Source organism: Furipterus horrens, unplaced genomic scaffold (genome assembly GCF_987537825.1).
Source record: "Furipterus horrens unplaced genomic scaffold, mFurHor1.1.pri manual_scaffold_4, whole genome shotgun sequence".
In the NCBI taxonomy this organism is placed as follows: Eukaryota; Metazoa; Chordata; class Mammalia; order Chiroptera; family Furipteridae; genus Furipterus; species Furipterus horrens.
In genome coordinates, this window is record NW_028327174.1 from 66432172 (window position 1) to 66552443 (window position 120272).

The window sequence follows — 120272 nt, forward strand, 5'->3', positions numbered from 1 at the left end:
TGACCACACTTTACTCTGGTTTCATTCTGTCAGGACTACTCTAATTTGTCTATTTCAGCCCAAGGCCAAAGTCTCTGTTGATTTGTCCACAATGCAAACCACAGGAATGACGTTTTCTGCCAAATTGCCATCCTGAGTTAGTAAGTGAGGAAGTTTAGGGCCTTCAGGGTAGTGTTCACTATTCAGGAGTGAAAACGACTTTTTATATATTATCCCTGTCTTGTCTCCCCCCCCCCCCCGCCACATTTATTTCTCGTTGAAACAAAGATTAAGACCACCAGGCTTATAGTACTAGTTAAGATAGCAATTTGGTACTGGTAAGAACCTTAATTAGCAGAAGGGAACATGTATAGTAAAGATTAATGGGAAGACTATCAGGCTTCGGAAATGCTTGTGGAATAGCTTATATTTGTAAAACCATCTGCAGTTTAATCAGCCACTCTATATACATAACCTTATTTAATCCTTGCACCAATCCTGACAGGTGTTGCATTCTCCTCTTTATAGGTAAGAGATTGAAATTGAACAGCTAAATCGAGACAAGGGCAGTCATTGCCCTAACAGCCACAGCACCCTTGCTCTCAAGGTACCTTCTGTGGAGCCACAACTGTCTCATGTGTCATGGGCACTGGTCTGGAGGAAGCAAATGCAGTTTCAGCCAATGGAGCACAGTATGTGGAAAGTATGGTGCTGTGAAGAGGTGGCAGTGTGTGCAGGTGGTCTGTGGAAACTCCAGCAATCATGCTGAAGTCTGTGTCCTGGCAGCTAACCAAGACAGCACTCATTAATCAGTACCCTTGCAAAGGGGAAGGATAGTAACGCTCTCTGTGACTACCATCAGTGGGAAGCCATTAATACTACCTGCCCTGAAGGGGCAAGTGAAGGAGCAGTTACCAGACCCCAGTGAGAGTTGTGACTGGTGGATTGGAGCCACCTGACAGGTGCTCTGACTTGGGTACCAGCATTAGGTTGAGAAAAAGAGCTACAGCTAAACCAGCCTGGTACAGAGGAAACCAAGGGAGTAAATAACCTGAATTATCTCTCCTTGCCATCTGATCCTTGGCTGGTTCCTCTCATTCGCTAAGTGCAACCCAAAGTCAGAGGACACAGGAACCCAGGTAAAGCCATCTGCGGAGGTCAGCCTCCCATGGCATGAAGCAGGGTAGGGGTGAGTGAAAAAAGGACCTGAAAGCAGTCAGGGAAAATGGAGAATATCTCAGAGGCAATTTTAAGACTAACATCTCATTATCCTGCCCTTTTGATAACTTCCTTTCCTGGTGGGGACTTCCAAGAGGCATGTAGGTCTTCAGGACTCTTCCCTCTTTTTTTATCTAATCAACTCCCTTTTCTTAACTCAAACAATCGACCTCCTGGAAGTTGCTAGGTGCTTTGGGGGTTGGGACATGAAGGTATGAGGGGGGACCTCAAAAAAAAAAAAAAAAAAAGAGAAAAGGAATTACCCTCTGGAGGGCAGGCCCCTTGTAGTACAGGTTTCTCCTTCTAGGTGAGTGTTCTGGGAACCCATCTGTATCTGTGTACCAGCTGGCATTGTTAGAGGCTGCGTTCAACTTCAGTAAAATTTTTTTGAAGACTCTTTCAACACCTTTGCCCATTTCACAATGGGTGATTTATGAGCACACTGGCCCACATCTCACTGAGCATTAAACAGTTTTTAACCCAAGGCAGCATAACTCCATGCCCCACCTTGTCTGTTCACCTGATCTCATCTTGTGCAACTATGTTTTGTTTCCTTGGATGAAAAAAGTCCTCAAAGGGAAACATTTTGCCATTGTGGAAGAGGTGAAACAAGGGGAAAAAAATGGCAGAAGCACTAAAGGGCAATCAAAATTGGTGAGTTTAAAAACTGTTTTGAGCAGTGGAAAAAACATCTTGATAGGTGTGTTGCATCAAGTGGAGAGTACTTCGAAGTTAACAGAAGTTTAAACATGTAAGAATAAATACACAATTTTTATAATTAAATTTCGGTTTTTTGGGTCCCCTTTCATAGAGTCAAATTGCTTGTAGTGCAGTAGAAGAAATAATACATTGTGATAATATTGGTTATTTTTTCCCAATGATTCTGAACTTTTCATTTGCCTCCTGCCCCTCCAAGGGTGCCCCACTTCTGCTGCCTTTAATGCCTCAAAACTTTGGTGTCATTGACCTCGGACATCACTTTGCCATTCACAGTCCTGTGGATGGTGGTCTTTTGGATAGTTTGTAAGAAGTGACTGTTATCCAGGGTGTCAACAAGAACAAAGTCCTCCCTGTCATCCAGTAGGCAGTGGTAGGTGGTGATCTCAGCCTCCAGCTTGACCTTGATATTCATCAGGGCCTGATACTCTCGGGCCTGGTACTGCCCCTCTGCCTGGACCAGCCAGACTTCAGGTGCAGCAGAAGCCCATTGAGTCGTTCCATCTGCCTGGCATAGCGCAGCTCCATATCCTTCAGGCTGTTCTCCAAATTGGCCTCATCAAGTCCAGGCTTATCTCCCAGGACTGGACCGTATGTCTCAGCTCTCTGAGTGTCATCTCATCAGCTCCTATCTCAGCACTCTGCAAGGTGACCACTGCGGTGCTCTCTTCCATCTGCTGGGACAAGTACTTGTCTGGCTCCTCTCTGTTCTTCTGAGCCAGCTCATTATGCTAAGCCCGGGTGTCCACCATGATCTTGCTGAGGTCCTGAGATTTGGGGGCATCCAACTCCGCAGTTAACCCAGAGCTGGCAATCTGGTTTTGTAGACCATTTACTTCCTCCTCATGGTTCTTCTTGATGAAAAGAAGCTCCCCCTTGAGAGCTTTGATCTCTATCTCCAGCTGCAGCCAAGTGATATTGGTGTCATCAATGATCTTTTCAAGCTCATGGATGTCATTCTCCACAGACTGGCACAGGGTCAGCTCTGTCTCATACTTGACTCTGAAGTCATCTGCAGCAAGATGGGCATTGTCAATCTGCAGAATGATGCGGGCTTTGTCCACAGAACTTGCAAAGGTCTGAGCCTTCAGGTCCTCAACGGTCTTGAAATAATGCACCCAGTCTCTGACCTGAGGTCCATTCTCCAGGCATTCCCAGATTTTGCTCTCTAGTCTCTGATTATCAGCCTCCAGGCTTCTCACCCTCCCTCTCCAGGTAGGAGGCCAGACAGTCATTCAGTCTTTGCATAGTCTGCTTCTCATTATGGATGCCCCTATGACTGGCAACCCCCGGCCATCCCTACAACCAGGGCCCTGGATCCCCAGCTGCCCCACACACTGGTGGAACAGGATACCAAGAGCTGGGAGTGCCTGCAGAGATGCTGGCCATGCTGCTGGCTGGTCGGAGCCGGATGGGTGACTGCATGGATGCAGGGTCTGGTAGTTTGTGGAGAAACTGGAATAGGAGCTGAAGCTCAGGGAGGAAGTCAAGAAGCCGAGACTCAGGTTGAAGCTGCAGTCGCAATGATATTGTTGATTGGCATTCAACATTCACTTCACTTTCTTTCAAGTATATCTTTTTATACTATAAAGCCTGGAAAGACAAAAAATAAAAATAACAAATAAAAAATAAAAGCAAAAGCAAAAACCGCATTGCTAAATTCTATTACTGCCAGGTTCTAGATGTAGTTTAGGTTCAGCCACTCAAATTATGTATGTACTTGAGGGAAATTAAGAAAGCAGAAGCAAACTAGAAGTCATAGCATCTTCTTCTCTCTCTACTAACATTTGTGTTCACTGAGTTGTTGGTTGTGGGTGTTCAGATATAGGTCCAGGGCATCTATTCTTCTTGTGTGAAGTGCAGCCAAGATGCTGTGGTTCTGGGGCTGAGAGAGTCACCAGATCATGGTGACTTACTGATTGTGGTGGCCTCTCATTCATGGCAGTGGAGATAGATTCAAGAGCCAGTGGCTTTTTTTATCACGTAGGAAGGAACCACATACTTAGTGGCTTGGCTCTGTGGTATGGTTCAGTCTAAATTCCATTACTTTAATCTTCCCAACAATTTGGCAAGTCATTTAATAACCTGCAAAAATTTCTTTCTTCTTAACCTACATTCTGTCTTTGCAATTAAACTTTGACTACTATGGAAATAAACTTAAATACCTAAAATGCAAACTAGAAAGGGGTAAGCACTACTAGAGATATAAATTAGGTACTATGCAAATTTTGGAGAAACTAGATATTGGGCTTATATTATGGGATATATAGAAAAAAATCCTCTTCATACAGTCTGAGACCTCTTGACAGCCTCATGTAATGAGTTTCCTTTTCTAGAGAAGCAGATGGGATTAACAAACAGTGTGACTATTGTGTGTTATATTTAAGTAAGCACACAAATCTGTGCATCTATTTTCAGAGATGGACTACAAGTCTGTACTGAGGAAAGAAAAATACAACATTCTAAATTCCCTGGCAATAGCCCCTCTTAATTTTAGAAATCATACTTACTTCCTTTTAAGTGTCTATAAAAAGTAAAGAATAGTGTGTTTATCAGTATTCTCAATAATGCTATAGAAACTTAATGTCTTCTGTGAGGGAAACAATAAAAGGGATAAGGGCATTTCATTTCCTACCTGTGTTCCTGTTATCTATTGATGCATGATAAATAATCCGCAAACTTAGTGACTTTTTTCTTTTTCAAAAAATTTTATTGTATTTTTTAACATTACCTTTTTGTCCCCTTACACCATGCAGCCTCCCAGCAATCACCACACTGTTGTCCATGTCCATGAGTCCTTTTTCCTTTTTGCTCAATCCCTTCAACTCCTCCCCTCCACCCTCACCCCCACCACTAGCTGTCAGCCTGCTCTCCATCTACGAGTCTGTTTGCATTTTCCTTGTTAGTTCAGTTTGTTCATTAGAATCCACAAATGAGTGAAATCATATGGTATTTTTCTCTCTCAGACTGGCTTATTTCACTTAGCATAATATTCTCCAGGTCTGTCCATACTGTTGCAAAGGGTAAACTTTTCTTTTTTTATGGCCAAGTAGTATTCCATTGTGTAAAATGTCCCATAGTGTTTTTTCCACTCATCTATTGATGGACACCTGGGCTGCTTCCATATCTTGGCAATTGTAAATAATGCTGATACGAACACAGGGGTGCTTATGTTCTTTTGACTTAGTGTTTTGGGTTCCTTCAGATATATTCCCAGAAATAGGATCACTGGGTCAAAAGACAAATCCATGATTAATTTTTTGAGGTATCCATACTGCTTTTCACAGTGGCTGCACCAGTTTGCATTTCCACCAACATTACAAAAGGGTTCACCTTTCTCCACATCCTTGACAGCACTTGTTATTTATAGATTTATTGATAATGGCCATTCTGACAAGTGTGAGATAGTATCTCACTGTGGTTTTAATTTGCATTTCTCTGATGATTAGTGAGGTTGAACATCTTTTCATATGTCTATTGACCATATGTATGACTCTTCAGAGAAGTGTCTATTCAGGTCATTTGCCCATTTTTTAATTGGGTTGTTTTATGTGTTGAGTTTTGTTAAGTACTTTGTAAATTTTGTTTAAACCCTTATCAGATGTATCAACAAATATGTTCTCCCATTCTGTGGGTTGTCTTTATTTTGTTGATGAACTTCTTTGCTGTGCAAAATCTTTTTAGTTTGATGTAGTCCCATTTGTTCATTTTTTCTTTTGTTTCCCTTCCCTGGGGACATATATGCAAAAAAAAAAATTGTTATGAGCATGTCTGAGATTTTGCTGCCTATGTTTTCTTCTACAATATTTATGGTTTCAGGTCTAACATTTAAGTCTTTGACCCATTTTTAATTTATCCTTGTGTGTGGTGTAAGAAGATGGTCTAGTTTCATTTTTTTTTTCACATATCTGTCCAGTTTTCCCAATATTATTTATTGAATAAACTATCTTTAGCCCATTGTATGTGCTTGCTTCCTCTGCCAAATATTAATTGACTATAAACATGTGTATTTATTTCTGGGCTCTCTGTTCTGCTCCATTGATTTATATGCCTCCTTTTATGCCAGTACCATGCTATTTTGATTACTAGTGCCCTATAGTATAGTTTTATATTAGGTAGCGTGATTCTTCCAACTTCGTTCAGGTTTGCTATTACTATGTGGGGCCTCTTGTGGTTCCAAATACTTTTCTGAAATATTTGTTCTAGTTCTGTGAAATACATCATTAGAATCTTGATAAGAATTGTGTTGAATCTATAGATTGCTTTGGGTAGTATGGACATTTTAATGATGTTAAATCTTCCTATCCATAAACACAGTATGTGCTTCCACTTATTGGTATTTTCTTCATTTTATTTCTTCAGTGTCTTACAATTTTCCAAGTATAGGTCTTTTACATGCTTGGTTAGGTTTATTCCCAGGTATTTTATTCTTTTTGAAGCAGTTGTGAATGGCCATGTTTTCTTGATTTCCCTTTCTGTTAGTTTGTAATTGGCATATAAAAATGCAACTGATTTCTGGATATTAATTTTGTATCCTGTTATTTTGCTGAATTCACTTGTCAGTTCTAGTAGTTTCTTGGTGGAATCTTTGGGGTTCTCTATGTACAGAATCACGCCATCTGCGAATAAAGACAGTTTACTACTTCCTTTTAAATTTGGATACCTTTTATTTCTTCTTTTTGTCTGACTGCTGTGGCTAGGACTTCCAGTACTATGTTGAATAAGAAAGGTGAAAGTGGACATCCTGTCTCTTTCCTGATCTTAAGGGGAATGCTTGTAGTTCTCGCCTATTGAATATAATGCCAACAGTGGGTTTGTCAACATATGGTATTTATTTTGTTTAGGTATGATCCCTCTATTTCCACTTTGCTGAGAGTTTTTATCATAAATGGTGCTGGGTTTTATCAAATGCTTTTTCTGCATCTATTGATATGATCATGTGGTTTTATCCTTCATTTTGTTTATGTGCTGAATCACATTTATTGGTTTGTGAATGTTGTACCAACCTCTCATTCTTGGAATAAGAATGCATGGCTGTATTTGGTTTGCTAATATTTTGTTGAGGATTTTAGCATCTATGTTCATCAGAGATATTGGCCTATAATTTTCTTTCTTTGTAGTGTCTTTATCTGGTTTCAGAATTAGGATAATGCTGGCCTTGTAAATCGAGTTTGGGAGCCTTCCCTCCTCTTGAATTTTATGAAATAGTTTGAGAAGAAGTGTTAGTTCTTGTGATGTTTGGTAAAATTCCCCTAGGAAGCCAACAGTCCAGGGCATACATTTGTTGGGAGTTTTTGATCACTGCTTCAATTTCACTAGCAGTAATCTGTCTATTCAGATTCCATGATTCTTCCTGATTTAGTTTTAGAAGACTGTATGTTTTTAGGAATTTATCCATTTCATGCAGGTTGTCCAGTTTGTTGGCATGTAGTTGTACATAATATCTTCTTATAATCCTTTGTGTATTTTTGGGATCAGTTGTTATTTTTCCTCTTTTGTTTCTGATTTTATTTAGTTGGGTCCTTTTTCTTTTTTTCTTGGTGAGTCTGGTTAAAGTTTTGTCAATCTTGTGTATCTTTTCGAAGAACCAGCTCTTGGATTCACTGATATCTTGTATCATTTTTTTAGACTCTATTTGGTTTATTTCTGCTCTGATCTTTTTTATTTCCTTCCTTCTACTTACTTTGGGCTTTGTTTGTTGTTCTTTTTCAAGTTCCCTTATGTGTAAAGTTAACTTGTTTATTTGAGCTTTTTCTTGCTTTTTTGAGATAGGCTTGTAAGGCTATGAATTTCCCTCTTAGGATTGCTTCCCCAGTGTCCCATGGATTTTGGACTGTTGTGTGTCTCATTTTCATTTGTTTCAAGGTATCTTTTAATTTCTTCCAATGAAACATTCATTGTTTAATAAAGTGTTATTTAGCTTCCATGTCTTTGTGTGTTTTTCACTGTTCTTCCTGTGGCTGATTTCTATTTTCATAACATTCGTGGTCAAAGATGCTTGATGTTATTTCAGTCTTCTTAAATGTACTGAGATTTGTTTTGTGCCCTAACATGTAGTCTATCTTAGAAAATGTTCCACATGCACTTGAAAAGTATGTATATTCTGCTGCTTTGGGGTGAAATGCTTTGAAGATATCAATTAAATCCATTTGATCTAGTGTGTTGTTTAAGGCTGCTGTCTTCTCGTTGATTTTCTGTCCTGAAGATCTATCCATTGAAGTCAATGGGGTGTTAAAATCCCTATGACTGTATTTCTGTCAATCTCTCCCTTTATGTCCACCAAGATATGCTTCACATATTTAGATGCTCTTATGTTGGGTGCATAAATGTTTACTAGGGTTATGTATTCTTGTTGGAGTGCTTCCTTTATTATTATTTAGTGTCCTTCTTTGCCTCTTACTATAGCCTTGGTTTTAAAGTCTATTTTGTCAGATATAAATACTGCTACCCTCAGCATTTGTTTCTTTTCCATTTGCATGAAATAGCTTTTTCCACCCTTGTACTTTTAGTCTGTGTGTATCTTCTGATCTGAGATGGGTCTCTTGGAGGCAGCATATATGGGTGTTATTTTCTTATCTGTTCTGCTACCCTGTGTCTTTTGGTTGGAGCATTTAAGCCATTTACATTTAAGGTGGTTATTGATAGATATGTATGTAGTGCCATTTTATTGTTAGACTTTTTCTTTTTTTTTTTCTTTCTCCATTTCTTCTTCTTCTTCTTAAAGCAAGCCCTTTATCATTTGTTACAGTGCTGGTTTGGTGTTAACAAACTCCTTTAACTTTTTCTTATCTGGGAAGCTCCTTATTTCTCCTTTAAATTTAAATGATAGCCTTGCTGGGTAAAGTACCCTTGGTTGTAGGTCCCGGCTTTTCATCATCTTAAATATTTCATGCCACTCCCGTCTGGCATGAAATGTTTCTGATGCATAATCAGATGACAGGCTAATTGGTGCTCCCTTGTAGGTAACTACCTCCTTTTTTCTTGTGGCTTTTAGGATTCTCTTCTTGTCTTTGTCTTGTCATTTTAATTATGATTTGTCTCAGTGTAGGCCTCTTTGGGTCCAACTTGTTTGGGACTCTCTGAGCTTCCTGGGCTTATGTGTCTTTTTCCTTCACCAGATTAGGGAAATTTCCAGTCATTTCTTCAAAGAGGTTTTCAATCCCTTGCTCGCTCTCTTCTCCTGGCATTCCCATAATGTGGATATTGTTCTACTTCATGTTTACCAAAATGTTTCTTAAGCTCTCCTTACTCTTATTAATTTTTTTTCTTTTTGCTGCTCTACCCAGGTGTTTTTTCCTACCTTTTCTTCCAAATCACTCATTTGATCCTCTGTTTTATCTAACCTACTGTTTATTCCTTCCAGTGTATTATTTATTTCAGGTATTGCATTATTTATTTCTGACTGGTCATTTTTAATGGTTTCTGTGTCTTTCTTCATGCTGTTGAGTATCTTATAATCATTACTCTAAACTCTCTACCTGAAAATTTGCCTCCATTTCATATAGCTCTTATAGAGAATTTTCTTGTTCTTTCATTTGGGGTCTGTTTCCTTGTTTTCCCACTTTGGCTACTTCTTTGTATTTTATGCCTTAGTTGTTAAACTAATCAGCCATTAACTGATCACTTGTTAACCTAATCAGGCTGTAATCAGCAGCCTGACTTAAGTTCCACAGGGTAGGGCAGAGTAATTCCTGTGGGCAGGGCTATTGCTTACCCTCAGGCTGATGCCACTCAGAGAGGGGTGCTTTGCCTATGAGAGATGGCTCCTGAAGTATAGTGAATGACTCAGCACAGGGATTCTAGTGGCTGTTTCTTCAGTTCTCTCCCCAGAGCCACCAACCCTAGACTCTCCTCTAGTATCTCTAGTCCACTCTGCCCTCCCTCTCAGAGCCCATGGTAAGTGGGTGCAAACAAAAATTTGTGCACTGGCCCATTAAAAGGGTCTCTGAGTTTCCAGTCATCTCTTCCTGGAAAACAGAAACCCTGCTGCTTTTCACATTGGATGTTATCTTGGTTCCTTTTTGGTTCTGGTGCTGTAGGCTGGGGAGCTCAGCTTGGGGTTTTGACTCCACACTTCTTAGGGGAACCCCCCAGCTGCTGAACTATTCCTTTGTATATATCTTCAGCTGCTGCCTGTGGGATCCTAGCCAGCCCTCTCATGCCTCCTCGGCACTCCCTCCCAGTCACATTGTGGTGAAATGGCTTTGCCTGTCTGTCTGTTGTTATAAGGCTTCTCTTCAGCTATTGTTCAGTTGATTATTCAGGATCCTTTCTCTACAATTTAGTTGGAAGTCCAGATTGGTTTGGGAGGAGGTTAGTGTAGCATCCACTTACTCCTCTGTCATCTTGGACTTCCCAAGCTTAGTGATTTAAGATAACAATAATTTTATTACATTTTATGATCATATTGGTCATAAATTTGTACTGGTCTCAGGTGATTTTTCTTTTTCAAAACATATTGATGGAGGTCTCCGGTAATGTTCAGCTGGTGGAATGATTGGTGTAGAGAGTCCAAAATGGCACTAATAGGGATGGCTGGATATTTGGGTTGTCTCCTGAAACACCTATACTTAGCCTCTGCAATTGTGTGATCTCCGAGTAGTCATAATTCTTACATAGTAGCTTAGGGTTTCAAGAATAGTCTTCCAATAAACAAGGAGGCAGCTGTAAGATCTTTTATGATCTAGTCACAGAAGTCACATAGCAACACTTCCACCTTACTCTCTTTACCAGTGTAGTCAAATGCACACTCAGATCCAATAAATGTGGGTCTAGATGCCACTTCTAGATGGGAGAAGTGTCAACACATTTGCAGCAATGATTTAGAACTACCACAACGCCCCTGCAACTCTTCCCTTTACCTGTGTCTCTAAGAAAAGCCCTTATTGCTAAGTGAACCATGACTAGAATGGTTTAAATACTTGAAGAATTTCACCTTCAGCTCAGGAACTAGAAGCAATGCAGGTATGGGTGCTCTTAGCACTGTATTTAATAGGAAATTAAGGGTGAATTTTTAAATTTTTTGTCTGCTTCTTGATGTCTTGCAATTTCCATTGTTTTGAGAGAGGTAGGAACCTCACTTTGGTTGTCCTTGAGACAGCATGTTTTCAAAACAGAAATTTGCATACAGAATAGTATGGTTCTAGTGATTAGTTGAGACCAAAGTCCAGGCTCTATAACTGGGGCACAAATTCAGGGCAGATCAAGCATCAGTGTCCATTTGATTCTGTACCACTGAAGTAAGGTTATCTTCATATTCTCCTGGGTAACTATGTGTTAGTCTCAGGGCCTAGCCATGCTAAGCCTGGTTCTGGGTGCTTTGCTTCTAGGTCAGAAAAAGAGGAGTTTTTCAGCAACACCAATGAATATACCTTTGTTGAGTAGGTACCTTATGTTGAGCATTGTTTGGCCCAGGGCAGATGTATATATTTAAATATTGTCTTTGCCTTCAAGGAGCTCAAGTTTAATAGGGGAGAAAGATGAGTAAAAAATGATGACAATAACATGTGATAAAATAGAATAATTTAAGTAAATGCTAAATGTAATAGGAGCACAGAAGAGAGAACAATCAGTTTTAAAGCTTTTCTTAAGAGGTGAACTTTGAGCTAAGTTTTTTCAAGATGAGAAGGTAGAAAGAGCCTCTTAGATTAAAAAAAAAAAAAATCCTGTGAACAAAATGGACTACATTACACATTATATACAGGGAATTGTGGGTAGTCGTATGAGACTGGAGTGTGAATTTTAGGGAGGATGGAGTAGGATATAAAGCTAGATAAAGGATTTGAACTGGATTGTCAAGGTCTTTGTATTTCAGGATAAGGAGTTTGGAGTTTTACCCATAGAAAATTGGGAAGAAAATATGGCAAGACATGTATATTAGCTGTTTTTAATCAGGGAAGCCAAATTTTTCCTACAACTTAGAGCTTTGTTCTCTTTGATGTTTTGTAAACTTCTATGGGAGCCAGACTCCAGCTGAAAATTTTAGACTTTCTCTTATGTTTCTCATCTTGTATTTTTCAAACAGTTTAAAATTTTATATTGCTGCCATGTTTCATCCAGTTAAGACAAGATTACATACCAAAAATAATCTGAAAGGCAAATAGTATATAGTTTAACCAATTTCTCTGTCATATCCTTTGCTACAAAGTAAAAAAAATAAATAAACAAATAGGCAAAATTCCTTTTGTTCCATGCAGAAGAATTAAATGGTCAGCTTCGTAAGTTCAGATGGATTTTTTTTTCTAAGTGTGGTACAAACTGTCTCCAATAGGCAAATTATTGAAATCACCTCCTGAAACCACAATACATATTTGTGCAGCCAGCAGTGGGAGGTGTGGGTGGCAGAGGTTGCCAGGTGGCTCAGTATGTCTGACATCTGGGTCAGGAATTTCTCCTAAATGATTATAGAGATGCTGCCATCATAATAGTTGCTGCCTGTGCACTGTCACCAAATCACTGCATGTGGTGTGTGCTGTATGAGGCAATTCCAGATCTGTTTTAAGTTGGTCAACCCTTAAAATTATGCACCATCCTTGGTTTTTGCCTAGCTCATTCAAGATGGACAGCCTAGAGGATCTGTTCCGCTAGCTTCTTAGATGTCTAACTCCTGGTGAGGAGCAAAAAATCTATCTTGAATTTAGATCTTCCCAATATTGACATAAATCATCACACATTTGAAAGCTTTAAGTGTTTCAACCACATAGGTAGCAAGGTGCCCAATGTGGGAGAACATTAAATTACCTTCCCCTCCTGCTTTAAGTGAAACTGTCATGCAAACACAAACAATGGATGCTATTTTAATGAGTATTGTTTCTCTTTCTAGCTGGGGCTATGTCCAGTTGCCTTGCACAGATGTCCTTTGTCTGGGGAGACTGTGCTTGCTTGACCTCTTTTCAAGGACCCCAGATGTTGCTGGGGAAAAAATGGGTAAAGTGATACAAGGGCTAAAGAGATTTGAAGGAGAGGAGTATTGGCATCACCCCCCCTTCCTCAATATTAATCTCTAGTGTATTAAACTGGTCTCCATTCAATGCCACCAAGCAGGAGGGCACTTGACCCCCACCCCAAAGTGGTCACCACAGGAAAGGGCAGTTTGGTCTAGTTGTTCAATTTCTCTTCAAGTCTCAATTGTCATGAGAGGTGATTCAACCTGCAACTGATGGTAGAAACTCTCTTTTCCCAACCACTCTGTCACCATTGGTGGTCTTGGGGAAGTGACCCAGAGTACATGTAAGCTGAATGAGCTGTGTAACTAAAGAGCTATAATATGGGAGTCAGTCATACTTATTCATGTTGCATTCATCTCCCACCCCTGTTAAAGAAACCACTATCTATATCTCTACCATCCAAGTAGAAGCTTTGGGCAAGAGGTTGTGTGTATGCATGCATGTGTGTGATAATTTATTTGCACTTGTAAGAACATCTTTATTACATGTGTTCTTAAACACTTCTCTACATGCATTACAGGATGTCCATCACATTGGACCACCTCTTTTTGCAGGAACCTCAGCAATAACCACTGAGAATGTGTAACTCCAGTGCACCAAGCAGATTTTCTATGAGGCAACAGGACAGCTATTAGATCGAATAACCTCCTGGGAATTTTGGCTTATCAAGGAAAAACTCTATGAAGATAAAAATAATTCCTGTATAGGCAAAACTTTGAATTATTAATTTGATAGTAAAACAGTACAGCTTTATTTTGCACTCTGATGGTGACAACAAGATGCAATAGTTATAATATAAAACTAACATACTCAAAATGCTGTTGGGACAGCCACACACACAAAAAATTATACTGGATTACTATCTTACACCATACCTCCAAATTAACTGAAAATAGATGAAAAACTCAAATGTAAGACCTAAACCCATAAAACTCCTTGAAGAAAACATAGGTGATAAGCTCCTTGACATTGGCCTTGGTGATAATATTTTGGATCTGACTCCAAAGCAAAGGCAACAAAAGCAAATTTAAATAAGTGGGACTATATCAAACTGAAAAACTTCTGCTCAGCAAACAAAAAGTCACGAACAAAATGAAAAGACAACCAACTGAATGGGAGAAAATGTCTTCAAATAACATATCTAATGAGGAATCAATATCAAAAATATTTAAGGAGTTCATACAATTTAACACCAAAAATAATAATAATAATCTGACTAAAAAAACAGGCAGATGATCTCAATAGACATTTTCCCGGAGAAGACATACAAATTGCCAACAGGTATATGAAAAGATGCTCAACATCACTAATCACCAGAGAAATGCAAATAAAAATTACAGTGAGATATCACCTCACACCTGTTGGAGTGGCTATTGTCAAAAATCAAGAAATAACAAATGTTAGTAAGAATGCAGAGGAAGGGGAACCCTTATGTATGGTAGGTGGAAATATAAATTGCTATAGCCATTATGGAAAACAACATAAAGTTTTTTTAAAAACTTAAAAATAGGACTACCAGATGATCCAGCAATTCCACTTTGGGTATTTATCTGAAGAAAATAAAAACACTAATTTGATTCTGGACAATAAAAGGCTATAGGAGTTATTACTACCAAACCAGTATTACAAGAAATGTTAAAGGGACTAAAGAAGAAAAGAAATTAAAATATAAAAATAAAATGGCAATAACTACATATCTACCCATAATTACTTTTTAAAAATGTTTTCTTGATTATGCTGTTACAGTTGTCACAATTTCTTTTCCCTCTTCTCCCCTCCACCCAGTGGCCCCCCTCCCTCCAGTTGTACCCCCCTCCTTAGTCCATGCCCATTGGTTGTGCATATGCTTCTTCTCAATATCTTTCTGTCTACTCCACTCCCTCCTACTATGCTAATTAATTCCTGTACCATCTCCCTCCCTTTCCCCTCTTCTCCCTACCTGCTGACTTCCCCCCTATATGTTCCCCATACCTATGATTCTTTTCCCACTCTCGTTGCCTACTTAGTTTGCCTTTGTTTCGATTCCCTAGCTTCTGTTGTTGGTTGTTGTGATACAGTTTTCATTTTAATGTTCATAGTTTTGATCCTCCTTCTTCTAAACAAGTCCCTTTAACATCTCATATAACAGTGGTTTGGATCTGATGAACTCCTTCAGTTTTACTTTGTCCTGGAAGCACTTTCTCTGCTCTTCTATTCTGAATGACAGCTTTGCTGGATAGAGTAATCGTGGTTGTAGGTTTTTGATTTTCATTCCTTTGAATATTTCTTGTTAGTCCCTTCTCACCTGCAGAGTCTCCTTTGACACATCAGCTGACAATCTAATTGGGACCTCTTTGTACATAATTCTCTTCTTCTCCCTTGCTGCTTTTAAGATTCTCTCTTTATCTTTAATTTTTGACATTTTGATTATAATGTGTCTTGGTGTGGTTCTTCCTGGGTCCAGTTTATTTGAAACTCTCTGTGCTTCCTGGACCTGTAAGTCTATTTCCTTCCCCAAGTTAGGGAAGTTCTGCTTCATTATTTTTTTCACATAATTTTTCAATTTCTAGCTCTTCTTCTTCATGTTCTGGCAACCCTATAATTTGAATGTTGGCTTGCTTATAGTTGCGCCAGAGTTTCTGATCTCATTTTCCTCATTTTTTGTTTCCTCTTTCTGCACTGGTTGACTGTTCCTTCCCTATGTTCCGATTTGTTGATTTGATCCCTGGTTTTCCTTCCTTCACCACTTGTTTTGTATGTGTTTCCGTTCATGTCAGCAAGACTAGCCTTCATTCTTTCCCCATCTTGATTAAATCCCGCTGTTATTTCTGTAAGCTGTCTTATAACTACAGCTCTGAACTGAACCTCAGAAAGGTTATCTATCTGTTCGTCCATTAATTCATATATTTGCTTTCTGGTCAGCTGTGTGATTGGGATCTCTATCATTATCCCTGCCATCCCTGCAGTTTTTTGCTTCCTGGGCGGGGCTGTCACACCTCCTATGCTATAGGGGGTGGAGCCCAGTGCACTTGTCACTACCGGAGACCCTTCTCACCACACTGTGGTGCTTTGTGTTGAGACAGAGGTCCAAGATGGATTCCTGCCATTCTCTCTCTACTGAGAGACCGGGAGCCACCTCCTCCATCCCACGCCCTCCAGCCCTCACAGTCCGAGGCAATCGGGGTCTGCCTTCCCTGACGTGGGAATCGTGAGCTGACAGGTCTGGTCTGTAGCTGGAGCTGCTCCCCAGGCACTTCTTGCCTCCCCTTAAATATGGATGTCTGTGCTTACTGCCGTCCTGTTGCCTGTCATCGTTGCAGCCACTGCCACCAGCACAGCTTGACCTCTTTGTCCCGGCTTCACCCCTCCTACCTGTCTGGATGAGCACCACTTGTTTATAACTTCATATGTTGGACTTTCATGTAGCTTTATTTTCTGGAACTTCTGATTATTTCTGGTTTTGAGGTAGTTGTAGTCCTTCTTAGTTGTGGAGGGAGACAGAGCGTGACCATCTAGGCCTCCATCTTGGCCAGAAGTTCAATAATTACTTTATGTGTAAATGGATTAAATGGTTTAATCAAAAGCCATAGGGTATCTGAATGGAGAAAACAAGACGCATATATATGCCACCTACAGGTGACCCACTTCAGATAGAAAGACACACACAGACTGAAAAGGATGAAAAAAGATATTTCATGCAAATGGAAATTAAAAAATAGCTGTGGTAGCAATACTTATATCAGACAAAATACACTTAAAACAAAGGCTACCACAGGAGACAAAGAAGGACACAGAGATTCCACTTCTGGATAGTTATCCAAAGAAACCCAAAACACTAATTTGAAAAGGTATGCACCCAGTGAAATCATCTGGTATTTGTCTTTCTTTGTCTGACTTATTTAATCTGCCATAATACCTTCCAGGATCATTCATGCTGTCACAAATGGCAAGATTTCATTCTTTCTTAAGGCTGAATAATATTCCATTGCATATATGTACCACAGCTTCTTTATCCATTTGCCAGTCAATTAACAATTAGCCTATAATGATATGGAGGCAACCTAATTGTTACTCGACAGGCAAATGGATAAAGAAGCTGTGGTACATATATGTAATGGAATATTATTCAGCCTTAAGAAAGAATGAAATCTTGCCATTTGTGACAGCATGGATGGACCCTGAGGGCATTATGCTAAATGAAATGTCAGACAGAGAAAGACAAATACCGCATTATCTTACTCATATATAAAATTTTAAAAAAGCAAAACAAAAACCAAGCCCATAGATACAGAAAATGGATGGTGGCCAGAGGTGGGGGTGAGGGGTGGGCAGAATGCATGAAGGTGTCAAAAGGTACAAACTTTGTTATAAAATAAATAAGTCATGGGGATGGAATGTACAACATGGTAAATATAAGTTCATAATACTATTGCATATTTGAAAGTTGCTAAGAGAATAAATCTTAAAAGTCCTCATCACAAGAAAAAATTTTTTGTAATTATGTACGGTGACAAATGTTAACTAGACTTATTGTGGGGGTCATGTAAGAATACATACAAATATCTTCAAATTATTATGTTGTATACCTGAAACTAACATTATATGTCAATTATACATCAATTAAAAAGTAACATACTTAAACACAAACCATGAGAAATGCTGTAAGGTTCAAATGAAGGAAATGAGATTACTGGAGCAAAGAGTATGAAACTCCATGTGGATGAGGGTGAGGGGCACTTCTGCAGGGGGTGTAAATGGAATCTTTCTAAGATGCTAAACTGTTCAAATTTGGGCAATTCTAATGAAGGTACTATTCTCTAAGGGTTACATATTTTCATTTATTACCCTTCACCTCTTAGACTAATCAGTGGATTTTCCCCACTGGTGGGCCAAGTGGAGGAAAGAGCTTTCAGTGGTAATCAGTGAAAAGAATTAGTGCTAGGGTGATTATCACACACACGGTCCTCAAGTTCAAGGAGAGCAAAGGGGCTAAGTAGATCTCAAATATTTATTAAAGCATTAAACCCAACCAAGATGTTCAAATTTACCATATTTTTCGCACTATTAAGACGCACCTGACATAAGATGCACCTAGGTTTAGAGGAGGAAAACAAGAAAAAAAATATTCTGAATCAAATGGTGTACTAAAATATTTAACAAAATATAACAGAATAATATTTCAACCATGTAAAGTGAACAGCAGTCAACAGCAGTATTATTAGCAACCATCATCACTGTGGGCTGTGCTGTGGCTGGAAGTTACTGTACGGCGGCGACTAAGAAGGTGGCTGTGGTGGCCGCGGTGGTGGCTGAAGCGGAAGCTGAGGCAGCGACGGAGGAAGCAGAAGATGGCAGATTTTTTGAAAGGACTGCCCGTCTACTACAAAAGCAATTTTAGTCCATTTCATGCTGACTCTGTGTGTAAAGCCTAGAATCGTCGCCCCTCAGTCTACCTGCCCACGCGGGAGTACCCGTCCGAACAGATCATTGTGACAGAAAAAACGAACATCCTTTTGTGCTACCTACATCAGCAGTGGGACAAAAAGAATGATGCCAAGAAGAGAGACCAGGAGCAAGTGGACCTTGAGGGCGAGCGCTCGGCTCCCCCCCCCGCAAAGTTGCATGGACGGACAGCCCAGACATGCACAAGGACACTTAAGACTCGCTCCCCTATAGGGGCCTCCTGTCTTGTCTGCTCCTCACCCGCCTGCCGTGTGTAAGCACCCTGCCCACCCGCCCGCCCATACCCCGCCATGCACACCATTTCCAATCTCATAGGAGCCGATGTATTTATTTTCCTTGAGTCTTTATTTATGCTGTAAAATGTACTGAGCGATGGTTAAAGGGGATGTCAGACCCAGTAGTGTGATGTTGGTAGATGCTTCTTAAAAAACAACATTGTTACTCACTGTCCCACCCTACCCCAAATCCTCTCCTCCTGCTCCCTAGTCCTCTGGAGAGCCAGAGTGTCGGACTGGTGCATGCTCCGTGTCCACTCCAATAAGAAGATCTTTCCTAAAAAAAAAAAAAAAAAAAAAAAAAGAGGAACCATCATTCACTGTCATTAACAAATGAGGACAAGCACTCTTCTAGTTTTCTGGGAACCCCAGGAACTCATCATTGCTAGTGTCAGGATTTATGGGGGTCTTTAATAATTTATGGGGGTATTGAGGGAGTTAAGAGGTATCACTACTTATAACAGTCACTGGGAGTACCACTATCCTAGTTATAGGTTCTGGCAGACTACCCCCAGTGCCTGTTACGGCTAGTGATACCCCTTAATCCCCTCAGTGCCTGTGTTAGTTCTAGAATGGTGACCTCGCCATAACTCCCTTTATATACTACAAACTCCAGTATTTATGGCTGCTCACCCAGTTACTGCTGGCCTCCTCACACAGGAATCTGGTGTGCACTGGGAACAGTATGGTGGTAGACGAGACAGCTGTAGCATCTAACGGAGCCAGTAGTCAGCTGAGAACATGTTACTTCAGCTCCACCCACCTGCCTCTCATGATTGGCAGAGCTTAAGACACAGTTATTGGCGACTGGGGGTGGTTCTACTGACACAGACCCCACCCAATGTCAAAGACAATTTGCAGTTGGTATTGTGCCTCATACCCATTATTAGCCTCAGCTGATTCGACAGATCAGCAGTTGTGGCTGGGAGTGTCAGGCGGCTCTCTGTACTCTTCCAGGTCCCAGGTAGACGGCAACTGACCAGATGCCCTGAGAGTCAGCAGTAAAGTGGGACATTTAAGAGTCCCTAGGGGTTTCACGTGGGCCCGACGCTTCCTCTTCTAACAGCTGTTGCCACTGCTAACAGGTCAAGTAATACACATCATGGACTGTGATGCAATATTTGCTCCATAAGACACACAGACATTTCCCCCCACTTTTTGGGGGAAAAAACATGCATCTTATGGAACAAAAAATATGGTACTTATTGCTTCCTTCGGGTAGGCGAAAGGATATCTAATGATAGAAATACTAAACAGTAGCTAGCATTTATTTAGCACTCATTACATGCCAAGCATTATGCTAAGGACTTTTCATTAGACTCTAGTTTGTAGATGTAAAAAGTAAAGCTCTTAATGGAAGATTGCTGCCAATTTTGTAAAAAAGTGAAACAATGACAAAACATCCAGAAGTCCCCTGAGTATAGAAAGGTTTTTATATATACAACAGGATGTTAAACTGGAACTGTTTCAGACTCATTTTTGGCTAAGGCCTCAGAACAATAGTTTCTAAATCCTCCTCCATTTTGAAGTCTGACTCCAGGCTACCCACTGTGTTTCCCTGAAAATAAGACAGTGTCTTATATTAACTTTTGTTCCTAAAGACATGCTAGGTCTTATTTTCAGTGGATGTCTTATTTTTCCATGAGCAAGAATTCATATTTATTGTTGAAAAAAAAATCAACATTTATTAATATACTGTAGTCATGTCATCACAAACATCACCATAACCAGCCAAACTCTGAATTCCATCAAGAATTTGGGGGGAGCTGTAGAAATGACTGCAGCTAGGTCTTATTTTCAGGGGAGGCCTTATATGTCTAAGCTTGAAAAAAATTGCACTAGGTCTTGTTTTGGGGGCATGTCTTATTTTCGGGGAAACAGGGTATGTAAGACTTGCAAAGGAGCAAGTTGCCCTAGAACTGTTATGCTATTTTCACCTGTTCTCCTAGCGGAGCGCTAGTAGGAAGCCTCATGGCAACCTGAGGGAGGCACAAGATGGGAAGACTCATGAGTAAGCTTTCCTAGCTTAGAAAAGAAACAAGTTTGGCATGGTCCGCATCCACTGTTCTGAGAACTACAAGACTGGGAATGGTAAACTAGTGAGCAGTCTCATTTTAAGAGAGATAAGTACCTGGTTGGTGCAGGAGACTGGATCCCAGACTCTGGAAGGAGAAGAGAATCCTAGAAGGCTGTCTCTGCCTTTGATTTATCTTTGCTTTCCAACTGCCTGTAAATTAATTATATCAAATGTCACTTGAGTTAGACGCCTCTGACAGCCAGATTGTCTGCTCTCTATCTCCATGTCCATGTTGGTGATTCAGCCACTTTGTGGTGGGGTGGACCGATAAAACCTGTTCCTTTCTCCAGTACCCACAGAACTATGATGATGAGGGCTGTTAACCAAATAACAATTTTCCATTAGGGTCAAGTATTTGGAAAATGATACTAAGAGCAAGAGAAACAAGCTCGAGCTGTTCGTTTTCATTTATTTTTCAAGCTAGAAGATCTGTGAAAGATTTGTGAAAACAACTTACTCTGTTTAATATTCTCCCTGGCTCCATCTCATACCTTGAAAGTTTAAGTAATCTTTGGCTGCCACAGAGTAATTAGAAGCAATCTGCTTCCTCCCCTGCCCAGTTTCCCAGATGTTGGGGGAGTGGAATGTTGGCTGAAGAGAAGATTGGGCAATATTTTATATTTTAATTTGTTGTTAAGGAATTGATACACTGTTTGACAGTTTCTATAAGTGAGTTCTAGTCTCTGATTTTTTTTCATATGCCTTAAATCGGGCCACAAGGTTTCAATCATTTTGTGTTTTTTAGAACTGCTGCCCACATCACTCTTCATACCTTCTTCCTCGGTATGCATATCATTGGCCCAGTAACATATAGACTAAGCCCATATTCCTGAGTCAAATTTTGGAGACAAATCTGCTTTTAGATTTTGTTTTAGTTTTTTTAGTTTGTTTACGCTTGGCACTAAAATCACAAAAAAATTTACGTGAGCTGCTTTTAGCCCTGAATTGCCAGGGAAAGAAGCCAAACATAGGCTTCCTGTTGAGGTCCTTGAGCAATATTAGTTTCTGCCAAATGTACATTTTGAGGATTACTTTTTTATTTTAAAAAAACCCATCAGCTAGAGAAAGTTGTGTATATTTTAAAACAAATCTAAATATAACAAAGTTATAGATGAGGTTGTCAGTTACCACAATTCATCAGTCCTTGATCTAATAAATATGGAGCACCTATTATCTGCCCAAAACTATGTACTCTTTTGAGACAAATTTAACTTTAAGATAAATTTGAGTTTACTATTGCCTTTGAAACAGTAAATATTACAGAGCCATAAACAAACAATAGGTTTCAAGATAATCACCTCTTTATATTTTTATCCTAATAGTTTTCAAGGCAATTGGTTTTGTTAAGGAAAAAGCATTTTTAAATTTAAAAAAAAATTTTTAAGATTTTATTCACTTATTTATATAGAGAGGGGAAGGGAGGGAGAAAGAGAGGAAGAAAAACATTTGTGTGTGAGAAAAACACAACTGAGACTGGACCCTGCGATCCAGGCTTGTGCCCTGACTGGGAATCGAACCGGTAACCTTTTGCTTTGCAGGACAATGCTCAACCAACTGAGTGGGGCATGAAATAAGCCTTTAATAAGGAATTATGCAAAGTCAAGTCTTTCATTTTAATATTTATATTCTTAAATTTCTGTCCTCAATAGTCATTGAAGTAGACAAAAGATGAAAATATGAAAGTAAGAAGATTTGATATGGATATTATATACATATCTATGGAATGTATATAATTGTATATAATGTATATAATTGGACTCACCCCCCCACCCATCCCCAACCACCAATAGAATATTTTACAACAGGAAAACAGCAAATGAAAATTCTGGAAGGCAGCAGGATGGTGGTCATCTAAAAACTGTGTCAATAGCAATCTCATTTTATATTGTCAAAAATATGCACATCACACAGAAGGCATTTCACTTTTGAACAAGGACTTAATGTCTATAAAAACACACATTGGTTCCTATTGCCTCTATGCAGTAATTTAGAGTCTGTGGTGAAATGAATGAATGCTTTGTTTTTTTCTAAAATATTTATTTAAGCATTACCAATATGCATTGTTGTGATTCAGGAATATTGAGTTAATCCAATTTTTTGGTTTTGGTTTGTTTTTTAGAAGCACTAATTAAGTTATTTAAACTTTCTGTAAAGTAAAAATTTACATAAAAACAAATATGCTATTTGTGCACTAAATATTGAGTAGCTGTGTATTATAGCACTGTGTTTGGTTCTGGATTTAATAAAGGTGAATAGGACACTGATTCTGCCTTCTAGAAGCTTGTAGTCCAGTGGGGCTGACAAATTTAGACAAGTACAATTCAATGTGCTAAGTGAGTTTGTACTGGAGAGAGATCACCTCTGCCTGGGATGGACTGAAGGAAAGGTGGTTGGTACACAGGAGGTGATCTGAGTTTGAGCTGATTCTGGGAAGTTGAGTGTTAGACAAAAAGGATTAGGTAAGAGTGGGAAGTAAAGAGGAAGCTCAAGAGGATATAATAGAAAATGTAGATGTGTTTATATAAAATTAAAAATTGATATCATAGAAGTAATGAACAAAATAGGTACTGTAACTATAAAAATATTTTAATGCAAGTAATAGTGAAAAAATTAATGTAAGCTGTTATTTTACATAAAAATTTATTTTGAATTGACTACCAAAATATTCTTTAGAGAGTTATCAGGTAACATCCACTAAAAATGTCTGTATACTTGGATCCATAATTTTACTCCCAAGAATTTAGCCTATAGAAATAAAATCAAAAGAGCATAAAATAATAAGTACAAGGATATTTATTGTAGTATTGTTCCTGGTAGCAAAAATCTTGAAACAATGCAAATATCCATCAGTAGGGGAATGGCCAAGTAAATTATGGCACTGCACATTTGCAAAATACTATAAAGCTATTAAAAAGACTGAATTACAGCAGACAATGATTATATTAACAATGGCTGGACTTTTTCTGGACAGACCTTATATACAGTTGCAAAATAGAGTGCAGCTGAGATTCATCTTTTATTTCTTTGATAATTTGATACTGCTATCAGATATCACTGATAAATGTAAGTGAGTTGGATGATTTTTCTTTTCAAGTTGACTGACGTTTCTTAAAGAAAATTTATGACCCATATCTTGTCATGGTAATCAGCAATAAGGAAGGTTTCCTTTCCATAAGAAGATGTTAATCTTCAAGTGAAGATTATCTGGTTCATTATATCTTATGACATCAAAAGCAAAGGAACCAGTTGGCACAGGCCTGGGGACCAGCAGCTGAACCAGAAGTAAGAAGCATCGATATACACTTGGTCCTGCCTTATCATAGACCCACTTGAATCAGGTCACTTTACCTCTTCAAATCTCAATAATCTCGCTTGCAAAAGATAGCACATGCCATGTGACTTGGAGGAAGAGCATGCAAACAAATGAGAAATTCTCATCAAGAATCTTGATACAGCCCTGGCTGGTATGGCTCAGTGGATTGAGCACTGGCCTGCGAACCAAAAACAGTCACTGGTTCAATTCCCAGTCAGGGCACATGCCTGGGTTGTGGGCCAAGTCCCCAGCTGGGGGCATGCAAAAGCCAACCACACATTGATGTTTCTCTCCCTCTCTTTCTCCCTCCCTTCCCTTCTCTCTAAAAATAAATAAATAAAATCTTTTTTAAAAAAGAATCTTGATAAAAATCTGCCAACTATACAATATATTCCCTGTTTCCCTGCTTCCATTAAGCTTGCAAGTAAGCTATTTTTTTTTTTTTTTTTGGTCGATGTGAGTAGTGGAAATATCTTTCATGTATGTTGAAATATGTTTATTGAATCAATCCTATTTATTTTCCCCTGAACATCACACCTGCCACAGTCATGGTCATAATTAAACATAACTGCAATTAAAATATAGACTAAGCATTGTCAGCCTGAAAACTGGGCTGAGAGGCAGGAAAAGAGATGAGACACTGAATCCTCTTGATTTCACAGATTTCTAAACATAGGTGAGAGAACCTAAAACCATCTCCAGACAAGGGTAGAAGAGAAATAGTCTTAAATAGATGAAATCAAATAAACAAGAAGAGAGAAAAGGTAGTAGGAAGGAGAGATTTCCGCAGAGGTATAAAAATAATTCAGGAGCCACTGAAGTAATTGAGGATGATCCTTTCCACTAAGTCTATTTTGCTATTAATGAAAAATAAAAGGCCTACTATGCGATATGTCAGCCAGGGTGCAGGAGGAGGCAGGAACCCAGTGGTGTGCTTTAGACATGATCTCTAGAGTCAAGCTCTGCCATGTACTAGTCATAAGTTATTTAACTTCTCTGTACTTTGATTTCTTTATCTGCATAATGAAGATGATGATGGTAATAGTGATATCCACAACAGCAGGCTATTATGAAGATAAAGTGAATAAATAGGTATAAAGTGTTTACTATACTGCTAGCACATAGTAGATGCTATATGTGTTAGCCATTATTATTCCCTTTATTTCCAAAGAGAGAAGAAAGCAGCTTACAGTAGAATCTATGAATTCTTTTCTCTGAAGGTACATAAAATATTTAAATATCTGGAACAAGAGGAGAAGAAAAGAAACAGGTAATGTTTGCATAATTGCTGTGAAAATTTCCTTCTTGTCCAGAAGGTAATGACTGTGTAATACGGCTGTGTAATATATGATTTACATGTATAGGTGATTTTTTTTTTCTTGTTCGTGCCCTATATAATGTCTTCCCAGGGCAAAATAATCCTTAGTCATGCTACCTTTGCAATTTACAGGCTCTGGGAAGACCCAAATCATTGAGCTGCTGTTAAAATTCACCCAATTATTCGATCCTTTGTGCAAAGCCTTTGTCTTTTCTTTGGGGTAAGGATAATTTGGGGAAAGTCTGTATTTTTCATTCTAACATCTCTAATGCTAACTGGTTTTCATCAGCTCACTTTCCCCCTCCTGATAGAAAGCTTAGAGAAGAGGGGCATGCCAAGGAAAAGAGAAATAGAGAGGAAAGAACTGCCAGATGACTGTAAGTACCAAAGTACTTACAAAGGGCCTGTTTTAAGATGTTGCCTGGTGTCACTTCTGAGCACTGTTCCCTTGAGGACTTCAGGGGGCACCCATGATCATTTCTGCATTTTCAGATGAGAAGTGGAAGTCACTGAGGTGAAGTGACTGGCCACAGGTCAAAATGCCAGCCTGTGGTGGAGTCAGGTGAGAATTCCTGTCTACTGGCTCAGGGCACTGAAGCGGTGGCTCTCATCAGGGCATGTGCTGGCTCCATTCAGAACCGCCTGGCTCCCACAGTCAGGTGGCGCCATAAAGCAGGCCAAGAAAGCTCTGGGACAGTACATGGCTGTTGATGCAATCACTTACCTTACTCATCAATCCCAAATGCCAGGCTGCTCCAAAAGAGACAGGGCACCTACCCACTTCTTTTCTGGGGCAGACTCATCCTTCCCCTTATGCTCATCCCCAGGCCCAACCAGTGGAAAGGAACAGGATAGTTTAGGATGTTTACAGGACCCATTGATATAGGGAAATGTTCTTGGTAAGGTAGTGTAGTGTGAAGCACATGGAATCTGGAGTCAATTCAATGGGTCTGACTCCAGGATATTCTCAGGGCCTCAGCTAGCCCACAGAGTGCCTCTGTTCATATTAGGAAAGTGGCTGGATGCTGCCCTCCTGGTAAGTGAACTGGCAAGTGGATCACAGCCTCTATTTATTATCCCCTTGGCTCGGTGTTTTGATGTGTAGCAACTGGCTTACACAACTGTATATGGGTGTCCATCCTTTACTATTGGGTGACTTGAGTTGCTTAGCCTTTCTGAGTCTTGATTTCCCCATCTATAAAATAGGTGAAATAATAGTTGTTAGGAGGTTAAATGAGGTACAGCTTATAGTTTGCCTAGTATGGTATAGGCATTCCATGAAATGGTAGCTGTTATTATTAGCTCTTTAAGTTTTCACTTGGCTTTATAAAACAACTGTTTTCTCTCTTGAGAAGTTTGATATTCTTAGAAATGTGTTTTGTAAATGGAGACAGCTATGAAAAAAGGAGGCAGGATTCATAATAGATTACTTATCATAATTTTAATGTAAATGTTATTGTTATTCTTTCTGGTTGCGCCATCTGAAGTAGGCATATCTGCTATGGAATTTCTAATTACACATCTAGTTCAAGAGAGGGTAATTTGTGAGTCCACACCCTGACACACCTGTGCTTCTGGGGAGTACATCCCATTTTGTTGGATGTCTTGGGCATTGGGACAGACAATCTCAGTCAAGTTACTATTCCATGGTTTCTTGTTCTACTCCTGTATGGGAATGTGAGTGATACAAGTGAGTAATTCAGGAGCAAGCACTGAGGAATGTCTAACTTGCATAACCACATAAATAAAACTCCTAGGCTGGGTTTTAAAAAAATAAAAAGAGCTCAAGTAGTTCTTAGGCCTGGTAAGGTCCCATTATGCTCTGTCAACTGCTCCGGTGTCCACCCCCTCAGGACCAGATATACCAGCTTCCTTTATTTAATCATCTTAGTTGGAAGGACACATTTATTATTTAGCTCTGGGAGTTTTAAAATAATTTCCTGACAATTAATAAATAGAATAGTGCTTGTGTGTGTGTGTGTGTGTGTGTGTGTGTGTGTTTTAGTCACCAGAGGGTGGAAATGAATTCTCATCTACCTAAAAGTGGAACGCTTGCCTTTTTTAGATGAACTGGCATTATCTTCCAGGGAGTATGTCTTTCATAATTTAGCATAACTGCTTTGAAATGAAGTCTATAATCCTTAAATAACTCTGTGGCTCTCTTTGCCTGGAGTCTTCCTTTGAACTTTTTTTCAAGGAATGTTTATAAGCAAGTAATTACACTTATTTTACAACAAGCAACTGTAAAAATATCACTCAAGAAAAATAAGATTTTGAGGTGAGCCCATTTCAGTCACAAAACAAAACAAACAATAACAACAAAAATTACCACTATAAAACCTTAACAGAAAGAGGACAATTAAAAGCTTGATGACTCAGAATGCAGGTGATGAAAAATCAGTGGTTTCCAATTACTATGAACTTTTATTTCCTATTTCTCAGAATTGAATGAGATGGGAATAGGTAAGAAAACAAGGATGATAACCTATATATTCATATCTTTTCATGGCACAGTGCCCTACCTGGTCTTAAGCTCTGTTCAGACCTAGCTGTTTGCAGACTGCTGACTCCTTCAGCCATCTACTTGCAGAAGTGAATGCTTGAGAGCAATTGTGAGTGTGTTTTGTTGTTGTCTTGAGCAGAAGAGAAAAATTTTTTGTCTGGCTTGGGAAACAGATGGGGGAGTGCAGGTGAGAACGATGGATAGGGAAGGTATAATATCCTTTTATCTCTTTTGGTCTCCCCAAGCCCCCAATACTCATGCAGGTTCCACTGGCCAGAGGGGCTGGTCTAGGGTCAGAAACCAAAGAGTATGGTGTTCCAACATGGGGCTCTGGGAGCCTAGATGACAAGCACAGCATGAGGTGGGTGACAGAGCTAGCCTTCCCACCTCCACTTTGCTTCAAAACTCAATGCAGCTTTGGCAGCCAGACTCAGGGCAGCCTTATGCTCAGTGCATAATGCTTGCAAAGTGTATATTGTACATTAAGAAGGCATTATGCTAAGTCAGGCACAGAAAGGCAAATACTATAGATATCACATATGTGAAACCTAAAAAAGCAAAACCCATAGAGAGAGAGTAGAATCTTAGTTACCAGGGGCTGAAGGGTAGGGGTGGGGGGTGGGTGTTGTAGAGATGTTGGCCAAAGGGTACAAACTCATATACCCAGCTATAATATGAATAAGTTCTTAGAGTCTAATGTGCAACACAGTGATTATAGTTAATAATAATACATTATACATTTGCAAGTTGCTAAGAGAGTAGATTTTAAATGTTCTTACCACAAAAAAGAAAAGGTAATTAGTTGATGTGATAAAGGTGTTAACTAATGCTATGGTGCTAATCATTTTGCAATATATAAGTGTATCAAATCAACATACTTTACACCTTAAACTTACACAGTATTATATGTCAATTGTATCTCAATAAAGCTGGAAAAATTAAAACTCTGAAAATCAGAATATGGGCTATCTCACTAAATTGTTCATCTCTGCTCACCTATGAAACTCACTTGAGGAACATGTTTAAGTTACAAACTCCCATGCTCAATCCAATTCCTGCTGAATTGGAATCACTGGGAATAGGATCAGTTAAAAAAATTTCCCAAGTGATTCTGATGTTAAGTATCATCAGGGGACTTCTGGCCAAGATGGAGACATAGACAGACACCCTGTGTCTCCCTCCACAACTAAGAAGGAATACAACTACCTCAAAACTAGAAACAACCAGAAGTTCCAGAAAATCAAACTGCATGGAAGTCCAGCAAACAAAGATATAAAGAAGAAATACTCATCCAGACAGGTAGGAGGGGTTGGAGCCAGGGCAGAGAGAACGTAGTGTGGTGGCAGCAACAGTGGTGGCAGCAGCAGCAGGTCAGCAGAAAGCACAGTCACACATTTTGAAAAGTCAGGAGGGACACCTAGGGAGCATTCCCAGCTCATGGTCCCAGCACTGGGGAAAATTAGGCCTCATTGCTTCTGACTGTGCAGACCAGTGGGGATTGAGGTGGAGGCAGAAACTGCCGGTCTCAGCAGAGTCCACTTGTTTAAAGGGCTCCCACTGTCCTAGAATGTCTGCAGACCCACCCACTCTGGGAATGATGGCCAGGGCAGCAGCTAGAGGGGCACCAGTCTGGTGTGGAAGTGGGAGGGGTGCCTGGAAAAGGGGCGAGTGCTGAGCAGGCAGCATTGTTCCCTCTCGGACCCGTCCCCCACATATAGCACCACACGTGGTGAAACAGGTTGCCCTGTACTCATGAATCCCTAAGGCTCCACCCATTACAATGTAACAGGAGTGACAGCTCTACCTAAGACATGGAGACAAACCAACACAGGAACCTGTCAGAATGAGGATACAGAGAAGTATGGCCCAAAATGGGAAACAGATCAAGTTTCCAGTGGGAGAACTAAGTGACAAGGAGATAGCCAACCTAACAGATGAGGAGATAGCCAACCTAACAGATGCAGAATTCAAAACACTGGTGATAAAGATGCTCACAGGCTTGACAGATATGCTTGAGTATCGCAAATGCATAAGAGAAGAAGTGAAGGCTATACTAAGTGAAATGAAGGAAAATCCACACAAAACCAATGGTGAAGGGAAGGAAACTGAGGTTCATATCAATGATTTGGAACATAAGGAAGAAAAAAACAGTCAACCAGTGCAGAATGAGGAAGCAAGAATTGAAAAAAATGAGAAAAACTTCCCAAATTTTGTGAAGGAGATGGATATACAGGTCCAGGAAGCATGAAGGGTCTTGGGCGAGCTGGACCCAGAGGGGACCACACTAGGACACATCATGACTGAGATGCTAAAGGTGAAAGATAAAGACAGAGTCCTGGGGGCAGCAAGAGAGAGGTGGAGAGTTGCCTACAGGGGGGTGCCTGTAGGACTATCAGCTGATTCCTCAGAGGACACTTTGCAGGCAGGAAGGGACTGGCAAGCAGTATTCAATGTGATGAAAAGTAACTTACAACCAAGATTACTCTATCCAGCAAAGCTATAATTTGGAAAGGAAGGGCAGATGAAGTGCTTCCCAGACAAGGTGAAGCTAAAGGAGTTCATCACCACCAAGCCATTATTATATGAAATGTCAAAGGGACTTATTTAAGAAAAAGATCAACACTATGAACACTAAAATGACAACAAACTCACAATCAACAACTGAATCTAAGAAATGAAAACAAAATCCAACTAAGCGAACCAGAATAGGAATAGAATCATAGGTATGGGGATCATTTGGAGTGTTATCAGCTGGGAACGGGGAGGGGGAGAAATGAGGAAATGGTGCAGGGACTAAGAAGCATAATCGGTTTGCACAAAATAGACAAGGGGAAGTTAAGAATAATATAGAAAAGGGTAAAGCCAAAGAACTTATATGCACGATCCATGGACATGAACTAAGGGGGGGTGGGATTGCTGGAGGGAAGAGAGGTACTGGGCAGAGGGGAGCAAAGGAGAAAAAATTGGAACTACTGTAAAAACATAATCAATAAAATATACTTAAAAAAATAAAAATCAGTGCACTAAACCCAGCATTGTAGCTAAACCCTACGGAAGCAAGAGCTTATGCTGAAAGCAGGAAATGCCCTCTAGTGGCCAAAAGAAGCCAGTTTTCATTCTGTTCACTCCTGGGACCCATGGCGGAGTTAGAGATGGGAAGACACATCCACATCCTTACTGTAAACTGCATTATAATCCACTAATTTGACAAATATGCCCCTGAAACCTAAACCAAAAGACCTGTAAGGGCAGGAATCACTTGTTCTTGTCTTTCCCATTAGGTTGCCTAGTATAGTGCCTGGCCCATTGTAGGGTAAGGCTTAAAATTAAGGCTCAGTATTACAAGCTGCCTTCGCATCTGGGAGAAAAATCAGGAGGGTCTCACGTGGCTAACCTGCAAGTTGCCTGCCCTGTGCTGCTCTCCTGGATAAGGTCCTCTAGCCAAACAACTCTCCTTATCAAATGGACCAAGCACAGTTCCTGCTTATTCCTGCATAGTGAGTCCCTGCCAGCCCATGGAATTACTTAAATGAGTTACATCCTCCCACAGGTTCCAGGAAGAAGGAGCCTCACCCTCTTGATACTGCACACCTGCCTCCACAGTACCTGGTTGTTCACTCTGTTACTGAGTGGAACCCCTATGAGGCCCTCCATGGAGTGTGGTGTCCTCCTGCCTCAGGCTGAGACTCTGGGTGGCTGACAAACAGCTCACACTCTCACATGTCCAGCATTGGGTAGTGTGTGTTTGTTTGGCCATCACAATAATCCTAGGGCAAGAATCTCTCCTTCACTAATGGAGTGCAGAGGAAGCAATCAGAGCACCCATGGAGGGTGTTTAGTAAATGTTTGTTAAATAACGGCATGAGACCAAAAAGTTCTCGAAAGTTTAGATAGCTTCATTTTATTGACTTACTGTCCATTTGCATGAAGTCTCAAAGTGATCTTAGGCACAAATGAATTATTCAGTGAATGTATTTATAGAATGTTAAGGTGGAGGGGACCATAGAAAACTTAAGGATGAACCCTCTGTTTTATTTCTAAAAGAACTATTGCCCAGACAAGACCACAAATTCCTCAATGAAAGGAACTAGGTTTTATTTATGTTTAGATCCCCTCAGCTTGGAACAGAACTGGTGTACATGGTGCATTTGATAAAGAGATGAATGACAGTACAGAGATTAAGTGAGTTTCCCTGGAGCACCTGCTAGTTAACAGTACCACAAGCACTCAGTGCAACAGATATTTATCGAATGTCTTCTATGAGAGGCATTACCTGGCCAGGCTTGAGGTAGGACTATGAAGATGATAAAGACACAGGCCCTGCCCTCAAAGAGCATATGCTCTGTAACCATGCCGTTCAATATGGAAGCTGCTAACCATGTGTACTTATTTGAATGAAAATTAATTAAAATTTACATTTTGTTATACTCGCTATGTTTCAAGTGTTTAATAGCTACATATGGCTAGTGGCTACCATACTGGATTGCACAGATATAGAATATTTTGATCATTGCAGAAAGTTCTACTGTATATCACTACCATAGAAGGAAATATGTGATGAAACCTGAAACCATAATATAAGCAGAAGATGATAACAGGTACCAATTAATTGCCATGAGGCCAGAGAGAGTGGTTTCAGGATCAGCCCCACTAGATTCTAAATCCTCTGAGGATGGGAACTGTTTGACTCCTAGCAATTAGCATAATGCCTGACTCAGAAGATGTTCACCCCAGTTGATAAAAAGAAAATAAACTACACAGAAAAAAACTCTCCGTATACCTTGAATTTGGTGTTTTCCAATTCCATTCATGTTTTTATAACCTTCCTGTGTAATATTGTATCTGTTAACAGGACAGGTAATTCCTTTGCTTGTTTTTAAACATAATATGAATAGCATCATACCATATACATCCTTATGCAACATGGAATTAAAAAAAAAATTTTTTTAAAGAGAGAGGTGAAGGGAGAGAGAAAGAGAGGGAGTGAAACATTGATGTGAGAGAAACATTAATCAGTTATCTTTTATATCTGCCTCAATGGGGAATGAACCCACAACTCAGGCATGTGCCCTGACTGAGAATCAAATCTGTGACCTCTCAGTTTACGGACGACATCCAACTAACTGTACCACACCACCCAGGGTTGCAACTTGTTTTTGAAATTTTGCACCCTTATATTTTAAAGGTATACAATTTATCTATTCTACTTTTGATTGAAATTTGTCTTGTTTCCAATATTTGCCATTACAAATAAGGGTATAATGAACATTCTTATAAATACTTTCTTATACAAATATTCAGAGTTTATTCCTAGAAGTAGTATTGCTAGCTCTGAGGCTATGCATATCTTCACCTATTCTAAATATTGACAAATGGATTTCCAAGAGGATTGACCAATTTACATTCCCATCAGCATTGTGTGAATATTCTCATTGTTCTACATCCTTGGCAACACCCAGTACTGTCAGGCTTTTATTCTTTGCCAATCTGATAAGGCAAAATGAGGCAGTGTAGTGTTCCCTAGGAAGTTAAAAACATAAGGACAAGGTGAAAATGCCTACTCTGTTATAATCCTGCCATTAGGGTATGAGAAGACTAGCAGAGTAATTGACGTTTTTTGCTGTGATGAGAAAGTTGGCACTAGGACTGAAGCAGTGAATGACCTTCGAGATAAGCAAAGCTATGCAAGAAAAGTATAAAGCACTCTTACCATTTTATCCCTTCAGCCCACTGCTGGGCATCAGCCAGGAAACTCTGAAATAGCATTTGGAAATCAGAATATGTTCAACATGTTTGCCGTGTCTTAGATATTTTTCCTAACAGGTACAGAATTTATTTTCTCTTGTATCCCATTCAATGCATCCCAGTCTCCATACCTCTCCTCTTTGGCTTAAATCAATTTCCAGAAATTACTGGAAAGCAAGGAGCTGTGTAAATTATATATCTATTGGTGGGAAATCTTGGCAATCTGAAGGACTTAACAAGAGGCACGGTAATCAGTGTAGACCATATCTTGGAATATTTGCTCACAGCTATTTCATGTAGCTACTTTAAATGCTTAAAGCATAGAAAATAATCCCATAATTTAGGAACATATTAATATTTCATCTTGTAGAGATTTTCCAGTGTGATTAGAGCTAATACACAAGGAACTAAACTGAACTTGTTTAGAAGGGCTTTAGAGCCCAAGGCAATGGGAAACACCCATGGCTCCATTTCCCTGAAGCAGTTCTTTGATGGAAATAAAGTATTTCTTAGCAACCTTTCATTATGGCTGGCATACGCATGGGAAATTTGAGATAATGCTTATTCTACCCCTGAGAAAGCCCTCCCAGAATAATAACTTGAATTTTTTTTAAGTGATACAAGATCCTAAAATGTTTTTCTTGCTTCTTTATGTGAACCAGAGAATTGTGACAGTGAAAGGGGATCAACTGGACTCTGAGCAGCTAGCTCGGACAGCAGACATATTTGAGATGAAAGCTCCAATGAACCACTTGTGTTCCAGTCATTAATCTGAATCCAACACTTGGTTTTCTTTTTCAGAAAGGAAGATCTATGTCACCTACAGTGTTCCTTCTTACAACCTACCTGTGAATGGCAATATTTAGAAAACTTATATCTTCTTAAAATAATCTGCTCTACTCATTCAAACTGGCTGTCCTTCTCCATGACTTTCAGACGTTGCAGTGAAAAGGCTGCTGTGAAACACAGGGAAGCAGGTGACTGTGAAAAGCTAATGGACATATTTCTCAGGAGATGAGAAACATGTTTTTAAATTATAGTTCCTTTGGAGACACATACACTCTAGGTGTTTCATGTGCAAATTAAAGGCTAAAAATGTGGTCTTAAAGTTAAGAGTTCAGGCTATCGTTTAACTGTGTAGGTTGCCAATCACTTATCCTAGGTGCTGAGGACAGAGTGATAAATAGAGAAGGTCCCCATTTTCTCAGGCTTTTATCCTAGTGGGGCAAAGGACCCACAGTAACAAATAAATGAACAAGATCATTGTGACTGCCTCTAAAGTGTGCTGTTTTAGAAGGGGCAGCCTGGGAAGCCCTCTCCGAGAAGGTGGCATTTGAGCTGAGGTATGAATGATAAGGAGCCAGCTCTGTGAGAGGAGTTGGAGAGGGATTCAGACGGAGGAAGAACACCATAAAGGCCTGAGGCTGGATCCAGTGTGACATGCTCAGAGGACAGAAAGAAGGCCAGTGTGGCTACAGTAATAGAAGACCAAGTGAGAGAGGCAATCCAGGCCATGCTGTGCTGGAGCCAGCTTGTGTGGGATCCTGAGAGATGATTGTTCCATTTTCCTACATTTTGTAAGCCAGTTATTAGACACAATAATTATTAAAAATTAAATTACATAAATTGATAATTAAACTCTATTTTAAGAAAGGTAACAAATACTCAAAACCTATTGCTTCCTAATTATTTTACTACATTTTACTAATTTCTCTGCTCATGAGGTTGTATCTCTTGCATTTGTATGATAGAAATATCATATAATGATGTGCTAAAGTACCTCCTTCCAACTCTGTGTCCTGTGATGTCACTGTCATAGCTTGAACTAGCTACAATGGGAATATTTACACCTCAGAAATTGGCAGATACTATAAATCAGCTTTGATTAATTGTTGTATTGATACTCTACTTGTGAAGGTGATGGGAAAATATTTATAATGCAGATTGCATTTAAAAGTGTCTATAGCTGCAACATTACAAATAGCAAGAACAAATTGAGGGAATATTCTTCCAGTATTTGAAAATTATGATCTATAATCAGATTCAATAAATATTTATTCATGTGATTCATGGCCTAGTGAAATTCTGACATATCTTTATTGTTTCACTTTCATCTTTTAACATAAATGAAAATATCATCTAACAGTCATGGCACAATAAACTCATTCATCAGTAATGTGAGGGACTACTTTGCTGAATCTGATAGAAATCAAACATTTATGATTAGTCTGATTTTTCTAAATTAGAGTTGAATTGCAACTGTAGGTGGGCTCTAGATACAAAAGTTTGACAAAACTCAAAAGCATATGAAATAAATTGGCCATATGAAATTTACAATAAAGAGTATTGTATACTTATTGTTTGTAACTTGTGAGCTATACAGACTTTCTATCAGTAAAATTTTTAATAGATGTATGAACATATATACACACACATGCCTCTTTTTTCATAGAGCCAGTTGTTAAACATTTATTAGCATACCACTGCCAAAACATATATATGTAAAAAAAATTTCATAAAATTATAATTACTATAGATAATTCCCTCTGATAGTTTATATTCTACTATTTTATTTTAAAATAAGTCCATGTTGCAACAGTGTAACTTGATTTCACTACCCACTAAAGGTTTATGGACTGCAATTTGGAAACCCCTATTCAGAGGCCTTCAACTTCAGGTGCTGAAGTTATTTTTTGAAGAAATGTTAAGAAGAATTATGATTAAGTGCCCTTTTTATAGCCAGAGCTTAACAACAACAAAAACTCAGGAACTGTGAAGCAGAAAATTAAAACAAAACAAAAACCACATCAAGGCAGAATCAGAAATTTGAAAGCCTAGGCTCTACAGTACCTACTCCAAAGACAAATTATGTATCACTGTAATGCCACTAATAGCATATGCCTGTATTTCAGCTTTTTAGATGAAAGGCCTTTTCTATAATTAAAAGCCTGTCATTCATAATGATACCTACTTCTCAATTATTTACATCAATGGAAGTGAAAATTATTGTGGATAATTTTTGAAATGCTGTTCATCTGTCCAAGTAGGTCAGGGAGATGGCTGGCACACTCACTGACACTCAATGACAGCTGTTGAGTCTACCTGACCATATTGCTAAAAATACCTGAATGTGTTAGAAACCCATGGATTATAAAATAAATGAAAGTAGACATTCTGTCATTAAATTCATGTTAGTGCCCTGAAAGTAGACTCACTGCTTTTGGAGTTTTTAACAAGCCCTTGGGAGAGAATTAAATCCAGCTTTTCACAACTAATACGTGGCTTTTCTGACAACCTTAACAAGAAGTCCCTTCTAGGATTCTTATCTCCATAATAACTAATTGAGAGCCTACTCAAACACAGATGACCCACCTCAGGTTGTACAGCGTAATGGCACAATGACAATTGAGTAATGAAGACCTGAACAGAAGGCAAAAGTTTTTCTGGATTTTCCCTAAATGCCACCTGTAAACCTTGATCATGAACAATGGATTTTTAACCTTTTGGGGAGATGGGATCATTTGAGAATCTACTGAAAATGGATACTCTCCAGAAAAAAGTTCTTACCTAAAAAATTTTGCCTACAACTTCAGGGGATCCACAGATCCTCGTGATGCTCACACCCAGGTTAAGCGGCTGCTTTTAAATAATAATCTTCCTGGTAGAGAATCTAAAAAGAATGGCAAATAAGATAGACCCTCCTGATAGCTCCAAAGAGCCCTAATCAAAGAAAACTCATCTGTGACTGTTGAGTGATCCTGAATTAGTATCAGCAGTGACACCAGTGCATGCATACAGGTTACAATTTACTGTCAAGAGCATCATCCTTTAAAAAGCAGAGAACAAGTGAATATTCTAAGCCTTAAATTATTAGAAATAAGCAGGATATAAGTAAATTATTAATAATAGTCTCTACTCTCTTTGGATTTATTCATAGGCAAAGTTCATCTAAGACTACTGTGAGAGAATTAGATGAAAGTTTGCTATAGAACTTGAGGGGGAGAGAAGAGACTATGGGATTCCACTCACTTGTAGACATGAAGCAGTGGCAGAGCTTTGAGCTCCCCCCTCCCACAATAATCTATCATGTTCCCAGTGTTTGATATAGATAGCTGACATTTTCTACATTTTATATAAAGGACTAGAAAAATACAATTTGAGACAAACCTTCAGATTATTGCCTTTTAAATTCCTTTCGCATAAGAATATCAGTAACTGCCATTGTCTCAAATAGCAAGCTGAACCCTCAACTCTCCACCGCTGGCCTGAGACTTATTATGAAGACGGGCCATTCTCTAGGCCCCCTACCCTCAAAGGAAGAGATGTTAACATAAGGCAAGCCAAACACCAACTTCCCAGCTTCCAGCTAACAGATGTATTCGAAGAGGAAAGAATTCACACAGAGTAAATAAAATATTTTTATTGTAGAAACCACTGAGATCTCTGTTGTCTGAGTTTAAGAAGGCTTTCATTCTGGGACCCTAGACCTGCTTAGTAAACAGCTCACCTCAGTTGGAGAAGAAAGCACAGAAGAGCTTAAGAATGAGAACACACCCGACAGAAAAACTACCATTGTTATCTTTGATTCTGGCCTACTGATGCATAGTGCCTCCCATTGTTGTTTGAATGTTATAACATCAAATAACCATTTGGCACTGAGTGAGCATAACGTTTTAAAAACGAATATATTTTAGACTTCTAAATAAGTTGTCCCACTGGTTGTAAACCACAGAGTACAATGTGTGATGGCCATCTTCCTTTTCAGTTATTATTTAGAGTGTCATGTTTGGTTCTAGTCCATAGTTCTCAAGAAGGGTAGAAACCCTGTGGTAAGTGGATATATCTGGAAAACTTTAAGAATAGATGTTAGTTAAAAAATAAGTGCCTTTTATTATGAATTCCTCTCTCTGAGACTCTGGAATGCTCTGAAACACAACTGAATTATCCTATAAATAAATTGGTTTTTTACATTTCCAAACAAATTTACCCATAAAAATGGACAGTTTTATGAAAGTTTTTAATTTCTTAATACCGTCTACCTTTGTGCTTCTTTGTGAATGTTGAAGGTCAGTGAATACATTGAAGTATGGACAATGAAATAACATGATAGCTGGGATTTGCTTTAAAACACTGAAGAAAATGGAAATTGTGTGGTGGATAAATGAAATGAGATTGACAACGGTAGACAATTGTTAAAGTTGGGGATAGGTACATGGCAGTTCATCATCCTTTTGTAATTGTTAGAAATTTCCAAATTAAAGAAGTCAAAGACATGGAAATTTTCCATTGGTAAGGAATTAGGTAAAATGCTCCTTAAACAAACTAGAATGTATACAAAGAAGGTTTCTAATCTACCTTGCCAGCATATTTTGGTTAAAATTAAAAAACTGTGTATTTCTAAAAAACCTCAATTTAAATAAACAAAGTGTCAATGTAAATGGTTCTCAAAAGTCTATGTATTTTGTTTAGTCACATTGTTAAAGGGAGGCAGGGTAGAGAAGGAGGGGAAATAAGAGGTGTCATAGTGTGAGGTGATGTGGTTTAGTTCCCTTACAGAAAAAGCGGTGCCAGTGGAAAGGATGTTAGAAGACACAACTGACAGGACAGAATCATTAGCGAAGTTTAGTGAATAAGTATTGCCATAGGAAGCCTGTCTCAGAGAAAGAACACATAGGAAATGAGAGAGAAGGCAAGGAAGAATGCAGGGACTGGCAAAAACAAGGCCATTAAAAATAGAACAAAGCCTCCCAGTTCCTCTCAAAGAGAGTTTACATAAGCTTCTGCTTGAGAACACACAATGTGCCGCTCCCACTTCAGAAATCAAGATGATCCCCACTCTGGTGACATCCACTCCTGGGAATGGAGCACAGCACCTTGTCAGCAGATATGAGGAAGATATTATGGAATTGAGGCAAATCCCTCGGAGTAATTCGCTCTTTCATTCTCATGGAGCTTAGATGGAGGGGCTCAAGAAGCTTAGTTATTTAACCTGTGTCGAGAAACAGGATCCAGATGCTTTGGAGATTAATTAAACAGGCCCACCCCGAGGTTCATAAAGAAAGGCGAAACCTTGCCAGGAGCTGGAAACTCATTTGAAGTGCCTGTCAGGGACGTGACATGGTGCTGAGGGAGGCCCCGGTAGACAAAATGTGAGGGGAGATTACATATCTCTGGGTGTGCTCAGCAATTGTACCTCAAAGGATGCTGTAAACTTACCTCCTTAGGGAAAGGCACTGAAGATGAGGAAGAGCCCTGCTGTCCTCCAAGGCCCTCTGATTACCTCTTTGCACAAAGAGCTCTCCTGTCAAAAAACAGGAAGAGAATTGTAGAGGATGCCAATATTTCTAGCCAGGACAGGCTCGGAGCTAACCAATATGCCAGTGGAAATCTGTTTCTGCTGTCCCTGAATAGTCCCCGAGGCAGAGTGGAATGTGTGCCAAGTGTGCCATGCCCTTATCTCTCCCGCCATCTGCATACCACGTTGCCAAACACCAAACAGTGCTCCATGTCTAGTTTATCCTTCCAGACAGCACTGAAGGCAGAATCCTATTATTTGTTCCTATGATCTCATTAAACCAAAACATTTAGAGACAGTATTTTGAAAAAAAAATTCATGGCATGAGATTAGTATGTTTGAGGGCCATTTTCTTTGGCCCTGGAGAAATTCTACCAAGGTCTTTCAGTCTGAAAAGAACAAGTAAATTTTTTGCTTAAAAATTTAAGTATAATGGTGAAAGACACTCTTTCTTTAACTTTAAAATTTTATTTATTTATCTTAGAGAGAGAGAAAAACATTGATTTGTTGTTCCATTTATTTATACACTAATTGGTTAATTCTTGTGTATTCCCTGACCAGGGATCAATCCCACAACCTTGGCACATCAGGGCAATGCTCTAAACAACCGAGCTACCCGGCCAGGGCCTCGGCACTCATTTTCTTAAGTGTACAGTTTGGTTAATTTTTACATGTCTACACCTGTGTAATGACCACTCAGATCAAGATATAAACTATTTCTGTCACCCCATGAGTATCTCTTGTGTCCCCCATCAGCCAACAACCCCTCAAATATAACTATAACCTATAAATTATTTTTTCTTTGTTACTTGTTCTTATTTTTATACTTTTTAAATTTTTCAATTATATTTTATGATTGTGCTGTTACAGGTGTCCCAGTTTTTCCCCCTGAATCCCCCTCCACCCATTGCCCTCCTTCCCTCCAGCAATTCCCGACTTAGTTCATGTCCATGGGTTGAGCATATAAGTTCTTTGGCTTCTCCATTTCCTATATTATTCCTAACTTCCTCCTGTCTATTTTGTTCCTACCAATTATGCTTCTTAATCCCTGCGCCTTTTCTCCCATGTTCCCCCTTTCTTCTCCCCACTAATAACCCTCCAAATGACCTCTATTTCTATTATTCTGTTCCTGTTCTATTTGTTTGCTTTTTTAAAAAAAATTCAGTTGTTGATATTTGTGAATTTGTTGCCTTTTTAATGTTCATGGTTTTGATTTTCATCTTTTTCTTAAATAAGTTCCTTCAACATTTCCTGTTACAATGGCTTGGTGGTAAGGATCTCCTTTTCCTCTGATTGTCTGGGAGGTACTTTATCTGCCCTTCCATTCTAACTGATAGCTTTGCTGGATAGAGTAATCCTTGCTTTTCATCACTTTGAATACTTCTTGCTGGTCCCTTCTTGACTGCAAAGTTTCTTTTGAGAAATCAGCTTATAGTCATATGGGAACTCCTTTGTAAGTAGCTCTCTGCTTTCCTCTTGCTGCTTTTAAGATTCTCTCTTTATTTTTAACCTTTGGCATTTTAATTATGATGCATCTTGGTGTGTTCCTCTTTAGGTCTAGCTTGTTTGGGACTCTGTGCTTCCTGGACTTGTATGTCTATATTTCCTTCACCAAATTAGGGACGTTTTCTTTCATCGTTTTTTCAAGTAAGTTTTCAATTTCTTGCTCTTCCTCTTCTCCTTTTGGCATCTCTATGATTTGGAAGTTGACACATTTGGAGATGTCCTAGAGCAGCGGTTCTCAACCTGTAGGTCACAACCCCTTTGGGGGTCAAACAACCCTTTCACAGGGGTCACCTAAGACCATTGGAAAACACATATATAATTACATATTGTTTTTGTGACTAATCACTATGCTTTAATTATGTTCAATTTGTAACAATGAAAATACATCTTGCATATCAGATATTTGTATTACGATTCATAACAGTAGCAAAATTACAATTATGAAGTGGCAATGAAAATAATTTTATGGTTGGGGGTCACCACAACATGAGGAACTGTATTAAAGGGTTGCGGCATTAGGAAGGTTGAGAACCACTGTCCTAGAGGTTCTTAAGCCTCTCCTCATTTTTAAAAATTATTGTGTTTTTTTTTTGTTCTGGTTGAATGTTTATCTCTTCCTTATGTTCCAAATAATTGTTTGAATCTTGGCTTCCTTCCCTTCTCTGTTGGTTTCTCTTTATTACTCTTTATTTCATTAGTGTAGTCTTCATTTCTTCCTCTATTTTTTTGCTGTATTCAAGGAGTTCTCTGATCATACTGATAACCAGTGTTTTGAAATATTATCTGATCAGTTTGCTATCTCTGTTTTGCTTAGCTCTTTTTCTGGGGTTTTGTTCTGTTCTTTCATTTGGGCTATAATTCTTGGTTTCCTCAATTTGACGGCCTCCCTGTGTTTGTTTCTGTGTATTAGGTAGAGCTGCTTTGACTCCTCGTGTTAGTAGAGTGGCCTATGTAGAAAAAGCACCTGTAAATTGAGTGGGGTGGGGCTTTGGGTAATTGCCAGGGTGCAGCAACTGGCTTCATCACTTTGTGGTTCTGTGGTGGGGGATTTGGAGAGGGGACAATGCCACCTCCTGGCTTCTGGCACTTTGCCAAGCACTAGCCCCATTTCCAGTCACTTCATCCCCTTCCTATGTGTGACTGGCACCCTTCCAGCTGTTTTCTTGGTGGTGAATCCCAGAGTAGGTGCGTTTGTGAATGTTCAAAGACAGTGATGGGCCTTTAAGTGGTGAAAATCCAGCAGTTTCTTCCACTGCCCCTACCCCCACTGATTTTTAAAGCCAGAGGTAACAGGGGCCTATCTTCCTGGTGTGGAACTCTGGGCTGTGAGATCTTGCCTGAGGCTAGGATTGCTCATTCTCAAGTTATCCCTCCCAACTGTACCACCACCGCTGCTGTCTTTTCACACTACACCACCTTTTCACCCATCTCCATGACTCTGTCCCTCCTACCTATCTGAATGAGTGTGTCTTCTTTAAATCCTTGGTTGTCAGACTTCCATACAGGTCAATTTTCTGATGGTCCTGGGTGTTATTGGTTTTAAGATCTGGTTGTAATTCTTTCTATGGTTGTGTGAGGAGGCAAAGCATGTCTATCTATGCCTCTATCTTTACTGGAAGTCAATCTTCTCCTTTTTCTTAAATAAGTTCCTTCATCATTTCATATAATAAGGGCCTGATGATGAACTCCTTTAGCTTTACCTTGTCTGGGAAGCCTTTTATAGGACCTTCCATTCTAAATGACAGCTTTGCTGGATAGAATAATCTAGGTTGTAGGTCCTTGTTTTTCATCACTTTGAATACTTCGTGCCAGTCCCTTCTGGCTTCCAGAGTTTCTTTTCAGAAATCCACTGACAGTCTTATGTGAACTCCTTTGTATGTAACTCTCTTCTTTTCTCTCACTTCTTTTAAGATCCTCTCTTTATCTTTAGCCTTTGGCATTTTAATTATAATGTGACTTGGTATTGTCCTATTTGGGTCCAACTTCCTTGGGACATCTGTGTTTCATGGACTTGTCTATTTTTTTCACCAAAATAGGGAAGTTTTCTTTCATTATTTTTCAAATAAGCTTTCAATTTCTTGCTCTTCCTCTTCTCCTTCCATCACCTCTATGATTCGGATGTTTGTACATTTAAAGATGTCCCAGAGGCTCCTTAGCCTATCCTTGTTTTTTTTTTTTTTTTTTGTATTTTCTTTTTTCTCCTTGCTGTTCTGATTGAATTTTTTTTCTACCTTATGTTCCAAATCATTGATCTGATTCTTGGCTTCATTCCCGCCACTGTTGGTTTCCTATAAATTTTTTTTGTTTCACTAATGTAACCTTCCTTCCTTCCTGGGTCTTTTTTATGCTGTTGAAGTACCCCAATGAGTTTTTTGTGCATCCTGATCACCAGTGTTTTTACCTCTGCTTCTAATAGGTTGTTTATCCCCATTTTTCATTCTTTCTCTGGAGTTTTGTTCTGTTCTTTCATTTGGGCCATATGTCTTTGCCTCCTCATTTTGGCACCTTCCCGTGTTTGTTTCTGTGTTTTAGGTAGAGCTAATTTTACTCCCTGTCTTAGTGGTGTGGCCTATTATAGAAAAGCACACCAGTAAGTTGGGCAGGGCAGAGGCCTTAATCTCCAGGGCGGGGGCAACCAGTGTTACCACTCTGTGGCTCTGTTTGGAAGAGGGCTCAGACAGGGGACAATGCTGCTCTCTGGCCTCTGGAATTTTGTCCAGGAGGAAGCTGTCCCCCAGCACTCAGCCTGATGAGAGTCACCTCAGTTTTTCCCCGTATGCCACTGGTGCCCTTTCAGCTGTTGCCCTGATCCTGATACCCAAAGGGAGTGAGTCTATGTAAGTCCTAAGTCCATGTGGGCCCTTTAAGAGGAGACTCCAGATAATCCCACAGTTTTTTTCTGCCACCACAACCCTCACTGGTTTTTACAGCCAGACATTATGGAGACTTATCTTCCTGGCACTGGTACCCTGGGCTGGGTGGTCTGGTGTGGGGTTGGGATCCCTCACCCTCGAAGTATTCCTCCTGATTTTTATCCACCATATGTGGATGTGGGATGGCCCATTCTGTGTCTCCACACTTCTCTGGATCTCCATGCCTCTCCATGCATCTCCATGTCTCCACCCCCTCCTACCTATCTGGATGAATGTGGTTTCTTTAATTCCTTGGTTGTTAAACTTCCATACAGCTAAATTTTCTGGGGATTATGGGTGATATTTGTTTCATAATCCAGTTGTAATTTATGCTTTAGCTGTGTGAGGAAGCAGGCCATGTTTACTGATGGCTCCATCTTGACTGGAAATCTGCTATAATCAATTATTGAATTTCATACAAATAGAATCATATAGTACGCTCTTTTTTTGAACTTCTTCCACTCAAGAATATATCTATGAGCTTCATCAATTTTACATGTAGCAGTAGCTTATTCTTTTTTATTGCTTTGTAGTATTCCATTATAGAACTATTCTGCAATTTGTTTATCCATTTTACTATTGTTGAACAGGTAGATTGCTTTGTTTGGGGTTATTAAGAATGAAACTCCTATAAACATTCTTATACATGTCTTTTGGGGAATATAGGCATTCATTTTGTTTGGGTATATACAGAGTGAGGCAAAAGTAGGTTTACAGTTGTGAATATGTGAAACAGAGTTTATTCTTGTATTATTTATTAATTATTGTATTATTTTACCATATGAACCACTGTAAACCTACTTTTGCCCCACCCTGTATGTAGGAGAGAAATTGCTGGGTCATAGGGTAAATTTATATGTAACCAAACAATTTCTCATTTTATCCTCCCACCAGAAATGTATCAGACGTCCCATTTCTCCACATTCTCACACATTGTTGGTCCTATTACTTTTAGCCATTCTATTGCTGTAAAATAATATTCAGTGTGCCTTTAATGTGCATTTCCCTGAAGTCTAATGATGATGAATATGGATATTTTTGTGTGAGGGTACAGCAGTCACTTTGGAGTCATTTGCAAGTGAGAGTAATTTTAAAAGACCATGGGAAAAAACTTGACTATAAAATCAAATACTATCATCCATTCTTACCACTTTTCTGCTTCTTCTCTTCTACACTGATTTTCACCTTTCTATTTTATTTGTCAGTGTTTGAATAGTTTGTGCCAAGAATTTTAGTGGACAAGCCAAGGCTTTCTTGCTTCCCTCTCAAAGCTGACACATTAAGTGGAAAATAAGGCATTGGGATGTAATGTAATGAATAGTTTTCAGAGAGTCTGACTCACCAAATTCTCATTTTTTGAAAATAATTCCACATATGCAGGTGTGGGTCCCTAAGATGGGTTTGTACCATGTGACACCACCCCTCCCACTGGGCTTCAACTGATTGGATAAGAGGGAACGCCTGATCCAGAGGGAAGACATTCATTGGTTGGCATGAGCCAAAGGCTTTTCTATCCTGAACATTTGCAGTTTGGGTATTGAGATGCCAGTCAGTTTACCAGAGACTTTGGAACTGCAAAGGCACAGAGAGGGCCCCAATGCATAGAGAAGCAGAGAAAGCTTCTCTATAGAGAGGGTGAGATGAATAAAGCAGCAATGTGCAGAGTTAAGGGGAAAAATCCACATGGGCCCAGATACAGAGAGATTGCAGCTAAGTGAGAGTAACTGCCATGGTCCTTGATTTCTGTTTGCAGACATTCAACCTACTTCCTGCCTTGGGTTCTGTGAGATATCTTAATACCTCTTCAAATTAATTCCCCGTTTTGGGTAAAGCTAGCTTGAATATATTTTTGTTACTTGCCCATAAATTTATGGAGTAAAGGAATTCACATCCAATTCCTGAAAGGAGGCCGACACCACGTGCCCTGTACCTGCTCCATCCAAGCACTTCCAACCAGGCTGACCCTGCAAATGCTAAATTTTTAAATACTAAATACAGCAAATAATGGAAAAGCTCTAAAAATAGGAGACTATGGGATCTCCTGCTTAACTTTAGCCTCAGTTGCCTTTTTCCTTTTCCTGCTTTCTTCTCTGCTCATGGCCAGTTTTATATTCTTTATACCTTAACAGTTGTCTTCTTTTATTTCCTTGCTTCAGCCTCTTGTCTTTTGAAAACATGCTGTTTTCAAGGGCAGTCATAAAACAAAAGCATTTTGACTTGGGGATGATGTTCTCCAAACCCTGGGGTGCCGTATTTTTGTTTCCATAAGTATCCCTATGAGACTTTGGGGTGAAAAATACTATTGACTAAAGAAAAACAGTACCTGGAGTGAGGGGTCATAATTGTGAAGATCAAGGACAATCCAGACCCTGTATGAGTCCGGCCCAGTTTTCAGAGCTGTGTGCATTCCAACTTGATAGAGATTTCACAGACTTGCAAACACAAAAAGACAGGAGGAACTAATCTCTTTGCTAAATAAAAGGCAGAATCTGGTAATTAAAAGAGCAGGAAATAAAGCAAATAAATAAAGTAATAACATCAAATGTTAAGAAAAGTGCCCTTTCAAACTATTTATGTATCTAATAATCTAGCTGTGGCCTAGAAATTTATTTAGGAGACATCACAGCTCTGTTATATGAAGAAATCTATGTTTTATGAAACTGTCCCCCTCAATGTTATAAAATGTTAAAATATCAAATATGAAATTTCTCTGAGAAACAACATAAAAGATGAGTGAAGAGACAGATTCCCAAAAGCTCTATGATGTGTTCAAAGACAGGATGGGAAAAAATTAATTTAAAAAAAAAGCAAGATGAAAATACAGGATGATAAACATAAGCATAAAACTGCATGATCTGTTTTTCTCCCATATATCATATTTGCTTCCATAGTTCATATATTAATTCCCACATGTACATACTGCTTTCTGACTAGAACATTCTTTTATGCAAGGTATTAAAGGAGGGGAGAAAAAGTACCTTGAGGGAATAGCTTCAGTTAGCCTGAGGAAAGCCTTGGAAAGTTCTAGCATCCATGAGAAGATGCCTTTTAATGGATGGGCTGAGTGAACACTTACTAAAGCACATTGATTTTGTTTTCTATGACACTCAATTACATTGCAACCTGATCCTGTGAATTCTGCTGGGAAATTCCATCCCATCTTCCTAAGCAGTATATATTTTTTAATTGTAAAAATGAAACAAGAAAATGCTTTTCTCATTTACTCTCTTTAATCCTTAACCTACTTGGTCTTGTGCCCTTTTAAGTGGCAAAGAGAATTAACAACATTCTAGGGGGCGCCTTCAGATAGCTTGAGTTCAAATCCAGGCTCCAGCACTTCCTAGCTAGAATCCTCAATTTCCTCATTAAAAAAAAAAATGAATGTAATAATTCTCCAGTAGTACTGCTATGAACATTGGATAAATTAATTTACAACATTACAACATTAGCACATAATAAGCCCTATTGTGTTGGCTATTGTAAGTGCTACTTTTATTGATATAATTATTTTGTAATATAAAGTTAACACTGATTCAAATTAAAAAACGCTATAGCCTAGAGGTTCCCATTCTTAAATGCTGAAAGCACATATAATTATAGTGTATTGGAGTGTACATCACATCACTGAACTAATTGTTATTCATAGCTTTTTATGCACATGTCATATTTCCTTCTCTTGCCTCTAGGTTCTCGAGGGCCAGAAATTCCATACTAATCTGTCTTTCCCTTTTTCTTGACTTCTATCTCTCCTTTTTTCTTCTCTCCTTCTATAGCAACATATTTATTGAGCAACTACATGGCAGGTACTTTTGTAGGTCTGAAGTTACAGGGGCAAACAAGACAAAGTCTTTGTCTTCATGCTGCTTAAGTTTTTGTAAAATTTAATGAAAACTCTCTTACTCTTTGCTAAATTCAATACCAATGCCAATGCTGAAGTGCAAAATACAAAAATAAAGGCATGAACAATAGTAAATATTTTAGAAAATATATTTAAAATACAAGAAGTTGTAAAAGATATAAACTTTCATAAAAAGACAACAAAATCATGAAAAATTAACGGCACAATAAAGTCAGTATACTGACTTTGGTTGAAGGGCAATGTATCATTATCAAATAAATAAAGTCATATTTTATTCATGTAAATAATAAACAAGGTTACAGTTAAGCCGCAAAAATTCTTATACTTTACAGACGTAATTATACACTTTAATGAGAAAATAACATATTAATAAATGTAGTGAATTATAAACATTTTTAATGTTTACTTAATGGTATAAGCTTATCTTGAATTAAGTATTTAGCACATCCTACACTTTTATGTCACATTGTCATGTCAGAAAAACCCAGATATGAGAAAACTCAGACAATAGCAGGTACAGCCCAATATATAGAAAGGAACCCTCTATTGAAATTGCTTGTTCATGTAATAGTAACCACAAATATTTGTTTTAAAATACATAAATTTCCTATTTTTTAAAATAACATGCCTTCTATGTATTATTTGGGCAATAAAAGTAGAAGACAACTGTATCAATCTCAATTGAGCAATTAAATTAAACATTTACCTGTCTCTTAAATTAGATGTAAAAGCACATCATTTACAAGGATTAAAGATACTGAAGAATCGCTAACATTTGGAGTCCATATTGGAGAAAGAGAGACTAGCATATTAATTTTTTGTCCCTAGGATTATTTTATATTTCTAAAAACATTGTGAACTAACAAAAGAATGTAGAAATTTTAAAAAGTTAAAAACCAAGCCCAATTTAACACTGAATTATTTATTTATGATATACAGAAATTTTAGAATATGTAAAAAAAAAATCAAGCTACTTTAATTATTTTTACATTCTTTAAAATGTACATATAAATTATTAAAATATGTTTACTTTGAAAACTTCTAGGCACTTAAAGGTAAGAAAATGTATTTTTCTAAACCTTCTATATTTTAATATATTCAAGGTCTGTACTCAAGGTTTAAAGCCATTGTACTCAACAAAGTGTCTTGTGCAAAATGGTAAACAATCAATATCTTCTATTAGAGAATTCTGATAATTAACTTATCTAGTTGTTTCTTTAATCTGCTAACCTCATATTTCTAGTGTATCCCTTAAGGCTAGTCTTCAGTAGATCATTTATCAATTCCTTAGTACCCTATGTGGAGGATGATACTATCATCCCCATTTTACAGATCAGGAAACTAAAGGTCACACTAGGGGTGAGAGTTGAGCTGAGATCAGAACCTCAACTATCAGTCTTTCAGGCTCGCTCACACTCATTCACGTAACATTTTTTTCTTTCTTAGTGTGTGGCTATAAGATCAGTGAACCTAACAAAATTGGCTCACTTTTGCATTACTGCTAAGATAGTATAGGATGTGAAATAGGCATAGTGTGCTGATGATTTGTTTCAATTTAAGTAAAGATCTTCACTTTCTTTTTAAGCTCAAAATGCCTAAAACTACTTCCTCATTCCCCTGCCACCACCATCAGATTGTTTTCTCTGTTTCTCATTTGGTCACCTGTTCATTTACTTATTCATTTAATTGGGTTTATTGGAGGTTTACAATGGAATAACACAAATATAATGATAGTTAATTTAGTCGTGAACATTGTATGAAGTCATTTTTGCTTCCTTCTCTCTTTGTGTAATCAGTAACAATTCTATCAATTCTTTCTTTTTAATGTATCTAGTAGCAACTTGCCCTTTTTTCTCCATTTCCACCATTAATTCATTGAGACCACTGACTCAGGTCTTTATCACTTTATACCTAAAATAGAGCAATAATCTCTGGTTAAATATTCCACTTCTCATTCATCCTACACACTAACATCAATTTAATTTTCCTAAAATACTTCAGTATATAACAAGTTCCATTGTAAGAATCACATTGACATAATTCCTTTAAAGTCTGGATTAGGTGTCCTTATTTGAGGAGCCTGCACTATGCCAGGAGTAGACTAGGCAAGTATTCAGTAATTATGCATTGGATTATGCATGCAGTGAAGATCCTTTTAGGTCTATTTTTCTTCAGAATTTAGAAAAAATTAAGAGATGATAGCAGTTGTTCTTTTCAACTTTGTTATTAATATACATGGAACATGTTAAGATTCACAAATGAACTTTTCAATGAAATGGTGTAAAATATATGTCCTCTCATATTAATTTCATTCTGTTTCCTGATCCATTGCCCATAAAATGTTCCCATTGTGTATTTCAGAGATTCTAAACTTTTTTTTATTGGAGGTTGCAATGAGGTGTATGGATGCTTATGAGAATCTTGTGACTCTTTCCATCAAAATTCACATACACTAAATATATTGTTTACGCTTTTAAGAGATAAAAAACAACATGAGACTCAACATAGACTCCTACACTAGGGACCTTGGTTAAGAATCCTTACTCTTTTCCTTCTCTCTGTTTCCTAACAGTTTACAAACAAGTTCAATCTTCTCTATACTAAGCCAAAATATTCATTATACATCACCTACCCTTTTAACCTATACTGACCTTTCTCCTTTTTATGATGAAAGTTTCGCAGTAAATTTTTCTGCTTTTACTTCAATAGAGGTATTAAATCTTTCTCCTAAAGTCATCATGATCCTCAAAGTTGCCAAATTGAACACCTAAAACACAATTTTCACCTTCTCTCCTTTGGTGTAATTGTTAAGCACCAGTCCACTGTCTCAGAACTTGGTTGTGTGTCAATACATACACTTTATGGTTTTTGTGGTTCTGTATTTTATTTTAGTATCTTTTTCTGATTATTCTTTATCATATCTGTATTTAAACCCTCAATGTTTATTCCTCAGCTCTCTGTTTCTATATTCTTCCATGTACTCTAACAGTGTCAATATTACTGCTCTGCAGACGACCCCTAACACTACATCTTTAACACTGGCCTCTTCACTATCTCCTGACCCCAGTTTCCTCCTGATGATGATCTACTTACAGATGTCCTGCTGGTATATTAAACTCACAAACCTTAAATGAAATGTAGCACACTTCCCTCAGAGCTTTTTCTTTTTCTTTTCTTTTCTTTCTTTCTTTATTTATGTATTTTTTAATTTTATTTTTTGGTTATTCAATTACAGTTGTCCTATTTTTCCCCCATTGCTCCCCCCTCCCAGCCCATCCCTTCTCCCACAATTATATCCCTCTCCGTTGTCCATGTCCATGAGTCATTCATACACGTTCCTTGACTAGACCCTTCCCTTACTTATCCCCCTTCTCTCCCTCCTTCCCCCCCACTACTGACTACTATTCTAGTCTTTGCCTATTTAGTTCGTTTGTTTGTGTCGCTCTTTAGTTTCTTGTATTGGGTGATATCATATGGTATTTTGCTTTCTTTGCCTGGCTTATTTCACTAAGCATAATTCTCTCTAGTTCCATCCATGTTGTCGCAAATGGCAGGAGTTCCTTCTTTCTTTCTGCTACATAGTAATCCATTGTGTAGATGTACCACAGTTTTTTGATACACTCATCTACAGATGGGCACTTAGGCTGTTTCCAGCACTTAGCTATTGTAAACAGGGCTGCTATGAACATAGGGGTGCATAAGTTTTTTTGAATTAGGGTTTTAGGATTTTTTGGGTATAATCCTAGCAGCAGAATCACTGGTTCAAATGGCAGTTCCATTTTTAGTTTTTTGAGGTAATTCCATACTGTTTTCCATAGTGGCTGCACCAGTCTGCATTCCCACCAACAGTGCAGTAGGATTCCTGTTTCTCCACATCTACTTACAGATGTCCTGCTGGTATATTAAACTCACAAACCTTAAATGAAATGTAGCACACTTCCCTCAGAGCTTTTTCATTTTTTGCGTTCCCTAGCTCAATTATAAACTAATATTTTTAGTTCCATGGCAGGTCCTTCTTTAAAAATTTTAGTTGGACTGCTTTTATCAATTGAAATTCATCAAAAGTATTCCTCATTGCAGTTCACATTTCCCAGAAGCCATCCCTAACCACATTCACCTGAGTGGGGATCATTGCTTTGTACCCCAGAGCATCCCAGGCGCCTGTATTAACGTGACACTAGAGCTACCGGCATCCCTACTTGCTGTTATTTTCCAATAGACTGTGATGTCTCAGAGGCAGGGAGCATGTGTCTATTACCCCTAGCTCATCAAATGATTTAATTGATTGCTATAGGAACTCTCCCCTTCTTCTTTTTGGTGAAGAGCTAAGTGAGAAAAACTTATTCAGAAAGGCATTTCTATAATATATTCCAAACTATTAAACATATTAACTTACTCAAGAAATGAGCATTGACTTTGCAAATCATCGTATTGCCAGATCCTGTGTATATTTAAATTATAACAAAAATGTTTCTATTCCTAAAATTCATGCCATTACTTAAATTGTCATCACTTAAAAGAGAAAATCTGGAAAGGCTAAAGATTAGGAAGAAATCTAAGTATGGATTTGAACTGGGTTAAAACACAAATCATTATTTCCTCTTTTACCTTCTAAGCAAAATTCCCAACAAAGCATGCAAGCAGTCAAGTTGCTATTTTTATTGTTTCTTTACTAACGCATGGACTATTTAGACTGTAAAATAAAGTATATACAAGAATTTTATAATTATTTAAATTAAATTACTTTGAAATCATGTGACCTTTTAAAAACCACTCTGGAGTGCAGTTTTTCCCAACTTGGGCTTTAGATTGTTTTTCAAAACCCCCAGTAGTATTTCTTTGTTTTTGAATCCTGTAGTCTAAACTCTTTAGAACTACATTCCTTAGAAATAAAGTCATTTTATGTGGCCTCCTGATCATGGTATGACATTCAAATACACTTATTATTCCAAAGGGCATGAAAGAATTTCCAACTGTTATCTCATTTTTCCACTGAGTTCCTTCCTAGTTTCTAGAGGTGGGAGTACAACCACATTTTCATTAGTTTGAAACAGGGCGGAACTCAGCAGCATTTTGTCATGGGCACATATTTTCTTAAGAAGCTCTGACATTTATTGTTCTGTAATAGGAATTGAACCTATATATTTAATAGACTGTTTCTTTTTAGGTGCCTCTTGTAAGAATCATCCATCAGAATTATTACAACTCTTTGGGTTTATATAGAAAACTCTCTCTAGTGGAATATACCCTTATTTTCATTTTCATTTTAAGGTAGCAGCACCAATTCATAAAGAATATGTTTATAATAATGTCTTTTAATCATCCGGGTGCAGATGATTAAAGGTCATTTGTAACACAATAAAAAATATAAAACCAGTATTTTGTAAAAGGAAGCTTTTTTATTATAATTACTCTTAAATAAGATTATAATTCTAAGAACTCTAAGCAAACATCTTAAAATATTGCATTTGAAGTTACATATAATTTTATTCTAAGTAAATTTTTAATGTATATATTTAATAAGAAACCTTTCTTCCAGCTATTTCACTACTCTGGAACACTGCCTAAGTTTCACAAAATAGAACTTATACCAGTTAATATATATAGCTTTCTATCAGTTTATTTTAAAAACTACATAAACTAAATATACTAAATATTTGCTGAAAATAATTGAGACAATAAAGTTTAAAATTGGCATGTTATAAAAATAAGTACTTACATACTAGTTTCATACATATTATCTACAATTTACTCTTAAGCTCTACAAGTATTCTAAATTTATATTAAATGGATCTGGAAGGTTTTTAACCCTTGCACAATTAATACAGAAGGAGATTAAAGTGCAGTGCATTTTCCTTTATTTAAATTATAGCTACTAGTAATAAAAATCAATCACTAGAAAGATTAATACATACTCTTCTGAGTGATCTTTGGTATATGCCTAAACTTGTCTGGTAGAGACTAAGTAAGAATGACAACATTGGAATATATAAACAGGAAAAAAAGAAACATGGCAAGGAAATGATCAACAACCTTCTGTATTTAGATTTGTGAAATAAATTAAAAAGAGAAATTTGAAGTATCTATTAATTCCTTGGCTTTAAGTGACAGCTCTTGCGTGTAGTATTTTTGTCATCATTTGGAACCAACTGGGCCTTGGAAGCATAATCCATTTATTAAATGGTACTTGAAGAAGGGAAATAAGCCTTTATCTCTAGCTAAAACTTTCTTCACAAGAGAAGATGAAAAAGTACAGTTAAAATGGCTTTTATTTTTCTTACAGATTACAATTTAAACAGAACTGGAAGAGGCTATGGTCACAAATGAAGTTATGTAAGGATTTAGGGGATCCCAGAGGAAACTGAAGAAAATAAAATCTCTACATTGTTTCTAATGATGTTTAAAATTTATGAGTGCTAGAATGTAAATAAAAATGCACGTTGAGTAAGTTGATAATAGACTTGCACATGATTTTTTAACCAAATAATATGCTATAATGTCATGGCTTTTCCATATTTGGAAGGGGTTTTATATTTATTTATTTGGGGAGTATCATTTGAAAATAGCTTACAAGATCAAGATCTTTGGTGTTCTGCTATTTTTTTAATGTACATGTGACCCTGCAAGTTCATTTTAGTCAAAGAGAAAGTGTAGTGCCTTAGGTCCAGTGTTTTGACTCCCAAAGAAAAGCAAAAAAACAAACGAACAAAAACAAACAAACAAAAAACCAAGCTTTTCATTTAGAAATATACAGTATCCAATTCTGGTTCTACCCACCTACTGGCTATATGGCCATGAGCAAAGTGTTTAGTCTTTGTGAATCCCTTTAGTTGCAAAATACAATCAATAAAATCAACCCCACACAGTTTTTGTATTCATTGAAATAGGAGTAAAGCTCAATACAGTACTTGAATATAGTAAGTGCTTCAGCAAGTGAGAGTTTACTCTAGGATAGTTAGAAAATATTTTCATTTAAATAGAACAGAGCCCTGGCCATTGTGGCTCCATTGGTTGAAGCATCCTTCCCTAAACCAAAAGGTTCCTGGTGACCCGGGTCAACGCACCTAAATTGTGAGTTTGATCCCCTAGTCAGAGCCCTTAGGGGAGGCAACCAATCAATGTTTCTCACATCAATGTTTCTCTCTCTCTTTCTCTCTCTCTCTCTCTCTCTCTCTCTCTCTCTCTCTCTCTCAAAGCAATGAAAAAATGTCCTTGGGTGATGATTTAAAAAAAAATAATCAAGGATACAAACACATTCTCTATTAAATTAACAAGCAATAGATAAAGTAAGTAAATGTTTATCCATTGGTTTCCCTCAATCAGTGGCTACCTGGTGGAATGGAGCATAGGCAACCTTCAGTAGCAAGTCTTTTCTGGCATTAATATTACCTCTGCAGTTCTCTGATATAGTGGGCTGAGGGTAGAATCCATGTTCACTCTAATGGACATTTTCATTGAAAAATCACTGACGTAGGCCTCTTATTTTTTTCTTTCTAGTTAGGAAAGGCTTTGGGGCCCCGATGGGTTTTTAGACATGTTTTTAAAAATGGGCTAAATGTGTTCCAGAGAAAGGAGACCTGCTAACATGTTTAAGTAGAAAACCATCACATATACTGAGAATAGAGGCAGGCCATACAGATAGGAGAAGGGACACACTTGTGTCGAGTAAAATTTGATATGCAGAATGAATTTCAGAGTAACTCCATGATTCTAGGATTCTTATATCTGAATACCAAAAGCCATCAACAGAAAACTGTCAATGAAATGTGGTACAATCTTAAGTAGAAATTCAAAATATCTTTAAATATGTAGTCATCTCATGCACAGTCTATTGCAAAATGTGAAATTTTTTTCCTCACTTTTCCCTTATTTTATTTCACTTATACTTTTGGTTTTCTAAATTTATTTTAGCTAAGTTTTTTCACCTACTCTTTTAGTTTCCTAATCGAATTATAAAAGAAGTTGTCAGTCAACAATGATTTGAGCAGGGTAAAAACCTGATTGGTGGTTAATTTGAAGTCATATTTACCATTTTTAAGCAAAGGATGATAATGCATAATTCTCTCTAATAGCTGCCCACTTCCATAGAGATGAGCCATGTCTAAGTGATGATTGTCCTCTATAATCTTTTAACTCTTCAGCCATACCTTAGCACTTAGGTTTCCCACCATTGCACCTTTAGTGAAAGAGTTTTAATATTAACTGTTACTCCTTAAAATTAACTAAGCACAATACAGTATAAGTAAATTAAAATGTAATAACATTTTAATTAATTACCATGTTCATCCAACTACCATTTATTGAGAGACTACTATGTGCCAGGCACCGTGCTAGTTTTGAAGGTACAGCTATGAAGAGAGATCTTCTGCTGGTCTACAAGGAGATGACAGTAGAGCAAAGACAGAATTTAATTAAGAAAATATAAGAGGTACAGATTACAAAAAAATTATTTTTAGCAGGAGAGTAATGACTTCAAACGTTACACAGTCAATGGTAAATAAGGTTGCCTATTAAACTTACTTAAACTGATATTAATATTTAGCAAACATAATTCAAGAAATGATTAGCTTTGTACTAGAATGGATTTCATGGTCCTGAACAAGAAAATCTTTTAAGTTGTCTGTCTTTAAAAAAAGAAAGAAAAAAAGAAAAGAAAAACTTAACTAGTAAACTGTGCTGCCAAGATGATGTTCCAACTCCATTTTCAAAAATTAGTATTTTCTCTATGAAAGCAAAAGGAAATTCACCATAATAGACAAACTTTAATAAGCATGATAATCTCTAACTATTCTTTACTGATTAATTTTTCAACTATATAGAAGGTCGAATCCCAATAAATAACAAAGTAATCTTGGAGTAAACTGCTGCTAAAACACAAGAGCCCATACATAAATGTTCTTGTCAGTAGTTAATAATGATAAGAAATACTTTTATCAATTTGGATGAGTATTTTAAATAATTGCCACCACTGTTTCAAGTATTTAGGATACATCCTTTAAAACTGCAAAAAAACTTCCTGAAGTTTCTTTTCTAACAAAGGGAGGGAGAAGGATATTAACTAACTTAATCCTCAAAACAATTAATGATGGAAATACTATTATTATCCCAAAACTTACAGACAAGGAAACTAAGGCACAAGGCAATTAAATATATTGCCCATCATAGGCATAACAGGTAGAGAAGTCAAAATTCAAACTCAAGTGGTGCGCCTCCAGTTTCTTTGTGGACTTTGCATTAATATATTATGTTAAATTGTACCAGGTATTCTTCAGAATGTTATTTCACTTGTGTGATATATTTAATAAACACACCTAAACACAAAACCTCCCATTCCACCAATGTTAGTCCTCCATAATTACTAAGGTATTCCCTCCCAAGTCACTACATACCATGTTTTCATTTAGAAAAATAACACCTCGGTTGAATATAGAGAAAGGCAACCTTATTTTATTGTAATTTCTAATAATATGGGAGTCACCATCCTTACCCACACACCTTGACCTTACATCACCCTCTTCTACACTGAAAAACTCATTTATTTTTCAGCCAAAGAAAATATGAGTTTGACCTTGATATTCTGAAACACAAGAAATGCAATTGTTCTGCTAGATAACCATAGCAAATAGACACTACACTTGACTCTCTCTCTCTCTTCCTATTTTCATCTATGTATATCTATATACACATAATATCATACTATCTTGGCAGAAAATAAAATGTATAGTCCCATAAAACTGTTAGGTAAAGGGTAAGGAGAGATTACTTTCTTCCAGGTCATTATAATTGTGTAGTTTAAGGACACTAAGGCTACCAATGAGACCAACTAAACACCCATACGACAAATAAGCACTTACCACTCCCTGCTGTCCAACCAGTATTACCCCACTTGAGATATACTGACAAAACCTAAATACTATCTTCGGGAATTAATCAAGCAACACTTTTCTCAACTTTTGAATCCTTATTCTGCTGATAATCAGATACCACCTTAAAACAACATGTCATATAGCAACTGGACAAGACTAAATGGAACTTTTAAATTATTGTTAAACCCTCAAAAATAATGTTTTCCCCTATTAAACTATCTCAAAATATATTAGAAACTGTTTAACTGTCACTTTAAATTGAAGCAGAATTTAAAGTTATCAAGAAATACTGCTTTTATAGGATAATGGATAAAAAACTAGAAATGTGAAATTATAAAATTGAAAAGAAAAAATTTGAAAAGCATATGAATTCAGCACATGTATCCACACAGTTTTCCCATCTTCAAGATTCAGATAAAGAGTTTAATTAGCTCCCTTAAAAACTGTTAACACTAAAATAAAAATTCCACCATCACTTCTTTTTCATATAGTATTCAGGATGCCATGCCCAAAACAGAATTTAAATTCCTGATTAACATTGCAATGAAGAGTGGAGGAATATAATGCAGGCAATATTGCATTAGTTTAAGTGTATTTTGACAAATAAATCTTTAACATTTAGAATTTATTATTGCACACACACATAAGTAAGTTACATATTTTATTTTTCCTTCACATGCTAATATTTATATTAGTAAAATTCCTAATGAAAAATCCATACTTAAAATTATTTATAACAAACATGCCATCATTGAAAAAAATACTCCAGGGCAATTATTACATGTACAACAAACTGATGAAACCAAATTGGGTTCAATATTAAGAAAATATTTTTTTACATATATTCTCTCTGCCCATCTGTCCATTATCTATTGCCATGTATATTCCTACCATAATGAAGGGTAGACAAGGTACATAGAGCATTCATTATCTGCTAATTATCTCAATAACTTAAGTAAAAGAAAAATCTTTACCAAATGCATTCATGTTAAAGTATACAAATAACAAAAGACAGTGTTTGATTTAATTTTGAAGCTGTCATTTGCACCAGCCTTATTTTCATGGTAAAGGTGACTTCTAGATATACTGAGTGAATCCTTACACAGGACTGTACCAAAGAGAAAACAACACGTGTCAACCCTGTGGGTGGAGGTGACATGAAATTTAAAATGTCTAATTACACATTTCACCTTAGCTAAACATCCTGAAAGATGACATGATCTAATTGCAAATTATTGCATTATTTCTCTAATGCCACAAATGAAATCGCTAGAGGAATCTCTGATTCTTTACATAGTTGAAAAATTCTATTAAATGCCTTATTTTGCCACCCACTTCTGAATAATTCTCCTGCCTACCATTGACCCTAAAATATAACTGTCTAAAATATTGGTGGACATTAAAATGTCTTTAAGGATTGTTTTTGAAATTTGAATAGTTAAAAACCATCCCTGGCTAGCAGCCTAAAGCAAACCAGGCTAAGCTAATATAAAACGATACACTGTCTCCACTCTTGCCAGTTCCTCCCACGTATTCCTGCTTCTCACTCTCCTTCTCCATGCCCCACTGTATTCTACATTTTTTAATGAAAAAACTCAAAACCTTTTCCCTCTGGCAATGTATATTTGTACTTTTCTTAACCTCATACTGTGGTTTGAATGTTCAACTTTATTAAACTTTGTTTGCTGGATATCTAAATTCCTTGAGACATTTCTTCTGGTGGATTACACAATTTGCATAAATTCTCAACACAACACCTCAACTGTCTTTAAACCAGACAAGACATAAGGATTTAACGATGACACTGTGTATGCACTGGTTCAGTCCATCCATAAATGCTCTCTGGGTTCTTATTAATGTACCACACTCTGTGCTGGAAATGAAAAGAACAAATTCCATCTAAATACTCCAAAGAGCCATAACAAATAAATTCACTGGGTGCAACAGCAGCACATGAGCAATATGTTCTCATTTCAAAGTTGCTATAGAGTGAATATTTCTACTCCCAATATTCATATTTTGAAAACCTAACCATCAATATGATGATATTAGGAGGTGGGGCCTTTGGATAGGTGATTAGGTCATAGAAGTGTAATCCACACCAAAGGGATTTGATCCCTTATGAAAGAGACCCCAGAGAGTTTCTGGCCCTTCCAATATGTAAGGACAGAGCAAGAAGGCTGTCCATCTGGTGATTTTTTATTGACTTGTTATAGCAACACAAATAGTCGAAGATAGAGGTGGAATCTTAGCCTGAATACATCTATAACTTTTCAGCTCATCTCTATATTGGTCAGTCTTATTCTCATACTTGACTAGTTTTTCTATCTATCCCCCTCCACCAGACCACCTAGCCACATAAGCTGTCTTCCAGAGTCATTCACTCATGCACACGCATCAACTCCTCCTACCATCTAAAGATAGGTGTCCCTACTACTGCACAGTGAAATGCTAAGGGTACAGTGATAAGGACAGACTACTCTGCTTTCAGGTAGCCTGTGTATTAAATGAAATATCTATTTAATTGTAATTATTAAGTGCTAAGCATGACAAGTGGACAAGTTCTGTCCTCATGGTTTTTTCATTTGAGATTAACTTTTCTTTTTTAAATCCAATTAATGATTTGCTTTGTTATTAATAGTCAGATTTAAAAAAATACCTCAGCTTTCCCAGCCAGGCACCTCTGCCTCACCGCACCTGAAAAGGGCAGTTGCTGACCAGCTCATTAGCCGGGATCTGCTTGGAAAGTTCCCCCTGCCATAAGCGTCCTGACGAGCAAAGTCCCAGAGGGAGTCAGAGAGAAGGTTTGATTGAAACAGCCAGAGGCATGGGAAGACAGTGAACAGCTGGACTGCGAGAATCTGTATGAACTGAGTCTAGGTGGGGACTCCCTGAGCTGGCAACCCTGCACACCGGGCGCTCGCCAAAAGGCTCCACCAAACAAAAAATCAGAACTGAACCGTGGAGAGGGACCCGTATGGGAAAGCTGCAGCGGAACCCCAGACTCAGTAGGGACCCGACAGGCAAGCAGTATATGCAGGTGCACAAAAAGGTTCTGCCAGACAGGGTTGCAGGCCAGTGCTGCAGTTTGGAGGCAACACAGAGACATTTTGGGAGGAGGAGCAGAGACAGGACCTGAGATTAGGTAGAAACTTTGGGCATGCACACTGGCTCACCAGCAGAACAGCGTTGCTAGACAAGCCTGAGGAATGCTGGAGGGCGCCACAGGACTAGTGGGTGGGACTCAACTCAGTGCGGCTCACAGCAGAGAGCTGAGGCAGGCCCACGAGTGAGAGAACAGCAGCCTCAGAACCCAACTAGATCTCCCTACAGCCAGCCAGCCAGAAAAGATTTGAAACCCATAGAATTTTGACCAGGGGGCAGATCCAGAAAAAGAAGACAGTGATCAAAGGTTGTACTGGGGAAAAACTCTTTAATCTGTTCCCTACCTTCTCTCCCTCCTTTTCTTCTTCTTTAATTTTTTTTGTTTGTTTTGTTTATCCTCCCTCTCACACTAAACATATAGCATTTAACTGCTATATAAACCTAATACTATACACCTCCACTTTCTCACTTCATTCTACATTCTTCCCTCCCTTTTTCAACATACAGTGTAAATATTACTTACTGTCTCACATAGCCTTAATCCTACTTGCTACTATTATTATTCTACCATCTTAACCTCTCAAAAATTATATTTCTTTCAGTTAAAACAACTCTTATCTGTTTTTCATGTAGCATAATAGTTTTAACCTCTCTACATCTATATTAATACTGGCTCATTTGCTGCTGATAGTGTAATTGTGGGTTGGGATATATTTGAGGGTGTGAATTTCTTGCCTCGGTTGTGTGTTTATGCTTTAACAGAATCTCCACAAAAGAACTCAAGACAAGGTGAGCAGAGTGACTTTCAATCAACTAGCCAGAGGGAAGGTTCCATCAAAGAGTAACTGAAATACAACCAGACAGCTTAAACAAATGGCATAAAGGGTATCCCAAGAGCATCAAGCTCAGGAGATCAAAGAGACTGCACCACTGAATCCCCCATGTCTCCTATACAGAATCTCATACCACGAAGGCAGGAAATCAGAGCAGACAAATCTAAGAAACAAAAACAAACAAGAAGCATCCAACATGGGGAGGCACAGAAACAACCTCCCAATGAAAGGAAAAGAGGAATCCCCAGAAAGAGAGATAGACAAAACAGAGGTAAGCAAACTATTAGACATAGAATTCTAAAGAATGGTTATAAGGAAACTCAATGAACTTGACAAACTCAGAGAAAATTACAACAAACTCCCTGGGAACTACAAAGGACTCCAGGGAAACTACAAAGAACTCCAGGAAAGCTACAAGGAACTTACGGAGAACTATGCCAGCATGAAAAAGGACATAGAAACTATCAATAAGAACCAGAAAGAAATGAAGAGTACAATTTCTGAACTGAAGAACACAGAAGAATCAATCAGAATCAGGCTAAATGAAGCAGAGGATCAGATCAGTGAGTTAGAGGACAATATAGAAAAAAATTCCCAAACAATACAACAAAGTGACTAAAAAAGAATGGAGAGGGTTTAGGAGAACTGCAGGACAACATGAAACGAAACAATATTCATATCATAGGGATACAAAGGAGAAGAAGAGGAGCATGGGATAGAAAACTTGATTGAAAAAGTAATGACAGAAAATTTTCTTAACTTGATGAGAAAAAGTCATGCAAGTCCAGGAAGCACAGAAGGTCCCAATGAAGATAAATCCAAAAAGGCCCACTCCAAGACACATCATAATTAAAATGGTAACATTCAAAGAGAAAGAGAGAATCCTAAAAGCAGCAAGAGAAAAACAGCAAATAACATACAAGGGAGCTCCGATAAGCCTATCAACTGATTTCTCAACAGAAACACTACAAGCCAGGGAGGCGGGGGAAAGGGAGAGAAGGGGGTAAGAAGGGGAAGGTTTTAGTAAAGGAACTAGTATAAATAACCCATGGACATATACAACAAGGTGGGGATTGACTGTGGGAGAAGGGGTGGGCTGGGTGGCAGGGAACAATGGGGGGAAAAGTGGGACAACTGTAATAGAAAAACAATAAAAATAAATTTAAAAAAAGACAACAGATATTCCCCACACAAGTAAGTGTACAAAATCCATATAAGAATTCATTTTTTATATAAAAAACAGGAGTTACATAAAGATGTATTAATTCATGAGACTTCCAGCCATGATGGAGGCGTAGACAGACCTGCTGCGTCTCCCTCCACAACTAAGAAGGACTACAAGTACCTAAAAACTAGAAACAGCCAGAAGTTCCAGAAAATTGAAGTGCATGGAAGTCCAGCAAACAAAGATATAAAGAAGAAATACTCATCCAGACAGATAGGAGGGGCAGAACCGGGGCAGAGAGTACATGGTGTGGTGGTGGCAGCAGTGGCAACAGCAGCAGGCCAGCAGAAAATGCAGTTACACATTTTAAAAAGTCAGGAGGGGCACCTGGGGAGCGTTCCCAGCTCCTTACCAGACTGCACAGCTCACTGTCCCAGCACCAGGAAAATCAAGCCTCATTGTTTTTGATTGTGCAAACCAGTGGGGGTTGGAACGGAGGCGGAAACTGCCAGTCTGTCAGCAGAGTCCGCTTGTTTAAAGGGCCCCCGTGGACCTAGAACATCCGCAGACCCACCCACTCTGGGAACGGCGGCCAGGGCAGCAGCTAGAGGGGTATCAGTCTGGTGCGGAAGTGGGAAAGGTGCCTGGAAAAGGGGCGAGTGATGGGCAAGTGGCATTGTTTCTTCTCAGACCCCTCCCCCATGTACATCGCCACCACTTGGTGAAACAGGTCACCTGTTACTGACGAATCTCTAAGGCTCTGCCCCTTACAACGTGGTAGGAGCTACAGTTCTCCCTGGGATGCCGAAGCAAACAAACACACGAGACTTCTGGCCAAGACGGAGGCCTAGACTGACATGCTCCCTCCATGACTAAGAAGGAATACAACTACCACAAAACCAGAAATAACCAGAAATTCCAGAAAATAAAAGGAAGTCCAAGGTACGAAGTTACAAAGAAGTGGTGCTCATCCAGACAGGTAGGAGAGGTGAAGCCAGGGAGGAGAGTTCAAGCTGTGCTGTCTGCAGCAGCAGCATCGGAGGCAGGACAGCGGTAAGCACAGATACCCGTATTTAAGGGGAGGAAAGAAGCACCTGGGGAGCACCTCTGGCTGCAGACCAGACCCGTCAGCTTGCGATTCCAAAGCCGGGGAAAGCAGACCTCCATTGCCTTGGACTGTGAGGCCCAGAAGGGGGTGTGACAGAGGAGGACGCTCCTGGTCTCTCAGTGGAGAGTGAACGGCAGAAATCCATCTTGGACCCCCACCCCTGCCCAAGAAGCAAAGGTAAACACAAAATAATCAGGATGGTACAGATCATGATAGAGATCCCAGTCACACAGCTGACCAGACAGCAAATATCTAATCTGATGAAGCAGCAGATATGAAATCTTTCTGAGACACAGTTCAGAGCTTTGGTTATAAAAATGCTTACAGACCTAACAGCAGATCTTAAACAAGATGGGGAAAGAATGAAGGCTAGTCCTGCTGAAATGAACAAAAATACATACGAAACTAGTGGTGAGGGAAAGAAAACCAGGGATCAAATCAACAAATCGGAACACAGGGAAGGAACAGACAGTCAGCCAGTGCAGAAAGAGAAAACAAGAAGTGAGGAAAATGAGGAGAGGTTCAGAAACTTATCAGACAGCTATAAGGGGGCCAATATCCGAATCACAGGGTTGCCAGAAGCTGAAGAAGAAGAACTAGAAATTGAAAAATTATATAAAAAAATAATAATCAGAACTTCCCGAACTTGGAGGAGGAAATAGGCCTACAGGTCAAGGAAGCAGAGAGAGTTCCAAAAAAACTGGACCTAAGAAGAACCACACCAAGACACATTATAATCAAAATGTCAGAAATTAAGGATAATGACAGAATCTTAAAAGCAGCAAGAGAGAACAAGAGAATTACATACAAAGGTGTCCCAATAAGACTGTCAGCTGATTTCTCAAAAGAAACTCTGCAGGCAAGAAGGGACTGGCAAGAAATATTGAAAGGAATGAAAATCAAAAACCTACAACCACAATTACTCTATCCAGCGAAGCTGTCATTCAGAATAGAAAGGCAAAGAAAGTGCTTCCAGGACAAAGTAAAACTGAAGGAGTTCATCAGATCCAAACCACTATTATATGAAATGTTAAAGGGACTTGTTTAGGAGAAGGAGGATCAAAACTATGAACATTAAAATGAAAACTGTATCACAACAACCAACGACAGAAGCTAGGGAATTGAAACAAAGGCAGACTCAGTAGGCAACAAGAGTGGGAAAAGAATTATAGGTATGGGGAACATTTGGGGGGAAGGTCAATGGGGAGGGGAAAGGGGGGAAAAGGAGGGAGATGGTACAGGAATTAAGAAGCACAGTAGGAGGGAGTGGAGTAGACAGGAAGATGCTGAGAAGAACTATATGCACAACCAATGGGCATGGACTAAGGGGGGGGGACAACTGGAGGGAGGGGGTCACTGGGTGGAGGGGAACAAAGGCAAAAGAAATTGGGACGACTGTAATAGCATAAAAAATAAAGCATATTAACAAAACAAAACAAGCAAAAAAAGATATTAATTCATAGAGATATTTTGTGAAAAATTCCAAATACTACATTAAAACATATAATATAATGTATAATTATACACAATATACATAATAAATGTGTTTACATTTTAAAAAAAGAAAAATGTTTGCTGACTGGGTACCTAAAACATCAAGAGTATGTACTGATTAAATATTATCATAGTTATAAGAGCTATAAATATCTTTTAATTCTTAAATTGTTGTTACGCTTTAGACTATGACCAACAACATTTTGGTGATGGTTAATTTTTAGGAATTACATAAAATGTTTTATAACTTTCAAAATCAGCCTGCAATTGAGTGGGTATCATTTGGAAAGTTGACATCATTATACTTTTGTTTAAAATGGAATTAAATGTAAAATACTGCAAAGCAGAAGCATTTTGTCTAAAAACAATTTACTGAAAAAGCAATGCCAATCTAGGTATTTTATGGAGGATGGCTTTTAGAACCAATTGTACTCACTCTATATTCATGAACCCTTAATGCTTCTTTCCCTTTGACATTTGGGAGTGCATGAGTAAGTCTTTCAAGCATATAAAGAAAAAAAGAAAAATTTTCTCTGCTGCTTTCCCAGATGCCTTGAAGTTAGCCCAACTTTTATCTATTTGCTCCAAAACAATGCATTACCTGGCAAGGTGGCTGGGAAATAAATGCACGTGTAAAATGCTAAAAATATAAAATAAAATCAGAGTTATGATAAGCTCAAGCTTGTATGATAGAAGTTAAAACCATTTTTTATAAATATTGTATGGTGACATATTCCTGAGCTTTCCACTGCTCTCTTAATCTATAGAGAGGCCATGAAAATCTAGGAAACACAGAGAGAGGTTTGTTTAACCTAAATCTACAAAGAGCAACATTTTTCTTATTTCCCTCCTAGCTCCACTCAGTCTATTCTAGCAAAAACATTTACTTAAAATGACTCTCCAGAAACGCTAAGGTGGAACATGTTACCCTTTTGCTCACAACACTCCAGTGGTTTCCCATCTCATTCAGAATGAAAGCAAAAGTCATCCCAGTGCCCTACACAACTTGCTCTTGAGTTACTGCTCTGAAAAAGCTTCTGGTGTTTTCTCAGCCCACTCCGCCAGCCCACAATGGCTTCTTTGCTTTCCTCAATCACCAGGCACAATCTCACCTCTCACCAAATCTCAATTTCTCACCACCTTCAAATCTGTACTCAAATGAGATCTTCGCTGGGCCACCCTATTTAAAAATGCATTCTGCATTCATTCCTGCCCCCCTTCAACATAGAACTTTATACTTCCTTTTCTTGTTTTTATTTTTCATTTTGATTTTTTTGGAAGCACTTGCCAAGATAAAACATACTATCAGCAAAGTTTCTTCCTCTTCCTAACTAACTCCCTTCTATCTCTCCCCTTCCTTTTCTCCTTTACTCCTTTACTGTCCCCACTAAAAGGTAAGTTCTTTGAGGTCTGGAAGTATTGATAGTGAGTAATTTTGAACTAATGCTCAGTTTTTAAATTATGAAACAATAAATGATCTAGATCCTATAGCTCTAAAACCAATCAACCCTCATTCACCCTCCCTAGCCTCTGCACTGAGACCCAGCTGTAACATTTAACAACTATATGACTGTAAGCAAGTAGTAGCATTTCTCTGACTGTTTTGTTTCCAAAAATGAGCATGATACAAATGTCCCAGAGAATCTGAAGTAGAATTAAATGAGTAATGAACAAAAGTACTTAGAATAGCACCTGACATGTAATTAAAGCTCTCTACATGTAAGCTATTATTAATAAATTTTGTAAAGACCCTAAATCTTCATATTCTTCACACATCTTCCATATCTTTTATTTTACTTTTAAAATATTTGTTATGTAGCCCTGGCCAGTGTTGCTCAGTGGTTGGAATGTCATCCCATAAACTGAAGAATCAGGGATCCAATTCCCAATCAGGGCACATGCCTAAATTGCAGGTCCTGTCCCAGCTGGGACAGGCATAAGTGGTAACCTCTCAATGCTTCTCTCTCTCATCAATGTTTCTCTCTTTTTTTCTCTCTCTCTCCCTTCCTCCCTGACTAAAATTGATAAGCATAACCTTGGGTGAGGATAAAAAAAAATTATGTAGCTAAAATGTGCAAATTTATTCTTACAAATTTTATATTTTAAATACTTTAAAATTCTTAAAATTAACAAGTTATAGCCTCAAACCAAACACATATTAAACATGATTATACATTTTTATTTATAATTGTGTCCAAATATATGTAAGAACTCAAATGTTAAAAATACTATAAAATATTATAATCTCTAATAATTTTTGATGAAAATATTAAATGAGATACTATAATTTGTTAACATGAGAATGTAATATAAAGTGAAACTATAAAGATCCTTTTATATGGTCAAATCAATAAAATAATTTTATATATATTGTTACAATCAGCACAAATTACACAAGAAAATACTGAAAATCATAAAATTAAATTAGCTAAAACTTAAAGTAAACTGAATCACTTACAATTAACATATTTTATAAAATTATTTCATTACATTAACTAAAAGTAGTAGATATAACTCTTCCATATATAAAATATGTGCATTACCAAATAACTGCAGTTTTTATGTAATATATTACCCAATATAAATTACTGAATGATTTAAAATATGTAGAACATTGTGTATATAATGGAGCAGTAATTTTACATGTGATGTATCTTTGCATATCCCCATAATATTTCTGTTTGAGGATATTAGAGGCTAAGAATTGTTGTCTCTGGGAAGATTAAAAGGAACCTGAAAGAAGATATTTTTCAATGCACATATATTTGGGTTATATGAATATTTTAAGTGTTTATGAAATATATTTTCATTCAAAAATCAAGTTAAAATATATCTTTAAAGACACTGCTCTTTATAGCAATAAACCATATTTTTCTTAAAACTATGAGTTTCCAGTGTAGAGCATTAAACATATACTGAAAATCAAATCTATAAAGAGGGAATATCTTTGTTTTTCAGTAATGAAACACTTCTGTGCTTTGAATGCACAGAGGTTTATGATATAATTGAGGAAATAGTTAAAAACAGATGGAAAAAAGGTGGAAAGTAGATGAAAGGGAAAGGGTAATGTAAAAGAATGATTATCTATTTCAAAATAGTGGTCTTACTAAAATGGAATTGGAATATGTTGCTATATAACATGTTTTTACTTTTAATTATCTACCACAAAATGAACATTTAAACTTGTACACATTCATTTGGAACGAATTTATTCTAGGGAAGTAAAGACTGAAAAAAGAAAGGAAGTTATATTTTACCTTGTATGAAAATGCAAGTCAACTGTGAATGAATGAGTTCATGTGTACTCATTATCAAGGCCACATGTTTGAAAAACATGGAAATGAGAGAGAAACAAGTAGAAGAAAAAAAAAAACCCTAAGGATGATTCATCTAAAAATATCCACCAAAGATTCTGAAGTGCTTGCTTAGTCAGTGCTAAGCATTTCCAGCTCAGTTGACACAGGATGTAAATGAAAACAACACAGAAATGATTCCTGCACTCATAGAGCACTTAAGTTTAATTAGGTTTTTTGCATTGTAAAGATAAACATTAATTCTTCATTGCTATAATTTTATAATTTAATGCATATTGTTTGAAGTATAAAATACCAATCTCAGAGATTTTTGATGCAGTTATTCTCAAAACACTAATCAGCCATCAGAATTTTAAAAATTATCAGCCTGTATTTTTGTTACAGCATCACTATTTATTTTAGCTTTAACTAGAACATTTATTTTTCACTGCATTATTTCAGACATTGTTTGAAAATGTGTTTTCACACTCAGATAAGTACTCAACATCTTCAAACTTAAACTCTGCTTAGGGTTTCCCAAAATATAAAAAAATGTTTCAATTACTCTTCAAATCCCTCCCCATTACACACAGTTTGCTAATTCTTGACAGTTCTGCAGAAACTCAAAAGTGACATATTCATACTCTTACTGTATGCAGAAACTGAACATTTACTCTAGGACATAAATAACACAATTCATCTTTAAACAGCCAGCCATATTACATTATTGAATGTACACTCAGTGTCTGCCAACAGTGCATATATTCCATGGCATTGCAAGCACAGGGAGCAGATAGTGCTAGAACCCTGAGGCAGAAAGATGTCTGGAATATTAAAAACTTGAAAGGAAGCTAATGTGGCCAGCACATAAGAATAAGAGGACCAATGAGAAATTAGGCTGGTGAATGAGAGGAGCCAATATTGTGTGGACTTGAGTGTCAAGTTAAGAAAAGCAGAATTAAGAAGGCAAGATGGTTTGATTATGGTATAGTAATGCAGGTAGACAAACTCAGACATTTAAATGATATTTATGAGCAAGAAACAATTACGACATTATATATTTTGAATTTGGGGTTAAGGATTAGAAACATGTGAAAACAAAGATGACTCCTAGGATTCTAAATTATACAACTAGATGAATGGCAGAATCATTCATTAGAATCAAAGATACTGGGGAATGACTAGATTTGTTGGTGAAGAGAATGAATTCAGTTTGGATGTCATAAATTTGAAGTATCTTTAAGACATCCAAATAGACCTATTAAATTGGCAAGTTGTAGTGCATGTTAGTATTCCTAGTAAAACACAAATGATTTAGTTCACCCTCTAAATTTGCCAGGAGTGTTGGCATTCCTAATCAAATACATATACATTGTTTGAGATTCAGGTACAAAAAAGAGAGACTTTCATTAGAAATTGAACTAAGCATCACTTAAAATAATACAAAGATCCTTTAGAGTGCAGCTCATGAATCAGCTCCTCTGCAAAACGATCACTGTCTTCACTAATTGATCATTCACTCTCACACGCTTTCAAAAATTGCTCTTTCCTGTTGCGACTTACAGAAGAAGCTGCAAGAACTTGGTAATATCCTCTCCTTCTAAGGCCAGGGTTGGGATGAAAGGGTGATACTTCCTATGCCCTTGGAGTCATGGGCCATGTAGACAGGGTCTGATTAATGGTCTGTGACCAGAGTCAAAGAAGTTCATTCCTGCTGAGAAAACTTCAGTGCTTTCCTTCCTCCTGCAATGAATCCTCAAACGTTATGTTGAGATGACAGTGTTATATGTCCTTGGTGCTGTCATCAGTCTGGGTCCCTGAATAACTGTGTAAATCAGAAGACCTCTCCACACCCCCACATATACACACAATAATCCACAATTGTTATGCAGTATGAGAAAGAGGTAAGGCTTAAGTGTTGAGTCCACTGAGGTTTTTGTACTGTTGGTTACCACAGCATATCCTACCCTATTCTATTTCACTGCTCTCATTTGAGTATATCATCATTACTTGCTTACAGTGTCTCTATTAACTGAATTATACTTTATTCCTTTATAGGTGGTTGATAATGTCTGGGAGTTTACACGTTAAATATTTTTGAGCCGTTTAATGAATGATTGAAAGATTGAAGACATAATCTCCAACCTTATCCACCATTGTGAGAAAACGCATGTGGACAGTAGGGAAGTCAACAGTGTTTCTGTGCTGGGTCACTTGTATGTCTGATTACCTTTCAGAAAAATGCCACAGTCAGTTACAGATCTTCACATGTTAGAATGGAATGGTGTCAGAGATATCTAGTAAAATCTTTACATCATGAAGTTAGTGACAGATTGAGGGGTTTTGTAGTATTTGTTTCTTAATTTGAACACAAAACGCTAAAAGCTTATGCTCAGTCTTCATTGTCTGTTGCTTCCATAGACTCACTCAATACTTTAAAGGTAGAAAAGTAATATACCCTATCTGTGTATATTTCTGTACAAGAAAGTTTGTCCATAACCAAAACAGAAGTAAAATGTATTGACATAACTTCAACAAAAAGAAAGTGCAATATCTTTAAACTGGGCTATTAACTATATTCCTTAGAAGATAGCAGACCAGCATGAATCTACTTGGTTGAGCATGGCCAAATACAGTATTGGTGCCAGATTCATTGAGGGCTTTAAAGAAAAAAATCCAGTGCAAATTCACACAAAATCAACTATATGGAAATATAGCAAGAACATTATAATTTTGGTATGGAAATTCTACTAAATTTCATGCATTTACAGTAAGATAAAACCTCATATTAAAAATAAGTCACTGCAAGTTCCTGTATACCCATGGAGCTATACTTAACGTATGCGTAATGGGATTTTAAATATGCTGCAATCCTTTGAAAACTGGTAATACGTTTTATGGAAGTGTTTTTAAAACTACTGATTGTTACCCATTAATACGTTGTTACATTAACGTGGTTGGTCATGACCAGTATATTTTAATGAATCAGAAAAAAAGAGAATTGAAAAAAATAATATCAAGACACAAGCAACAGCAATAAGAAACATTTCATAGAACTTTCGTTCATCTTGTGTGTATGTGTTAGACTGTGTACTGCATTTGATTGTCATTGAAAAACATTAAAAATATAGACTTAGTGTATTCATTACTCATTCAATAAACATTCTATAGAGTGCTCTCTTCCTACTATCTGTCAAGCGATGGAGAGACAGAGATAATAAAAATCAGCATTGCTAAATCCTGAAAACTTGCACGGAAGTGATCAGATATATTAAAATTTTTAAGTATGCTATATATGCAAATATATGTATGTATGTATGTATGTATATCCTAAAACATAAGATATTTAAGATAGAAGAAGAGCCTTGGTTCCACAGATATGGAAAACATAGTGCATATCACTACTGACCAGAATAGTCCATTATTATATTCTTGCTATGTTCACATATAGGTGGTTTTGTGTGAACTGAGCAAACAAAAATCCATTTTCAAAATACGGTATCATCAGAACATAATGTCTATAGGATTCTTAGGTAAAAAGAGGGCCACTCAATATTGATGTTTTAATTATCACTTCATTACTGCTGCAGCAGACTGACTCGTACTGCTGTCTCACAAAAGTGAATATGCCATTGTAAGCACCCAGTTTACTATCACAGAGTGACCTAGGTAGCCCTGGGTTATTGCGTTCTTTAAACCAGGATATGAAACTAGATAGAGGAGAAATAATTTCCGGCTAATGCTCTAAGACCTATGTTGTATTAGACACAACACAAAATGACTTGAATCATTATGTTTTCAGTGTTTATTTACTTTTATTTCAAAGTCTAAATTAGAGTTTTGTAGGATATTATCAAATGTATACTCAAAAGGAAATTAAAATGAAAAAAAATCATTACTATGATAAAAGCCAAGGTGCTCACTTAATTCAGAGAAATAATAAAATTGAGGGCAGGTTGTGTGTTCCACTCCCTTAGAAATGAGGGCAAAAGGAGAAAGTTTATTAAGATTTAACAAAAGGTATACAATGAATGTCTATGGAATACATACCATAAAAGAAAAGGAATTGCTCTTCTAAAATGAAAATGAAGGTTGAAAATAAACACACTTAAGACGCCTAAGAATACATTTTGAAAGTCAGGGTAGAAACAGTATGTGTTGCATGATTGCAACCATTAAAAAATATATAGAGTATAATATTGGGACCTCTGGTCAAGATGGAGGCCTAGATAGACACACTGTGTCTCCCTCCACAACTAAGAAGGAATACAACTACCTGAAAACTAGATAACCGGAAGTTCCAGAAAAATCAAGCTCCATGGAAGTCCAAAAAACAAAGATATAAAGAGGAAATACTCATCCAGTTAGGTAGGAGGAGTGGAGCCAGGGTGGAGAGGACTTGGTGTGGTGGCAACAGCAGCAGCACCAATGGCAGGCTGGCAGAAAGTGCAAACACACATTTAAAAAGTCAGGAGGGACACTTGGGGAGCCCTCCCAGCACCAGACCAGACCGTGCAGCTCACAGTCCCAGCACTGGGGAAAATGAAGCCTCATTGCTTCTGAGCTGTGCAAACCAGTGGGGCTGGGGCGGAGGCAGAAACTGCCAAGCTCTCATCAGAGTCCACTTTTTTAAAGGGCCTCCATGGTCCTAGAACATCCTCAAACCCTCCCCCTACTCTGGCAACAGCTAGAGGGGTGCAAGGTCCACACAGAAGTGCAAAAAGTGCCTGGAAAAGGGGCGAGTTCTGAGCAAGAAGCATTGTTCCCTCTCAGACACCCCCGCACATAGCGCCACAGCATGGTGAAACAGCTCACCCTGTACTGACCAATACCTAAGGCTCCACCCCTTGCAACATAACAGGTATGACAGCTCTACCTAAGACACAGACAAACAAACACAGGACCCTGTCAAGATGAGGAGACAGAGAAGTATGGCCCAAAAGGAGGAATGGATCAAGGTTCCAGTGGGAGAACTAAGTGACGAGGAGATAGCCAACCTAACAGATACAGAGCTCAAAACACTGGTGATAAAGATGCTCGCAGGCTTCACAGATATGCTTAAGTATGGCAAACGCATAAGGGAAGAAGTGAAGGCTATATTAAATGAAATGAAGGAAAATCCACACAAAACCAATGGTGGAGGGAAGGAAACTGAGGTTCAGATCAATGATTTGGAACATAAGGAAGAAAAAAACAGTCAACCAGTACAGAAGGAGGAAACACAAATTGGAAACAATGAGGAGAGGCTTAGAAATACCTGGGACAACTATAAACATGTCAACATCCAAACCATAGGGGTGCCAGAAGGAGAAGAGAAAGAGCAAGAAATTGAAAGCTTATGTGAGAAAATAATGAAGGAAAATTCCCCAGATTTGGTGAAGGAAATATATACACGAGTCCAGGAAGCACAGCAAGCCCCAAACAAACTAGACCCAAAAAGGACCACACCAAGACACATCATAATTAAAATGTCAAAGGTTAAAGATAAAGAGATAAAAGCAGCAAGAGAAAAGCAGAGAGTTACCAAAAAAGAGGTGTCTATAAGACTATCAGCTGATTTTTCAAAAGAAACTTTGCAGGCAAGAAGGGGCTGGCAAGAAGTATTCAAGGTGATGAAAAGCAAGGACTAAGAACCAAGATTACTCTATCCAGCAAAGCTATCATTTATAATGGAAGGGCAGATAAAGTGCTTCCCAGGACAAGGAAAAGCTAAAGGAGTTCATCATCACCAAGCTATTATTATATGAAATGTCAAAGGGACTTACTTAAGAAAAAGAAGATCAAAATTATGAACATTAAAATGACAACAAACTCACAACTATCAACAACTGAATCTAAAAAATAAAAACAAAATCCAACTAAGCAAACCAGAATAGGAACAAAATCATAGGTATGGGGATCATTTGGAGGGTTATCAGCTCGGAGGAGGAAAGGGGAGAAACAGGGAAATGGTGCAGGGATTAAGAAGCATAATTGGTTGGTACCAAATAGACAGGGGGAAATTAATAATAATATAGGAAAGAGTGAAGCCAAAGAACTTATATGCATCACCCATAGCCATGAACTAAGCAGGGTGGGATTGCTGGAGGGAAGGGAGGTACTGGGCACAGGGGAGCAAAGAGGAAAAAAATTGAGACTACTGTAACAACACAATGAATAAAATATACTTAAAAAATGTAAGTATATGAACAATCTGAAAATGTATTATGCAGAAATAAGACACCATATATATTTAAATAATGTTGAGGTTATATATGATTATATTGTTTTAAATTTTTTCTTAATAATGTTTGCAGATAGTTTTTAGTTAAAATATTAGAGCAGGGTTAAACTCATGAAATCGTTATCTTACATTCAGCCACATTTGTCCTTTGCCCCTTCTGTAAGTACAGTAGTCTTCCCTTATCAATGGGGGGATATGTTACCAGACCACACAGTGGATGCCTAAAACCTTGGATAGCACCAAATCCATTATATACTATGTTTTATCCCTATACATACATACCTCCATTTTTACTTAAAGGAAGCATTTTATGGCTTCTCTTTGGCATCTTTGAATTGCTAACATCACTACAGTACTCTTGTGCTTTGGGGACATCATTAAGTAAAATAATGGTTACTCTAACACAAGCATTGCAATACCTTGACTGTGAATCTGATAACCTAGATGGCTACTCCATAACTCACAGCCAGAGACAGTAAACAGAGTGGGTACGCTGGACAAGGGGATGATTCACATCTTGGGTGAGAGGAAGCAGGACAGCATGAGATTTCATTACGCTACACAGAATGGCACACAATTTAAAGCTTATGCATTGTTTACTTTTGGAATTTTAACATTAGTACTTTAGGACTGTAGTTGATCTTAAGTAATTGAAACCACAAGAGGCAAAACCATGGATCGGCACGGGTGGCTACTGTGGACCAAACTCATTCCCACTGCAGAGTTTCCACACTGGAGTGTTCCTCTACCTCTGATGCTTTCCCCCTGGTATTTTCATAGTTGGCTTCTTTTCCTTTTTTTGCTTCAACTTATATATTATTGGTTGACCAGAGTGCTTAGTATTTCTTTGTTTTATTTATTAGCCTGTTTTATTATTTTACAGGCTATCTCAATGTTTGACACTGCCTTAGTCAGGTTTAGTTGTTGTTAATTATCTGTCTCCTCTTCTAGAACACAATCTCCATAAAAGCCAAAAATACTTTTCCGCTATGTTTGCTTCTGTACTCACAGCATTAGAAACAGTGTCTGTCATATAGCAGGCACATCACGACACTTACCAAAGAAATGCATTCTTGATAAATATTCTTTTTCAGGTTGAGGCATAGCAAATAGAAAATATATGGCATTTTTGTGCAAATTTATTATGTTGCAACTACAGCAATGTATCTGTAGTTGGGACAATTATAAAATAAAATTTTATAAACTACTTGAAATGACATCCCCTTACACAAAACTAACAAGAATTTGAAGTACTGACACATATGTCCTTATACATTTTTTCAGTTGGCTACTGTGAGCGCTACTGAGCTGAGAATCTAAAAATCTTCAAGTCCTACAAGTATCTTCCCTCTGTATTAAAAAAAGAAGCCAAAGTCATAAGGCAGGGCCCCAACTAGAATTAAATGACACTCAACTCAGCCCTTATGTTCTGACAGTCAGCCTTTTCACACCGATATAGTCACATCAATTGTTAAATTATTGAATAGTTCCACACCTGTTTGTAAACAGCCACTACTTCGGGTCCTCTGAGTGCCACTTATCCCCACATCCTCAACCATTATGGACCTTCCCCTAGAATTCCTTGAAACTCCCCTGAGCTATCCTGCTCTAGCATTAATGCTACCCAGCATCCTTTCTGACAGGTCAGTGCTCATATCTTATGATGTAGTAGGCATGTTGTTTTTGCCTGTCCTAAATCTAATCATTTTCCTGTTTGTAACAGTAGAATTCTCTTTCCATATAGTTCAATAATGTTCTGTCCAACTTTCAAATCCAGAGACTATACAAGGCCTGGCTTAGAAAAATGTCATTTCATAGCCCTCACCATAGTGATGGGTCCAGGGCAAGTGATCCAAGTTGTTCCAATCAAACTTATCCTGGGAATTTGGGGGAAAAAATATTCACTTTATACAATTTCTTATTAGCATATAGTCACCGGAAACATTCTTATCACTCTAAAGAAAGAATGTGACTCTGAAGTGGACAAAGTTTTGCCTATGATTCTACAATCTCTTTAGGTCACCCCTACCTCTTTGACATCATCTTCTCCTCTTCTCCTGCCAGTGAAGAGCTTAACATAATTACTTATGATTGGGTATTGGCATTATAAATATAGACTGCTTGGGTTTGAAACCACATCCAACTACCTAAGTTACTTCTGGCAAGTTACTTCTTTTCTATGATTTTCTCATTTAAAAAGTATACGTACTTAGTACCAATCTGGTAAGGTTATTAATGGAATATTAATGGAATGAGGCATGGGAAGTACACAGAAAGGTACCTGACACACAGTAAGAACACGAGAATATCATTACCCTTTGTCCAAAAATACCTAGCATGTGCTCTAATTAATCTTTCATTCTTTCTATAAGCCCTTCCCAATTAAAACTCCTGTTTCCTTATATCAGATCAGCTAGAAAGTCAATTATATTAATCCACATTGCAATGTGTATGGCTATTGGCAATCACTCCCAATTGTGTCTGAGTCTTAACACAAAGAATTGGCAATTGATGAACTTCACACATTAGAACTGAATAATAGTTGGAGCTTGGATGTATTCCCTGCTTACCCCTTTCTATCTTGGAATAGAAGAGAAAACGCATCAGTAGATTCAACAACTTCCATTAATATTAGGTTTAGGAAACAGTGAGAAATTATGTGTTAAGTACCAATGAGAAAAATAATGTGGTAAATCTATAAACACATATTATTGCAATCATATCTCTCTATACTCAAGGTAGTGGCTTAGGACCATGCAGTTTATAAATAAGGAAACCCATGAGATGGCATCTAATATCACAGTGATATAGCAATGATTGAAGGACAGTTGAGCCTAGTGATTCAGGCTTAGTGACTTCTTTTATAGGTTTGAAAATTGTTTCTTGAATGATTTTAAGATACAAATATAATTTCAAAGTTGGAGTAACAAAAGTAATGATAGTATAATAAATTTTCTTATTTTTTCAATAAGAAGAATAAAGACTATTCAATATTCAGTGATGATGTTAGATTTTGATTTTGGTAAGAAATAGCAAGCTAGTTTTTATATATTGAGAGAAATAAAAGACATACTTTTTTCCAATTACTAAATGCTGAGGCACTATGGTTCTGTAGGTTAAAATTATAAAAGTTTTCCTAAGTGCATAATTGCAGGTAACTTAACTCATGTCTCCTTTATTACATCTATAAAATGGAGAATCTCTTCACTTTCAAAATCAGATAAAGGAATTTAATTAAAATATATATATATCGTGCAGTACAACTGTCATAAAAATGATTTAAATATCATTGAAAGAGCAAATGAAAAAAGAAAAGGGTACCTAATAGTACATGTCATTTACCTGGACTTTTAAACCTTATTGTACTATCTTGCTGCAATCGATTTTGTTTTATTTTGTTTTAGAAATGACCAGCAGGCCAGTCTTTCTATTTAAAACTCAGAAACATTTAAATCATGCCACATTCCCTTTAAGTGTACTAATTACATAAACAAATTAAGAAGCTGCTTCCTTATTTATCTATACATGTGTTTTGTAAAGCTAACCTAAAATGTATAAAAACTAAGAATTAAATTTCTTGGTTGTTGACCAAAAATAATCCAGCTGGTAGAGATTAGTATAGGCCTGGAGTACCAAGCACCCACTTAGTGATTAGCGGAAGATAATTCATGAAGGTATTCTTTAAAATAGGAAAAGAATGGAAGGAAGAATAGGAGAAGGTTGGAAAGGACAAAAATGCAAGGAAAGGAAGGAATGCAAGAAAATTACTATATTACTTTTTCAGCGAGAGAGCTGAACAAGTCTGTTCTGGCAGTGAATAGTAATATGCTTCGATGTGTACAGGTCTAAAAGTCCAGGAGTCAAGAGAAAACACTGTTGCTTTACATCCAAGATATGAATGATGAAACAGATTCTCAAAGGCATAACAGAACTTGTCTCCTCCACTTTTTCCTGAAGGAGTTGGCTCTCTCCTCTCATCAATACTCCTTTTGTGGCATCTAGGAGTATTTCAGAAAGTATCTATCATTCCCTTGGAAAAATAATTGAAAATTTGTATATCAAGGACTTTTTTGTTTATCCCCACCACCACCACCACCACCACAATTTAAAAGCAGAGCAGTTTTGGTTAATTAGGAGGTTAGCTTTTTGTTGAAATGTCACTTCCTTGCATTATTAAACTCAGATGTATCTCAAGGTGATTGCTTGGTTTTTTAAATTTAAATTATAATTTAATAAAAGCACTAAAAATGGATGTGTTTCTTGTAACATCATGTTGTTATCTAAGATTTTAACAAAAATTTTGTAAACTGACAGAAAAATTATAAGCACTTTTAGGCAGATGATGGTCGGGTTTATATATTGCTATATTTTTATAAAAAACCTGTGGTCTTGGATTTGGGATACTGGTGACAATAGGATGGTGATGTTCTATCTATAGAAGAGATCCTGGTACTCTAGAAAAAAGGCTCAATTGTTCACACTTTCCTTATTTCTCAAATCTGATGAAAATGCCACAGATTAGGCAGAAAGCCAGTCTGTAAACTAGAGTCTGGCACATATGCCAAGTTGGAAAGAGAGTCAATGATTTGCTACCTTGTCTTTTTCCTGAGAAATTGTGTCAATTTTTCTTCTTAATAATCTTGCTAAATCAAAGCGTGATTGCTAGAGGAGCTCAGCTAGGCCTTAGTAACCTGTAATACCACTGTCCTGGTTTCAAAGGCCATTGAATTATTTGTCTAAAAAAAAAAAAGAAAAACTGTTAATGATTTTATCCTCATAAATAAACAATTTCCATATTTAATAGGTGGTGAACAAGGACCTATACACTGGTTATATTCCATAGAATACTGAGGTGCAGGACATCACGAGGATAAAATACACTCAATTAGCTATTTCTCCTTCTCTACAAAGGACAAATAATGCTAAATTGACATTTTAGCACATGCAGCCTGCTGCTGTGATGATGCATTGTTCTTTATACGTACAGTGACTCTCACACAAAATTACGTTTGAGAACATTGTTAGCAACCCGTCCTAAAAGCAACCTTGTGTGATGCTGCACGATGACATCCAGAGATTCCATACAAAACCAAACCAGTTCTCAGTGACCCGTGATGGTGAGGATGAGGGATGTGAGTGTTTAAGGGTCTTCATAACAAGACGCAGGTAGACTTGGGAAGATACTTAAGCCAATCCAAGGATTTGAAATTCTCTTTAATGATTATTTCAGTTTTATCCACTGGTGTAAATTAGTTTAAAAAAGCAAAAATGTTATACTGATTCATGGCTGAACTGCCAAGTTTTCTTGGCTTACTTGTGAGTAATCAAAATATTTTACATGGAGGTAAAGTTATTTCATCAATTAATTATCCTGAAACGTGTGTAAGATTCAACATCCCATTTTGTAAGAATTAGGACTAAGTTTGGTGTAGTTGCATACATTTTGTCTATTTTCAGGTGCTTTTTGCCTTCTTGATAATGAAAATATGTCAATGACTCTCAATTGCAGCAATTAGTAAACCCAATTACCTGCTTCCAAGCTGGAGTGAGGCCTGAGGAGAGGCTGGCCCAAAAAGGAAATGGGGCCTCAAGTTAAACAGAAGGCTGCCCCCTGGAGGCCACACTCAAGCAACTCTCAACAGAGGCGTGAGGTGGGTCTGCCTGATTTTCCCTCTGTTGCCATGTGACTGAAAAAATGGTTGAAATCTGGGAGTGAGAAGAGAACAAGAGATAATATGTCTCATTTAAGCAACTGCAGTATAAGAATGCCTCACGTTCAAATAACCCTCTGATTCTATTTGTGTTCTCTGTGCATTTTATCTTCATCTTTGAATTACTTAGAAAAAAGGGAAAAAATACATTTATCTATTACAGAAAACAACATACAACTCCTTTTACTTTAATATAATACCCTTTGGCAAAAAATAATAATTATATGAACTCTAAGAACATTAAAATTGTAAGCGAAGTTACATTTCACAAATAGAAAAGCAGATTCACTGGGATAAGGTAACACCAAATTTCAGTAGCATACCTAGATTTGATTAACTGGATATTTCAACCAAAAATTAATTCCTGATGGAGACACTTAGCTGTCTTAGGCACAATATTTGGGGTTCTGCAGCAGGGTTGTATGTATGATGAAATGTTGTCTGACAGGCTGTTAGGAAATTTAGGAAGTTATATCTTAACCAAATAGTTTTACCAGATTTTTATACTAGCTGAAAAAAGCCATTCTTATTCTATATGAAAATTTTCCAGCTCTCATTTAGTACAAATAACTAAGAAATAGAAGTGTTTATTATCTTCATCTGCTTTATAATTTTCCAGAACTCCTCTTTAACAAAATGACTCCCTATGTTCATCATACTATATGTGAGATGGATATAGAAATTTTACCAGATATTTTCTTTGTATCTACACAATGGCAGTAACCAGAAAACATGAACTTTGGCCTCTCCTCATTTGTATTACTGGCAAATAATGGAAACCAATATGCCACATCCCTTCCAAGCATTGAGTATACTTGTAGAGGTGAAACAAACTCAGAGAGACTCAGAACTAGTTGTAAACTATTAGATCTTGTGGTTAACTAAATATTAAAATTATAAAAATTACAGAAAATTTAGAAAACTCTGCTTCATTTTTTTCAAAGACATGGCAGGAAATGATTTCTAACACTATCATAAATGTGTTATTTTATTCTAAATTAGGTTTTAATTTTTTTAAACTCTCTTAAATATTGTTTACAATTTGAGGAAACATACTTTAAAAGAATATTTCTTTGCAATAGGACTTCTAAAATGATATTTAATACAACAGAAATAGCATCTCTGGTTGCTAACTCTTTTCACAACATAGCAGTATTCTTCACTGTACACTTTAAATGTTTTATCTTTAAATAATACAGAAAAGGTTATATTTTTATTCAAATATACAAGAAAGCAAACACATGTCTTACTTGCAATAGATAGCATGAATATATTGACAATATATTTTAGAATAAATTTATTTTTCTATTACTATCACATACGACTAGAATGATGTTCATATACCCTGCTACCTCAGTTTGTCTTATAGTCAATATAAAAGTAGCTTTCAAGAACTCTCTTGAAATAACAGAGAAGTTGAAAGAAAATTTGTTTTCTTCATGTTGGAAGGATTGAATTTCTGCTTTTACAAAATGGCCACACTTAATGAAGGAGTTTCAATAAAGTTTACCAAAATATTATGAAAAAATATAATCATTCCTAGGGGAATTATTAAAGACACCAATCTACACCCTCTTACATGAAAAAACAATGATAATCATATCATTCAATTATGTAAAAGATTAAGAAGTTTGCCCTTGTGAAAACACTGAAACTAACTCCTGGTAAAAGCTTCAGAAAGACAGAAACTTTATCTCCCTATTATGTCCAAATCATGTAAAAACATGATTTCATCTTATTTGTTAAGTGTATATAAAAGTGCATTTTCTGTTACTGAGAGGTTTTTTTTCATACACGATTCAAATAAAAATTACTTCTTCCTAAAGCCATAGAATGGCTCTTTAAAGGGAAAGAACTAGACACTCATTAATTTTGCCTCTGGTTATTCCTAGCCTTTCAACCAAAAACTATTAAAATTAACCCCGAGACACAATCATCTTTCTTTTAAATTTTTTTATAGAAGTACCCCTTAGTTTCAGCAGACTACTGTCCATGAGTCTAGAATCCTTTTAGAAAATTTTCAGAATTTTAACATATATATATATATATATATATATACATACATATATTCCCACATATGTATAGTTCCTTAAATGTTAGTTGAAAAATAATTTATTCATTTAGACTGCCGCATACTTAATACCTGTTTAAATAGCTTTGGTGAATTTCTATGGGTAATAAATTCAGCTAGAAAGTAACACAAAACATCTTAAACTTTTGACACAAATCTATTTATGACATGCAAATCATTAATTTTTTTCTCAATCACAGGTGGATTAGATATTTAGTTTTAAAAAGCATTATTTGTTTAGCAAAATGTTTGCAAGGCCCACACCAACATTACTGAATGGCAGAAAGTCTAATTTTGGTCTTGTTTTATTGTAACATTGGACAAAAGTTGCTCCATTATGTAATCAAACCGTTTTATTTTTACTTTCCCACCCCCAAATGATTTAATCACTACTGTTAGGAAAAGAAATATTATGTTTTAATTTGGAATTAATGATATCTCTTTCTGGCTGTTCCACAAACTGGAACTCATAAGAACTACCACTATTGCAGGCTCATATAAATGTCCATCTTAAATGTGCACTGTTTAAAATCAGATGGCTCTAAAATCCTGTTTGGATAATTCACTCTAAACTGATTTAATATACTGACCTCAAAAGAGATGAGCTGATATTATGTCCATGGTGTCATCAGGCTAATGGGAAGTTTAAATTACATCTCTAACACATTCTGCATCTATTAATCTCCATTTCATTTTGCAAATGTAATTAAAACAAGCTACTATATACTGTTAGCACCATCTCATATGCATATATTATCATATAGACACCATGTTATCCATTTTCATATTTCTTGATTAGAGCTATCTGATAAGTTGACCTGAGAGAATAACAAATATTCTTCCTTATGAAATGAAATTCAAAACTAGTTTGGAACAATTCTTCATTGGATAGTATTTTCTAGAATTAGTATTTTAGGATATCTCCTGTATATTAGTAATATTTTTGATAAATATATCTTAAAATCTAATTATCACATTTGCTCTGAAATTGTAATAAGATTTTAAAATATTATTTAAAACAGAGAAAAGATGGAAATTGTATGAAATTGTTATAGCAGAACATTTTGTGGGATGACAGGTAATAATTTAAAGTCTCTCCTCAATCCACTCACTACATATTGGAATTAGTTCTGACTTCCAGTATTTACAAAGACTTAATTTTTCAGAAGTGTGTTAAAAACTAAATACTCAGATGTATCCCTTTGACATGTTATTGCTATAATTAATATTTGTAAAGAGTCATAAAAATAAATGTCACAAACCCAGAAACCTAAACTTGTACCTTTCCTGAAGTGGAGAAGTAAGCAAACAAAATCTTCTTTTGCTCACATAGAAAACAGTTTCTTTTTTATACATTTCTTCATGTCTAAACTTGTTAATTCAACTGTATACTCATGAGGCAACGAAGTGATTGTCCTTTTGTCCTTGTAACCAAAAGGTGGCACCTCTAATAATTAGCTTGCAACAAAAATACTACATTAAAAAGGAAAAATAGGCATTTGTCAAAGCCCTAGAAAGAATATTGTTTTTGTGACTCTAGGAAATTCTACTTAGATAGAAGAGATAAGTATTTCAAATAAAAAATTGCTTAGAAAATAATATTCATTACATTGATGGCAAATGAAGTAAGTTGGTGTATAAACTTATATACTAAGATATGTGGTGAAAATAAACACCTTCTCAGATGCATAGATTAGTGTGGAAGATCAGGCAGAATTGAGAAAGAGATTCCTTTTTCTTATCCCAAGTGGAAGTGTAGGAAAAAAATGTAAGACTTGACATTTCCCCTGACAAATCAAAGTAAAGGATTTATCTGGACACTATCACCTGCTGCCTTCTCTGCACTCATGTAGGACCCACTTGGAACACTTTCCTATTACATTCAACTAGGCATTTCTACCTCCTCTCATCTGACAGAAATCACTTAGCTGTCTCTGATCCACGACAGGAAAGGAAAGCTTATATCATTGATGATGGAATTAGAAGCTGCCACCAATGTCTGTTCAACAAGTACCCTTTAATTGACCTATTATGCAGGCAGTCAAGGCACATAGTTATTTTGATATCTTTCTCTTTCTTGAGACTAAAACATTTCCCTTTTAAAATTTTTTAAATTGAGGCTATCTTCCTACCATTACTTTCTAAACTTTGTTCCAGTATGAGAGGATTCTTGGCCAACTGAGCTTCCATATGCCTTTTAACTGGAGCACTGAAATTTTATAAACATCATGTTTACATCTATTAAATATTCTTATTATAAGGAAATAAGGCATGCATGAATTTGATATTCAGGCAATAAAATGCAAACGGATAGTAGAAAGGTAGAATGAAATGGCAGTTCATACAGAAATGTAGCTTTGACAGAAAACTTAAATAGTTGCTTGATTTCAAAACAGGTTAATATTCAAAAAAGTGAAAATCAGCATTTATGCAAAATTAACTAGATTAGCTTTCTCAAAGCAGAAACCCAAGCCTCCAGATCACTTACGAGTGTTAGAAACTACATTTTTTGCCTCCCCCCCCCCAATATAAAGGCCATACCAGAGAATCTCAGGAAAGTAATAATCTGTTTTTAATTATCTTTTTTTAACCAAGAAACACCTCAAAGTTCAGACATTGCTACTGATGGGCAAATACCAGCTAGCCCTACCAGACAGATAGTAACAGGAAAAGTCAGATGGTTAGCACTTAAAAACAACAGCAATTAAGCAGCTGAATGTGCATTGGATCACTGCTCTATTTTGTTCCATTGGAACGAATCAAGTGAGAGACACAGCCTCCTGCAAAGGGGAAGCCGAGTCATACGATGCTTCCTCTCTCTGACTGCTGGGGCTGGAGGGCTGGTCTACTCATTTTATTCAGTTTAATTGCTTCGTGTACTTTAATTTTCACAAAGACTGATTTTTTTTTTGCCCCCTCTGCCCCCGCAGAAAGAAATCTCTCTCCTACCTTCACTACCCACTTCTTTCCTCTGAGAACAGGCAGTCCTCTCCAGGAGGAGAAAGAAACGCTGTACGTGCTGAGGATGGCAGGAGGGTGAAGATGAAAAAGAGACAGAGAGGGGCGGGTGGAGGTGAGAGATTGAGATTGAGATGGGGGATGGAGGAGAGAGAATGAGATAAGGAAAGAGGGAGCAAGAAGATAGGGGATGCCCAACACCAACTCCACGCTCTAAGTCACCGGCGCTGTGCAAAGTGCTTTTCTAGGAGATACACATGTGGTCTCATTGTATTTCTCACAATAGGCCCCCCAGGGCTCCCTTCCTAGGTCGCATTGTCCACCAGCAACACCCAAAGGTACCAAGAACAAAATCTTGGAGGGGGGTCCAAGCAAATAGGCACGACCGAGGTGGCCGCACAGCCAGTCCCACTGCCCTACCTGCAGGGAAGACCAGAAGGTGGTGCCGGTTTCCGTCCCGAGTGCTCTCACTGGGTGGACCCATTCGAAGGCTCAAACGTCCTCTCGCTGCCTCTGTTCTTGGAAGGGCAGCCTGCAACACAAAAGGGGTGTGTGGGTGTGGGTGTGTGGGAGGTTTTCCAGAGCCACCAGCTGATCTCAGCTGGCCGCTCCCACCCTACACACACCCCTTCGGGGAGCTGAGCCCCGACTCGGCTAAGCACAATCCTGGGGGCCTTGCCGGGCTGCAGCCTCAAGTTGCCACTAAGTACTGCTGGCTGCGGCCGCTGCAGGAGAAGGATGTGGAAAGACACTGGGGGGGGGGGGGGTAGTACTCAGTCTAGAGCATCCCCAACACTGCAGCTTCTCCAGGAATCCCTCCAGTGAGGAGGCAGCCGCCCATCATCTCCCAGCCCCAGCCACCTGATTGGTTCCACCTCGGGGTACGCTGTGCCAGGGAGCCAATCCGGGTGCATTAATAATAGGTGGATCTGTTCAGCCAACATCACCCATCCTGGTTCTATTAGTGTCTCTCCATACCCTTAGCGGATGGGGACCTGAAGAGGCGGGTTGAGGAGGGTTGGGGGAGGGGGGCTACCTAGGAGGGGAACAGATCCCAAGGAGACGCAATCAAGGGCATCCGATAAGCCCTTTGGGTATGCGCAGGGATGCCAGCAACTTGTTCAGCAAGCCCTATGCACAGGAGGAGACAACATAATACAAAGCTATTTTTCTTTCTTTTCTTTTTTTCTTTACTTTCAATCAAAACCTGCCCTGAAACTGAGCATGCCCAGACTGCAACAGCGCCCTAGGCGTTCCGACGTGTGTGGGTTCTTAGACTGTGTTTCTGAAAAGGTGAGATCAGGGAAGAAGAGGCAGAAGTTTGTCTTTGGCTATTTGACCCAACGTTGTTGTGAAAGCAGAGCAGGGCGGGATATGAAAGGATTCCACACGAGTGTCCACAAATAAAGCCACAGGGAGTTGGCCCTCTGGGCTATTGGAGGCTAATAACATCATTCTGTCGGGGTCCGGGCTGGGGGCGAGGGTAAATGAACCTGAGCCTTGCTAGATGTCTGGAGACTTTTCGTGAAGGGTGCTGTGGACCAGAGATGCAGAGGGGACTGCGTCCCATAGGTGGTGCCGGAGAGCGCGACTCCACCCAGCAGCGGAGGCTGCCAGGCACTGCAGCGACCAATAAGTTTGTAGACGTGGGTCAAGTGCCACGTTGTTCGGGGTGCAGTTTCTGACAGCCTCCCCTTCTCCTCCTCTCCCCCGCCCCAAGCCCCTGCTCCATCCCCAAGCACCTGCCAGCACAGTGACGACCAAGCGTGGGTTCCCTCCTCCTTCCCCTCTTTCCCCTGAACAATTCTGCTGGGAAGTAAGCAGCTTTTCCCTTGTGAGAGCTGTGCTGACCTGATTGTCTCTAAGCTCTAGGGCAATTTATAGCTTGGTAACAGGGAGAGGTACCAAACTGCGAGGTTCAACGTGTGCGGGCAGGGACAGCAAGCTAGGCAGGGCGGAGTGGAACCTCGCTTCGGGAGGAGCAAATCCATTCTCTGCTTCACAGGTGAAAGGTTGTCAAAATGCAAAGAAGTACAGTATTTCCCTTTCTCACTCACTGGCCTTGATTAATGGCCTTTGAACCTCTGATTTGTTTTGCTTAGAAATCCCAGCAGTTTGTGTAAACTTGGCCAATAGCTACAAATGAGAACTCTCTTAACTGGGTTATTTTATTGAGATTATCATGGCATCTCAGGTAAGAAAATAAATAGCTATCTCAATTCCCCAAACCCATCCACTTTGAACTGGAGTTTCATTAACACTGGTTTGCAAAGGCAACTGTGGCAAGAATTCAATTAACAGTAACACATTTCTTCAAGTTTTAGTTAAATCTCTCCTATTTATGTAATGTTTAAGATTAAGGTCCTATTCTAAGTATAAGGGAAAAGACAACAACCTTAACTATAAATTAATCCTTTTAATGACAAATAATTGTGTATTCACCAGAACTGTAGCTTTATGTACATATTTCTTTCATTTCCTAAAATATTCCTCAAATCTTATTTTATAATAGTTTCATAGTTGAAGAAAGGAGATAATAGATGTTAGCTTAAAATCAGTTTTAAGTATTTGATGAAGAAAAAGGAAGAGAGGAGGTAAAGGAGGAAAATCAATTACTTCTCTGATATTGTCTTCCAATAAATGTTTTTGTATGAGGATTATAATATCCACCTAATAGACACCTTTATTCTAAATATACTTCTAGTACATTCTCTAAATTCCAATACTTAAAAACTGCATGTTTTTAATAGCTACATCCAGTGACTGCATGTAGAAACAAGTAAACATTCTGGAAGAAATAACTAGAATATGAATCCAGATTAGTTATCTCTGTTCCAGACTGTGATCCTATCATTAATACTTTAGCTAATTTCTTTTCCTGTCTACCTCACCTCCTACCAAACAAGCATTCTCTCTTCATGGTCAGAATCCTAGACAACATGAATGGTGTAGATGTTCATATCACAAAGTTACTTGAGAGAGACGTCTGGCTAACATAAGAAATGGGTTTTACATTTCAGTTCATGAATATTAAGACTACGTATATACTGGATGTAGATATACTCTAGGTTTTACAGGACTAAGATTGTTATTCTCTCCTATGTTGTGTGTTCCTCAGGCTCAAGGAATGGGCTGAATGTCTCCATCTAGTCCTACTGGGTTGATATATCACACTTTTAGGATTTAGACAGTGCATATTACCTTGGTAGCAGACTCACCTGGATTAAGAGAAAGATCAGGTCAATTGTCCTTTTTCTCCCTTTATCTCATTTCCCAAATACTTTTAATCTAGCATCTCTATGTCTCATGCTACAAAGATTTAACTTATTCCTTGGTTGTGTGGTACCTTTAAAAGATGACTTGGCACCCATTGTCCTTTATAAGATTCTAAAGAGTCTTAAGCCTGAGAGGGGTGGCATTGTTATTTTTTATTGTTATAAAAAGTTAATTAATTTTTAAAAAAGATTAATATAGGAAAGGGTGAAGCCAGAGAACTTGTATGTACAACCAATGGGCATGAACTTGGGGGTTGGGATTCCTGGGGGGGAGGGGGTGCTGGGCAGAGGGGAGCAAAGGGGAAAAAATTGGAACTATCCTAACAATATAATCAATAAAACATACTTTAAAAAAAGATGACTTGGTAGTTCAGAACTATTTTCATCTTTTTTTGTTTAATGTTTTGCTTCATTTTGTTTTTTGCTTCAAAAAACACATTTGTTATTTTTTCAGTCACATTTTTTGCTCTGATTGAGACCACATTGTCATAATTTCCTTTATTCCTTTTCCAATGGATTTATCTATTTACAATTTTAATGCTCCCTTTGCCATCTATTTTAGGCTACATGATCAGAACAGAAACTAAATTGGATTGGGACACTGAGGAGTAAAGTGTGTCTTATGGCAAGAGTGGGAATTAGAGACTTCAGAAATAAATTCATGAAGTGCAAATTTAGCCATAATTTTCTGTGCACCACAGAAAGAATACATGAGCGAGATACCAAGAAAATTCTCTATCTTGGTGTAAAAGCATGCATATTCTGGTTGATCAGTGTTAGTAAAGAGTGCCGTTTAATCAAGACTCTCATACTTCATTAAACTTTACATCTTTAATAACCTCTCTACTTGCCTGGTAATATCTCTTCATAAGTAGCCTTGACAGGGTGGTGGAAAAATAAAAACAATAATGAACTTTTCTAAAATTTGCTTACTGTTTGTATAGATTCATGTCTTTTTAAAAATGTATTTATTGTTTTTCTATTACAGTTGTTCCATTTTTCCCACATTGCTCTCCCCACAGCCCACCCTTTCTCCCATGTCAGTTCCCACCCTGTTGTCCATGTACATGGGTCATTTATACTAGTTTTTTGACTCTACCCTTCCCCGACTTACCTCCCCCCCACTTCGCTCTCTCTCCCCCGGCCCTGGCCCCCCTGGTCATTGTTAGTCTACTCCTTGTTGACATGCCTCTGTTTTAATTTTTCTCATTTGTTTGTGTTGTTCATTAGTTTCCTGTATTAGGTGATATCATATGGTATTTGTGTTTTTTGCCTGGCTTATTTCACTAAGCATAATTCTCTCTAGTTCCATCCATGTTGTCGCAAATGGCAGGAGTTCCTTCTTTCTTTCTGCTGAATAACATTCCATTGTGTAAATGTACCGTCGTCGGCAGCCGTCCGTCTCGAGAGACGATGGTGTAGCTTCTTAAGAGTCTATCTGGACTTCCGGCCAAGATGGAGGCTTAGACAGACGCGCTAGGTCTCCCTCTACAACTAGAGAGGAATACAACTACTTCAAAACAAAGGATAACTAGAAATTCCAGAAAATAAAACTACACGGAAGCCCAACATATGAAGTTATAAACCAGCGGCGCCCTTTGGGCAGGTAAGAGCGAAAGGGGGCGGCGCTGTTTGCGGTCGCACCTGGGACAGCGGCGGGGAGAACAACCCCGGCAGCTCGCGACCCCAACGCTGGGGAAAGCAGCCACCACATCGCCTTGAACAGTGAGGCCCAGGGGGGCGGGAGGACGGATCCCGGTCTCCTAGCGGAATAACTGTGTGAATCCATCTTGGACTCCCGCCCCCAAAGAAAGCGCCACAGGGCTGCGAAATAGGTCGCGGACAGGCGCCGGTCGCTGGATTGTGACGACAAAGCACCACGGCACAGCAAGAAAGGTTGCCAAACGGCGCCGGTTGCTGGGTCATTGCGAGTACACAGGCACTGCCCACTACAGCCGGCCCAAGAAAACAATACGCATCTGTCAAAATGAGGCAGACAACTATAGAAATCCCGGTGGCGCAGCTCACCAGGCAACAGATGAAGAACCTGACAGATGAACAGATAAGAAACCTGTCAGAGGCTCAGTTCTGGGCCATTGTTATCAGGTGGCTTACAGAATTCACAAAAGATCTGGAAAAAGATGAGAAAGAAGCGAAAAACACTCATAACGAAAGGAACAAAACCACATACGAGACAGATGGTGAGGAAAAAAAAATCCAGAGTTCATTTCAACAAACTGGAATATGGAGAAGGAACAAGCAGTCAACCAATGCAGAGAGAGGAAATGGGAAGCAACAATGAGAGGATCAGAAACCTCTGGGACAGCTATAAAAGGCCCAACATAAGAATCATTGGTTTGCCAGAGAGCGAGGAAGACGAACTAGAACTTGAAAAATTGAGTGAAAATATAATAAAGGAGAACTTCCCAGACTTGGGGAAGGAAATAGACTTACAGGTCCAGGAAGCACAGAGAGTTCCAAAAAAACTGGACCCAGGGAGAACTACTCCAAGACACATTATAATCAAAATGTCAAAAATTAAAGATAAAGAGAGAATCTTAAAAGCAGCAAGAGAGAAGAAAAGAATTATGTACAAAGGGGTACCAATTAGACTATCAGCTGACTTCTCAAGGGAGACCCTGCAGGCAAGAAGGGACTGGCAAGAAATATTCAAAGTAATGAAAATCCAAAACCTACAACCACGAATACTCTATCCAGCGAAATTGTCATTCAGAATAGAAGGACAGAGAAAGTGTTTCCAGGACAAAATAAAACTGAAAGAGTTCATTAGATCCAAACCACTGTTATATGAGATGTTAAAGGGACTGGTTTAGAAAAAGGAGGATCAAGACAATGAAATCTAAAATGAAAACTGCATCACAAGAAACAACAGAAGCTAGGGAATTGAAACAAAGGCAAACTAAACAGGCAACGAGAGTGGAAAAAGAACTATAGGTACGGGGAACATATTGGGGGGAGGTCAACAGGGAGGGGGAATGGGGAGAGGGAGGGAGATGATATAGGAATTAAGGATCATGGTAGGAGGGAATGGAATAGACAGAGGTTGAGAAGAACTATATGCACAACTAATGGACATGATCTAAAAGGGGGGGACAACTGGAGGGAGGGGGGCCACCAGGTGGAGGGGAGCAGAGGGAAGGGAAATTGGCACAAATGTAATATTATAATCAATAAAACACATTTAAAAAAATAAAAGTTAATTATCACCAAGCCATTATTATATGAAATATCAAAGGGACTTACTTAAGAAAAAGAAGATAAAAAGTATGAACACTAAAATGACAACAAACTCACAATTATCAACAACTGAATCTAAAAAATAAAAAAAAATTTCAACTAAGCAAACCAGACTAGGAACAGAATCATAGGTATGGGATCATCTAGAGGGTTATCAGCCGGGAGAGTGATAGAGGAGAAATTGGGAAATGGCGCAGGAATTAAGAAGCATAATTGGTTGGTACAAAATAGACAGGGGGAAGTTAAGAATAATATAGGAAAGGGTGAAGCCAAAGAACTTATATGCATGACCCATGGACATGAACTAAGGGGGGTAGGACTAATGGGGGAAGAGGAGTACTGGGCAGAAGGGAGCAAAGGGGAAAAATTGGGACTACTGTAACAACATAATCAATAAAATATACTTTAAAATAAAAAAAAAAAAAAAAAAAAAAAAAAGAGTCTATCTGCACCGCCGAGAATGGCTGTGCAGTCCGACTCGGGAGTGACACGGTATCTGTCTCCTCCCGTGTTGAATCGACATCTTGTGATGATGCTGGAGTGTCCTCTCCAGTGAAGCTGAAGCTACAGAGCCTGGGCAGGGTAATATGGAGGGTCTGCTGTTGCCCATGCAGCAGACCCCCCCTCTCTTCGCAGCTGAAGGGTCCAAGGGAAAGACGGAGTCAATACAGCTTGGCTTCAGGTGCGCCGCAGGAGTTGCCGGTGTTGACTACAACGTCAAACCGCCTTAGTGACTCCGGCTTCGGATTTTCTGTCGGGGTTTACTCCCTTAGCCTTTCCCCTGAAGAGGTATGCCGCAAGGCAGAGGAGGTTTTTTGGAGTCAGAGTTTTCCTTCTCTGATGTGCCCTGACTGGAAGATCGAACCAGCGACACTTAGCTCGCAGGCCGACGCTCAATCCACTGAGCCAAACCAGCCAGGGACGTAAATGTACCACAGTTTATTTTTTTAGGTATATTTTATTGATTATGTTGTAACAGTTATCCCAAACTTTTCCCCTTTGCTCCCCTCTGCCCAGTACCCCTCTTCCCTCCAGCAATCCCATCCCCCCTTAGTTCATGGCCATGGGTCATACATATAAGTTCTTTGGCTTCACCCTTTCCTATATTATTCTTAACACCCCCCTGTCTATTTTGTACCAACCAGTTATGCTTCTTAGTCCCTGCACCATTTCCCCATTTGTCTCCCTACCCACTCCCAGCTGATAACCTTCCAAATGATCCCCATACCTATGATTCTGTTCCAATTCTGATTTCCTTAGTTGGATTTTGTTTTTATTTTTTAGATTCAGTTGTTGATAGTTGTGAGTTTCTTGTCATTTTAGTGTTCATAGTTTTAATCTTCATTTTCTGAAGTAAGTCCCTTTGACATTTCATATAATAATGGCTTGGTGATGATGAGCTCCTTTAGCTTCACCTTGTCTGGAAAGCACTTCATCTTCCCTTGCATTTCAAATGATAGCTTTACTGGATAAGGTAATCCTGGTTGCAGGTTGCCTTTCATCACATCGAATACTGCTTACTAGTCCCTTCCTACCTGCAAAGTGTATTCTGAGAAATCAGCTGATAGTCCTATAGACAGCCGCCTGTAGGCAACTCTCCACCTCTCTCTTGCTGCCCCCAGGACTCTGTCTTTACCATTCACCTTAGGCATCTCAGTCGTGATGCGTCCTGGTGTGGTCCCGTCTGGGTCCAGCTCGCCTGGTACCCTCTGTACTTCCCGAACCTGTATGTCCATCTCCTTCGCAAAATTTGGGAAGTTTTCCTCATTTTTTAAAAATTCTTTCTTCTTCATTATGCACCGGTTGACTGTTTTTTTCTTCCTTATGTTCCAAATCATTGATTTGAACCCCAGTTTTCTTCCTTTCACCATTGGTTTTGTGCGGATTTTCCTTCGTTTCACTTAGCATAGCCTTCACTTCTCTTATGTGTTTGCCATACTCAAGCATATTTGTCAAGCCTGTGAGCATCTTTATCACCAGTGTTTTGAATTCTGTATCCGTTAGGTTGTCTATCTCCTCATCTGTTAGGTTGGCTATGTCCTTGTCCCTTAGTTCTCCCACTGGAACCTTGATCCGTTTCCCCTTTTGGGCCATACTTCTCTGTCTCCTCATTCTGACAGGCTCCTGTGTTTGTTTGCCTCTGCATCCCAGGTAGAGCTGTTGCTCCTGTTACATTGTAGGGAGCGGAGCCTTAGGAATTCATCAGTAGAGGAGGACCTGTTTCACCACATTGTAGCGCTGTATGTGGGGGAGGGGTCCGAGAGGGAACAATGCCGCCTGCCCAGCACTTGCCCCTTTTCCAGGCACCTCTCCCATTTCCGCACCTGACTGGCGCCCGTCTAGCTACTGCCCTGGCTGTCATTCCCAGGGTGGGTGGGTCTGTGGATGTTCTAGGACTGTGGGGGCCCTTTAAACAAGTGGACACTGCTCAGAGACTGACAGTTTCTGCCTCCACCCCAACCCCCACTGGTCTGCACAGTCAGAAGAAATGAGGCTTGATTTCCCCCGGTGCTGGGACCATGAGCTTCGAGGTCCAGTGAGGAGCTGGGAACAGTCCCCAGATGTGCCTCCTGGCTTTTTAAAAGGTGTGACTGTGCTTTCTGCTGACCTGCCGATGCCACCGCCACTGCTGCTGCCACCACAATGCATCGTCTCTGTCCTGGCTCCACCCCTTCTACCTGTCTGGATAACTATTTCTTCTATATATCTTTGTTTGTTGGACTTCCATGTAGTTTGATTTTTTGGAACTTCTGGTTGTTTCTAGTTTTGAGGTAATTGTATTCCTTCTTAGTTGTGGAGGGAGACGCAGCGCGTCTGTCTATGCCTCCATCTTGGCCGGAAGTCCCTGTACCACAGTTTCTTGACCCACTCATCTACAGATGGGCACTTAGCCTGTTTCCAACACTTGGTTATTGTAAATAGCATTGCTATGAACATAGTGATGCCTAGGGTTTTTTTGAATTGGTGTTTCAAGATTCTTTGGGTATAATCCTAGAATAGAATTGGTGGATCAAAAGGCAGTTCCATTTTTAGTTTTTTGAGGAAATTCCATGTTGTTTTCCACAGTGGCCGCACCAGTCTCCATTTCTACCAGAAGTGCACTAGGGTTCCTTTTTCTCTGCATCCTTGCCAGCACTTGTTGTTCGTTGATTTGTTGATGGCCATTCTGACTGGTGTGAAGTGGTATCTCATTGTGGTTTTCATTTCATCTCTCTGATGAGTAGTGATGTTGAAGATCCTTTCATATGCCTATGGACCCTCTGTATGTCCTCCTTGGAAAAGTGCTGGTTCAGGTCCTTTGCCCATTTTTTAATTGGGTTGCCTGTCTTCTTGGTGTTGAGACATGTAAGTTCTTTATATATTTTGGAGATCAATCCCTTGTCTGAGGTATCATTGGCAAATATGTTTTCTCATATGATTGGTTCCCTTGTCATCTTGCTAATGTTTTCTTTTGCTGAGCAAAAACATTTTAGTTTGATGTAATCCCATTTGTTTATTCTTTCCTTTATTTCCCTTGCCTTAGGTGATATCAGCAAAAATATTGTACATGTGATATCTGAAATTGTCCTGCCTATGTTATCTCTAGGTCTTTTATGGTGTCACGGCTTACATTTAAGCCTTTTATCCATCTTAAATTTATTATGGTGTATGGTGTAAGTTGCTGGTCATTTCATTTTTTGCATATCTCTATCCAGTTCTCTCAGCACCATTTGTTGAAGAGGCTTTTTTCATTTCATTTTATGTTCCTTCCCCTTTTGTCAAATATTAGTTCACCATATAGACCTGGCGGAGAAGGAAAACTCTGACTCCAAAAAACCTCCGCTGCCTTGCGGCATACCTCTTTGGGGGAAAGGCTAAGGGAGTAAACCCCGACAGAAAATCCAGAGCCGGAGTCCCTAAGGCGGTTTGACGTTGTAGTCAACACCAGCAACTCCTGCGGCGCCCCTGAAGCCAAGCTGTATTGACTCCGTCTTTCCCTTGGACCCTTCAGCTGCGAAGAGAGGGGGGGCCTGCTGCTTGGGCAACAGCAGACCCACCATATCACCCTGCCCAGGCTCTGTAGCTTCAGCTTCACTGGAGAGGACACTCCAGCGTCATCACAAGATGTCAATTCAACATGGGAGGAGACAGATACCGTGTCACTCCTGAGTCGGACTGCACAACCATTCTCGGCGGTGCAGATAGACTCTTAAGAAGCTACACCATCGTCTCTCGAGACGGACGGCTGCCGACGACGACGACGGCGACGACGACGATATAGACCTGGGTTTATTTCTGGGCTCTCTATTCTGTTCCATTGATGTATATGTCTGGTCTTATGCCAGTACCAGACTGTTTTGATTACAGTGGCTTTGTAGTATAGTTTGAAATCAGGTATTGTGATTCCTCTCACTGTGTTCTTCTGTCTCAAGATTGCTATGGCTATTTGGGTTTCTTGCTTGTTTATTTCCATTTAAATTTTTGAAGTATTTGTTCTAGGTCTGTGAAATATGTCACTGATATTTTAATAGGGATTGTGTTGAATTTATAAATTGCTATGGGTAGTATGGACATTTTAATGATGTTGATTCTTCCCATCCATTAACATGGTATATGCTTCCATTTATTTGTATCTTCCTTAATTTCTTTCTTCAGCATTATGTAGTTTTCTGAGTACAGGTCTGTTACCTCCTTGGTTAAGTTTATTCCTAGGTACTTTATTTTTCTTGTTGTTATAGTAAATGGGATTTTTTTCTAGTTTCTATCTCTGAGATTTTATTGTTGGTGTACAGAAATGCCTCTGATTTATGAATATTGGCTTTGTACTCTGCTATTCTGCTGAACTCACTTATGTTGAGAAGTTGTTTTGTGGAGTCTATAGGGTTTTCTATGTACACTATCATGTCATCTACAAATAATGGCAGTTTTACTTCCTCTTTTCCAATTTGGATGCCTTTTATTTCTCTTTCTTGTCTAATTGCTGTGGTTAGAACTTCCAAGACTATGTTGAATAGGAGTGGAGAGAGTGGACATTTATTGTTCCTGATCTTAGGGGGAATGCTCAGTTTTTGCCCATTGAGTATGATGTTGACTTCAGGTTTTTTGTATATGGCCTTTATTATGTTGAGGTATGCTCCCTCTATTCCCATTTTGCTGAGTGTTTTCACCATAAATGGATGCTGTACTTTATCAGATGCTTTTTCAGCATCTCTTGATATGATCATGTGATTTTTGTCTTTCGTTTTGTTTATGTGGTGTATTACGTTTATTGATTTGTGAATATTAAACCATCCTTGAATCCCTGGGATGAGTCCCACTTGATCGTCATATAGGAACTTTGTAATGTGTTCAGGATTTTAGCATCTATGTTCATTAGCAATATTAGCCTGTAGTTTTCTTTCTTGTTGTACCTTTACCTGGTTTCAGAATTAGGGTAATACTGGCTTCATAGAAAGGGTTTGGGAATCTTCCTTCTTCCTGGATTTTTTGGATGTTTGAAGATAGGCATTCGTTCTTCCCTAAATGTTTTGTAAAATTTGCCTGTAAAGCCATCTGGTCCAGGGCTTTCGTGTGCCAGGGGTTTTTTGATTACTGCTTCAATTTCATTAGTTGTTATTGGTCTATTCAGGCTTTCTGCTTCTTTTTGATTCAGCTTTGGAAGATTGTATGTTTCCAGAAATTGATCCATTTCATCAAGGTTGTCAAATTTCTTGCCATACAGTTGTTTGTAGTAATTTCTTACAATGCTTTGCAGTTCTATGGTGTCGGTTGTGATTTCTCCTCTTTCATTTCTGGTTTTGTTTATTTGGGTCCTCTCTCTTTTTTTCTGGATGAGCCTGGCTAAACGCTTGTCAATTTTATTTTTTCAAAGAACCAGCTCCTGGTTTTATTGGTCTTTTGAATTGTTTTTCAGTCTCTATGTCATTTAATTCTGCTCTGATCTTGATTTCCTTCCTTCTACTCACTCTAAGCTTTGTTTGTTGTTTTATTCTAGTTCTTGTAGCTGTAGGGTTAGGTTTTTTATTTGAGATTCTTCTATCCTTTTTAGGTAGGTCTGTATTGCTATGAACTTTCCTCTCAGGACTGCTTTTGCTGTGTCCCATAGGTTTTGGGCTGTTGGTATTCATTATCATTTGTTTCCAGAAACTTTTTGACTCATTCCTTAAAGGCATTGTTAACCCATTTATTATTCAATAGCATGTTATTCATTCTCTATGAGTTTCAATGTGTTTGAGTTTTTTCCTTGATGTTGATTTCCATTTTCAAGCCATTGTGATCTGAGAAGATGCTTAATATAATTTCAATTTTCTTGAATTTGTTGAGGCTTTTTTTGTGTCCTGCCATGTGATCTATCTTAAAAAATGTTCTATGTGCACTTGAAAAGAATGTATATTATGCTTCTTGGGGGAGAAAAGTTCTATATCTACCAATCAAGTCCATTTGATCTAGAGTGTTGTTCATTGCCTCAATATCCTTTGTGTCTTTGCTTTGAAGATCTGTCCATTGTTGACAATGGTATGTTAAAGTCCCCTAATATAAGTGTGTTGCTGTTGATATCCTTCTTGTAGCTTTTCAATATTTTCCTTATATATTTGGGTGCACCTATGTTGCGTGCATATATGTTTACAAGAGTTATATCTTCTTCATGGATTGTTCCCTTAAGTATTATGACATGTCCTTGTTTGTCTCTTTTTATAGCTTTTGCTGTGAAATCTGTTTTGTCTGTTGTAAGTATTGCTACATCACCTTTTTTTCATATACATTTGCTTGGAATAGTTTTTTCCATCCCTTCCCTTTAAGTCTGTGTAGATTTTTTGTTTTGAGGTGGGTCTCTTGTAGACAGCATATACATGGATTATGTTTTCATATCCATTCCACTACCCTATGGTCTTTTGATTGGAGCTTTTAATCCATTTATATTTAAGGTTATTACTGACAGATATTTATTCATTTCCCTTTGTAGCTGTGTTCCTCTCCCTCTCTCTTTTTCTTCTTTTTCTTAAAGCATTCTTTTTAGCTTCTCTTGCAGTATTGGTTTGGTGATGATATATCCTTTAAGCTTTCCTTTGTCTTGGAAACTCCTTTTTCACCTTCCATTCCGAAAGAGAGTCTTGCTGGGTAGAGTAGTTTTGGTTGTAGGCCTTTGTTTATCATCGCTCAAATATTTTTTGCCATTCCTTTCTGGCTTGTAGTGTTCCTGTTGAGAAATCAGCTGATAGCCTTATCGGAGCTCCCTTGTATGTCATTTGCTATTTTTCTCTTACCGCCTTTAGGATTCTCTCTTTGTCTTTCAATGTTTCCATTTTAATTATGATGTGCCTTAAAATGGGCCTCCTTGGCTTCATCTTCACTGGGACCCTCTGTGATTCCTGTTCTTGTGAGACTTTTTCTCTCCTCATGTTCAGGAAGTTTTCTGTCATTACTTTTTCAGTCAGGCTTTCTATCCCTTGCTCCTCTTCTTCTCCTTCTGGTATCCCTATGATATGGATATTGTTATGTTTCATGTTGCTCTGCAACTCTCTTAAACCCTCTTCTTTTTTTTATGTCTTTTTTTATTTTGTTACACTATCTGGGAATTTTTTTCTACATTGTCCTCTAACTCACTGATCCCATCCTCTGCTTCATTTAGCCTGCTTTTGATTCCTTCTACTGTGTTCTTCAATTCAGAAATTATATTCTGCATTTCTTTCTGGCTCTTATTGATAGTTTATATGTCCTTCCTCATGCTGGTGTAGTTCTCAGTAAGTTACTTGAAGCTTCCCAAGAGTTCTTTGTAGTTTTCCTGGAGTTCTTTGTAGTTTTCTCTAAGTTTGTTGAGTTCACTGAGGTTCCTTATTACCATTGTTTTGAATTCCATGTCTGATGATTTGCTTGTCTCTATTTCATCTATCCCTCCTTCTGCGAATTCCTCCTTTCCTTCTGATGGGGTGTTGTTTCTCCATTGGCCCATTTTAAGTGGCTCTTCTGTTTGTTTCTGCTTCTTAGATTGGCCTTTTATTTCCTGCCTTTGTGGTGTGACCTTCTGGTATACAGTTGTTGAGCTGCTGCTTCCAGCTAACACCACTTGCAGGGGAATAGTCTGCTTAAGAGATTTCTCCCATAGCATTGGGGATGATTCTGCACTGGGATATCGTCCGCTGCTCCCCCAGTTCTTTCTCCAGAGCCTGCGCCCAAAACTTTTTCAAAGCACCTCTAGTTCACTTCACCCTCATTTGGCCACAGCCAGGGGCGAGTGTGCTCCATCACACAGGCTGGGACAGGAGGGCATGCCATGGGTGGGCCGGTTGCTTGCCAGGGAAGGCAGACCTGGGTGCTCCCGAGTGTCACCCGGGTCTGGATGAGAGTTAGGGTGGGAAGTGGGCGAGTGCTCTCCTGTGCGTGCATTTCTCAAGAATCTTGCCTCGCTCCTAGCCTTTCCTCCCTGTCTGCAAAAAACAATCAAAAGGGAAACAAAAGCACACACACTCACCCCCACAAAAAGTAATAATAATACAATGTTCCTTGCCTCTCAGAGCCAGACACCACCTGGCCCATACTGGGTCTGCCAGTGGGCAGAGCCTTGCTCTCCAGCCCTGACTTTTCTCAAGGAAAAAACCTAGAGGCACTAAAAAATCTTTGTGCACTGCCAGGCATAGCCCGAAGAATGAAGTCAGCCAGAACTTGTCTCACCCCTTTCTCCTCCATGATCCTCACCAGACAGGTCTCTCCAAGATGATCTCCTCTGCTGCCAGCAGTGCCAAGGTTCAACTCCTGCCAGTATCGAGATGTTAACTGAGATGCTTTGTCCACAATTAGCCTAAACTACAAACAGGTCTTGGGAGCAAGCAAGCACAGCTTCCCCTCACTCCTCCGCCATCATTTTTTCTCTAGATTCATGCTTTTAAAAAATATCTATATATTTGCTGCCATTTATTTTCAAAGATACAGCCTTTGGACAGACAGAGGATTAAATGTTTGTTTTCTGGGGCAAGACTGGATGAAACTCCAGCTTCACTGCTAATTGTCTATGTGATCTTGAAAAGTACAGTACTCCTCTAGTTTTCTCCATCTGTACTAAATATATAAGGACATAACATATATCCTTAGGGTTGTGTTTGTGTGTGTGTGTGTGTGTGTGTGTGTGTGTGTGTGTGTGTCGTGAGGATTCAGTAAAGCTATGCAGAAGTGCTAGTTCTAAGCACAGAGCAAGGAATATTAACCATTATTATTTTGTCATTATAACTGCTGTGCTACTGCTAATATTTTTTTCAGATTTCCAGAAGATTGGATTTTTTCCTATCATCTAAACTAATATTGAGGTATACTCACAATATATTCTTAATCTATGAGCATTGAAGTTATAAAACAATTTATCTGTGTTATAAGAACTTGTTTATACATAAAATACCAATGGTCATCTATCTTGTATGTGTTGGACTTAGACTATCATCTACTAGGAGATGAATAATTAGATTTTTTAGAGAATTTGCTATTAAATATTAATTTTCCCATTAAAATTTAGTTTCTATTTTAAAGATTAAGAAAAATCTAACTCTAGTGCTAAAAAATCATGGACACAGATAGTTTTGTTTTGTAACAAATAAATGGAGCTGTTTATTTGTTTTAAAGACACTTAAAGATAGTGGAGCCATCCATTTGGTTTCCCTTATACTTCTTTCTCTCAAGATCATTTGGCCTGGCAGTGCTGTGAATCATTCTATAGCCAACAGATAAGAAAAAAAAAATGAGGGCTCTTGGTATCAGGTAAAGAGAAATTAACCACATGAACTTTTAAACTGAACACCCACACTATAAACTAAAGAGAATCTAGAGTTGAGAGGGGAAAAACAACAACGAATACAGATAGGAGTCAAGTCTCTGGGGCAGAGAGTTAGAGCCCCATAAGTGAACTATAATACTTTACAATTTTCAAAAAAAATAAAATAAAGAGCTAGCAGTATTCAATGTGGCTTTATAAAAAGCCTTTTTCTTAAAGTTATGACTAAGAAAATATTAGAAATGAAAAGGAGGGCAGTGACTCAAAAAGTAATATACTGTGTCAGGCAGTTGAGGTTAGCAAGGAAAATATTATTTAGGTGAATCTATCTCAAGGGTGAAATAAAAAGTAGTTTGAGCTAATGTTGGCTAAAGGTCTCAGAAAGAAAACAAGTGATATATCTTTCAAATATTCTATTGTACAAGGAATATACCATGGTGAAACAAGTCTGATAATAAAGCAAGAGCAACATTAAATTTTACATTAATTCACTTTAAAATCAGAGAGAGGATTTCTATTAAACTGAACATATAGAGAATCGTAGTTCAACTGCTTCATTCAATATATGTGGAAAACAGTGTTTCCAGAAAGATTAATTCACTTAGGGACAGTGCAGAGAGAGTTAAGGTAGAGTGGATAGGGGAGGAAGGATAGGCTGTTTTCAAGGAGCTAAAATGTTCTAATAATATCGTTTGGGAGAAAAGCATGACAGACACTTGTGGCCACTACTTCAAAATTTGATTCTGGAATGGTCCTTAGTGTTACGACTGTGGGCAAGAAAAACACAGCTAGGTGTGATTCATTCTAGGGCATTCCTGGAAGGCTTTTTGCAGAATGGATTATATGTGTTTGCCTCAATAAGTTATATGCATCTTGGTGCACTTGTCCCTAATTCACCTAATATTAAATCAAGCATCAGAAATTAGACTTTTGAAAGAAAAAAATTCGCATATCGAATACTGAACCAAAAGGAAACACAGAGAGACCAAGTTCTCTACATCTATTCCCAGCACAGAAGTCTCTCTTGGGTCTCATTCTTCCCTTTTGGTTATTCAAGACTTCAGACAGAAGTAGCAGGGGCCTTAGTGACTGGTCTCTTGGTCTGTGAGCACGCTCTACTCCAGGCAGTTGTAGCAGACTGTGGATACAATTGGTTTCAGAAAGTCGACGGTATACAAGTAATAATGAATAATTTTGAGAAACAGAAATGTTAAATAACATTAATTTCATACAGCAGGTTAAGTACTTCACCTCTCATATATCAACTCCCAAGACTTGACAATCTTAATATTAATATAATTGTCTCATCATCACCAAGGAAAATGCAGGAAACTGGAACAGGGTTATTTTGGCAGAGAATCTCCCTAATGAATGAGGTTACTGAATTTTAGTTGCTGGCTTTAGAACTCTTAGGACTTTCATTATGAAATAGTATAAATGGTTTAAAGGTCATTAATAAAGCCACAAAAAAATAGCTACCATCCAGTCTCAAAAATCAAATATTAAAAATTACCTTTATCACACATCTGCTCTTCCCAATTTGATACACCTTCCTACCTGTAGCACCAAGGTAACCACTATTTTGTTATTTGTGATTACCATTATCTTGCTATTCTTTATTGTCTTACCACACCTGTACATGTTTCTAAAAATATTATTTCCAGCTTTCCATATTTTCGAAGCTTTTATAAATACAATTGTTCTGTAATATATATCTCTCCAACTCATTTTCTTAGTCTGAGAAGTTCTACAGTTTATCCATGTGGCTAAAGTTTATTCACTGTAACATATTATCTTCAATTGTATAAATATATCATTGATTTTATCCAATTTTCTGTCTGTAGATATTTGAATTTGTAAGTATATTTTATTGATTATGCTGTTACATTTGTCCCAATTTATTTTCCCTTTGCTCCCCTCTACCCAGTATCCTCCTTTGCTCAGCAATCCCGCCCCCACTTAGTTCATGTCCATGGGTTGGACATATAAGTTCTTTGGCTTCTCCATTTCATATACTATTCATAACAACCCTGTTTTGTACCAACCAATTATGCTTCTTGGTCCTTGCACAATTTCCTCATTTCTCCCCCTCCCCACTCCCAGTGATAGCCTTCCAAATGATTCCCATACCTATGATTCTGTTCCTGTTTGCGAAGTTTGTTTTTGTTTTTATTTTTTGATTCTGTTGTTGATAGTTGTTGTGTTTTTAATTAATTAATTAATTTGGGGGGGGGACCCCCGCTCTATAACAATTCCTCCCTCTCTTACTTAGGACTCTTTATAATCTTATGAAAAACAATGGGCAAAGGTCTTGTGCTCCTCTAGCTGCTTCAAGATGGATACGGTCATTATCCTAACTACCTTTGAGTCCAGAAATCCCTAATAATTGTTGGGGTGTGGAGGGGAGGGTGGCATTCCCACATGGGGAAGGATCTTGCAGACTCCAGTTTAGTTGACTGTCCCGGGCAATGGGATGCTCAGTTTAATAAGCTGGCATCCTTGTTGTATTCGGGGGGCAACAGATTTGGCAACAGCGTTAAAAGGCATCATTCAATTCATAACCACTAGATGACAAAAGGCAGGGATTAATTTTTCAATGTCCCACATTAGGAAAAGAATAGGCTTCTTTGGGAGAAGGTGTGCAAGGCATGTCACACCTGTCCAAAGCCCTTTGCCCATCACACTTAGTTTGTGCTGAGGGGAATGTTTTTGGTTTCCCCTCTTTCAGACCTCTGGCCCCTTTCTGTCCAAGCCATTATGATAGAAAATAGAAACAAGTTTTAAAGTGAAGCCCACAGACCACCCCATACTTCAACAAACCAACACTTAGTTCAGCCAAACCGTTGAGTCTCAGGAGGCAGCGATGCAAACATGATTAAGTGAGGCCTCTACATACAATCACTCAGGTAATGAGATCATAGGCTTATGCCCTATGAAAACAGAAGACACATGTTAATTTATGTAACATAAACCACAAACCAGTCTCCAGATCTGCATGATTTTCTTATTGGGAAGACATCCAGTTGTAAGGCATTTGACGTTCTTCTTGACTGTAAATTAAACATCTTTGATAATGTCACAGACCTAGTTCAACTTTCAAATAAAAGCAAACTATAAATGAAAATGAACTTTAAAGACAGTTAGCTAGACAGCTGCACTAGTTTATAGTCCACCACTAAGCACTGTGATTTTCATTGAATTATGATTTTTCTCCTTAAGGTTACCCTCCTTGTCATTAAAGAGACTGTATTAAGTCCAGTTTTAATTTATATGGTTCATTTGCATAAACACAACAAGAGCAGTAAACGATCACATATGATCTTTAAGTCTGCTTTGCTGGAACTTATACCAGACACATTTAGGGGACTTTCAGTCTGCCCTTAAGGGAATAGAAGCTGAGCCACATACTTGCCATTCAGTCTTGCCTGTAAACACTTGCCCTTTCCAAGTCCTTTGGGTTTTCCATTGTGCCTTAAGGTTCCTTCTAGCCATCTTTCAGAAAAACAACCTTCGTTCCTTCCCTAGAAAGATTGCTATGAACCACACAACCAATCAAGGTACTTGGTTCAAGCTGGTGCCAAGACCATTTTTCTCACAAGACCATTTTTCTTGTGAGCTTTTATTACTTTAAAAAGTCAATCCAAGTTCCTCAGGGCTTACTGGTAACAACCAGACCCCAAGCATACCTCCTTTAGGCATGACATTCTAGTCGAAGTCTTGGTTAACACAACCTCTAATAACAACTGATCTTATTAGTTTTATGGAAAGAACTTTATGTCATTACTTACTTCTTCAGAATGCCAAATTTTGGAGGGATCAGGTAGGGAGAAAAATAAAAACTGTGAAGGAAAATACTTATCCTTCTATGCTTTACATTTTCTTTTGTTCACTTGTGAACTTCCCAATACCACAGAAATACAAAGTCTTGTAAGAAATTACTACAAAATTATATGATGAAATTTGAAAACCTAGGGAAAATGGAAAAAATTACTGTACACATATCAATTTCTAAAAGTGAATCAAGAAGCAGAAAATCTAAATAGACTAATAGCAGCTAGAGAAATCAAAGCAGTTATCAAAAAGTTCCCAGGACACAAAATCCCTAGACTGGATGGCTTCACTGGTGAAATTTATCAAACATTTAGGGAATAACTAATTCCTATCCTTCTAAAACTATTCCAAAAAATTCAAGAAGGAAGATTCCCAAACTCTTTGGATGAGGCCATATTATCCTAATTCCAAAAACAGGGAAAGACACAACAAAGAAAGACAATTACAGGCCAATATCGATCGCTGACGAACTTAGATGCTAACATCCTCAACAAAATATTGGCAAACCAGATCCAGCAATACCTTAAAAGGATCATACAACATGATCAAGTGGGATTCATCCCAGGGATCAAAGGATGGTATCATATTTGCAAATCAGTATATGTAATACACCACATAAACAAAATGAAAGACAAAATTGATATGATAATTACAATAGATGCTGAAAAAGCATTTGATGAAGTCAACACCAATTTATGATAAACGCATTCTGCAAAGTAGGAATAGAGGGAGCATACCTCAACATAATAAAAGCCACAATATCATACTCAATAGACAAAAACTAAAACCTTTCCCCCTATGATCAGGCACAAGACAAGGATACCCACTTTCATCACTTCTACTCAACATTGTAATGGAAGTTCTAGCCACGGGGCTCAGACAAAAAATAAATAAATAAAAGGCATCCAAATTAAAAATAGGAAGTAAAACTTATTATTTGTAGATGATATGATAGTGTGGGGGGAGGGGCACTAGTCAGCAACAGGGGAAAATTGGGACAATTGTAATAGAAAAACCATTTTAAAATCAATTTAAAAATTAAGTAAAACCCAATAGGTTCTGTCAAAGAAACATTCAACCTTGTACGTGAATTTGGCAATATAACAGGATACAAAGTCAATACTCAGAAATTGATAGTATTTTTGCATACCAACAATGAAATACCAAAAAAAAAAAAAAACTTGGGAGAAAAATCTATTTACTACAACAAGAAAAATCAAGTGCCTAGAAATAAACAACCAAGAAACTAAAGAACTATACTCAGAAAATTACAGAAAACTGAAGAAAGAAATTAAGGAAGATACAAATAAATGGAAGTATATCATGTGTTCATGGCTTGGAAGAATTAACATCATTAAAATGTCCATACTACGAAAGCAATATATAGATTCATTGCAATCCCTATTAAAAGACCAATGACATAGAACACAGAATTAGAACAAACATTTCAAAAATATATATGGAACCAAAACCGATCCATAATAGCCTCAACCGTCTTGAGAAAGAAGAACAAGTAGGAGGGATTACAACACCTGATGCAAACTATTTCACAAGGCCACTATAATCAAAACAGATTGGTACTGGCATTAAACAGACACATAGATCAACAGAACAGAATAGAGAGCCCAGATAAAACCAGGTCTCTGTGGTCAATTAATATTTGACAAAGGGGACAGAAGCATCAAATTGACTAAAAATAGCCTCTTCAACAAATGGTGTTGGGCAATCTGGACAGGTATATGAAAAAAAGAAAGAAAGAAACTAGACCACCTTTATTTCCCAAGGCCAGGTCCAAGCAGCCATCTGGCCTTGCTCCAGGGCCTCTGGTGCAGGCAGCAAGATGTTTCTTTGTCTTCTTAGGCCTGGCTTCAGAAGGCCATTCTTGGTCTGCACCTTTAGCTGCATAGGAGCAATGGTTCAGTGGGGCATCACTTCCACCAGAGCTGGCCCTTCCTGCCAGCTCATCTTGTTCAGAGTCTGGAGAAGAGTTTACAGGCATTTTGTCCAGTCCCTTGAAGTAACAGTGGCAGCTGTGACCCCTAGGCCTTGCTTCAGCAAGCCATTATACCATTCAATGATTCCCACAGCATGGGGGTGATAGGCCACATAAAATTTCTAGTCTATTTGCATGTCACAGGCCCACTGTTGCCCTTGGGTCCCAGGGAAATGTGTTCCTGTTCCCTGACCACTTTCAATAATCAGGGGCTTCCCAGAAGCAGCACACAAGCATTCAAGCACAGCAAGTATTGCTTTCTGGTCTGGGCGGCGTGCTGGGTATGCAGCCAGCAGTCCAGTGGCCATGTCCACGCATGTGATTGCCTACTAATACCCTTCTGAGCTGAGCAAGAGTCCAATCACATCGATCTGCCACTGAGTCACTGACACTTGTCCATGGACAACCTGTCCGGAAGTTTTTGCAGGCCTCTGGGGATGTTCTCAGAAACAGACAACACAAGTCCTACAAGCTTCCTGCACCTCTGCTATGGTGACAGGCAGTCCCCATGATTTCACAGATGACCATATAGTTTTTGCCCAGCATGCAAAAGACTTCGATGCAACAATCGGCCAACATCCCTCCCATATAAACTGCTAGGCACTGTTTCTAGCCATTGCACGTTTTCTTGCGGGTTGGTCTCGGTGTTTCTAGAGGAAGCCAGGGGCACGTGCCCAGTTATGTTGTACACAGTGACATATTTCTGGTGACCTAGTTCCCATAGGTCTTTCCACAAGGCCTGGCCCTACAAAGGCTTGTGCATAACTGTTTATTTGTTAGCGTGCCATGTGGAGATTCACAGACTTGGGCATTGGCACAACACCCAATTCCTTGTACAAACAGTCAAAGGCGGTGGCTTATTAGCCATAAGCTATACAGCCTTCAGTTCTGCCCTTTGGATACTTTGGCCAACTTCAGTATTAAACCAGATAGTGTCTGTCTCTGGCTGGATTGCCACAGCAATCCACATAGCTGCTTGGCCTCTGCTAGACCCATCCATGTACCAAGCAGCTGCAGGGACAGGTGCCTGTCCTTCATGGAAGGACTTGGTTCCATTTCTTCCACTGTGACAGGAGCAGTATCCCTTTCAGCTACAGAGGCAACAGGGCCTAATACCTTTTGTAACTCAGTCTGCAAAGGGCTAGTGGATAGCATGCTACTCTTCTATGGATAAGCCCCCCAACTTAGCAGCAAGTGATGGAGTCTGGGCTGTCCCATTTTGTGGCTTATTCATTCAATCTCAAAGCCATTCTGTGATAGCATAGGTGGTCTGTACTGGTACAGGGGCAGTTTCATTTTTAGCCTCAGTGGCTATCAGAGAAGCATACACTGCTTCCAGTTGCTTCTTGATTAAAAAGTACCACTGGACTTCAGCTCCTTTTCACAACTGGGACCAAAACCCTAAGGGTCCCCGCAGCTCTTTAGAATGCTGCCAGAGATCCCAACCAAAGCCTTCCTGTGTCACATGCACATTTAGTTCACAGGGCTTCTTAGCATTTATAGTATGCAAAGCTTGAGTGCATATAATAATGCACTTACCCTCTGGGACGCTTGTTTTGCAGTTAGGGTCCAGTCCCATTTTGCCTCTTTTCTTATTAGTGCATGGAGAGGACAAATTGCCTGAGCTAGATGCAGTACCACCACCCTCCAGTACCCAAGCAAACCTAGAAATGCTTGGAGTTGCTTCACTGTGGTGGGTTCAGGGTACACAAGTTCTGACCTCCTGGGATTTTTAGGCAGGGGCTTATACACTGGTAATGCCCCTTTATTTCTTCTTTGGCGGGAAGCAGTCTTAGGAAGAGGGGGACTGGGCCGGACTGTAGGAATGTCTTGGCAGTAACAGAAACAGAAATTCACAAGGTGATATGGTTATCTACAGGGGCAGCATAGCTCTACAGCCATGAACGAATTCTTTGCAAAGAAATTCATCTTCAAAGGGCCAGATATTCTGTAAAGTATAATTTTCACAAATGTTACAAACAAGACACAAGCAAGCAAATGGAAGGTGATAGAGGCTGAGGTGCTTTTAGCTTGTAAATCACCAATTGCTATAACACTTCTCCCTACATTCCTTTTTCCAAGGCTTTTTAGCAAGTCCTTGCTACTTCTTACAAAGAACATCTGAAGCCCCTACATATTTACATCTTTAGCATACTTCTGAAACTTTTTACAGGGAATATTTGGTGCCCCTACATAACCGCCCCTCTAGCCCCTGCATGAAACTTATTAGGGACACCTAGGGACTATAGTTAGGGTTACTAACTTCGGTTTTTGGGAGGGGCTTAGGAGCAAGGATAAGGAGTTGGGTATCTGTAATGCTAGCTTTTAGGCACTACAAGAAAGAAATGAAGATATTTCTGGAAACAAATGATAATGAGTTCACAACAGCCCACAACCTATGGGACACAGGAAAAAGCAGTTTGGAGAGAAAAGTTGATAGCAATACAGGCTTACCTGAAAAAGATAGAAGAATTTAAAATAAAAAATTTAACCCTACAGCTACAAGAACAAGAACAGCAATAGTAAACAAAGCTCTGAGCAAGTAGAAGGAAGGAAATTATTAAGATTCGAGCAGAATTAAATGACACTGAGACTAAACAAACGATTTAAAAGATTAACAAAAGCAGGAGCTGGTTCTAGGCTTATTAAGAAAAAAAAGAACCCAAATAAACAAAATCAGAAACGCAAGAGGAGATATTATGACCGATAACACAGAAATACAAAGGACTATAAGAAATTACTATAAGCAACTATATGGCAAGAAACTTGACAATCTAGATGAAATGGGAAAATTTCTAGAAACATATAATTTTCCAAAGCAGAATCAAGAAGAAGTAGAAAGCCTGAACAGACTGATCACAAAGAGTGAAATTGAAACAGTAATCTAGAAAATCCCAGCACACAAAAGATTGCACAGCTTCATGGGTGAATTTTACAAAACATTTAGAGAAGAACTAACTTCTACACTTCTCAAACTATTTCAAAAAAAATTCAAGAAGAGGAATGACTTCTAAACTTTTTCCGTGAAGCCAGTATGTCCCTAATTCCAAAACCAGGTCAAGATGCAACAAAGAAACAAAACTATAAGCCAATATTACTGATGAACATAGATGCTAAAATTCTCACCAGAATATTGGCATACCGGATTTAGCAACACATTGAAAAGATTATACATTATGATTAAGTGGGATTCATGCCAGGGATACAAGGATGGTTTAATATTCACAAATTCGTCGGCAGCCGTCCGTCTCGAGAGACGATGGTGTAGCTTCTTAAGAGTCTATCTACACCACCGAGAATGGCTGTGCAGTCCGACTCGGGAGTGACATGGTATCTGTCTCCTCCCGTGTTGAATCGACATCTTGTGATGACGCTGAAGCTACAGAGCCTGGGCAGGGTAATATGGAGGGTCTGCTGTTGCCCATGCAGCAGACCCCCCCTCTCTTCGCAGCTGAAGGGTCCAAGGGAAAGACGGAGTCGATACAGCTTGGCTTCAGGTGCGCCGCAGGAGTTGCCGGTGTTGACTACAACGTCAAACCGCCTTAGGGACTCCGGCTCCGGATTTTCTGTCGGGGTTTACTCCCTTAGCCTTTCCCCTGAAGAGGTATGCCGCAAGGCAGCGGAGGTTTTTTGGAGTCAGAGTTTTCCTTCTCTGATGTACCCTGACTGGAAGATCGAACCAGCGACACTTAGCTCGCAGGCCGACGCTCAATCCACTGAGCTAAACCAGCCAGGGCAAGTATTCACAAATTAATCAATGTAATACATAACAAAATGAAAGACAAAAACCACATGGTTATATTAATAGACACTGACAAGGCATTTGATAAAGTACAACACCCACTTATGATGAAAACACTTAGCAAAATGGGAATAAAGGGAGCACACCTCAACATAATCAAGGTCACATGCGAGAAACTTGAGGCCAACTTTATACTTAATGGACAAAAACTGAAAGCACTCCCCCAGAGATTAGGAACAAGACAATGACATCCACCTTTTTTACTTCTTTTTAACAGTGTTGGAATTTCTAACCACAGCAACCAGACAAGAAAAAGAAATAGAAGGCATTCAAATTGAAAAGAAGAAGTAAAACTGTTACCATTTGCAGACGACAGAATAGTATACAGAGAAAACCCTACAGACTCCACGGAAAAACCACTTGACCTAATAAGAGAATTTCACAAAATAGCAGGGCACAAAGTCAACATTCAGAAATTAAAGGCATTTCTATACACCCAAAATAAAACATTAGAGACAGAAACCAGAAAAAAAAAAAATCCCCTTGACTATAGCAACAAGAAAAACAGAGTACCCAGGGATAAACTTAACCAGAGAGGCAAAAGAACTGCACTCGGAAAAACTACACAACGCAGAAGAAAGAAATTAAGGAAGATACAAACAAATGGAAGCATATACCCTGTTCATGGATGGGAAGAATTAACATTACTAAAATGCCTATATTACCAAAAGCAATTTATAGATTTAATGCAATTTCTATTAAAATACCAGCAATATATTTCACAGACCTAAAACAAATACTTAAAATTCAATTTAGCAGACATTTGTTAAGCACTTGCTATGTGCCATGCATTGCAGATTTAATGCTTAATAAGAAGAGCAAATGGAATGTCAGCAGGATGGTGGAAAACAAATTTCCAGACCCTTATAGAATCATTAAATTAACAACTAGGTACTGACTAAAATAACTTTTATAGCTTTGAAAATTAGTTAAAGATTAATAGCAATTAAGGAAATGCCCAATTAAGAAAGAGCTACATTCAAAATGAAGAAAATTTCACGGCACTTTATGTTTTCTTTTCTTTTTTTTTTTTTTTGGCCTTACCCTTTTCTCAGTGTGGTGCAGCATACTTGGGAGGAATCAGCCCAATTCCTAGTTTTGTTTTGTTTTTTCTATATAAGGAATGGCTGAAGCCCCTGTATAATTCCCCTTCTTAGACTTAAGACATTTTATTTTATAGAGAATAATGGGCAAAGGTCTTGTGCTCTTCTAGCTGGTTCAGGCTGAACATGGTCATTGTCCTACGTACCGTTGGGTCTAGGAATTTCTATTAAGAGTGGGGGTAGAGGGGAGGGTGGACTTCCCACTTGGGGAAGAATTTTGCAAAGTCCAGGTCAGTTAGCTGTCCTCGGCAGTGGCATGCTCGGTTTACAAGGGCTGGCACTGTTGGACAAGTTGGTGTCCTTGTCTCATTCTGGAGGCAACAGATTTGGCAAGAGGGTTAAAAGGCATAATTCAACCTAAACCACCATATGACAAAAGGCAGGGATTAATTTTTCAATGTCCCACATTAGGAAAAGAAATGGCTTCTTTGGAGGAAGGTGTTCAGGGCATGTCACACCTGTCCAAAACCCTTTTGCCCACTAAGCTTGGGCTGAGGGGAATATTTTCAGATCTCCCCCCTCTCAAACCTCTGGGCCCTTTTTGTCCAAGCCATTAGGATAGAAAAGAGAGAAACCAGTTTTAAAGTGAAGCCTATACACCACCCCATACTTCACCAACCCAACCACTTAGTTCAGCCAAACCATCGAGTCTTCGGAGGCGGCAATGCAGATGGGCTTCTTAGGTGAGGCCTATATGTACAGACAATTACTCAGGTAATGAGATTATAGACTTATGCCCTATGAAAACAGAAAGAACACACATGTTAACTCACACAACATAATTCACAACCCAGTCCTTAAATCGAAGAGACTGTCTTATTGGGAAGACATTCAGTTGCAAGGTGCTTGACATTCTTCTTGCCTATAAATTAAGCATCTTTGATCATGTCACAGACCTGGTTTAACTTTCAAATGAAAACAAACTTTACATGAAAATAAACTTTATAGATAGTTAGCTGCACTAGTTTGTAGTCTACCACTGAGCATTCTAATTCTCCTTGAGTTATGATTTTTCTCCTTAAGATTACCTTCCTTGTTATTAAAGGGACTGCATTAAGTCCAATTTTAATTTAGCCTGTTTATTTGCATAAATACAACGAGAGCAGTGATTGGTCACATATGATCTTTAAATCTGTTTTGCTGGAACTTATACCAGGAACCTTCATGCTGACTGTTAGTCTGTCCATCAGGCCACAGAAGCTGAGCCACGCACCTGCCATTCAGCCTTGCCTGTAAACACCTGCTTTTGCCAAGTCCTTTGGATTTTCCATTGTGCCTTAAGGTTCCCTTCTAGCCATCTTTCAGGAAAGCAACCTTCCTTCCTTCCCTGGAAAGATTGCCATGAACCACACAACCAACCAAGGTGTCAGGCCTTTCCCTCATGGGCTTTTCTTAGTTTCAAAAGGCCAGTCCAGTTCCTTAGGGCTTTCTGGTAACAACCAGAGCCTAAGCATGCCTCCTTCAGGCATGTCATCCCAGTCAAAGTCTTGGTAAACAATACCTTTATTCACAACTGGTCATCTTAGTTTTATGCAGAGAAACCTAATGTTATTACTTCCTTCTTCAAATTGCCAAAATTAGGAGGGATTAGGTAGGGAGAAAAATAGTGTGGAGGAAAATCCATGTCCTTTTAATATTTACTAAAATTGCATTTTCATGCCTTATACTGTAGGGGAACCAAATATTCCCTGTAAAAAGTTTCAGAGGTCTTCTAAATATGTAAATATGAGGGGTTTCAGATGTTCTTTGTGAAAAGTAGCAAGGAGTTGCTAAAAAGCCTTGGAAAGAGGAATGTAGAAAACATTTTGTACAATTGGTAATTTACAGGCTAAAAGCACCTCAGCCTCTATCACCTTCCATTTACTTGTGTCTGGTTTATAACATCTGTGAAAGTTTTACTTTACAGAATATCTAGCCCTTTGAAGATAAATTGCTTCAAAAGAGAATCTGTCCCTGGCTGGAAAGCTGTGCTGCCGCCAAAGATAACCTTACAGCCTTGAAAATTTCTGTTCCTGTTACTGCCAGGACATTTCTGCACTCCTGCCAAGCCCCCTCTTCCTGGGGCTGTTTCCCACCAAAGAAGAGACAAAGGGGGCCTCCCCAGTATCAAAACCCAGCGTTTAGACTCCATTATATGTTGGAGCCTTGTTAGAGACCAGCTTAGGTTCTGCCTGACTGATTGGCAAATAAAATCCTTTGCTTACTTTATACACCGCTTCAGAGTGTTCAATCTCGCCTATTTAGCCGTAACATTTTGGAGGCCCCAGCAAGATGCCTCTGTAAAACAGTGCCGCCTTCGGTGAGCCCCTGGGGCTTCATGCAGTCCCGTGGGTCTACCTGACATGTGGCAGGACAGCAGCCACAAGCTACAGTTGGGAGCAATCCCCTGCACCTTCAGCAGACACTCAGGAGCTGCTGGAAGCCCTGAAGGCCCAGTCTAGAGTAAGCAAAGTATAGCGGACAGCCTCGGTGATAGGTGAGTGGCCAACTATTTTGGCAGCAGACCAGGGCCACGGCCATTGAGACTTGGTCTCTTTTGTCCTCTGGATGCAGAGGTACATATATCTGAACAGGGAATTTGTTGAAGCAGGCTTGGCCAGCTTCATGTGGATTGTATAGAGCTCTTTTGGTTTGTGCTGCCTGTTGCTGACGCTGTTCGTCTAATCTCAGAAGCCTAGGCTGGGTTTGGGTGGGAAAGTTTAACCTCTGAGTGAATGTGTGAGTGAATGTTAAGGTTCAAGTAAAAAAGTTATTTCCTCCTTTTGCATGACTCCATGGACTTCGGTCTACGGAGTCTCAGTGGGCTCTAGCCTCGCAGGAGGAGAAGCCAAGCAGGCATTTTTTCAGCCACCTTTGGGAGCTGCCAGCCCGTGTTTGTCTGCACTGTGAGGGGGTAATTGCCCCCGTGCCTTGTGTCCCTGCACCTGATTGTTATCCAAATTAAGTGCATGTTTGTAGCAGTCACCTTAGCCAACGTAAGGGGATGCCAGACCAAGCCTGCACCCATGGTTCTTGGCTGTGTGCTCTGGAATTTCCCCAAGGACGGGAACAAAACCCCTCCATGAACTCTGACACCCTGGAAACCTTCTGTAGGTCAGAGTGGCCTGCTTTCGGGGTCGGATAGCCCCCTTGGGGGTACTTTAACTCGAAATATTAAAAGTGTAAAAACGGTGACGTTTATTGAGGAAAATAGCAAGGTGGGAGGGAGTCGTGTGGTGAGAGTGGCTCCATCTCTGCACTTCTAAGAAAAAGGGGTTTTTATAAGGAAGAAAAAATAGGGTAGTATCTTGCAGATGGCTAGTCAAGGCCAAAAAAACTTGGTTTGGGTCAACATATTCTGTAATCACGGGAGGCTCCTGGCTTCCAGCTCAAAATATCACTATCTTTCAAACAGCTAGCTGCAAGCCCGGGTGAGCGGGATGGGGGGGACATGAAAACCAAGGCTGTCGATATGGGAGTGCCACAGAGAAAGCCTAGGCCCTCAGTGTTGTCTCCTGCCCCCTTGTAGCCCTGGCCAGAGGGATCAAGCCCCTTAAAATTTCCCCAGAGAAATTGCTTGCAGCATTTCTTTCCACCCCAGGTAACTTCTAGAAATTCAATTTGCATCTGAATACTCCCTGCTGGAGCTGCAAGGAGGGGCCATGTTAAATTTGCTAGCCTAGGGGCCCTCAAATCCCCTTGCTACAGGTTACAGAAATAGCAGGATGTCTGTCTCTCCAACAGGGAGAGAGGAGAAAAAAAGTGACACTTTTAAAACTCAGGCCGCTTTTCTTCACACTGGCGCAAGCAGCAGCAGTGGCTGCCTGGGTGCCAACCAGCAACACCTCTAAAGCTGTACCTAAAGGGCCCTCAATCTCCTTACTGATTCAGCGGGGGGACATGCTTATATCTTAAGGAAAAGTGTTGTTACACATGAATAAAACTAATGTCCATTCTAGACACCGTCTTCAATGGGAAAGAAAGAGGAATAATCAGGTGAGCTGCTATAAGAATATAAAAAAGGAAGCATCCTCCTGGTCAGGGAATTGTCCTGGGCAAACAAAAGATTCCCAATATAAATCCTAAATGGAATAGTAATAGGCCAGATAGAACAACTGAAAAACTTCTCAGGAGAGCTAAAAAATATATGTTAGAAAAAAGGAGGAGAAGCAGAATCTTCAAGAAGCTGTGAAATATCTGCATATCTAAAAAGTTATAGCTGTCAAATGCTAAGTTTAAGTACAGTCCTTCACAGTATAAAAAAAAAAAAATCAAAGATTAAAAGCATGTTATGGTTAAATCTGAATGGGTTAAAATATATGGAAAGGTTTGTAAATGTTGCAGAAGGTCTGTGGAAAGTCATAAAAATATATAAAAAGGTTGTGTAAGTTTTTAAACCTGGGCGAAAAAGCAAAAAGAACTTCAATTACTTATGGTCTGATTGTGTGGTTACTGTACCCTGTATTGGCATTGGCCATGTGCTCTGAAAGGAAAAGTAAGGTTTCCCAGGGAAAATTAAAAACTTCACATGTAGGAAAGTAAACAAAAGAAAGAGTAAAGCATAAAAACAAAGTTTGTGAAAGGTACATAGAAGGTTTGTTAAAAGATTGTAAAAGATCTAAAAAAATTGCATGGTTTTAATAATAAAAATTATAAGGCATGGAATTGCCATTTTAGTAAATATTAAAAGGACAAGAGTTTTCCTTCAGACTGTATATTTTTCTCCCTACCTAATCCCTCCTAATTTTGGCAATTTGAAGAAGGAAGTAATAACATTAGGTTTCTCTGCATAAAACTAAGATGACCAGTTGTGAATAAAGGTATTGTTTACCAAGACTTTGACTGGGATGACATGCCTGAAGGAGGCATGCTTAGGCTCTGGTTGTTACCAGAAAGCCCTAAGGAACTGGACTGGCCTTTTGAAACTAAGAAAAGCCCATGAGGGAAAGGCCTGACACCTTGGTTGGTTGTGTGGTTCATGGCAATCTTTCCAGGGAAGGAAGGAAGGTTGCTTTCCTGAAAGATGGCTAGAAGGGAACCTTAAGGCACAATGGAAAATCCAAAGGACTTGGCAAAAGCAGGTGTTTACAGGCAAGGCTGAATGGCAGGTGCGTGGCTCAGCTTCTGTGGCCTGATGGACAGACTAACAGTCAGCATGAAGGTTCCTGGTATAAGTTCCAGCAAAACAGATTTAAAGATCATATGTGACCAATCACTGCTCTCGTTGTGTTTATGTAAATAAGCAGGCTAAATTAAAATTGGACTTAATGCAGTCCCTTTAATAACAAGGAAGGTAATCTTAAGGAGAAAAATCATAACTCAAGGAGAATTAGAATGCTCAGTAGTAGACTACAAACTAGTGCAGCTAACTATCTATAAAGTTTATTTTCATGTAAAGTTTGTTTTCATTTGAAAGTTAAACCAGGTCTGTGACATGATCAAAGATGCTTAATTTATAGGCAAGAAGAATGTCAAGCACCTTGCAACTGAATGTCTTCCCAATAAGACAGTCTCTTCGATTTAAGGACTGGGTTGTGAATTATGTTGTGTGAGTTAACATGTGTGTTCTTTCTGTTTTCATAGGGCATAAGTCTATAATCTCATTACCTGAGTAATTGTCTGTACATATAGGCCTCACCTAAGAAGCCCATCTGCATTGCCACCTCCGAAGACTTGATGGTTTGGCTGAACTAAGTGGTTGGGTTAGTGAAGTATAGGTTGGTCTATAGGCTTCCCTTTAAACTGGTTTCTCTCTTTTCTATCCTAATGGCTTGGACAAAAAGGGCCCAGAGGTCTAAGACAGGGCAAATCTAAAAATATTCCCCTCAGCCCAAGCTTAGTGGGCAAAAGGGTTTTGGACAGGTGTGACATGCCCTGCACACCTTCCTCCAAAGAAGCCATTTCTTTTCCTAATGTGGGACATTGAAAAATTAATCCCTGCCTTTTGTCATATGGTGGTTTAGGTTGAATTATGCCTTTTTAACCCTGTTGCCAAATCTGTTGCCTCCAGAATGAGACAAGGACGCAACTTGTCCAACAGTGCCAGCCCTTGTAAACCGAGCATGCCACTGCCGAGGACAGCTAACTGACCTGGACTTTGCAAAATTCTTCCCCAAGTGGGAAGGCCACCCTCCCCTCTACCCCTACTCTTATTAGAAATTCCTAGACCCAACGGTACGTAGGACGATGACCATGTTCAGCTTGAAGCAACTAGAAGAGCATGAGACCTTCACCCATTGCCCTCTATAAAATAAAATGTCTTAAGTCTAAGAAGGGGAATTATACAGGGGCTTCAGCCATTCCTTATAAAGAAGAAGAAAAAAACAACAACTGGGAATTCGGCTGATTCCTCCCAAGTATGCTGCACCACACTGAGAAAAGGCTAAGGCAAAAATAAGTAAAAGTGCCATGAAATTTTCTCTCATTTTGAATGTAGCTCTTTCTTCATTGAGCATTTCCTTAATTGCTATTCATCTTTGACTGGTTTTCAAAGCTATAAAACTAATTTTAGTCAGTTCCTAGTTGTTGATTTAATGTTTCCATAAGGGCCTGGAAATTTGTTTTCTACCTTCTGCTGACATTCCATTTGCTCTTCTTATTAAGCATTAAATCTACAATGCATGGCACAACGCAGGTGCTTAACAATTGTCTGCTAAATTAAATTTTAAGTATTTGTTTTAGGACTGTGAAATACGTTGCTGGTATTTTAACAAAAATTGCATTGAATCTATACATTGCTTTAGGTAATATATACATTTTAGTAATGTTAATTCTTCCCATCCATGAACATGGTATATGCTTCCATTTCTTTGTATCTTCTTTCATTTCTTTCTTCAGGGTTATGTAGTTTTCCGAGTGCGGGTCTTTTACCTCTTTGGTTAAGTTTATCCCTGGGTACTCTGTTTTTCTTGTTGCTATAGTCAAGGGGATTTTTTATTTTTTCTGGTTCCTATCTCTAATGTTTTGTTGTTTGTGTATAGAAATGCCTTTTCAGCTTCTATTTATATAATTATGTCGTTTTTGTCTTTCATTTTCTTATGTAGTGTATTACATTTACTAATTCTTGAATATTAAACCATCCTTGCATCCCTGGCATGAATCCCACTTAATCATAATGTATAATCTTTTTAATGTGTTGCTAAATCTGGTATGCCAATATTCTGTTAAGGATTTTAGCATCTATGTTCACCAGTGATATTGGCTTGTAGTTTTCTTTCTTTGTTGTGTCTTGACCTGGTTTTGGAAGTAGGGTCATACTAGCTTCATGAAAAAAGTTTGGAAGTCATTCCTCTTCTTAAATTTTTAAAATAGTTTACAAAATGGAGAAGTTAGTTCTTCTCTAAATGTTTTCTAAAATCCACCC

The 120272-nt window shown here is 38.4% G+C and overlaps 1 long non-coding RNA gene and 2 pseudogenes across 2 annotated transcripts; 1 reads left to right on the forward strand and 2 right to left on the reverse strand.

Annotated features, from left to right (window-relative positions):
* Window positions 1-2134: 2134 nt before the first annotated feature.
* Window positions 2135-3464, reverse strand: LOC150012129 (keratin, type I cytoskeletal 18 pseudogene; annotated as a pseudogene).
* Window positions 3465-18154: 14690 nt separating this feature from the next.
* LOC150012130 (DET1- and DDB1-associated protein 1 pseudogene) lies at window positions 18155-18556 on the forward strand (annotated as a pseudogene).
* A 72-nt stretch (window positions 18557-18628) lies between these two features.
* LOC150012131 (uncharacterized) lies at window positions 18629-86678 on the reverse strand. Of its 2 annotated transcripts, XR_016510705.1 has the most exons (4): window positions 86353-86678; window positions 39750-39834; window positions 20709-20804; window positions 18629-18854 (listed from the first exon to the last, which is right to left on the reverse strand). It is a non-coding gene; the product is annotated as an uncharacterized LOC150012131 (long non-coding RNA). The 2 variants fall into 2 exon arrangements; XR_016510706.1 differs by lacking the exon at window positions 39750-39834.
* Window positions 86679-120272: the final 33594 nt, after the last annotated feature.